At 37.2% G+C, this 144,179-nt stretch overlaps 4 protein-coding genes and 3 long non-coding RNA genes across 9 annotated transcripts; 4 read left to right on the top strand and 3 right to left on the bottom strand.

The window, feature by feature from the left end:
- The first annotated feature begins 20,261 nt into the window (after positions 1-20,261).
- Positions 20,262-21,906, top strand: LOC110945141. The gene is made up of 2 exons (XR_002595056.2): positions 20,262-20,461; positions 21,371-21,906. It is a non-coding gene; the product is annotated as an uncharacterized LOC110945141 (long non-coding RNA).
- A 12,171-nt stretch (positions 21,907-34,077) lies between these two features.
- Positions 34,078-38,628, top strand: LOC110864352. Its single transcript, XM_022113399.2, has 3 exons — positions 34,078-35,818; positions 37,647-37,782; positions 37,880-38,628. Exons 1-3 carry the CDS (start codon positions 35,060-35,062, stop codon positions 38,383-38,385), a joined length of 1,401 nt encoding a protein of 466 aa, XP_021969091.1. The 5' UTR covers positions 34,078-35,059; the 3' UTR covers positions 38,386-38,628.
- Positions 38,629-40,312: 1,684 nt separating this feature from the next.
- On the top strand, positions 40,313-45,072 carry LOC110864351 (UDP-galactose/UDP-glucose transporter 4). The gene is made up of 6 exons (XM_022113398.2): positions 40,313-40,629; positions 41,110-41,340; positions 42,129-42,371; positions 43,767-43,868; positions 43,949-44,056; positions 44,601-45,072. The coding sequence occupies exons 1-6, from the start codon at positions 40,504-40,506 to the stop codon at positions 44,838-44,840; spliced, it is 1,050 nt and encodes a 349-aa protein (XP_021969090.1). The 5' UTR covers positions 40,313-40,503; the 3' UTR covers positions 44,841-45,072.
- A 1,528-nt stretch (positions 45,073-46,600) lies between these two features.
- On the bottom strand, positions 46,601-56,851 carry LOC110866060. The gene is made up of 8 exons (XM_035974719.1): positions 56,615-56,851; positions 52,866-52,895; positions 50,900-52,577; positions 47,913-50,821; positions 47,177-47,450; positions 47,021-47,105; positions 46,814-46,938; positions 46,601-46,737 (listed from the first exon to the last, which is right to left on the bottom strand). The coding sequence occupies exons 1-8, from the start codon at positions 56,849-56,851 to the stop codon at positions 46,601-46,603; spliced, it is 5,475 nt and encodes a 1,824-aa protein (XP_035830612.1).
- Positions 56,852-76,067: 19,216 nt separating this feature from the next.
- Positions 76,068-88,238, top strand: LOC110864350 (DNA-directed RNA polymerase IV subunit 1). 3 transcript variants are annotated; one of them, XM_022113395.2, is made up of 18 exons: positions 76,068-76,298; positions 78,123-78,238; positions 78,319-78,439; positions 78,530-78,651; positions 79,196-79,249; positions 79,340-79,552; positions 79,627-79,764; positions 80,298-82,265; positions 82,759-82,928; positions 83,024-83,090; positions 83,179-83,303; positions 83,393-83,532; positions 84,053-84,312; positions 84,389-84,562; positions 85,253-85,390; positions 85,879-86,141; positions 86,843-86,954; positions 87,732-88,238. In XM_022113395.2, the coding sequence occupies exons 2-18, from the start codon at positions 78,152-78,154 to the stop codon at positions 87,897-87,899; spliced, it is 4,320 nt and encodes a 1,439-aa protein (XP_021969087.1). In that variant the 5' UTR covers positions 76,068-76,298; positions 78,123-78,151; the 3' UTR covers positions 87,900-88,238. The 3 variants fall into 3 exon arrangements, with proteins under 3 accessions (XP_021969087.1, XP_035830203.1, XP_021969088.1); XM_035974310.1 differs by lacking the exon at positions 76,068-76,298 and adding an exon at positions 77,365-77,501; XM_022113396.2 differs by lacking the exons at positions 76,068-76,298; positions 78,123-78,238; positions 78,319-78,439 and having other exon boundaries at positions 78,595-78,656.
- Positions 88,239-107,587: 19,349 nt separating this feature from the next.
- Positions 107,588-109,301, bottom strand: LOC110945140. The gene is made up of 3 exons (XR_002595055.2): positions 109,161-109,301; positions 108,581-108,647; positions 107,588-107,790 (listed from the first exon to the last, which is right to left on the bottom strand). It is a non-coding gene; the product is annotated as an uncharacterized LOC110945140 (long non-coding RNA).
- Positions 109,302-114,406: 5,105 nt separating this feature from the next.
- On the bottom strand, positions 114,407-116,120 carry LOC110945139. Its single transcript, XR_002595054.2, has 3 exons — positions 115,980-116,120; positions 115,400-115,466; positions 114,407-114,609 (listed from the first exon to the last, which is right to left on the bottom strand). It is a non-coding gene; the product is annotated as an uncharacterized LOC110945139 (long non-coding RNA).
- Positions 116,121-144,179: the final 28,059 nt, after the last annotated feature.

The raw sequence follows: 144,179 nt of genomic DNA, 5'->3' as shown, positions 1-144,179 counted from the left end.
ACTTTATCAACCTTTTCTGAAATCACATTCTGAATCGGGAATACAACATCTAAGAATAATTTGTTCGATCCAATCATGGTATAAACCAATCCCTTTGAATCATCATTCAAATTTTTCTCGGATTTTGTGTTTTTCTGATATCCATCATAAAGATTTCCTTCATCTTCATCCTGTGATTCAGACTTACCTTTTATAGACTCATCTTTCAAAACGCTATCAACAACCTTACTTACCACCTCTGAATCATCATCTTGTTTAGATTTAACAATGTTAGGTCAAATACCACAATCACTGGTAACCCGAATGAGTCAATCAGAAGAGTTGTGAATCCGATTCAAAGGCAGAATCAGTGAAACGGACGCTCAAACTAATTATAATGCTTCTTTGATTGATTTAACAACGTTTACAACCTGAAAGCAATTTGGCAGCACTTCGTTACAAGTTCCAGATCCGTTGCCAAATGAATGAAACAGTGCCCTATATATAGTTGGGATAGTTTCGCTTATATGGACAAGTCCATATGAGCGAAACCTGTTACAAGTAGTTTCGCTTTTATGGACATTGTCCATATGAGCGAAACCTCTTGTATAACCACTCATCTTCGACTCTCGAACCTCGTGCACTGATTATTCTAATCTATCTTATTCTATCACATGATGCAAGACGAAGTCAATAGACGTAATGCACTAACAATGTTGTAAACTACCCCTGATTATCACTACACAGTTGTGCCAAAAATAGCGCTGATTATAACCAGATTTTTAGACTGAGTTAGGCAATGTGGTCAAAATGGCAAGAAAATGGAAAAGTCAGGGATCCAGAGGAGAAAAAAACTATTTGGACTAAAATGACAATTTGGACAAAAACTTGAGGACTAAAATGACAATTTACTAAAAAAATAATAATAGAAGGATAAAGGATTTGATATTTCATTGATTGTGGTATATTTACAATGAGATACAATATGGGTATAAATAAGAGTACAAAATATGGAGAGAAAGCTAATATATTTTTGGTGTTGATAACCATAAATAATAATGCATGTTTATAACAAATAACTAATATTTCACTATTGAAATATAAAATTTTCGTTTGACTAAATGATATCACTTTTCGTTTCACTAATATAAATAACTCATATTTAAAATCTCAATCCCCACAAGATTCTGGGTAATAAAGAAGCGCATATACAAAATTAACAGCTTGTTTTAGGGTTTCCGAAACCTATATATAATTACTTTGTCTCCCTGAATGCCCAACTATCCTCTTCTCCTTTCATCTCCCTACCATCTTCTGTTTGTCGATCTCTCAATTCTCCTTCACTCCCCCTACCCTCTTCTACTGTCATTGGATCCCACTAATCCTTGGCACGTATACATGGGTTTGATGGCTGCTGCTACTAGTGCCATTCAAACATGTTATCAAGCTAATGAACCCAATACCCATAACAAGATCTGGTTGGTTCTTGCTTATGTTGTCACGGTGGGTGACCCCTCCGAAAGGCGAGCTAACTGATAAGACTTGGATTGCTTTTGTTTTTTATGTCACCGCGAGCACCCCGTATTATTTGGCGTTTACCATGTTTGTCCCAGGCGGGGCTACGGGTGGATTGGTTTCCCCTTCATATTGGCCATCGCAGTCGGATGGGTGTTTTATCGCGATTCAGTTTTCTCCTGGTGGGAGGTTAAGCTTCTTACAACTTTTGACGACAATATGGGTACCCGGACAAAAAAGAATTGTTGAATGTTGATTGAGAATCAAGAAGAATTGTGTTTACTACTTCTTGTAGTTAAGTTTTAGTTTCATTGTTGATAACATCAGTATATTGATTGATATTTTTGGTTATAAAGGCATCTATATATAATATAAAAATATCTCGATTATAATTGTCCTCTACGTGTTTTTATCTTTTGTCTACTTGGAGCATAAATTACGCAAATATTCAAGAAATCATCACCAATACGATGCCTTGTCTCATCCCTTTGACTTGGATGATAATAAAAAACCCTAGAGGAGAAGAGTGAGTCGCGTTCAAAAACAATTGTTGATGTTGTTCGAAAAGAATTGTAAATTGTTGAATGTTGATCGAGGTTGTTAAGTTCCCGTTCAAAAAAGAATTACCCATCTCAACGATTTCAAATTTTAATGTTAACTGATGGATCGAAGGTATAGAACGAAAACGTGATGTTGGTTCGATTCTCCATCTTTGTGGTTCTGCCTTTCCTTGTTTTCCCAAAAGATATAGATTCATCTATGCGGCTCTGCCTTTCCTTGTTTTCCCAGAGGACACGAATGATTGATCCTTTGCACCTTCACCTTCTTGCACACATAATTGTAGAGCTGCAAATGGCACCCATACAATGAATTCATATCTTTTTTTTTCTCAATCGTGTCATGTTCATAAAGGTTTTTTAGAAGTTTAGATATATGGATCAAAGGGTAAATCTCCAAACCCAAACAACTACGCGCTTGAAGATAATGTATTATTTACTACAGGTTATTCAATTTTATTTCTAACGATCTAATAATATTTAGATGAATAACAAAACTATTTTATTGGTGCGCGCAGTTCATGACAACATCAATAAAAAGTAAAATAGAGTTTACAAAGACACTACCGATGTGAACTGAATATGAGTTATTAGATCTAATGAAAAAGGTGAGGAACATCAATGCTTGGTTATTTCTTTGCCTTTTATTTTAATCAAATAGTGAAGATTAGTGTCATTTACTCCATTTTCTTTTTCTTGTATTTTTAGGGAGGAATATGCATAACATCATATAAAAACGCTCATTGAAAAGTGCTATGCTACCTGGGAGGGGCCCAATTTGAAGCCAACTAAGCGTGTACAATATTCTATTTGTTATCTATCTGTTTTCTTCTATTTTTTTAAAATCTACTTTAACTATAAATTTGAATTTGAGTAAATAGAGTGAGGCATTAATTGTCGGATACAAAGTTATTGGGTAAGACATTTTCTTTTTCTTGTATATCGTTAAGTTGTTTTTATCATTCTCTTGCTTGATGTTTGTGAAATTAAATTAAACTTGTGGTATAATTTCAGTATTGAACCGTGAAAGCCAGATATTCGCATAGAAATTGATGTCGATTTGGCGATGTGAAATCAATTAGTGTAGGCAAGAAGACAAAAAATGAAGCTCTGAAAGAGTGAAAAGAAAATGAAGCAGCACCTCCTAAATGTATGTTGATGCCTTATGAGATATTTATGTTGATTAGAAGAAGCTTCTTAACAGGGTATATTTTAAAGAGTAAATTACAAGTTTTGTCCTTTATGTTTGTCCCAAATTTCAGGCGCTGTCCTTTACCTTTAAAATTGATGAGTTTTGTCCTTTATGTTTCAAAATCTTACACGTTATGTCCTTTAGCCCAAACTCAGTTAAATTTTTTGGTTAAATCTGATCACCCAAGGGCATTTTAGTCGTTTTACCCTATTTATTTAACAGTATTTAAAAAATAAAACAAAATAATTTAAAATATTATTATTATTTTAAGTATATATATAACCTCCATCACCACCACCCTCCACCCTCCACCTCCACCTCCACCTCCACCTCCACCTCCACCTCCACCTCCACTGCTACTTGCATCAAAAATCCCCAAAACTCAAAAACCTAAATACCAAATCTAAAACCCCAAAAAATCTTCAAAACCAAAAATATCAAAAACCCCCAAAAATTAGAAGATCTAACAGATGGTGGTGGTGCTACATTCATCATCAAATCCTCAATCATTCGAAATCAGGTTCACCAACACCCTTCGACAACAACCACATCAAAACCCCCCAAAAAATTAGAAGATCTAACAGGTGGTGGTGGTGCTACATTAACAAACTGAATGCCATAGTATCTTTCAAGAAGAATCCCTGTAACAGAGAGCTGCAGACATAAACAAAAGATGGAAAACATTGATTTGATTAAAAATGAACATTCATAACAGATTAAATCAACCTAAGCACAATTGCATTCCTAGAAATCAAATCTGATGAAACTCAAACATATCAATCAATGAATAGTTAAGATTTGGAGGAGTGCAGAACGGAGATGGTGCCAGACTCGTCGGAGACATTGGAGAATTACGTCCGGTTCCACCCACCACCCAACGCCGCCGCACCTAACCCACCACTACATCCACCTCTTCACCTTCACCCACTACCAGCGCCGTCGAAACCAAACCAACAATTCACCCACCGCCGCCCCTAACCCACCACCACAGCCACCCTTCACTGCCGCTTCAGATTATGTTAGAGAGAGAGAGAAGAGAGAAAGGGGGCTTTCAGTATAAGAGAGAAAGAGAGATGTTATATTTCTTTGATTTTTTAAGTTATTATATATAAACAAGTCCCTAAACATTAGTTTTTTTACACAATAGTCCCTGAAGAGATGAAATGACAACAATGCCCTCATGTGCAAGGCACATGACCAAATTTAACCAAAAAATCTAACTGGGTTTGGCATAAAGGACATAACGTGCTAGATTTTCAAACATAAAGGACAAAACTCATCAATTTTAAAGGTAAAGGACAGCGCCTGAAATTTGGGACAAACATAAAGGACAAAACTTGTAATTTACTCTATTTTAAATAAAATAAAATTTGAACTTTTATTGTTCTACTAAAATGCTTAAAATTTTATGACTTATCATTCATTTTCTTCTTCTACAGATATTATTAGTAAAATAAATCTTTATTTTTTTATTTTTGTACAAAATTACACTGATTTAATTTTCTTAACTTTTAAAGATTTATTTTTCTCAACTTTCTATTAAACTTTTTATATTATTGATTTTCTTGATTTTGCTACGTTTTTTTTATGTTTGTGACAGAATATTCGTAGCTAATTAACAAGCAAACGTGCCCAATATGTGTGTATATATATATGGGTTGGTTAACGTACAATATCACTTAACGTACGATGTGTACGAGATGAAATTACGCATGTTATAAAACTCAAAACCCCTAATCACGCATGTTGAAAACCATAATCATGCATGTTGAACCCATAATCACGCATGAACATGATCACGCATGTACAAAATCAAAAATCACGCATGGGGTAAAAAACCCAATCACGCATGTTATAAAACTAATCACGCATGTTATATTTTCACAGCGTACGCAACATACGTTAAGCAAATTGTACAATACACTTTCACTATATATATATATATATATATATATCAAAGTGTACATATGCTTAATTATGTAGTTACTTTTATGGAATTTTGGTTTTAATATATAAAAAGTAAATAAATCGACAGATACCACTCTATGAAGGGCGGTTTCAAAACTTTACATCTTTACCAGATGTCGCTTTTATCAAGAGTGGGTTACCAGAAGCTGAACAATAGATGAAACTATTAAAAGCGACAACCCCTTTTAGGAAAACACTTACTAAAATACCCCCTTATGAAAAAATAAAGTCTTGAGAATGGCATACCCGTTTGTGAAAAAAAAAATCATATTAACTAGTAAGACAATTAAAGAAATGCCTATCCACACCACTATAATTTCCATATGTATATACACACACAAACATCTCTTGGTTTCAATTTAAGCGTCTATAGTTTATGGTTTCAGCTAACAAGAAAATAAAGCCAACGATTTAATAATAAAGCTATATAACAAAGCATACTTTGATGAAGATGTTGGAATTTGCATATTTGAAACTTGAAAAACATCATATGATTGTTGTCCTTAACGCCTAAATGAAGGAGTAGTATACAAATATAAAAGACCATGGAGCTCAAATGGACTAAGATTAAAATAAAGCAGCTTCGAATATGGGCTTAAACTAAAAAATCTTCTCTTTGGAAAAACACATTTTCAATGTTTTCTTTTATTGTCCTATAAATGATTTGAAAACCAAAATAAAAAGAACCTTATGATTCTTTATCTCCGGTATCTTTTCACCCATAGGAAGAAGCAATCTGGTAGAATAATCATATATATAAAGCATAATGGTTAACTTGTTTGTTATTATAGCAAAAAAGAAACGTATAGGCAGGACCTGATGTCACACCCCGATTTCCACGTGTCTCACCGGTGGGCCCGGTGGGGGATTACCGTGACGATGTTGGCAACAATGTAGTCAAACCACACAATTATATAAATGCACAGCGGAAGCTTAAGATAAATATATAAACTTCAACCTCTGGTTGTAATATCAAATGTATTACAGAAGTTGAATATATCCACAACGGATCAAAAAGTAATAAATATTGTTCATTCAGATGCAGCATCGAGTTTGCGAGACTATGTACGATGCTTAGGACGCCTATACCAGCCCATTTCGTATAGTACCTGCACTTAATCTTTTTGGGGAAAATACGTCAGTTTACACTGGTAAATACATTCAACTGACACATTTGAAAATGTTTATTAAAATTGATTTGAATGCACAAGGCACAAACTCTTTTATAACTTGGGAAAATTATTAAAATCTTGTGAACGTTTTACATGTTCTTTTATGCGTTCAGTAGCCCGGGTCGTGCCGGGTTAAAGATTTATAGACACACCACATTGCGTAAAACCGTAGTATAAAAACCAACGGCTACGTCTTTTAATTTAATGTCGACAATATATACCGGGTGTACGCCTACACCGGGATGTCGATGGTCGTGGCCATTTCGTAAAATGATGCCAAGGATATCCGGGACAACGGTCATTAAACCCCCCAAAGGCTTTTAAGAAACAAAACTGTTTAAATGAGCCGATCATATTATTTAATTAACCACCTAAGCGATGGAAAAATATAATGCTCAATCAAGCGGTATTAACATACCGTAACCCAAGCCCATATAGGGGAAATAAGTTAAAGTATTTACCTTTGCAAGTATATATCCTTAATTCGATTAAATCGCCGATAGCTTTTACCGGGGCTCCTAATCTGGAACGAAGGTTTTAATTAACCTCTTAGAATCCTAACGAGTCTTTATAATGGCCGTAGCCTAGACCGGTTGGTTCCGATATGTGAATACGGTTTAATCGCGTGAAAAGGCGAAAACCGATAATGGAATGTGATTCTGCCCCAAACAAGTTCAGAGACTTGTTTTATATGGGTTCAAGGTTCACACTCTGGATTTTGGGGTTCAAATAATATAATTTGACCCGTATCGGCTAATTTATGAAAACTAGTTTCATAAGCCGAACCGTGCGCGCAAATAGGCGAAACGGTTTACCATGGGAGTCCTACGCTTATTTCCTAAGTCAATATGCCTTAAAGAGGTTGTGGTATCAGTAGGATACCTCCCGTGATGCCCGTAACGAGTTTAAGTTAATATCATGCCCCGTAAGGGCTTTTCGGTCATTCTAAAGACTTTTAAAGAGCTTTTCGAGTTCTACAGGAAATCTGAGGTTCCCGAACAGTTTATAAAGTCTAAAATACTTTATTTATTATTTAAAATCAGTAGCAACTGGAATCGGGTCAAAAGACCTTGTAGAACTCAAGTTTTGGCCGAAAAGGGCATATTCGGTATTTACCGAACCGTAGCCATAACCGCAGGTTATGAGCAAGGTAAAAATTATTAAAAATCTTTAAAATTCCCAAAATATTAATTTATAACAGTGGGTAAAAGTTTTGGTGACGAAATCTTGGTTTAGATGGGCGTTATGCTAATTGCGCCGTTTATTACAAAAGTTTATTTAAATTACGCTAATTAGCATAACTCTCATTCTAGACCTCGGATTGACGTGAAACTTTAAGGACATGCTTATAATTTAATAAGCAAGGTTATGGTCCGTTCACGTGTCCGAAATACTCGTTTTATTTTCAAAATGGCGTTACGGTCAACTTTTAGGCGATTAACGGAAATGCGCAAAAGACTCGGATAACTCATGAACCGATTACAGAGGTTTATACCATCATGTAACCTGGTCCTAAGAGAGTCCTAAGGTATATCTATACCTCACTAAAACGGGTCAGAACTGAAGTCAATGCAAAAGTCAAACTTTTGCGACATTCGGCTCCGAACCGGGTCAATATAGCAAATGGTCGATTCAAACGAGCGCAAACAAGTTTATATACTTAATATCATGTTTTATGAACATCAAAACAGGCTTCATAACGTATACATTACAGATTATGTAGAAAACGGCAAAATAGCTTTCTGTTGACTTTTTAAGTGCGCGTTTGACTCGATATTTGACATAGTTAGAGTGGTGATCAGAGGGAACCCTTTTAGAGGTTTATTACCCACATAAATACCAACTCAAAACCACTTTTGATTCGTCATAAGACTGAACCATTTGCAAGTTATTGTAATGACAACCGTTAGTTACGACGGTTGTGTTTATAAGCTATAACTATGGAAATGCAAGACCAAAATGGTTATGAACGGCTTACAGAAGTGGTATCTTGCTTAGAGAGCAGAAGAGAATGCTAGAGAGCTCTTGGAATGATCAGATGAATGTGTTTTGTGTTGTGTGAATGTTATGCACATAATGTGGCTATTTATAGTGAAATTTGGGCTCTAGGATCATTACAACACATGCTACACTGAGTATGGATGATGGGCAGGTGCCCCTAAGTGATATGGGTCGAGTAGGGGGCGCCCATGCCTCATTGATTGAGGTTTTGATCATTCACAAGCTCAAAAGGCAAGTAGTTACTAACTTTCTGCATCTGGGCGTTTTACGCGGCCCGCATGGGAGTCCCATGTATGTTTAATGCGGGTCGCCTGATATTCAAATATCAGGCGCGTATTTTAGGAGGCTCGCGGCCCGCCTACACTTAGGCTATTACTTAACGCGGGTCGCGAGAGGCTTGGTTTCCAGAAATTTTAAATCTTTTGAAATGATTATCAGAATCTGGTAATTAATAACGAAATCTTTCGTAATGATTTACCTGACCTTTCGGGTTTGAAGGGGTAACTTTGCGGTTTGGCCCTCGGTTAATTACAACTAAGGACCTCGTGTTATTTACCCGCGTTGTTAAGTCCCCGATTAGTTTATTAATTATTCAGAACGCCTTAACTTTCATTATTGACGCTTTTAACCCTTCTCCTACGAATTCGATCATAACTTTCTCGTTTCATAACGAAACTTCGCGAAATTTATATATTATATTTTAGTGAGTGTATAATACCGTTACAAAGCCTTGGGAACGTTAAAGGGTCACTCAGAGGTATAATTAAACATGTTGACACAGTTAACCCCTGTAGCTTGTAATCTCTCACTTTCTTTCGTGTTTCGCTTTCGTACGATCTATGATACATTCGTTTGAAGGTTCAAGCATTTATTTAGGGTTACTATACAGTATATTTACCCTTGTTGACATTTATAACCCTCGAATTTATATACTTTCAAGGTTTGTCAAAATTAATCCTTTATTCAGTATTAATGCCACGTGTAAACAAATGACACGTGTTAACACATTATTGGACGCAAAAATTCGAGGTGTTACATCCTCACCCCCTTAAAATAAATCTCGACCCGAGATTTACTCAAATAAATAGGGGTACTTTTCTTTCATTGTAGCTTCGACTTCCCACGTATATTCAGGACCTCTACGAGCATCCCATTTGACTTTTACAATCGGTACGTGCTTTCTGCGAAGCTTCTTTACCTGTCGATCCTCAATCGACAAAGGTTTTTCTATGAATTTTAAGCTCTAATCTATATGCACATCTGTGTGTGGAATCACCAATGATTCATCGGCGAAGCACTTTTTGAGATTGCAGATGTGGAACACATTGTGAATTCCATTGAGCTCTTCAGGCAAGTTCAACTTATAGGCGACTGACCCGACCCGTTCAATGACCTCAAAAGATCCTATGTATCTCGGACTCAGTTTGCCTTTCTTGCCGAAACGCATCACCCCCTTCCAGGGTGATACCTTAAGCAACACTTTTTCACCTACTTCGAAGTGAAGATCCTTACGTTTTGGATCAGCGTAGCTTTTCTGCCTATCGCGGGCAGCCTTGAGACGTTCCCGGATCTGGACAATCTTGTCCGTTGTCTGGAAAACAATCTCTGGTCCTGATAATTGGACCTCTCCTACTTCCGCCCAACAGACAGGCGATCTACATTTCCTACCGTATAATGCCTCGAAACGCAGTCTTTATGCTGGTGTGGTAGCTATTATTGTAGGAGAATTCGATCAGGGGTAGGTTCTTATCCCAGTTACCACCTAAATCGATCGCACATGCACGAAGCATGTCTTCTAGCGTTTGAATGGTACGCTCACTCTGACCGTCCGTCTGTGGATGGTAAGCCGTACTGAAGTTCAAACGCGTGCCCAAAGATTGCTGGAAACTCTTCCAGAAGTGAGACGTGTACCTGGTATCCCTGTCGGAGATAATAGTCACAGGTATGCCGTGTAAAGCTACAATCTTATCAACATACAGTTGGGCTAACATATCGGAGCTATATGTCTCCTTGATGGGTAGAAAATGAGCTGATTTGGTCAGCCTATCAACTATGACCCATATTGTATCGTTTCCTTTCCTGGTTTTGGGTAACTTGGTTATGAAGTCCATAGTTACGCATTCCCACTTCCACTCGGGAAGTTCAGGCTGTTGTAGCAAGCCAGACGGCTTTTGGTGCTCGGCTTTGACTTGAGCACAAGTCAAGCACTTTGCTACGTGGGCGGCCACAGACTTTTTCAAGCCTATCCACCAATAGTTCGCCTTTAAATCTTGATACATCTTATCAGCACCAGGATGAACTGAGTATTTGGAACTATGGGCTTCCTGGAGGATAACATCTCGTAGTCCTCCATAAATTGGAACCCATATACGTCCGTTCAATCTAAGGATTCCATCCTTGCTAAGAGTCAACTGCTCCTCAGTTACTCCTAACTTTTCATCAGGATAATTAGTTTCCAACACAGCCTCTCGCTGTGCAGCTAAAATCCTTTCAATTAAATTGTTCTTGACTTCAATGCTCTTGGCATTGATTCGAATAGGTTTTACCCTTTCTTTCCTGCTTAAGGCATCAGCAACCACATTCGCTTTGCCGGGATGGTACCTGATCTCGCAATCATAGTCATTCAAGGTTTCCATCCAACGGCGCTGCCTCATGTTCAACTCCTTCTGGTTGAACAGGTGCTGGAGGCTTTTGTGATCAGAATAAATCACAAATTTAATACCGTAAAGGTAATGCCTCCACAATTTCAGTGCAAATACAACGGCACCCAACTCCAAGTCGTGGGTGGTGTAATTCTTTTCGTGCACTTTTAATTGCCTTGAAGCATAGGCAATCACCTTGCCCTTCTGCATAAGCACACATCCCATGCCTGTGTGTGATGCATCGCAGTAAACTACTAATTCATCTGTACCTTCAGGTAGTGTCAACACAGGTGCGTTGCTTAGCTTTTGCTTCAGTATTTCGAAGGACTCTTGCTGCTTTGGGCCCCAAATAAACTTTTCTTTCTTCTTGGTTTGGGAAGTCAAGGGCGCAGCAATCCTTGAAAAATTTTCAATAAACCTCCGGTAGTATCCTGCTAACCCCAGGAAACTACGGATTTCGGTAGGCGTCTTTGGCTCTTGCCAGTTCATGACCGCCTCTACCTTAGCGGGATCTACTTGAATACCACGCTCACTCACAACGTGTCCTAAAAACTGAACCTCTCGTAGCCAGAATTCACATTTCGAGAATTTGGCGTAGAGTTTCTCACGCTGTAGTAATTCGAGAATGCAACGGAGGTGCTTCTCGTGGTCTGCTTGGTTCTTGGAATATATAAGGATATCGTCGATGAAGACTATGACAAATTTGTCCAAATACGGCTTGCAGACGCGATTCATGAGATCCATGAACGCAGCCGGTGCATTTGTGAGCCCAAAAGGCATCACCAGGAACTCGTAATGACCGTAGCGAGTCCTAAATGCTGTTTTATGTACATCTTCATCTCTGACCCTTAGCTGATGATAGCCCGACCTTAAGTCGATCTTTGAGAAGTAGCTCGCTCCTTGCAGCTGATCGAATAGATCATCGATCCTCGGCAAAGGATATCTGTTCTTTATGGTAACTTTATTTAGCTCTCGGTAGTCGATGCACAACCGCATCGATCCGTCCTTCTTCTTTACAAATAGGACTGGTGCTCCCCAGGGAGATGAACTAGGTCTGATAAAACCTTTCGCCAGCAGTTCATCCAACTGGGTCCTCAGTTCTTTCATTTCCGTTGGAGCTAGCCTGTAAGGTGCTCTTGCTATCGGAGCTGCTCCAGGAATGATGTCTATTCTGAACTCCACTTGTCTATCTGGTGGCAAACCAGGTAGTTCTTCAGGAAAAACCTCGGGATATTCAGAAATGACAGGAAGATCCTCGATCTTTGGCTTAGGTTCTTCAATTATCACCTGAGCCATGTAAATTACACAGCCTCTGTTCAAACACCTAGAAGCCTTGAGCATAGATACGTCCTCGGGTAATCCGAACTGTGTGTCTCCTCGAATGGTAAGCGATTCACCACCCGGAGTCTTTAATACTATATGCCTTTTGCCGCAAATGATTTGGGCCTGATTACGGGATAACCAATCCATGCCTAGGACTATGTCGAAACCTGCTAGTTTGAAGGGAAGTAGAGATAGAGGAAAAGAATGGTTCCTAATGGATATTTCACATCCTTCTAGAACAGTTGAGACGGTTTCTATCGTGCCGTCTGCTAACTCTACTTCGTATTTCATATCAAGGGTTTTGATAGGCATATTTAGTAGTTGGCAAAATTTCTGGTCTACAAAGGATTTATCGGCGCCAGAATCGAATAGTACTCTTGCAAATATATTATTTACGAGAAAAGTACCTGTAAGCACGTTGTCGTTCTGGACCGCTTCCTTTGCATCCATGCGAAAAACTCTCGCATTTGACTTCTTTGTTTCTTCCGCCTTCTTGGCATACTTAGGGCAGTTACTCTTGATGTGCCCCTTTTCATTACAACCATAGCAGGTTGCATCCTTGATCTTTTTGCACTCCACAGTCTTATGATCCTTGGACTTGCATAGTCCACAGGAAGGAGTCTTTGATTGCGACTGTGAATTTGATGCAAATCTGCATTTCCCAGAGTGGGGTTTCTTGCAGATTTTGCAGTTGGGCCTTTCACCAGCTTGCCCATCTTTCTTTGTCTCAGCCCCTCTCTTGCCGTCACCGTTTCCACGGTGCTTCTTTCCAGATTTTCGTGAGGTATCATCCTCACGTTTCCTCTTCTCAGCCTCCTTGCTCCTTAGGGTCCTCAGACGAACAGCGTCTAAGGTGAGAGACAAGGAGAGGTCAGTAACTGACCTGAAGGTCGTCGGCCGAGAGGCCTTTACACTCGCCTTTATCGCGGGCTCCAAGCCCCCAATGAAACGGGCAATTCTTCGAGGTTCTGGGGTCACAAGGTATGGGACCAGACGAGACATTGTATTGAAACTCGTCAAATATGCCTGGCAGTCCAGGTTCGTCATCACCAGTGACACAAAGTCAGCCTCGATCTTCTCAACCTCATGCTGAGGGCAGTAGTTTTCCTTAATGAGAGCAATAAATTCCTCCCATGTCATCTTGTACAAAGCAGACTTACCAGATGCCTGCACCAACGCCCTCCACCATGCCAGGGCCTCGCCCTTAAATGACTGGGACACATACTTCACCACATCCCTCTCTGCACACCCGCTGATGTCCACAATAGTGTCCATCTCATCTAGCCAGGTGATACAATCCACAGCACCTTTCTCCCCTGTAAATTCCCGGGGCTTACAAGATACAAAGTATTTGTAAGTGCAACCCTTAGCATTTGATGCATCAGTATATTCTCTATCGCGATGAACGCTGTTCTCAGTGGACGAGTGTTTGTCGTCATCTTTCTTGGGTTGAGAGGGTGGTTTGGAATGTGTCTTTGGTTTAGAGGGTGGTTTTGACACGGTTCTGCCTTGCGACTCAGTATATTGACGATCAAGAGCTGCCTGAACAGCATTGTCAATCAGAGCCTTCAGTTGTGCGCCTGTCAAATGCACTGGCGTATTGTCGTAGTCATCTTCGTTAGTATGGCTATTCTCTCCGTTGGGATCCGCCATTGTAACTTGAATCTGTTACAGAAGATAACAAAATTTTATTCAGGAGATTATCATATGATTGTCTTTTATGACAATTTGTCAACCATGGTACAGAGACCATATTTGGTTAACTTATTACTTCATTACATATTAGGATTTGAATATATCCTATTTCAGCTATATAAATAGTATTGGTGGCATAAAGCCTAATCACGAGGATGTTTTATAATTTTAGCCGAGATTTCAGAGAATCAAAGGCATAGAGGTTTGAACCGTAGTTCTTTTATCTCTTTCTGACAGAGAGTCATAGACTACCACTGCCTTTTGTCTTTATAAGACAATTATTATGGCCCATAGGCACTACATCTCTAATGGATGTTTTAATATGGTTGGCCCGTAGGCACTACATCTCTAATGGATGTTTTAATATGGTTGGCCCGTAGGCACTACATCACTAATGGATGTTTTTAATAATACTGGCCCGTAGGCACTACATCACTAATGGATGTTTTAATAATATTGGCCCGTAGACACTACATCACTAATGGATGTTTTAATAATACTGGCCCGTAGGCACTACATCACTAATGGATGTTTTAATAATACTGGCCCGTAGGCACTACATCACTAATGGATGTTTTAATAATACTGGCCCGTAGGCACTACATCACTAATGGATGTTTTAATAATATTGATCACCTTCATTGGTGATTTAACCCACGATTTATAAATCATTTAGTTGGGTTTTGAAATCCTTAAAGGATTATTGTATAAGAATGACGTGCGTGATTTTTAACGAATCACATCGGCCATGATTGTTAACATGCGTACAGAGGTTAACAGGGAATCAGAATCTTTTCAATTAGGTCGTACCATCTTGATTGGATCTTAAAAGACACCAAGCTAGGTTTCACCTTTTAAGATTCTTTATCTAGGCAGATCAATATAAAAGGAATGGTTTTGATTTATTTTATACATATTAAAACAAAACTCATAACATACATTCCAAAATCTCAAATATTACATATTGCCCTAAACGGGTCTTTCAAATAGTACATACCTCCTTAGAGGTATAAAATAAGTGACAAGTCCACGCAGGGACTAACATAATGGTAAATGTCCACGCAAGGACTTAAAAGATAAGTCCACGTAGGGACTGAAATACGATAAGTGTCCACGCAGGGACTTATTTCAAAGTAGAAATTACATTAGTACAATTATTAAGGGCTAGTGGTCACGTTTCTTCTTTTTGCCCTTTAGTAGGTTCGCCAAGCCCTTGAGAAATCCTCGGTGGCTCTTTTTCTCTTCTTCGAACTCTCTCTCCACACGATCTAGTCGATGGAGTATCTCTTCCTGTTCAGGAGGAGAAAATCGTGGTTGTGGTGCGTGTTGCGGAGCTGGGGGTCTGGGAGGTATTGGATACCCATGAGCTGAGTAGTCCGGTGGTCCCATGTTCCCATGAGCTCCGTCAGGGTAGCGTGCATTATATCTAGCCGACACCACATATGGGTCGCGCTCATAATTGTAGTTGTATTGTGCTTGTGACGGTTCGAACGGGTTGTAAGCCGTTGGACCCGTGTAAGCAGGTATGGGTTGGTCATACCCAAATGGTGGCGAATTTGCTGCAGCTGGTGCGGAGTTCGCCTCCTGTATAGGACTTGTAGGTCCTTCTTCTTGTAGTGGCGGATAGTGGCTACTACTAGAGTGTCGAGGGGTGCTGAAGTGGATACCCCCTCCTCCTCGTGTGGACATACGAGCATTTGTCCTCCTACGCCTTGGCGGATCAGGCATTACTGGTTGCGCCGGTGGCGGAGGTGGTGGCGTAACTGCCTCAAAGCGTGAATCCTCAGAGGGATCCTGTGGATGTCGCGGTTGTTGTGATGTCTGTTGAGGTGGCGAGTAGTACCACTCATGTCGGTCAAACAACGCTTGGAAACTGTCTGGTCCCTGATAGGGTGTGCCATGGAAGGATGACCCATCAGAGACTTCTATCGGATGCGTGGGCGTACCACGAGCAGGTTCTGTTGGATCAGTATCTTCGTCCATATGATCCTCGGAGAAATGATCTTGCGGCCCTAATGGAACAAAGCCTGAAGGTTCCTGTATGTAGTCAGCCGGATTAAACTGACCTATGTAGTATGGAGTAGGGTCGTCGTAATTTCGGTGTGATACCGAACGTTGTAGAGGTATGAAGGAAGGTTGCGGGTTGTTGGGATCATTCTCTGAGTTTGGCCCAAAGGAGTGCCGGTAGGATGGCGTCGAGCTGTGCGAGGTGGAATGCCTCGCGGGTTCGTAAAGATCTCTTCGTCGTTGTGGTTCTTCGCTCCTTGTCATCGAAGGATGTCTTGTACCTGATGGTCCAGCTTCGCTATCGTGATGTGTCACGACATCTCCTCTGCCTCTTCTTCCCCTTCCTCTTCCTCGGAATATAACAGGTGGCATTTTCCTGCTTTATAAAACTTTAAATTCCAGTAATAAAAGAAAAAGACAAAATTGGAATAACAATTCGAATTTGTCCTAAGTTCTTGTCTAGACTCAAGTATGTGCAATTGTGTCATTGAGATTAAACACATTAGGATAGTGTTTAATTCACTCAATGTTGGCTCTGATACCAACCTGTCACACCCCGATTTCCACGTGTCTCACCGGTGGGCCCGGTGGGGGATTACCGTGACGATGTTGGCAACAATATAGTCAAACCACACAATTATATAAATGCACAGCGGAAGCTTAAGATAAATATATAAACTTCAACCTCTGGTTGTAATATCAAATGTATTACAGAAGTTGAATATATCCACAGCGGATCAAAAAGTAATAAATATTGTTCATTCAGATGCAGCATCGAGTTTGCGAGACTATGTACGATGCTTAGGACGCCTATACCAGCCCATTTCGTATAGTACCTGCACTTAATCTTTTTAGGGAAAATACGTCAGTTTACACTGGTAAATACATTCAACTGACACATTTGAAAATGTTTATTAAAATTGATTTGAATGCACAAGGCACAAACTCTTTTATAACTTGGGAAAATTATTAAAATCTTGTGAACGTTTTACATGTTCTTTTATGCGTTCAGTAGCCCGGGTCGTGCCGGGTTAAAGATTTATAGACACACCACATTGCGTAAAACCGTAGTATAAAAACCAACGGCTACGTCTTTTAATTTAATGTCGACAATATATACCGGGTGTACGCCTACACCGGGATGTCGATGGTCGTGCCATTTCGTAAAATGATGCCAAGGATATCCGGGACAACGGTCATTAAACCCCCCAAAGGCTTTTAAGAAACAAAACTGTTTAAATGAGCCGATCATATTATTTAATTAACCACCTAAGCGATGGAAAAATATAATGCTCAATCAAGCGGTATTAACATACCGTAACCCAAGCCCATATAGGGGAAATAAGTTAAAGTATTTACCTTTGCAAGTATATATCCTTAACTCGATTAAATCGCCGATAGCTTTTACCGGGGCTCCTAATCTGGAACGAAGGTTTTAATTAACCTCTTAGAATCCTAACGAGTCTTTATAATGGCCGTAGCCTAGACCGGTTGGTTCCGATATGTGAATACGGTTTAATCGCGTGAAAAGGCGAAAACCGATAATGGAATGTGATTCTGCCCCAAACAAGTTCAGAGACTTGTTTTATATGGGTTCAAGGTTCACACTCTGGATTTTGGGGTTCAAATAATATAATTTGACCCGTATCGGCTAATTTATGAAAACTAGTTTCATAAGCCGAACCGTGCGCGCAAATAGGCGAAACGGTTTACCATGGGAGTCCTACGCTTATTTCCTAAGTCAATATGCCTTAAAGAGGTTGTGGTATCAGTAGGATACCTCCCGTGATGCCCGTAACGAGTTTAAGTTAATATCATGCCCCGTAAGGGCTTTTCGGTCATTCTAAAGACTTTTAAAGAGCTTTTCGAGTTCTACAGGAAATCTGAGGTTCCCGAACAGTTTATAAAGTCTAAAATACTTTATTTATTATTTAAAATCAGTAGCAACTGGAATCGGGTCAAAAGACCTTGTAGAACTCAAGTTTTGGCCGAAAAGGGCATATTCGGTATTTACCGAACCGTAGCCATAACCGCAGGTTATGAGCAAGGTAAAAATTATTAAAAATCTTTAAAATTCCCAAAATATTAATTTATAACAGTGGGTAAAAGTTTTGGTGACGAAATCTTGGTTTAGATGGGCGTTATGCTAATTGCGCCGTTTATTACAAAAGTTTATTTAAATTACGCTAATTAGCATAACTCTCATTCTAGACCTCGGATTGACGTGAAACTTTAAGGACATGCTTATAATTTAATAAGCAAGGTTATGGTCCGTTCACGTGTCCGAAATACTCGTTTTATTTTCAAAATGGCGTTACGGTCAACTTTTAGGCGATTAACGGAAATGCGCAAAAGACTCGGATAACTCATGAACCGATTACAGAGGTTTATACCATCATGTAACCTGGTCCTAAGAGAGTCCTAAGGTATATCTATACCTCACTAAAACGGGTCAGAACTGAAGTCAATGCAAAAGTCAAACTTTTGCGACATTCGGCTCCGAACCGGGTCAATATAGCAAATGGTCGATTCAAACGAGCGCAAACAAGTTTATATACTTAATATCATGTTTTATGAACATCAAAACAGGCTTCATAACGTATACATTACAGATTATGTAGAAAACGGCAAAATAGCTTTCTGTTGACTTTTTAAGTGCGCGTTTGACTCGATATTTGACATAGTTAGAGTGGTGATCAGAGGGAACCCTTTTAGAGGTTTATTACCCACATAAATACCAACTCAAAACCACTTTTGATTCGTCATAAGACTGAACCATTTGCAAGTTATTGTAATGACAACCGTTAGTTACGACGGTTGTGTTTATAAGCTATAACTATGGAAATGCAAGACCAAAATGGTTATGAACGACTTACAGAAGTGGTATCTTGCTTAGAGAGCAGAAGAGAATGCTAGAGAGCTCTTGGAATGATCAGATGAATGTGTTTTGTGTTGTGTGAATGTTATGCACATAATGTGGCTATTTATAGTGAAATTTGGGCTCTAGGATCATTACAACACATGCTACACTGAGTATGGATGATGGGCAGGTGCCCCTAAGTGATATGGGTCGAGTAGGGGGCGCCCATGCCTCATTGATTGAGGTTTTGATCATTCACAAGCTCAAAAGGCAAGTAGTTACTAACTTTCTGCATCTGGGCGTTTTACGTGGCCCGCATGGGAGTCCCATGTATGTTTAATGCGGGTTGCCTGATATTCAAATATCAGGCGCGTATTTTAGGAGGCTCGCGGCCCGCCTACACTTAGGCTATTACTTAACGCGGGTCGCGAGAGGCTTGGTTTCCAGAAATTTTAAATCTTTTGAAATGATTATCAGAATCTGGTAATTAATAACGAAATCTTTCGTAATGATTTACCTGACCTTTCGGGTTTGAAGGGGTAACTTTGCGGTTTGGCCCTTGGTTAATTACAACTAAGGACCTCGTGTTATTTACCCGCGTTGTTAAGTCCCCGATTAGTTTATTAATTATTCAGAAAGCCTTAACTTTCATTATTGACGCTTTTAACCCTTCTCCTACGAATTCGATCGTAACTTTCTCGTTTCATAACGAAACTTCGCGAAATTTATATATTATATTTTAGTGAGTGTATAATACCGTTACAAAGCCTTGGGAACGTTAAAGGGTCACTCAGAGGTATAATTAAACATGTTGACACAGTTAACCCCTGTAGCTTGTAATCTCTCACTTTCTTTCGTGTTTCGCTTTCGTACGATCTATGATACATTCGTTTGAAGGTTCAAGCATTTATTTAGGGTTACTATACAGTATATTTACCCTTGTTGACATTTATAACCCTCGAATTTATATACTTTCAAGGTTTGTCAAAATTAATCCTTTATTCAGTATTAATGCCACGTGTAAACAAATGACACGTGTTAACACATTATTGGACGCAAAAATTCAAGGTGTTACACCTGACTTTATGGGATTCTCCCTGTTTAGTCGTTTTCACTGATCAGACATGCAAAAGTCATGACCGGTGACCTGTATAGGCAGGACCTTGCTTTATGGGATTCTCCCTGTTTAGTCGTTTTCATTGATTAGACATGCAAAAGTCATGACATGTGACCTGTCAACAGTCCTTTCAAATCATAATTTTTATATTTCACTACCTTTTTGTTTTCCTTTTACTTTATTCATCCTTTATATTTAGTATAAAAAATATAAATAATCCATTGATCATTTGTTTACGGCTTGCATCACGGTTGTGCTTCTTTGGCAGTTTGTGAGCGATTGGTGTAAGATCCCCAATATCTACGATGTCAGTTTCAAAGATATATTGGAGGTTTCTAGTGTTAGCGGAATTAAAGATCCATAGTGCTTCAAGGTATCATGGTTATTGGATGTTGGAGTCTTTGGAAGGCGAGGAACAATCTCATCTTCTCCGGTAAGCAAGTTAAAGTTGAAGAGGTTTTTAGTGAAGTCAAGTCTTTAAGCTTTCTCTGGTTTAAGAGTAGGTCGAAGTTTAAGTCGGTAACTTGGAAGGATTGGTGTAAATTTGTAATTATGTAATTGCTCTCTTGTTTTGTTTGTGCGCCCCGGTTTGTGGTTGCCGTTTCTAATGAAGTTTGCTTTTAAAAAAATCTTTTTTTTTATTTATTTGTTCTTTTAAACTTTATTAATATATCATTTTCATACATGTGGATTTTACTTTATTATATTTACTAGCTTACATACCGATTATACGAGTTGAGTATTGAAAAAAAATGTAAATCATGAATGTGTATATAATCTTTATCGGTGAAATGACTTATTACATATAACACGAAACAAAATAAAAGGTTACATTTTTAACTATCCATATATAACTTCTAAGTTTTCATCGTTCTTTTCATTCTCTATAATTCATCTTATTATTTACTCCTACAAAACAATAACGCTGATAAGATTGTAAATATTCTAAAACATAATTGTATATTATAAGGTTGTAGAAAAAAAATCTGTATATTATAAGGTTGTAGCAAATGAATTGTAATTAAATTGGTATTGGATATCCATTATATAATAAATACGTTGATATAAATACTATTTTTTTAAAAATAGTGATAATTATACGAGATACAAATATCATCCTAGAATAGAAAATATTACATATTTAAAAACAATCATACTATAAATAACATATGCGTTTAAAATATAGGATTGAAGTTTTTGAAATTATAACTTTCAGTGTCAAGATAACTTCTTTAATTGGTAGTTGGTATTTAGATATTCAAATTAATATTTTAAAATATTTTAACGTCCTTGTATAACCTTTTTAATGGAGCATTTGTTTGTGTCATGCCAATTTTCTCAGACCATTTGGCAGCTCTTATCACAGTGGTGTCATGTTTCTTCTATTTATGCTTTCCACTTCCATGACTTGTTACAGCTACATCAGAGCTTTAGCAGGTCAAATAAACAACGTAAGGTGTATCAGATAGTCATTTTAACGGTTTTATGGAGCTTATGGAGAACAAGAAATAATGCGGTCTTCAACAACAAACAACCTCATATTGCAGTCGTGATTGAGGAGTCGAATGCGCTTAGTTTCCTTTGGGTTAAGTACCGTTGAAGTCGAGTAATGTGTCTTGGGAGGCATGAAAGAAATTTGATCTTGTTGCTTTGTTTAAGTTTTGCATTGTTGTTTTTTGGTGTATGGTTTGGGTTTTGTTGTGTTGGCCAACCTCTTGCTAGTTGGGGTTTATGATTATAATAAAACGAGGTTTAGTTGGTCGTTCAAAATAGGAAGTTGAGAAAGATTTATTGATATATCTATAATATGTATATATACACACATGCATTTGTAATATCAAAGAAATCTTAATAATAGAAGAAGAGATTCGGTTTTGATGCTAACACGTTTGAAATCGTTTATTAGAATAAAGATATTTGATATTTGTATTTACTTGTTAATCGTTGTCTGAATAACAATAACAATGCATTTACTATTTAAATAGTTTACTTATTAATATTTAATTTAATTTAATTTAATTTAATTAATAATAATAATTAATACCTAGTATACAACATTATATATATATAAAAAGCTTTTGTAAAAGGTTTGTTTAAGAACACGTTAAGACACTATATTATTGGCTTATCGCCTAGCTTAGAATTTATAATCCACATCTTTATGTGTGCCCAACTTCGTATTTGAGAATTATCATATTAAGATAACCATGAAAAAAGAAGAGAGCAAAAGCATTATAGTCTAGTGGTAATAAGGTGCTTTTCTTTAAATCGATGATGGTTATATTTTGAAGGCAGACATTGTGGTAGACTCAGGACTAGAATTAGTGGATGCTTTTGTACATTTTTTAAGAACGGCGAACACTACACCTAATTCTACCCCAATGTCCGCTATAAGACTCGAACCCTCACTGTCATGAAAGAAGACTACTTTGCACACATAATACCACTAGACTATAAGCACTTCAGTGTATGTTCCTCTACTTAAATATCCATATTGTTATTTAGATAGTAATTAGGAAGCGTGCCCCCACGTTACTGTGGAAATTTCGTGTATATGCACAATCAAAACATTGTTTATAGGTTCATTTCATTTTTATACCCATTTCCAACTTAAAAAAAAGAAAAGAATTTGAAGCTTATTTCACCCCTAAAATAAAGAACTTTTAAATACTATATTCATACATACTATATAATGAATAATGGATTTTAGTGTTTTACATACTATATAATGAATAATGGATTTTAAAGTTGTAGGATATCCGTGGTATATATTTTAGTTTTATTTTATGAACCCGGTTCATATCAAATATGTGTTTATTTTGTCATAAGGATTTAGTCAAAACATTTTTGACAAAAGAGTGCATGTAGAAGTAGGTTATTCAAAATAAACTTTAACTAGTTAAAAAAAATGTATACACATTTTTGGCAACGGAAGCGAATGTAACAAAATTAACATAAACACTTTTATACCAATGAATACCCGTAATGGAACAAGGTCACCATCATGCAAACACGAAATAGAACATCAACCATAGGGGGTTTAGATATACCTTCGGTTAGTAAATAACCGGTTGAGACACCGAGGTTCAACGAACGAATGCTAGTTACAAGAACGAAAGATACGCGAATGTGAGCCGGGTCTCGGCGGTGGTGGCCGGCGGTTCAGGCGGCGGCGACCGGCGGAGAGCGGCGGCGGCGAGGTGGACCGGCGAGACGGCGGCGGACTACCGAGGCGGTAGGGACCGGTTGTGGGTGTGTGAGTTGAGAGAGTTTTGCAACCTTGTGTGTTTTTCTTCTCAAAACAAGACCCATATTTATAGGCCATGGACAACTTGTATGCTTGCCAAGTGTAAGACATGCAAAATTGCATGTGTTTTGATTGGCCACAAGTTAGGTGGATGACAAGTGGTGAAAAGATTCCTTGCATGTAATTCCATTGGCTGAAATCTAGGTGCTTGCCAAATGGCGATACAAGAGAATTCTTGTCCCACCCGATTTACGAACCCGTCTCTCAGTTCAATACCCGCGTATCGTTCGTAGTTACCAGTTAAATCAGTTAAGTGGATTTTAGTTCGTTGACCACGGTGTAACTCTTACGGGTCAAGACCCAGTCGGCAGCGTTGACTTATGGAACCGGACATAAATATCCAACAGCTCCCACTTGGACGGTCTCTAATAAGATCTCAACGCAGACAGCCAGCGGTGTTCTAGCTACACATGGCTGCCCCCAACAGGTCATGACACTTTAAAGTCACTAACCAAGGTATCTTCCCTTTAGCAACGGCTTGCTACTTGAAGACAATAGACTTATGGCAATCGTTGTCATATATCCCTTCTGTAAAAGACATCAATTGAACAATGAGACATGGATCAGATTCAATCTCATATGGCGTTCAATCATTATCGTTCTCGTTCAAGAATCAAAGTGGTCCAATCAAACACACAGTAAGTTTGGGTAAGGCCTTACACTTCACCAGTTTGAATCAACGAGGGCGCCCAGATGTCTAACTGTTACATATAATGTAAGAGTACAGAATCCCATCTTGACTACATACAACTCCCACTGAACTTCAGAACCACTCCCAACCAATGCCTTTATGACTGGCAGTTACGCGACAGCGGTTGACACTGATCAAAGAATAGTCTTTAGTAAACGGAAGTTCTAGTATGTATCTCAGGTCAGAGGATACTAAATGAGTATGCCCAAATCAAAACATCTTATGACTAAGATCCATGAAGATGATTTGATGCGAGTTACTCCAGCGTCATTCATAATGAAGCCTGTGAATTTGGAAGTCAATTCCTTGAGTCCAAAATCAGAATAGTCTTAATTCAGAGTCGTTCCCACGAGTCTGATCGACTACGGATAATTTAGAATACAAGATTCACGGATTAAACGTATCAAAATCGAACACAGTTGTAGGATTCAAGAATTGCATTTAACTAGTAAATCAAAATGAATACAGGAATACAACTGTTTGATGTTCGTACATCCAAATACTAAATCAAAACATTTCACTAGCTAATCTAAGCCCAATAGCATCCATATGACGGTCATGTTTCTCTTGAGTCATTGGCTTAGTAAATGGGTCAGCTAAGTTTTGATCTGTGTCAATTTTTCTTATAACGATGTCTCCACGTTCCACAATCTCACGTATGTAGTGAAATTTTCTCAAAATGTGCTTGGCTTTGTGATGTGATCTAGGCTCCTTGGCTTGAGCAATAGCACCTGTGTTATCACAAAATATCTGGATGGGTTTCATGATACTTGGAACCACATCGAGATCGGTTATGAACTTCTTCATCCAAGCAGCTTCCTTTGCGGCATCTGATGCGGCAATGTACTCAGATTCCGTGGTAGAATCAGCTACAACACTCTGCTTGGAGCTTTTCCATGAGACAGCTCCTCCATTGAGAGTGAACACGAAACTCGTTTGTGAGCGAGAGGTATCTCGATCAGTTTGAAAACTAGCATCAGTGTAACATTTTACAGTGAGCTCCTCATTGACTCCTCCAAATATCAAGAACATATCTTTTGTCCTTCTCAAGTACTTAAGGATGTTCTTAACTGCAGTCCAGTGGGCAACCCCAGGGTTCTGCTGGTAACGGCTGGTCATGCTCAAAGCATACGAGACGTCTGGTCGAGTACATACCATAGCATACATGATAGAACCAATCGCTGAAGCATATGGAACTCCTTCCATTTGCTTTATCTCTCGGTCCTCAGAGGGAGCTTGCGATTTGTCCAAGACGGTTCCTTTAGTCATTGGAACACCTCCTTTCTTGGAGTTTTCCATCTTGAAACGTCTCATTACTTGATCTATGTATGTGCTCTGAGTTAGCCCAAGAAGTCGCTTAGATCTATTCCTATAGATCCTGATTCCTAGAATGTAAGCAGCTTCTCCAAGATCCTTCATTGCAAAGCAAGATCCCAACCAATGTTTAATTTCCTTAAGCATGGGGATGTTGTTTCCAATGATCAATATATCATCCACATACAAGATGAGAAATGATATAGCACTCCCACTAGCCTTTCTGTAAACACAAGGTTCATCTTCGTTCTTGACAAAACCAAACTCTTTGACTTTCTGGTCAAAACGAAGATTCCAGCTCCGAGATGCTTGCTTGAGTCCATAAATGGACTTGTTTAGCTTGCATACCCTATTAGGATATTTTGGATCGATAAAACCGTCAGGTTGAACCATATAAACATCTTCGGAAAGGTGTCCATTAAGAAAAGCGGTCTTAACATCCATTTGCCAAATTTTGTAATCATAGTACGCAGCTATGGCAAGTAATATCCTAATCGATTTGATCATAGCAACGGGTGAGAAGGTTTCATCATAGTCAATACCTTGAGTTTGAGTGAAACCTTTCGCTACTAGCCGTGCTTTATAGGTTTGTATATTTCCATGCATGTCAGTTTTTCTCTTGAAAACCCATTTGCTCCCTACTGCCCGAGATTCGGGGGGTAGCTCAACCAAGTCCCAGACTTGATTGTCACGCATGGATTGCATCTCGGCTTTCATGGCCTCTAGCCATTTCGCAGAATCTGGATTAGAAATAGCAGATTTGTAACTAGTAGGCTCGTCATCAGACTCGGCTACTGTCAGGACTTCAGAACCCTCAACATGCCAAAGGTATCTATCGGGTTCTTTACGAGTCCTGATGCTCCTGCGAAGGCTTGTGTTCGGGTCTGATTCGGTATCAACAATTTGTTGTGGTTCAGACGTTCCGACCTCGTCAACGGTTGCATGTAGTCCTTGGACTTCTTCAAGATCTACTAAGTTACTTCCAGTTCCTCGACTAAGAAGTTCATCTTCAAGGAACCTTTTAGCCTTCCTTTTGATGGAAATCGTATTTGCATCAGGATGGTAGAAGTAATAACCGCATTGGTTATAGTATCCGACGAAAACAACCTTTTCGCCTCGAGGGTCGAGCTTGTCATCAGAGTCACTTGTGATGTAAGCATCACACCCCCATACTCTTAGGTAACTCAAATTCGGCTTATGCCCATGCCATATCTCATATGGAGTTTTGTTTACCTTTTTGGTCGGCGCTAGATTTACAAGTCGAGCAGCAGTCATAAGAGCAAAACCCCAAAAGGAGTAAGGTAGATTTGTTCTACACATCATCGATCGAATCATATTTAGTAAGGTTCGATTTCTGCTTTCACACACGCCATTAAGTTGGGGTGTGCCTGGTGGAGTGGGTTGTGAAACTATTCCACGTTCCTTTAGATGATCGAGAAATTCCAAGCTGAGGTATTCACCGCCTCGATCTGAGCGAAGCATTTTAATCTTTCTATTAAGTTGGTTTTCAACTTCGTTTTGAAACTCTTTGAACTTTTCAAAAGTTTCATGCTTATGCTTCATGAGATAGACATAAGCATATCGACTATAGTCATCGATGAACGTAACGAAGTATCTCTCGTGATTCCTAGTCATGGTTCTAAAAGGACCACATACATCTGAGTGTATGAGTCCTAGTAGATCGCTAGCTCGTTCACCAACATGGGTGAAGGGATCCTTGGTGAGTTTGCCAGCTAAGCAAGACTCGCAATCATCAAATGAGTCCGTTCCGGTGGATTCAAGAATCCCCTCAGATTGGAGCCATTTTACGCGTGCCTTGCTTATATGGCCAAGTCTACAATGCCATAGGAATGAATCACTAGTACCATTTTTCTGACATTTAGAAAGGTGATATATGTTACTGCTAGGCTGAACATTAATTTCATAGATACCGTTTCGAGGTTTAGCCTCAAAATAGTAAATACCATTTAGATAAGCAGAAATAGCAATACCATTAAAAACATATCTAAATCCTTGTTCATAAAGCAACGAAACTGAAATGATGTTTCTGGTTAAACCAGGTGCATAAAGACAATTGTTCAAAACAACGATAAGACCAGAAGGACATGTAAGATTAAATGTGCCAGTTGCCAGAACTGGGACTCTTTTCCCATCGCCAACAATGAGCTCCATGTCTCCCGGCTTCAATTTCTTCCACTTCTCAGGCTCCTGCAAGACATTAATGATGTGATAACCACACCCGGTATCAAATACCCATGTGTTGCTTGAAACAGTGAAAAGTTCGATAACATATATTAGAATACCTGAAGAAGTGCCTTCTCCATTAGCCTTCTTCACTTTGAGCTTGGCAAGATACTCGGGGCAGTTACGTTTCCAGTGCCCCATCTTGTTACACTCATAGCATTGCCGCTCTTCTGGAAGAGGGGCTTTCACAGCTTGCTTGCTCTTGTTGGTGGCAGGTTTGGCAGCAACAGGAGCCTTTCCTTTGTTTTTGCTGTTATAACTTTTCTTCTTTGTTTTGGGCTTTTTAAAACCACCAGATCGAACCATTAACACTTGGCTTACTTTGTTGGAAATGTTCATCTCTGCCGTTTTGAGCATCCCGTGTAGCTCTGGCACTGTCTTTACCCAGTCATTCATGTTAAAGTTCATAACAAATTGATCATAGTGACTGGAAAGAGAGTTGAGAATGAAGTCAACAGCCATCTCATCTTGGAGAGGATAACCAAGTTTGTTTAGTTGGTCGATGTAGCCTTTCATCTTGAGGACATGAGCACTAACTGAGGAACCCTCTTGCATTTTACAGCTTATGAGCTGTTTCATGGTGTCATAGCGTTCCTGACGGGCTTGTTTCTGAAACATGCCCTTGAGTTGTTCAATCATGTCGAAGGCATTCATGTCTTCCATATTCTTCTGAAGATCTGGAGACATGGTGGCTTGCATGAGGCAAGCAACTTCCATGGCATCTTCTTTATGTTTGTCGAAAGCCTTCTTCGCAACCACAGTGTTGTTTTCGGGTGCGGTTGGGATCGGGGTTTCCAAAACATAAAGCCTTTTTGCTATCTTGAGAACGATTCTCAAGTTGCGGTGCCACTTAAGAAAATTGGTGTTATTCAGCTTGTCTTTCTCAAGTATGGACTTGAGAGCAAAAGAGGAGTTGTTTTCAGATGACATCTGTTAAGCAAAAATTATTTAATTAGTATTTTCAATGTATTTCCTTATTTAGTGAGGTGAGACGATAAGGAGCGAGAATCCGGTTAGAAGCTCTTTCTAAAGGCAGCTGGGGCATGCAACACTAGCAAGAGGTTCAAGCGGACTGACAACGATTGTCAATTGTGAGAAAAGCACAACTCCCGGGGTTTATGAGGCTGCGAGGACAATCTTTTGTCCTTGCATTGATACGTTTGGCCTCATCTATGCCACTTTAGTTCTCGAGACGGCTGGGGCACGCAACACGAGAAGAAAAGTAATAGTCGTCCTAAAACGGTCACATGTGGAAGGGCCGGATGTGTCGACGGAACCCTTGCACCTTGGAAGGATAAACTAGACACCAAGTGTCGTGCTGTGGCTCCAACACTGATGGTTCGCATTATGCCCCAAGTGTTACTAGTAGTAGGATGTCATAGACTATTGATTTTAATTTTTACCAAATAGGGTCGTTATAGTCGGTTTTAATCTAAATATTATATTTGCGACATAACCAAAAAGACCCTTTCACCTCTCGGGACAATTAGTTTTAGATAACCTATAAAACTAAGTTTGTCGCGACTTGGAATAACCAATTAAAGTTAATAGTGAAAACTATTAAGTTTATGAGTTTTAAAGATGTGAGGAAAAAAAACATGTTATAAAACTCTAGTGGTTATAAAAAAAAATATCCAAGTTGCTAGAAATTGCTTTTTCCGATTTCTTTAAAAAAAAAAAAACTTTTAAGAATACATTTTGGTATTAAGTTGAAGTGTGATAACATTTATCAAAAGGCAACCATAATAGCAAAAATGAATATATAAATCATATGGGCATGATTATGATCTTGCTAGAGCCAAGTAGCAAGATCAAAGGGGTCACGGTCACAAAACACAAAACAACCACAAGGATGGACTTGAGTGCATCTTGTTGTCTTGAGCGACTCCCACTAACTCCAAGACTCCTCTTGGCATTCGGTCTTGCTTCGGGTCTTCGGTTCAACAATATTTAACAAGTAAATATAACAAAGACAAAGAACCTTATCTATTACAACTTTGAACCACAAAGCGGGCCAAAACCATAAACTAATCTATTACAACTTTGAGCCGCAAAACGGGCCAAAACCATGAACAAAACCAAATATAAACACAACCACAAGGTCGGGCCCGATTTACATATTCAACACAACCAAAAGAAAAAAAATTTGGGCAATTTTGGTCAAAAAAAAAAAAAAAAAAACTATCAACTAAAATATGACCAAAAAAATATATATATAGCCCAAAGATAAAAATAAATCAAAAACTTTAGACTTTTAAAGTTTGTGATTTATTATTCCGGTAAAAAAAAACCGGTTTCGATTTGCATGTGGTGAGCATCGGCTCTGATACCACTGTAGGATATCCGTGGTATATATTTTAGTTTTATTTTATAAACCCGGTTCATATCAAATATGTGTTTATTTTGTCACAAGGATTTAGTCAAAACATTTTGACAAAAGAGTGCATGTAGAAGTAGGTTATTCAAAATAAACTTTAACTAGTTAAAAAAAAATGTATACACATTTTTGGCAACGGAAGCGAATGTAACAAAATTAACATAAACACTTTTATACCAAGGAATACCCGTAATGGAACAAGGTCACCATCATGCAAACATGAAATAGAACATCAACCATAGGAGGTTTAGATATACCTTCGGTTAGTAAATAACCGGTTGAGACACCGAGGTTCAACGAACGAATGCTAGTTACAAGAACGAAAGATACGCGAATGTGAGCCGGGTCTCGGCGGTGGTGGCCGGCGGTTCAGGCGGCGGCGACCGGCGGAGAGCGGCGGCGGCGAGGTGGACCGGCGAGACGGCGGTGGACTACCGAGGCGGTAGGGACCGGTTGTGGGTGTGTGAGTTGAGAGAGTTTTGCAACCTTGTGTGTTTTTCTTCTCAAAACAAGACCCATATTTATAGGCCATGGACAACTTGTATGCTTGCCAAGTGTAAGACATGCAAAATTGCATGTGTTTTGATTGGCCACAAGTTAGGTGGATGACAAGTGGTGAAAAGATTCCTTGCATGTAATTCCATTGGCTGAAATCTAGGTGCTTGCCAAATGGCGATACAAGAGAATTCTTGTCCCACCCGATTTACGAACCCGTCTCTCAGTTCAATACCCGCGTATCGTTCGTAGTTACCAGTTAAATCAGTTAAGTGGATTTTAGTTCGTTGACCACGGTGTAACTCTTACGGGTCAAGACCCAGTCGGCAGCGTTGACTTATGGAACCGGACATAAATATCCAACAAAAGTAACTCTTACCCAATATTCATACATACTATATAATGAATAATGGATTTTAGTGTTTTACATATGCCGAGTAGATATGAACCTTCATGGTATAAATGTATAAGCACTCAAGTAACAAAAACGTTTAGGTCTCACTACTTATGGTACCAAAAAAAAACCAACATATTTGTTATAAAACGTTTTAAAATTCCATATATTTACACAATAACAAGTTGCATACAAACTCCATCTACTTCTTTTGAGAAAATTACTAAACAAGATGTTTTTCAACAAACTACATAACTTAGCTACTTAGCATATTGTTTAAAATCATTTCATTTAAACAAAAGTTACTATAAAAATAAAAAAAAGTATTGTTGTAATTAATGTGTAATCATCCCTTATATAAAACTCCATGTATTGAAAGCTCATTAGTAACACTTGAGTGTGTTTTCTAAACATGCTCTTATTAATTTAAACAACAAGTTGTAACCCATTATTTGATGTCTTAAACATCATGAGGTCAAAGTCACATCTTAGGTCATTCATGGCTAATAGCAACCAAAAGGTGTATAAGTTACCAAATTGAACATGTCTAAAAAGTTATAATTCTATCTCTAAGATTTTAGCTACTTTTTTTTTGAACGGCAAATTTGAATCACTGGCGGACCACTGAGTATCATCGTGTCACTAGGGGAACCACCCGATCATATCCATCTCCACTATGTATAATGCCTATACACCAATTCAGGAGGAAACCCAATAAATATGGGAAAACCCCCTTGTCGGAATCGAACCCAGGACCTATTGGTCCCAAAGTCTTATCCCACCCCTAAGATGTCACTAGGCTATAAGGCTATGGACAAGATTTTAGCTATTGATGACCTAAAATGTGATATTGACCAAATGATGTGTTAAAATAACATGATATCTCGTAGAGATCAACCACAAACAACAGAGATACCCAAACCAAGATTGTTAACCCTAATTAAAGTATTCAAAATGTGTTACAATAATGAATCAACCTCACAAAACTCCAACACATATTATCAACATGATAATTTTTACAAAGACAAGATTAGAGGTACAACTAATCTCAGATTCAAGATGAATATGAGATAAAACCCTAATCGCCTGAAAGTTCTAGAGAGAGAAACAACTTATCTGTATGTAGGGTTGTCCAAAAAGCTCGCGGCTTGAAGTTCGCTCGGATTTAGCTCGGAAAAAGCTCGCTTGATATGGCTCGGTTTGAAACTGAGCCGCCTCAGCTCAGTTAGAAAGTGAGCCTAGCTCGACTCGGTTTGGCCCGTTTGCTAACTCGCCTTGGCTTGGCTCGGATTATTTTACTTTTAATATATTTTATTTTTATATACGTTATAACATACCACAAAAAAAACTGATTATTATTTACATGTATTTAGGAGTGTAACTTGATATCTATAGCATATTTGAATGTTGATTATCATGCTAATTAACTTTTATTGTGTTTCGATAAAAAAAATAGAATTTATTTTGTGTTGTTGAACTTGATTTGCGCTTGTAGTTTATTAGGTTGAGCTTATTTTGGATATGTTTTTTTGAACTATTGAAAAATATTTTAAACTACTAAAGTTTGAGAGTTATGTATGTATTAATTTTTCTTTTCAAATTCGAGCCAAACCAAGCCGAGACGAGCTTAGATTTCCAACTCGGTTTCAAATCAGCCAGCTCGGTATATAATTGAGCCGAGCTGGAGCTTGCCCTGGCTCAGCTCAGTTCAGCTCGTGAACAGCCCTATCAGTATGCAAGACAGGTCATCAACTGACCACCTAACACCCTTTTATAATCAGGCCTTCAAGAGAGGCGGCCTTGAGCCAAGCCCACTTCGCAGAAATCAACCTGCCCCAGTTACAATTCAGTCTGATCAGCTTCTGTCCAAGCCCAGCTACTCAGCAACAGCCCAACCTCTTTTATATGATGGCCCAGCAAATGATATTTCCCTCACACAAAAATAAAACATATTTTAAAAATAATAAATAACAAAGTATTGATTAGCTCACGTTTATTTTAACACTAGATTAGTTCCCCGTGTATTACACGGGTTGAACAATTTAAACTGTATAATAACAGGGTCGGCCCAAGCCTCAAAATTGAGGCTTGGGCCTCAGGCCACCAAATGTAAAGGGCCTCAAGATTAAAAAAAATTATATACTATATGGGTATGAGCCTTGTTATTAAAAGGTTGTAGCCGAGTTGGCGCGCATGTCATCTGTGTACCTTAAGGGGGTGGGTTTGAATCTCCTTTAGGCCGATCGACCGTCGTTTATTCTTTTTGGATAAGAAAAAAAATAGGCAAGAAGGGCCCCGATTTTGAAACTTGCTTTAGGCCTCTAAAATGGTTGAGCCGACCCTGTATAATAAATATTTCTTGTAAATGCAAATCAAAGACGGAAACACTTATATATATTTGATAAATAATGAAACTAATAATAATAGTAAAAAAAATCTCATACATGTGTATACTCATTTAAGTAATCGATATACATTTGATGTTATCCTATATTTTTTGTATTCAATTAACGTTTTTCTATTTAGTATTATTTACAATTATTAGAAGATATATATGAAAGAAAAGCGGGAAAACTTAAAAATACGTGTCTTCAATAAATGACACGTGTCACTATATATTGAGTATAGATGTTACTGAATTTTTGAAGAATAATTTTTAAGTTTGACATATATATTCAAGCTTATAAGTATATAACGTAGTCATGAATTTTTAATAAATCCAAAAAAATTATGTGATTAATGGCAAAGTGTGTTTTAGCCAAATCCTAGAATTTAAAACATAAAAGACCAGGTGCAAAAAAAACGTGAAACCCTTTAAAACTTCAATAAAAGGGTTATAGTTATCAGATAAACATTTTTCTATTTAATATATTATTTACAATTATTAAATATTTTTCTATTTAATATTATCTACAAATTAAAAGATAAATTGTTAGAAGATAAATATGAAAGAAAGGCGGGAAAACAAAAAAATAGACGCCTTCAATGAATGACACGTGTCACACATTGGTTTACTTTATTATATGTATATTATTAAAATATTTTTCTATTTAATATTATCTACAAATTAAAAGATAAATTGTTAGAAGATAAATATGAAAGAAAGGCGGGAAAACAAAAAAATAGACGCCTTCAATGAATGACACGTGTCACACATTGGTTTACTTTATTATATGTATAGATTTTACATATGAACATTTTTAACATGATGTTTAAGAATTAAGACATCAGTGGTTAAAACTTATACGAAAACTAAAAAAAATTACAAAATCGGGGTGTCGAAAACGTATATACCTAAAAAAATTCTATACGAAAACTACATACCGGACACTACTGAACTACCATTTGGAATTTCACCCACCAACAAAAGATAACATGTATTTAAGAGGGTTTTGTGAACAATGATGAAAGGTGGTTTAGAGATGAGTTGGGGTTCATGTCGATTTAAGAAAAAGGGCGAGAAAGTTAACTATGAGATGGAGCAGTGAAGATGGAGGTGGATAGAGATGGCGAAGGACAATGGTCGAAAATGTCGATGACGACATTCGATGTTGTTAGTAGTCAAAAAGGACGGAAGTGTTAGTAGTTAGTATGTTAGTATCACCAAGTTAGTATTAAAATCTTCCCTTGCCTTGATTTGAACCCAGGACCTCCAACCTATTAACTCAGATGACCACGTTAGATATATAACTCGGTGTCATGCTACCGAGTTACATATTTATCAGATTTTAAATACATTAAAAATACTTTGAAGTTTATGTAATATAATTAATTAACCTTAAAATATAAACCAATGGATTCATCTTAGTTTAAACTATTATAAAATATTAACCATCCATTAAAATAATAAGCAAACTTAAGATTCAAATAATAAGAAGATGTAACCATTGCCTAAATTGAATTTGAAGAAGCATCATCCAAGCAATCTCTCTGTAATCTCTTCTCTCCAATGCTTCTACTACCCTATTCTTGAGATCTTCAATCAGAAGCTACCTAGATCTCTCTTACAAGCTACATTTCTCAACTAACTCTATATTATCTCACTCACTCTCTTAACCCTCATTCATAACCCAACTTACAATCAAACTCTTCAGTTTCAATCCTATAACCACAACAATGGCGGCAAGAGCTTCGTTTTCTCGTTAAGCCTCATTCATAACCCTAACTTACAATCAAACTCTTCAGTTTCAATCCTAAACAACAACAACAATGGCGGCAAGAGCTTCGTTTTCTCGTGATTCAAGAACAGTTAGCATGCCATTACCTAACTCTATTCTGCTCAAGGATTATTTAGTTGATGATCTGAGCTCTTGCTCCTCTAATGGCTTCCGATCTTATCCACGTCAGCCATGCTGCACTAAGGTTCGGTACCTTATCGAAATTGATCTCAGTATTAAGCTTCCTCCATCGCGAAAGCAGTTTCTGAAAGTCAATTCGAAACCGAAACCGAAGCCAAAACATAATTCAAATCCAGATTGTTCGAAATCGAAAATGAATTTGAGATTTCATAAAGCTTCTAAAGCTGTGGTTAATGTTTTCAAGAAATTTCACTTTTCCGGATCCGGATCCGGATCCGGTAATCGTACAAAACCAAAGCCAAAGCCTAAACATAATTTTCTACACTTCTGGAAGCAAACTCGTTCTATGAATCGTTCCATTGACTCGTTCGAACGGTTGAACTCGTTCAAACGGAACGATAACATAAACACGAACAGCAACAACATCTTCACCACTTTGAACACCACCGCCACTACAGCGGAAATGAAAGCCTCCGGTAGTAACAGTAACAGTAACAGTAACAGCTTCACCTCATCGGATAGCTACTTTACCGCCACTACAAACTCTACTACTACTGGCGGTTGTTCGAACATCATTGTTGCTCAAAACGACGTCGTTAAGAGTGAGCAGTTAGCACCGGAGAAGATGAATACGGAAGCGGTTACGGTGGTAACCGCCAGCAATGCAAAGGTGAGAATTAATTCCATGCTTCGCATCACACAGTAGATTATGGTACACTACAGTAATTATGATAATGTTTTAACCTTGATTATGAATAATGTTTAAACTTTAAACTGAAGATTTGAATTTGAATTATTGTTATTAATATTAATATTAATAATAATAATAATAATAATAATTGAGCATTAAAGTTTCACAGCGAAGAAGGAGGAGGAGACAAAGCTGGGTAGGGAACGCGGTATAGTTTTTTTTTTTTTTTTTTTCTTATTTATGAAGTACACGTGTTGGTATATCTAGTGCACGTGACCTGAAAACTAGTGAGTTCCATGCCGTAGATCTGTTTGTGTGTTATTTTTAACTTAATCTATGCCGTTAAAATGTGAAGGAGCACCTTGATCTCGTGCTCCACGCAGTACAGTATTACGGTATTTATTTGCTTATTTTTTCATACAAAGTATATTTATTGTACATGTTAAATTAACGGACCATAAATGTAGTTAAGACTTTTTAATATTGCTTTTTAGCTACCTATATCCTATTAAAAGTTTACATGATTACCTTTTATTATGTCTTGGTCAATTGGTTGTGTCATTTTGGCTTCACTTGTATTGACAAACTAATTCTTAGTTATGAAACATTGTTTTTCTAGCTACACTTATTTAAATAATTGATATATTTATAAGTCTAAATCATATTTTTGGATGAACTAATATATATATGTCGTAGTTATAACTCAATAATGCTTTTAAAGAACAGTCTGATAATTGAATATGTCAATTTACCGTTCAATCGACTGATTCATAAAGAAAGAAGCAACATTGGTGATTTTCCATCGGTTTTCACTACTTTTGTTTGATTCACTCGTTTGTAACTCTGTATGCTATGTGTTTATATGGGTAAGAATGTGTCTTATTAGAATATAATATATTTTTAGGAAATTAGTTTCTTTGTTTACAACAACAAACTATCACACTCACTCAATTTACTCACAAATTTCACATATCAATATAGACTACGGGACTAGAACCTATACCACTTTGAAGGCAACACATTACTACACCATTTGATATCATTACACTACAAATTCTATGATAAAAAAAATGAATAATTACATGGAAAATATGAATTATCGAAATCCAATGTGTTTATGTTAACGATTAAGATTTGAAGTTTTTTTTTTTGAAAGGTAACTTTTATTAGAAAACAACCGCCGACCCAAGCCGGGCCGACAAAACACAACCACAACAAATTACATATTTACAAAAGAAAGCCACTCTCCCCAACCTATATCTTTGAACCTAGACCGACTCGAGAACCATAAGAAACCCAACGCCTTAACTTCACTAATGATATTTTCTATCTGAAACGACTCGCCCGAGAACTTGGCTTTATTCAATGGAGTATTTTAGGAGCATGGCATGAGTCATTTGTGCGTGTTGTTTTTGTGAAATAGTGAGTTGACTTGATAAGTCAAAATTCTAGTCTTGGGATTTACTTCCTTGGGAATCATCACAATTTGTCTTTTCCTTAATTTCTAAACTTTCTTTGCTATTATGTTGACCTCCTTTGACCATGGATGATGGTAATCATCTTGATTTAAAACAAAGAGATACAAAACATTTCATAATTATGATTAAAACATGTAAAGTTGATTTGTGGTGACCAAAAAAAAATCGTTTGTACTGTTTAAAAGATGTCCTGTGATTAAAACCATAACTCTTTAATAGTTATATCGATTGATTGGTTAACACATATCATGTAAAATAATTTTCTCAATGTATATATGAAATTGTAGAGGTAAATTGAATATTGAATTGGTATATTTGATGATTCGCAGAAAAAGTTGCAAGGTGAGGAAAGAGACATATTTAGTCCCATATCAGTGATAGATTTTCCATATGATCGTGATAACGATGATGAAGAAGATGAGGTCACTTCTCCATACCAACAACAAAGCCCATTCTATGCCAAAGGTTAGACTCTCATACTTTATCGTGTTTTCATAGTTAATGTTTTTGATTAAATTGTGTTATTACATATACATTAACTTTAAGAAATTATGTGTTTCAGGATGCAAACGAAAACTCATGTCCAAACCTCAAAGAACAAAGAGCCTTGTTCGACTAAATCCTGTACGATTAGAGGACAGGATCACACTATCAGAGTCTCAAACACGTGGGTCAATACTTGAATCATCATTAGAAATTCAACGGGAGTTGGCCGCAGAAAAGAATGCAATTGCATTGCTTCAACTATTGAAAGCAACAATGTCTTCTCATGATCTATCAAAATCCCCAATGACGGAGCGTGTCTTATTAGGATTTTTTACAGAGCAGTTTATTCAAGGAAGTGTCTCTAACTACGTAGTATTGCAAGAAGCAAAAGATTGGATCAACGGACAAACAAAAGATATACTTGAATATCAATATAACAAGCTAGCGTATATAAAAGAGATGGAGAAAGAAGTTAAGTGGTTGGAGTACAATGAAGAAGAAACAAGAGAGGTTGTTTCGGAACTAGAGTATCAAGTTTTTACTTCGTTAGTCGAAGAGATGTTCCTTGAATTTTATTTATAGTTTTTTAACATCAAATTAGGATGAGGATAATCTTCTAAAGAATACTTTTATCCTCACTAGCATAGAGATGATTGAAAACAACATCGCGGGTTGTTGTTTTTTTCAACTAATTTTCAAGTAAGGTTAGAAATAGATTAAGAATAAAATGTCCCCTTAGCAAACAGAGATTAAGGACTGTTTACAAAGATTTTAGAATAAAATATTCCATGTAATGATACTTTTACCGGTATTTGTTCTTTATGAAATGAATTGAGATACTGTTTGTTTGTTTGTTTTTTTTTTTTTAGTCTCTTACTTTTGATTTTAGGGAAATTATATTTAAATAACCTCAACGTTCATCAATTGATTAATATCACTCTCAACTTTTGATTTGTACCATTCCATTTCCAACTTTCAATTTATTTTTCTCTGGCACTCCCAAACTAACTGAACTCTAACCTAGTTAGTTGATGTCAGATGTCACGTCATTAGAAAAATGCCATGTCAACTGGCACATCAGTTGCCACATCATCAAAAATGTCACGCCATCTGCCACATCATGCCACATCAGCCACCATGTCATCAAAATTGCCATGTAAGATGTCACGTCGGCAAAAATGTCACGTCACCAAACAAAGTGTCACATTAGCAACAAACTAACTGAGTTTTAGGGTTCAGTTAGTTTGGAGTGCCAGAGAAAAATAAGTTAAAAGTTAGGAGCGTTGTGGTACAAATCGAAAATTGAGGGTGATATCAGCCGATTAGTAAAAGTTGAGGTTATTTATCCAACATCCCTTGATTATATGATGAAAGTGGAATAAAATTAACTTTAAACACCGTAATTGGCCTAATTTAATGTTGTTACGTTATGGGTAACATGAAGGTAAGAAATTCTTTTGAAATGTAATACATTGATTTGAAATGATTTTGACATAAAGCTTATCTAAACCGTACCAAACTGCCTAACTAATTGTTTAGGATATAAGTTACAATCTAATTAATGAGAGTAATGGTTACATGGAATTCTAGTTTTATAAGTATCTTTTAAATGTAGAGTTTTGACATAACTATAATTCTGTGGATAACTTTTTTGTGTAGTTATATTATTGTTTCGTTTATGTATTAAACAAAATATGGACAAAAATGTATGATTTTCTTATTATTTGTAGCATCTACTTCTCAATGAAATATTAGTATTTAATGAACCTTTTGAATAAAATTTTATATCGATAATCCCCCCACTTGTGGCCTAGTGGTAGGAAACTTGGGTTTTCCAATGAATACTCAAGTTCAATTCTCACTTGTGTCATATTAGCGTGGATATTGAGCAATGATGGTTTCGATCCTGAGGCGCACCCCGGTTTTCATCCGACTGTTACTTCAGCGAGGTATCTCGTGTGGAGGCAGTACGGTTTCCGAAAGAATACCATAACCAAGTCTTATGGCTAACGTTTTGATGATGCGGTTGTTGTGGGGCCGTTAACCCCCCCCCCCCCCCCCCCCCAAGCGTGGATGGAGAGTTAAATCGGGAGGGGCATGGTCCGCACCTTGCCGTGATGATGAAGAAGATGGACAAGATTGGTGGGTCCCAAAAGCTATCAACCAATCACATTAACTTTCATTTTCTTATTTCTTAATTTTATTTAATTAAGATATTATATTTTAACGGGTGGTAAAAATCGACGAGAGTTTATGCCTACATGACAGTAACTTTTTAACATAACAATGAAAATCGATTTAACTATAATAGACAGCGTAAAACTGAATTCTAAAAGGATAAAGATAAAAACCTTTTACTATTTTACACGCTTAAATATCATATGAGTGTCGGTTCTTATGAGTGATACCAAATTCTTACCCTCCAAGATTCCTAATTAATCTTAAAAAATTCTATTGAAGGGTGTCTTTCTCATTCATAAAATGTGAAATTCTATCAATATATTGGAAATGTTTTCTACCAATTAAAACACATTTATACCCACAAAGAAACGTCCAAGTTAACATGTTACTAAACCCTTTCTCTCTACCTCTTACCAAAAAACTAATAACACAAAACCTAAGCTTGATAATTGGTTCTCCATTTGTGATCATTCTTTTGCAGTCTAAGTGTTTGATAAATTGCCTCACAGAGTCAAAAAAATGAAGGGAGAAGAACAATCAGTATCTTTGTTTGGAATTTCTCTAACAAATAAACCAAAATGGCAACAATTCTTCATTTGCTCTTCTGGGTTCTTCTTTGGGTACCTTGTTAATGGCATTTGTGAGGTACAATATAAATATTTATTTACATTTATTTTTTTATTTTGCATGAAAATCTTTAACATGATATCTACTAAATAGGCTGCTTTTTTTTGAGTTAAATGTCATTTTAGTCCCTGTGGTTTGAGCCATTTTGCCAGTTTAGTCCAAAGGTTTCATTTTTAACCTGTGGGTCCAAAAAGGTTTCATAGTTGCCATTTTAGTCCACTAGGTTAACTTCATCCATTTTTTCTGTTAACGAGAAGGCCAATTCGGTCATTTTATATGGCTGAATTGCCCTTTTAGTTAACAGAATTACATACAAAATGACCGAATTGACCTTCTCGTTAACAGAAAAAATGGATGAAGTTAACCAAGTGGACTAAAATGGCAACTGTGAAACCTTTTTGGACCCACAGGTTAAAAATGAAACCTTTGGACTAAACTGGCAAAATGGCCCAAACCACAGGGACTAAAATGGCATTTAACTCTTTTTTTTTAATGCAGGAGTATGTGTATAACAGGCTTCAATTCAGCTATGGGTGGTATTTCACATTTGTACAAAGCTTTATCTATTTGTTGCTCATATACATTCAAGGTTTCACACCAAAACAAATGGTGAACCCTTGGAAAGTATATGTTAAACTCTCTGCTGTTCTTATGGGTTCACAAGGGTTGACCAAAGGGTCTTTGGCTTTCCTCAATTATCCTGCACAACTCATGTTTAAATCAACTAAGGTATTTTGTATTATGTAATATGGTATACATAGTTTTTGTTCAAGTTTGAGTTTTGAAATATTTTTTTGAGTTAAATGTCATTCTAGTCCCTGTGGTTTGGGCCATTTTGCCAGCTTAGTCCAAAGGTTTGAAACGTTGCCATTATAGTCCAGACAGTTTGAAACGTTGCCATTTCAGTCCACTGGGTTAACTTCATTTCATTTTTCTGTTAACGAGAAGGGCAACTCGGTCATTTTATATGGCCGAATTGTCCTTCTAGTTAGTAGAATTACATAAAAAATGACTGAATTGCCCTTCTAGTTAACAGAAAAATTGATAAAGTTAACCCTGTGAACTAAAATGGCAATGTTTGAAACTATTTGGACTAAAATGGCAACGTTTCAAACATTTGGACCAAACTAGCAAAATGACCCAAACCACAGGGACTAAAATGGCATTTAACTCTTTTTTTTAAGGGTAAATTGCATTTTATGTCCTTTTAAGTTTCAGAAAAATTTCAAGCGTTGTCTTTTAACTAATGAAACCACACCGGTTTTCCTTTATGTTTTAATTTCTTTACAGCAGATGTCTTTTATGTTTTAATTTCTTTACAATGGATATCCTTTATTTTTGTAACCTTTTTAGGAGAAAGGTTACTGCCTGTAAAGAAATTAGAACATAAAGGATGGATGTCCGTGGTATTTTTTTTAGTTAAAGAACAGCGTCTGGAATTTTGTTGAAACTTAAAGTTCGTAAAATGCAATTTACCCTATCTTTTAACATGTTGATTGTTTTTGTATGGAATTCAGGTGTTACCTGTTATGATAATGGGTGCTTTCATTCCGGGTTTGAAACGAAAGTACCCGCCGCATGAATATCTCTCTGCGGTTCTTCTAGTTATTGGGTTGATTCTCTTCACTTTGGCTGATGCGAATTCTTCGCCAAATTTTAGTGTTATTGGTGTTGTGATGGTTTGCGGGTCTCTGGTTATGGATTCTTTTTTGGGTAATTTGCAAGAAGCGATTTTTACGGTTAACCCGAATACTACACAGGTAATTATTCGGTTTCGCTGTATAGAGTGAATTTCAAGGATTGTCCTTTATCTTTATACCCATTTTCAGGCGCTGTCCTTTATGTTCAAAATTGACGAATTTTGTCCTTTATGTTTTCATATCATACACGTTTTGTCCTTTAGGCCTAACCCAGTTAGTTTTTTCAGTTAAATTTGGCCATATGCTTTGCACATGAGGGCATTTTTGTCAATTCAAAGGTAAGTTCAACAACAGATTTACAGCTCAAAGCTTTTGCAACCTTTGAATTGACAAAAATGCCCTCACGTGCGAAGCACATGACCAAATTTAACTGAAAAAACTAACTGTGTTAGGCCTAAAGGACACAACGTGTATGATATGAAAACATAAAGGACAAAAATCGTCAATTTTGAACATAAAGGACAACGCCTGAAAATGGATATAAAGATAAAGGACAATCCTTGAAATTCACTCCGCTTTATATTATTGTACGAGTTGCCTTATTAACTTCAAAATTCATTAGAGATGTTCTTTTTATTTTAATGAAAACTTTGATAGCTACATCTACCTATAAGAAGAGTTTCAACTAGAATAGAATTGGAGATACATTAAAAAGATCAAATTTGAATTTGGAAAATGGCTAATTGCATAAATAGGTAATGGTTGGTGTGATGTTATATTGACAAACTTATATTAGGCCTGAAAAAACCATAAGATTTTTTTTATAAAAAATGATTTGAGGAAATTAGTAATTTATGATAATAGTTCTTCAGCATGGTCAAAAGTTACCGACATGTAGGGTTGTAAACGAGCCGAGTCAGGTTGGGCTCGGGCTCGGCACGTTTATCTTAATGGGCTGAAATGTTGAGCTTGAGCTCGGCTTGTAAAAAGCTTGAGTCGGTTCATGGCTTGTTGGGCCAACTCGTGTATTTGAAAACATATACAATTTTATATTTTTATGCATATTGAGATATATAAAAACAAAAAATAAGATTTTTAACATACACATAATGCAGCATTTATAAACAAATAAATTTATAAATCTATTTATATAATAAAATTTGTAGTATACTTGTGAGATATAATTTATATTTTTGGGCTTTATTGCTTTAATGTAAACGAGTCAACTAGCCAGCTAAAAGTAGGGATGAGCTCGGTACCGTCCGATACCAAAAGAACCAGTACCGAAAATCCCCAAAAGTGGGTACTGGTACCGGTACTGAATATACCCGGTTTGGTACGGTTCGGTACCGGTACCGGGTCTGATTTGCTCATCCCTAGCTAAAAGAGCCCAACGAGTCAATTAGCATTTTAATTTTTTTGAAACATATCACCTAAATTTCATTCATAATTGTTCTCATGACAGTTAAAGTCTAAAGTATTTTGTTTACGGAATTTAATTATCTAATCACTCAGATGGAAATGTTATTCTGCTCAACGGTAGTCGGGTTGCCTTTTCTAGTTCCGCCAATGGTTTTAACCGGAGAATTGTTCAAAGCATGGCATTCATGCTATGAAGTAAGTAAAAATATCTCAAAAGTATTAGATCATAAACATAAATATAAATATTTTGTGACGTTGCGTTGTTGAACTTGCAGCATCCGTATGTGTATGGAGTCTTAGTGTTTGAAGCTGCAGCCACCTTTGTCGGTCAAGTATCTGTTTTATCACTCGTTGCTCTTTTCGGGGCTGCTACAACTGCTATGGTGATTATACTTTCACTGTTTCACACTCATTGTTATAGATAGAGTGAATTTCAAGAATTGTCCTTTATCTTTATATCCATTTTCAGGCGCTGTCCTTTATGTTCAAAATTGACGAGTTTTGTCCTTTATGTTTCCATATCATACACGTTTTGTCCTTTAGGCCTAACCTAGTTAGTTTTTTCAGTTAAATTTGGTCAAGTGCTTTGCACATGAGGGCATTTTTGTCAATTCAAAGGTTGCAGAAGCTTTGAGCTGTAAATCTGCCGTTGAACTTACCTTTGAATTGACAAAAATGCCCTCATGTGCAAAGCACATGACCAAATTTAACTGAAAAAACTAACTGGGTTAGGCCTAAAGGACAAAACGTGTATGATATGAAAACATAAAGGACAAAACTCGTCAATTTTGAACATAAAGGACAGCGCCTGAAAATAGATATAAAGATAAAGAACAATCCTTGAAATTCACTTTTATAGATATGATAGGATTATATGATTACGATGCGAGTTGGTTTTTTTTTTTTTTTTTTTTTTTTTTTTTGTAGATAACTACTGCAAGAAAGGCGGTAACCTTATTGCTGTCTTACATTTTATTTACGAAACCATTGACCGAACAACACGGGTCAGGGCTAATCCTGATAGCTATGGGCTTGATCTTGAAGATGGTACCTGCTCATAATGCTCCTGGATACGGTCAAAAGTCGGATATGACTCTGAAACAAGTGAAATTGCACCCAAAGGGACAAAAAAGTGTAGATCTTGAAGAAAAGAGGCCTCTGGTGTAAGATGGTCAATGTTTTGACTTTTGATTTCTTGGGCTCGGCCACATTTTGCTCGTTGGTAGAATGTTTGGGTAGCGATATTATGTGAAGATACGATGGCTTAGATTGTATGTCGGATTTCGTTAGATTCATGATGGAAAATCATAGTCAATTTCACAGATAAAATTCTGTATGTATATGTGTATGTGAAGTGAAATGTTAAAAGAAAGTATGTAACTTGTGTTCTTGATAACTTGTGTTGTTTGTCCTGATATACAAAAGACCGTTGTAAAAGGTGGTTAAAGACAAGGGCGGACCTATTAACAAAGAACGGGTTCCCTGGAACTAATTCGGTTTTTAATTTTTAGTGTAAATATATATAACAAACTGAAAAGGAACCCATAAGTAAAATATAAAAGGAACCCATAAACAAAAAGGCCTTGGTTCTCCACTGGTTATGTCCGCGTTATTCTCCCCAAGATACATGGCCCACCAGAGATCACATAAATGTTTATATTAAATACCTTTTACCAAAATGTACCCCATATATACTCGATATACCCATATGTATACGCTCGCTCATATGGCACTTTTATACAAGCGTATAAGTGATTTGAAAAGATGTAATGACTGGTGCAAGGGCGCTCTGTAGATTTCGAATGTAATGTGCGACCAGTAAAAATGAGCCATTAAAATGGAAACTTGTATATATAAACAAAATGATTTTGAATGTAAAGTGCGACTAGTAAAAATGAGCTCTTAAAATAGAAACTTGTATAGATAATCAAAATGCACTGGTGCGACGATAATTGGTTGCTAGACTGATGTGATAAGGCAGAAGAAAACGTATTACGTTTAACACAATCCTTTTATTTATTAGAAAGGCACAATTATATTATACATATATTAAAAACAAAAGCTAATGAATAATAATTTTAAGATTATAATAATATATAGTTTTTTAATACTTTTATTATTTTAATATTATAATAACATTTATTTTCTTTACTTTTTAACTTTAATCATTTTTTTCATATCACGGGTTGGGATAAGTTTGGTGTCAACCGGTATCGAGCCAGTACTGGTATCGAAAATACTGGTACGGTTCTGTTCGGTATCGATACATGAAGGTAAAAACCGACACTAATACAGAAAACACCAAAAGTTTGTGCCGAATTGATATTGGAAATCTTTTGGTTCAGGAAATTCAGTGCTGTATGTTATATGCACTTTACGGAGCATGGTTGTCCTATAATGCTTGTCAGTGCTTCGTCGAAAAGTGTTGCTGTTGTTGAGTCTGTGTGATCGGCAATTGTTGTAGATGCACAGTACCTGCATAATTTATGGTATTATTTTGTTGTTTTTTGGCGAAATGTTTTAGATGTTAATTACATACATAAACTTAGGTTCTGGCAGATTTTCATGTGATCCGCACGACCAGCCTTCATTGGTTTTGTACATTTTCCTTCGGCATTCTGTGCATGTTGTGTAGTACCAAGGCTTGCCCTTTATAAACGATACAATTGATGCCTCACAGGTGAACGTTTTGCCCTGTTTGAAAATAATTATATGAAAATGAATTGTAATTGATAAGCTTTTTAGTTTCATAGTGGGATTGGAATATTGCCTGATTTTGTACATTGTTTTGTTGCAATAGCTCGGTAATGGTTTTCTTGTTTCTTTCGTCTGTTGACATGAGTTCCAATTGTGATGTCTGACCTTCCCCTGCTTGGAGTGTGAGGGGTGGTAGTTCTTTGAACCTGGATACGATTTTATTTTTTTGGTTACACGACAAAAATGTCTACAGTATTTTCATTGCGGTAATAAAAGTTGTAAAACCTGTTTCTGATAGTTGTGGCAGCCTCTATATCAGGGTTGAAGTAGATATGGGTTGGAATTGTTGATGCTAGTTGCACTCGATCTATATTGTATGTGCTAGTAATTAGATAATGAATATATTCTTTTGGCGATACAGGATTTGAGTTTATGTGTGTTACCATTGAACGTGCTTACGCAAACGGATGTCAAGGCAACGATTATTGGTTGCTCTGCAGCCAACATTGCCTGTTTATCAAACTTTGGTAAGACCTCTTCCCATAAAGTAGCGTTTATGTGTTCGCCGCTGTGACATTTGTGTAACCGTTAGTTCGCCTCATGTTAGACTGTGAAAAATATTTACATGAATAGTTATATGTATGGGTAACCTGATATCCGTGAGACGAAGACGTAGATATTCTCTTCCCTTTTTGGTTGTTCCGGGTGTTGTGTACTCTAGCTTTGCCAAGTAGTCTATGATTGGGCAAATGGTTTAGATTTGTTAGTAGATGTTATGGAAGTTTTGAAAATGCGAGTATTGTTACCTGTAAGGAGTTCTTGATCGTCACCAGTACGAAGCGAAAGGTCGCTATAGGGACAAAAGTTGAAATAGTACATTGGAAATGCATCTGGTGTAGGAATTAAGGTTAGTGATGCTTTTGTTCCCATGCGAATGCTTGCGATGTGTGAATTCACTCTTGGTGGTGTTGGCTGGTCATCGCATATGTATTTTTCCAGAAGGTAGCATGAGAAAAGGGTGATTTTCCTTTCGAAAAGTTCTTTGTCTAGCCAGTGCACGCTAGCTTGTATTCCATCACCCTGGATTAACAGAGCGAAAAAGGATCAGTTAGCACAAATTTAGCATCTGTTTGTGCAATAATACATGTGAAGACAATCATAATTGAAGTTCAAAAGTATTTACTGAATTTTTTAATTTGACATATAGCATATGAATTACAAACTTACATGTTTGTCTATGAAAAAGTAGTACATGTCGCTGTTTCGTAGGCGAGGCTGCCACTTTCTTATGACACGAATTTTAATTGGTATTGCAGGTCCTGCTGGGACAATGGATGATATCCTACCCTCTTGCATGTTGTCTTTCCTGTTCAATGGCACACAATTAGCGTATAGTTAAGTATGAGAAGTTTATAATGGCAGATAATATCGTAAAAAATCCTATCATTATTTATTCTATGATCTGAAACAGTAAAGGAATGTATGTATTGTTATTTGTTGTGTGGTGTTGGTTTGTGTTTGCTCATGGATTGTGAGGTTAACCTCATGAGCTTCAATATCTGCTAGTAACTCGGAGTACACGATGTTTTTGGTGTTATCACTTTCAAATTCTTCGTGAGGCGTTATGAGCACTTTTAGGCCGCTTGCTGATGTTGCTCTAGAAAGGGCAACATAAAGCTGCCCATGACTAAAGATAGGTTCAGGCAAGTAAACAGCAATTTTATTTAACGACTGGCCTTGACTTTTGTTAATTGTCATTGCGTAACATGTTTTGATTGGAAATTGACGTCTAGTAAATACAAAAGGTAAGTCATTAGTTTTATGCACAAAGTTTATTCTAGGTATATAAACGCGATGGCCAATAGCTGTGCCAGTTATTATACGTGCTTCAATGATTCTAGGCAGCAATTGTGACACTAATAGCCTAGTACCGTTACACAAACCTGATTTTTGATCAATGTTTCGCATTAAAATTACAGGAGTATTTATTTTAAGCTTTAGACAATGTGAGGGTATGCCTTGGAAGTTCAACAAATTCAGGTATTCAGGTGGGTACATAAGATCGGTATCACCTTGGCTGTGGGAATGAGGCGTTATAGAGTCTACACTCAAGTATGTTGAACATTCGCCAGGGGAAGATGCAAGCACTAACTCATTGATTTCATCAGCGGTTTCATTCTTTGGACATACTATGGCTCTCTCGGAAAGGTTAGAGGCTGTTGGATTGTGGAGGATGTCGTCATCATAAATGAATTTTATCAACTGATGCAAGCCATTTTCCCCTGGTTGTATTAGAAACTGTGTTGGTATGTCAATGATTTTCGTGTCTGGTGATTGTTTGTACGGTACGCCAGTTAGACCATCTCCGATGTCAAGTAACCACTTTGAGAATGCTAGAGCAGCTTCCTTATCAGCAGGTGAGGTCGTTGATCTGGTCACACGCATGTTTTCATATAGCTTAACAATTTTGAAGTCGTTCCATAAGTGTGACCTAGGTAAAGTGGATGCAATGATTTCATTCTTTGAAGCTTTGGGTTTGACCGGCAATGTTTGTCGAAAGTCTCCTCCTAACAGCACAGATTTTCCGCCAAATGGTTTGTCTTTGTTACCAACTATGTCTTTAAGGCTCTTATCCAATGATTCAAAGCATCTTCGATCACTCATTGGTGCCTCATCCCATACAATAAGCGACGTTTCCATTAATAATTGGGAGAGCTGTGTGTTTTTTTTAATGTAGCACAATGAATCATTTGTTAATTCTAACGGGATCTTGAATCGAGAGTGAGCTGTTCTTCCTGAAGGCAAAAGCAAGGCAGCGATCCCTGATGCTGCGACAGCAAGAACTACTTTCCCAACGGACCTGAGTTTGTCTATGATTGCAGTCCATAGGAAAGTTTTTCCTGTTCCTCCATGGCCGTATATAAACAAAAGTATTTGCGTATTTTGCATAACTGAGTTTACAACCATGTTGTATACTGCTAGCTGAACAGAGTTTAAGGCCTCTTCCATAGTTCTACTTTTAGTCACCAAGGCGTCAGTGTCATAGCACTTTTCTTCCAAAAGTAATCTGTTTCTTAGTGCTGACACCATTGAATCAGGAGGCATCGGTAAGCCAAACTTGGCCAATGAGTGTGAACCTTCATTAGAATTCAACAATAATTCCAATTCGAACAATACATGTTGTTGCAGGTTTAAGCCACTAATGTGAGTATTTGACGTACCAGTAACATCATTCAAATTCCTAATAATATCATCACTCATTCGTGGCCAGTATTTCTGCCAAAAACCTAATGGATTAGATAGGTCACAGAATAAAAGCATATGGGCAAACAAAGCCCTTAATTCTGCAGCCGTGGCCCAAGACGATGCCTCTACGAAAGCTGCAACCCATTCTCTATCATCGCCTATCAAACCAAGTTTCTCACATGCAGCTCGGTAGGTAGGGTATACAATGTTGGAAACTGTTCTGATGTCCTCGAAAGAACAACAACCTTTTTGGTGGTTAAGTAGCATTCTTAGGTAGAATGACTCACCACATGCTGGATGTATGTATGCCAACCTTCCAATTGGTGGAGTTCTGGTAGATAATCTTTTAAGCCATGCTTTCTTGGAGGGATCCCATCGGTACCTAGACAGATAGTCCACGTAACATAAATCCCTGTCATTCGGTTGTTGTTCATTGCTTCTTAACCATTCTGTTAATGTTGTTTTCTGAGTTGCTGGGTTACCAAGAATGTCGTGTAGCTGTTGGTTATCTTTAAAGATGATATTTTGCATGTGCTCTAAGTGAACGGCTAATAGCTGAACAGCTGGGTTTCTATGGTGAATTGGAAAATTGAGGATCCTCCAAGCTGCTTCATGTGGACAAACGAATCTACCATCTACAAACTTTGAGATTTCGTCTACACCTTCGTGAGAATTTGATGTTGATTGTGTTGTACAGTCAGGGGTCCTTGTGACAGCGTAACAAATGCGATCTACACCTTTGGATATGTACTTGAACAAATACTTAATGAGCATACTCCAACCGCAATATTCGACATTTATATGTGCCTCGAAATGCAAACAAAGAGTCCGATTATATGGGACTACGTAACCGTTGTCAAGTGGCACACCATTTTTTTCCAATTGAGGACCATTTGGTCGTCTTTTATAGTGAATATACCCTTCTTTGTCAAATCGAGTGACTTGTTCATAGGCCTTTGGAAAGGATTTTGAACATTTCTTATTAACCATGCATGGTGCGTTCATTTTTGGTAAGCCACAGGGACCATGCATCATAGAATCAGTCACTATTCGATATAAAGTCGGATCTGCCCCTGGATCTGGAATTTCAGCAGAAATGAAATTATCCACATGTTGCGCATCTTTTATTCTGCATTCTGGTACAACCCAGAGCAACATATGACAATGTGGAAGGCCTCTTTTCTGAAATTCAATTGTATAAAGATCTGAAAAGCAAAAAAGTGGACATAAGGAAAGGAAATTCCAAAAAAAATATATGTAGATAAATCTTTTTTTTTTCATACCTGCTGCAACACTACCAAAAGTCTTTTGTGTTTTTAAGAACTTTAGTAGTGATTCAACCTTCAGTTGGAAAATTCTTGCAATAATGTCAGGTCTTTCTTGGGCGCCTGTGCAATCAGCGTGATTCAAGTAGCGTCTGATTTCTGGCCACTTAACGTTGCAGGTAAATGTTATGAAGTATTGTGGATTACCGTGGACTCTACAAATAGCGAGCGCATCCTGATAATGCTTGTACATATACCTAGGCCCACCTGTGAATGAGGATGGTAGAATGGTTCTTTTACCAACATCACGACCCTCAGTCTCACCCTTGGAGAAAGCATCATGGATACCGCGAAGAAACTCAGAACGAAAACGATTTTGGTTAGCACGATAGTAGTCAAGCCTACATTGCTCTATGCACACATATGTGTCAACTAAATATTGTTGCAAAAGACGACCAGCTTTCAACAACAAAGTGTATACACCTATGCGATCATGTATCTGATAAGCGTAGAACATGTTCATCGTCAAATTTTGATCCTCTGATAGTGCGCGACCAGATAAACGTAAATCAGGGGACCAACCTTGCTCTGCAAAGGGGAAGAGCAACGGGTACTGAAGCGGCATATACGAAGAATGCAACTTGCTAACGCGTCTTGGATTACCATCTTTGCTATGGATAACGATGTCATAGTCAGTTGCTAACGGATCGTTATCACAGATAATAGCACCAAGAGTTCCAGTAGATGGCATTTCATAGTTTTTTCGGGTATGACTATTGTACAGTTTTATCGCAAAATTTGGGACTTCCTGAAGAGAACATATATCTCTTGCGCTCCTGAAAAGCTTTACATACCCGTTCACATCTGAAAGAACTCGAGCAAGAGTAGAAACAATGTCTGCTGATAAAGGACTCCGAGTGTCACCTTCAAAAAACCGAAGCCTATTCTCGACCTCGTTTTCTGTATCATAAATATACATCTGAAGGAACCGTGGTTTGTTGTCCACGGGAGGACATAAGGACCCCAACCAATGTGATACCTGACCAGCAACCTTAAAAACATAGGGCCCGGGAGTATGATTAATTTCATGATCTACATGTGCACCGAAGGAAGTCATTGAGAACATGGAATTGTAAGCGCGTATATTTTCCATAAAATGCGCCATAGAATACAATTCCTTTATATAGACTGGTGGTTCCCTTGGAAAGTCAATTCGCACAGTGCCTTCTCTACAGCACATATTGTACCTTGGTCTATTTTTTTGAGGTGATGATTTCAGTCTTTCTTCGTGCCAAAAAAGAGCTCCACAATATTCACAAACATTAGTACAATCCCCCAAATCAATATACGCTGGACCAGGCGCAGGCACACTACCTGATGTTGAAGCCGTTTGTCCACTCACCTGAGTATTAGGTTGTGCGGACAATGGACTTTGAAGGACACGCTGGAACGATGAAGCCCTAAGAATTGTAGAGCGCCTTACTGACTGAGCAGCTGTTTGAGAACCGAGGATAAAACCAGAAGACGATGATGACTCCCCGCTTTCACCATCAACTACAGTTGCCTTTCGCTTCCTCTTCCTACTGGTGGATGGAGTTGACATATCTAACAAAGGCACTGGAACGAAAAGTGTAACAAAAACGCCACGCAAACCTAAAACGCTAACCAAACAAAACCTCACACTGTCTAGACTGAGCTACAACATTTAACATCAGGTTATGCAAACTCTACAACTGAAATAAAAGCATCAGGGGCAAAAACAAAACTAAATAAACACACAACCGAACATACAATAATTTGAAGTGAAGGAACATACCTTAGTCAACTATGCGAATGCACATGGAAACGCCAGTGAACCTGAGAAAAAAAACAACTAAAATAAACGCGTCATGGGAAAAAATGAAAGTAAAGAAATACACAACCGAACATACAATATTTTAAATGAAGGACCATACCTTCAACGAATATTTTCTTCAGAACTAACACTTGCTGCTGGTTGCATGTGACTGTCAACCTGCCATACCCAAAGAAAAAATTTACTATATCTTAATAAGTGGCTGAGCTTTTTGGAGGCTGTGTGCACACATAGTTGTATATAAGCCTAAAAATTAAAAAAAAAAGGTGTCATCTATCTATCTAGAAGATGTAGTATCACTCTCGCATTTCATTCACTGATTCAAATTCTTAACCAAACCTTTCTCCATGACATTGTAAAAATATGAGGAACCTACGGTCTACAATCTACAAAAATCCTATAAGCAATAAGCGCGTCTAGTACAACCGATGATCATATATATGATTATTCGCTCCGGAGAAACTAATGATATTCAGTGGGCGTCCATTTGTTTAGCCTAGGGAAAAAAAGTGCCGTTATGCCATGCGGATACTTGTTTGCCGGCACCGTTTCAGTATCCACGATGGACAATTGTCGGCCAAGAATTTACAGTTATATTTTATTTTTATTTTTTTAAATAAAATTAGCATTGAGCCTAATAATTCAAATGTCAAGTGGGATAAATTTTAAAGTGGTATCGTTATTTTAGGGTAAAATCGGTAAATACCGGTACCGGACCGTCATCGAACCGGTAGCGAAAATGTTAAAAGTCGGTACCGAGATAAAACTAAAATATTTCAAGGACATCTAACCACTATCAAAGCTATTATTCATCAAGCTAAACAAAACATGAAACAAATAACTAACCAACTGGTTCTTACTTACATATAAAACCTATTCAGATTCCTAGTTCATCATCTTTTCTACTCAAAGCAACCTCTTCTTTCACACATAAATATGAAAATGCCAAAACACGTATAATAGCATAATAGTAATGACACAATTGAAATCCACAGTTTGTGACTAAATAAAGAACTTGTCAACAAACAAATTTAACATTTTAGTCAACAATCTATACATTTTTTATTTGAAATGCGGGTAGATGGTAGCATGATCCATAGCATAAAACACCAAGTTTCCTACTTAATGAAAACGAAACGTTATTATAGTGCCACGATGGTCGATAAGTTGTATTCTCTTGTTTTGAAGACCATCAAGGGTATATCTGACCCATTAGTGTCTATATGCTTTACACAAACCATTATAACAACATACACATGAATCTAGAGTGCATCTTCCAACTCATAGGTCATAAGCCACATTTCATATAAAGGAAAAATGGTAAAGGATATAAAGCACACATGGAAACTAAGATGAGTAGCATCGCGATAACGATTGGGGTAAAAAATATAAAAAAAATCATTCCTATTCTTGATACTTTAATAGAAACATGTATGCTATAAAAGCGACAATTTTGAAAGCTTACCCTATTTGATTTCAACGTAATATAATCACATAGTAGTGGTCCGTCAGAATGCAACTACTTCATACCAAGTATCGCGGTACAACTATTAAGTATACCAAGTAAAGAAACCATTTATAATGCAATGACTCTATAGGGCATAGCATATTGTGCGTCATCTAATGTGTGTCATGTAAAGTGCGTCATGTAAACGTTTACCACGAACCTGAGTTCGTTGTTATCCTCTTCTTACAAATACTGTGACTTCATTTAATTCTAAAACCTCTTTTATCAAACATCAACAGCAATTTAGAGCAAAATCCATGTTACAGTAACCTTCAATCTCAACATAAACCAAAATTCTTCAAATTCTTGTCAAAATTAATCAAAAAATTACACCTCATCTGGGGATTTTTTTTTGATTAAAAAATACCACTCCTGTAAAAACAATCACTCAAATTTAACATTCTTCTTCCAAATTTTTTTAAAACCCCAAAATTCGCTAATTACTTTTTTTTGGAACGGGTAACTATTTTCCACGTGTAAACCCACCCTTTCGGAGCTATGTCCAAAGGCCGACTACTCGACCACCGCTCGCCCCCGTTGGACTCGAACCCGGGTTGAATCCCGAGCCGAGCCTTCACCCGGATGTCACAACCACTGCGATGCAGATGGAAGGACGCAGTCGCTAATTACTATAACCGCATGTAATTCATAAAAAAAAATCGGATACTACATGCTACTTGATGATTCGTATTGACCAATGGAATAGAAATCAAATAAGAACATCAGAGGTGTAAAATAAGATGCCACTTGCATCTTTGAAAATGAGAAAGAACGAACCCCCAAATATTTTGGGGATAAAATCAAAACCAAAAGCAAATCAATTTGAAACATTTCCTTCAAAATGCCTTTAAACCCATACTTAAAATCCTAAAACTAAAATAAGAAAAACCATATTGGAATTCATAAACTCTCAATTTAAGAACCAGCGTGAACCCTAAAACCAAAAGCATGCCCTAAATAAAACCCAATAAGAAGCAATATTTTTAAAACCACTTGAAATTTTGATGCCCAAAAGTGTTAATAACTGGAAATTAAGCAACCATACCTGTAAGGAAAGAAGCTGTAGAGAGCCAAGTGAAGAAGAAAAGGACTTAAAAGGAAGCCGTAGGGAGCCAAGTGAAGAAGAAAAAGACTTTCAATTGTGTTGTCAAACAAAATACATGCAGTGAAGAATCACATACGCGGACGCGTGTACACTTGCGAACACGTGGCACTACATACCAAGCGAGAGGGGAAAAAAGCAAAAATGGAGGAAAAAGTAAGGTATTAAGAATCGAACCTGTGATGTTTGCTAAACCAACATCCACAATTACCACCACACCAGCATTAAATAAGATGTTTAAGTTGAAATAAAATGCTATTTATAATGAAACTAAAAATGAAAAAAAAAATACTATTCATGAAGCCTCACTAACCATATTTATATAATTGTATGTAATCTTTGAGTAAAACAAATGCGTATTACACATGAAAAAAAAAACCTACAGTAGTAAATATTGTTGACATGAATAGTGCTTCATAAGAAAATTAACTCGTAAAGGATTTATTGATATTAAGATGATTTTTAAGAAAATCAACAATTTTATTATATATAACATTTACAAAACATGCGAATTAGTACAATCTGTGAATGTTTTAAACAACTGTTGTCTCAATGTAATTTCCAATCATGGAAAAAGACAATCATAGTACCCCAAGGTAATAATGTCTTCACTTTACAATATTTCTTAAGTCTGAGAATAAACATCTATTTATTTTTTATATGTATATTTTTTTACTGCAGAATATTTGGGTTGATATATTAGTGTTACGTTTTGTTATGTGTTGTAACATTTTTCTAAATAAGAAACGACTTATATTTATCAAATATAACTCAAATTTACAAGTTTAATCGATAATAAACCATTCATCACAATTACCGGAGTAAATTACACAGATTGTCCTTTAATTACATCCTAAATTGCAGTCTCTGCCCTTTCCCTTTAATTTGTGCATTCCATGTCCTTTAAATAACAAATTTGCACACTCCTTGTCCTTTGCTCCAAACCCCATCCAACAACCCAGTTAAATGCACCCATGTGCCTCTTACATGATGGGTAAAATTGTAATTAACCTTCCACCAACCCTTAAAAACCCCATAGTCTTTTTCCTCCCAGAACACACTCTCCAAACCCTTCACTCCACACGATCAACCCAATACCATAGAAACCTTAATCAAACGATTGTAAACCGAGCCCACTGTAATCGAACTGACCGAAACAAATCAAAAACGGAAACTGATTTTTTGAAACAAAACTGAAATTTAAACAAATAACGCTCGAAATCCTTACCGGAAAGAACCAAACTCGAACTGGGACTACGTTGAACTGACATCACCATAGCTGGCTCGAGTCGGATCGAAATTCTGACCGTTGACCGCCTTGACCGGACCAAACATAACACGAGCCGAAGTAAAACTGAAATCTGACCCGAGGTTTGAACCATACGAGACCCGAAACATCCGAAGCTGAACACAACAATAAACACCACCACTGCCGTCGCGGCTCCGCCGCCGTTGGCGGGTCGTGCCGGAAAACGGCGCCGTCGCGTATGGCGGTGCTGCCGCCATCTCCTTTGCCCGTCTTTCTCTCTCTCCTTATCTCCGTCGCCGCTCCACCACCAGACGGTGGTGGCGGTGGTGCGTTTTGTCGATCGAAAAAAAGGGTTTAGGAGAGGTTGAGGTGTTTTTTTTGGGGGGGGGGGTGTCTCACCGGTTCTTCGGCGGCGGTGAGGAACGTCGAGAGGGTGAGGGAGCAGGTTATGAGCTTGTGTGGGTTTGCAGGTTTTAGATCGAGAGGAGAGAGAGAGCTGCTTGTGTATATCTGTGTGTGTTTGAAGGAGATGAATGTACAGAGGAGTTTGTGTGTGTATTGTTTGTTTATAAGTTGCAGACAACAAAAGTTGGGAGGGAACGAGATGGGAGGAAGAAGACTCTGGGGTTTTTAAGGGTAGGTGGAAGGTTAATTACAATTTTATCCATCATGTGAGAGGCACATGGGTGTATTTAACTGGGTTGTTGGATGGGGTTTGGAGCAAAGGACAAGGAGTGTGCAAATTTGTTATTTAAAGGACATGGAATGCACAAATTAAAGGGAAAGGGCAGAAACTGCAATTTAGGGTGTAATTAAAGGACAATCTGTGTAATTTACTCCAATTACCGAAGAATAAATCATTGGTTTCCAACATCATAAGTCACGGGTAAGTGTTTTTATGTTGTCTTTTTATTTGTTTAATAAAATATGAAAATGATTAAAATATATTTTATTATTATATTATAGAGTTAAAATGTCATTTTAGTTCCTTGGTTTGGGTCATTTTGCCAATTTAGTCCAAAAGTTTTATTTTTCTCCTATGGGTCCAAAAATGTTTCACTGATGTCATTTTAGTCTAATGAGTTAACTTCATCCAGTATTTCAGTTAACGAGAAGGGTGATTCGTTCATTTTATATGGCTTTCTATTAACCATAATCATAATCGTAATTATAACCGCTTGCTTTGGTTATGAGATTTTCTTAACCATAACCAACTTCTAACTTTGGTTACAGTTAATTGGTTATGAAGTCGATTATGGTTCGATTTTGATTAATTTCGCTTATTAACAAAAAACTTCAACTAAAATTAACTTTGGGCTAAACTTCAAAAGTTATAAGTCAATGGGCACCCACTATGTTGGAGTTAGCTTGGGTCTTTTATTATATGATAACAAAGATTACACTTTTTGATTAAACTACCGATATAGGATCACTTTTAATAATAAGATAATTCTCTAATAAAAAATTTATTTAAGCTTTCAATGTAGGACAATGGAATTTTCTAGTTTCCTAACCTTCAATGTATGTTCATATGAAAATGGATTGGACGTGATTCTCATTTGTAGAATTGTGTAAAATCAACAACTTAAATCTATTAACTATGCACTCGTTGTTATACAAAATATTCATACGATCTTAACACCTCAATTCTTCATCAAAATATAGGACAACGACATCAAGATCTTTTTTATTACTAACATACTTTTATCTTCGTAAACAACCTCTACATGGTTACTTAACATTATATAGACTGAACACTACAAGTTCGGTTTGGTTTCGGTTTCAGTTTTATCGGCTAACCAAAGTTTCATAACCATAACCATTGTGTATGTCGGCTATCGGTTAAAATTAACTCGTTTATGTCGGTTATGATTTGGTTAACGGTTGTGACGGTAAATTTGCTCACCCTAACTATTGCAACCAAGTCAAGTATGGGGCTTGGGTATGTTTCATGGGTTGCACAACCCAGTAGCAGGTATGGAGTCGTTGTGTAAGAATATAGGAACAAGGCTAGTCGGTTGAGTTTTAAACAATTCTTTATTAAAAACTTAAAATTACAAATTATTTCTCAATGGGATGCATTATTGCATTGGGATTGTTTTGAGTCTAATTTGGACAATTTAATTAAATTATTATTGTCGAGTCGCTAAGTTTGAGTGTAAATAATGATAAAGCAGAAGTAAGTTTTGTTGTTAAAAAATAATAATGATAACGTAAACCAATCAGGTTATTTGGATTGGTTAGACATATGCCTAAACGTTTTGTCTAACGAATTTGCAAATTAAATAGTATTTTTTTAGTGTCCTAACCTTTTAGTAGAGCATTGAAATGGCAAAGAAAAGAAACGAACGCTAGATCATATCCACAGTGTAGAGAGCTAAAAATAACACTTGGGTTCTCTCAACTTTTAATAAAATATCTACAAACTCTTAAAATACACTCATTATCTCTTTGACTATATAAATATCCTTACAAGTCCTTGCATTTCCACATTATAAAAAAGTATAATTATTAATTGTTATACATATTTTAAAAATCAAATTTATAAGACTAAAAAATTAAACATTCAAAATGTTCATTTCCACATTATAAAAAAGTATAATTATTAATTGTTATATATATTTTAAAAATCAAATTTATAAGACTAAAAAATTAAACATTCAAAATGTTAATATAAGTTATCTTTTATACTAAAAAATATTTATGAAGTTTTTTATAACTTGTAATTACTACGTCGGTAAAATTCATATAAACTAAAGTATTGTATATAACAAATAAAAACGTATAATGTTTTTAAAATTAAAACATTACATGTCTATATTGTTTTACCAAATACCATATTTTAAATGACTTACCATTATATTGTTTTACCAGATTGAGGATCATGTACATTAATTCAGAAGTGTGAGAAGTGTATTATCTATATCTATTCTATATAATAAAAGAAAACTGTTTTGGGACACTTGTCATTCTCTCATTTAATTGATTAAAATTATTAATAATACTAAAAATAATAATATAAATCTAAATTAATACAAATTCTTATTATTAATAATATTTAATCAAATCTAAAATCTAATCTAATACAAATTTTTATTATCAAGAATATTTAATCAAATCTAATAAGAATTCATACGAATTCCAAAGTTGATATTAACTTTCAAATAATAAAAAAAAGTCCGCCTAACATCACAAATGTTTCTGTTAAATTTGATTAATTAATTTGTTCAACAATCACTATCTTTATTATTTAGTACGGTTAACCGATTTATCATAATACAACCTCCCACCTATTCAATCATATGATTTTTCAATCTTATATTAACTAAATAAAAAAAAGATTAATATTCAATCTTATCCTACTCTAAATATAAAAAAATCCGTTAGTTCAGATTAATATTGAATCTTATCCTACTTTAAATATAAAAAAAATTCGTTAGTTTTTTTAAATATATTTTTTTATTATTTGGTATATAAAATCATATTTATTCAACCCATGTAATACACGGGGGTTCTTAAAAATATAACTTTTTTTATTACTTGATAAACAATGTTACATTTATTCAACCCGTGTAATACATATGGTTCTTATAGATATAACTTATTTTATTATTTAATATATAAAATTACATTTTTTCAACCCATGCAATAAAGGAGGCTTTTAAATTTTATTATTTGGTATATAAAATTCATTTATTCAACCCGTGTAATACACGGGATTATAACCTAAAACTATATATAACACTATATAACATCATATAAACACCGTATAACAATATGTAACACCATATAACACTATGTAACACTATATAATACTATATAACAAACATAACACTATAGTTTGTCTAATAGCATGTCTATGATAGATATATAGTGTTATATATTGTTATATAGTGCCATATAGTGTTACATAGTGTTATATTGTGTTATATGGTGTTACATATTGTTATACGGTATTTATATGGTATTATATAATATTATATATAGTGTTATAATACACTTCTCACACTTCTGGATTAATGTACAGAATCCCTGCCCTGTTTTACCAAATACCATATTTTGAATGGTTTACCATTAAAAGTTGTTAGAAAACATGGTGTACATGTCATTAATTAACCTTTGTACACCTAATCAAATCACTACGATAACCTAACACAGTAATAATCTAATAAAATCAAATTAGAACGATAGGGAGGAGAAATTACAAAAATACTTATCATGTGATTTGCATGTGACAAATGATTAACCAGGGTAAAATATTCTATTTTGTGATAATATAGTAAAAGTGATATAACCACAATGACCAAAATCGCAATTTACTCGTGTAAAAATGTTTTAAAAAAATATTTTTAAATCAGATGGACTTTTTAACAATCTGGCCTGTATTTGTTTCATTGGTTGGAAAGCAACCCTTCTTTCTATCCCCTCTTTAAGGACTTTCAACAACTTTTTCAGAAATAATGAGAAAAAGTGTGGCCCATAGCATAGCAGGGAGTAGCTTTATTTACCGAATCATATTATTATATATCGTTCTATTGATTACGTTTACACAAAAATATTGCTAATATCTTAGTTTTTTGTTTGTATTGTATATTTATTTATTATTTCTAATATCTTAGTTTCTTGTTTGTATTGTATATTTATTTATTATGTATGTCTAGTCTTTTGTTTGTATACTTATTTAGTATTAGCACTGAATCACAATAAATAATACAATAATGATCAACAAATTATAAAATTAAATCAAAACAAATAGAAGCTTAACATGACTAAAAAACAGGTATATCACTATAGTTAACATGCATTTTTTCATGTAAATATGTTACAATTTAGGATGTGTTACAAATTAGCTTACAAATGATGATAAAATAGTTTATCATAATAATGTACATATAGAATTGTTTTAATGTTTAATCTAAAGAACAAATATGCAATTAAAATAATTGTTCTACTTTAAAATTCAATAAAGTGTAATTAAATGTATTGACTAGAGAGACTGGTAGGATATTATCTTTCGGCTATTAGCTTCGAAAGTCCGCAACTTTTCTTATTATATCTCTATTCTGTATTCTCTACCCATTATATTTCGCTTTATTTTGAATATATTTATTTATTTATTTTTTTTGAAAAGTATTGAATATATTTAAATAACATGGAATTTAGACATATTTAGAGAAAAATTATGTCAGATTTCTTTACTAATTTCGGATGGCAATATTCACTTGATTTTTAAATCATACCTTTATTTTATTAATAAAATAAACGATTCCTACAATTAAAAATTACCATGAATCAAAATAATTTTGAGATCCGAACTATTAATATTAATATAATTAGTTAAAACAGAAAATAAACGATTCCTACAATTAAAACAGTATCATCAATCAAAATAATTTTGAGATCCGAACTATTTATTAATATAATTAATTAAAAGAGTATCATCAATCAAAATAATTCTAAGATCCGAACTATTTATTAATATAACTACAACATCTATAATGTACAAACCCTCACATACTGTCACATTTTACTGTCACATTTGCGTCACATTAGATTTACAAATTTACCTCAAAACATTCACCTTTCCCACAAACCCCATTAGAAATATCATATATGTGTGTGTGTGTGGGGGGGGGGGGGACACAAGAAGTCCATTGGAGATTCGCATCCACTGACTTGAGACGAGTCGAACTATGCCATAGTATGAATGCTCTTATAAAACATCACATTGTGAGTGCTTTTATTCTCGTCTGCTTGATTATCAACATGATCAGAGGATGGTCGTTAGTATAGTTTGTGTATCTCCAATGTTTTTCTAATAATAAATGCATTTAATTTGAAAAACCTGTGTTAGATTAATTTTCAACCTAAAGTATTTTCATTTATAATCATTTTACTATTTTCCGACTAAAAGAATAATTCAAAGGTGTACATCAAATTGTTACTAGGAGTAGGTGGTATGGTACCAAATTAGGTGTGTATAACCCCCAATGCATATTGTACAAGTAGTGAAGGCACACTCATTTTATAGTGTGTAATCAAATATGGTACAACTATTAACGAATAATGCACACATACTTAAGGGGCACTCATTTTTATTGGCATATGATTAAAGATCAAATATTCCCAAAATCCCATTCCGATAAGAACATAAAAACAAGCATACGTATTATCATAAAGTATGTAAGTAATGTAGCATGATCAAAGGGTAATAATGTAACTATACATCACAAAAAGGTTTATATTTTCCAAAACTTATTTGTTTTCCCGACAAGAATCTATACTATTTTGTCCCCAACCACGACGCCTCTTTGGGGTTTGGTTCGAAAAGAACCGGATGACGGTTTAGGAAAAGCCATGTTACACCTTTATCCCTTCTAGATTATGGAGAGTACAAGTTTGACCCCTAAGCTATTAGGTGTATGTGTGTATATATATAGGGTGGGGTTCTATAATGAACACTAGTGTATTTGCGATTTGAATAAAAAATCATGGCCATTAATTTACACACGTGTATGGCCAGGATTAATTCGCTCAGTTCGCAAATACACCAGTGTTCACTCTTGAACCATACATATATATATATATATATGGGAATGTTCGTTTGAGAAGAAATTTAATTGAAAAAAAAAAAGAACAAAGGGTAATTTTGTAAAACATTAAATAGTTTTTTCACTTATCTCATTTATTATAATTTTTGACTAATTAATTAGTCATAAAGACTAGTATCCTCCACACTAACTTTTATTGCTTACACACATCAAAAGTTATCTTACAACTCCGAGATTCATCCTACACGTTGAAATTTATCCTACACTGCTCGTAATTTATCCTACACAACTCATAATTTATCTTACACTTTAAATTATTTTATTTTATTTTTTCTTTTTTGAAAAAATATATATTTTAAAGATAAGTTACAAAAAAATTAATGTAGTTAGCTATTAAAGAGGAATACTACAATTTAATGACCTATGTAGATTTACCAATGTACCCTTATAGTAACATTAAATACTTATATTAAATGAAATAAAATAAAGCTTTCTTATTGGTTGAAATTTTCTTCTTTTCTCTTCTTACAAAAAATTTATTCTCATTTGAACTCTCCAATATATATATATATATATATATATATATATATATATATATATATATATATATATATATATATATATATATATATATATATACTAGCAGGGTGCCCGCGCGATGCGGCGGGGGTGACACTTTGCATTGCGTTACTCATTTCTGGTAGTTTTTCTTATTCGTGCACTATTTATTATAACATCATTTTGGTGGATATATGACATAGGCGAAATCATTTGTTAGTCCATAATACCCCCTACCCTTAATATCTACACTTAATACCAGATAACCAGTTTCATTATCATCATCAAATAGCTCTCCCAACTCCCAATATCTCTCCCAACTCCCAAGATCATCATCATCATCATCATCTTCAACAGATCATCTTCATCATCTTCATCGATCATCATCATCATCTTCATCGAACATCTTCATCATCGAACAGATCAGGTTCATCTTCATCCTCATATTGATTTTTGGTTTGATTCGATGATTTGAATGTGTTTATATTGTGAAAAAAAAGAGGGTTGATTCTGGGTTTGATTTTGGGTTCCATTCGATGATTTTTGGTTGATTTTGAAAAAACAGAGGGTTGATTTTGGGTTCCATTCGATGATTTTGGGTTTGATTTTGGGTTCCATTCGATGATTTTGGGTTGATTTTGAAAAAATGGAGGGTTGATTTTGGGTTCCATTCGATGATTTTGGGGTTATTTTGAAAAAACAGAGGGTTGATTTTGGGTTTGATGTATCAATAGAGGTTTTGAATGTGGGTTTGAATGTGTTTTGGTTTTGATTCTTGTGGGTTTAGGGTTTAGGGTATCAAAACAGAGGTTTTGAATGTGGGTTTGAATGTGTTTTGGTTTTGATTCTTGTGGGTTTAAGGTTTAGGGTATCAAAACAGAGGGTTTGAATGTGGGTTTGAATGTGTTTTGGTTTTGATTCTTGTGGGTTTGAATGTGGGTTTGATGTGTTTTGGTTTTGATTTTTGGTTTGAATGTGTTAGGGTATCAAAACAGAGGGTTTGAATGTGGGTTTGAATGTGTTTTGGTTTTGATTCTTGTGGGTTTGAATGTGTTTTGGTTTTGATTCTTGTGGGTTTGAATGTGTTTTGGTTTTGATTTTTGGTTTGAATGTGTTAGGGTATCAAAACAGAGGGTTTGAATGTGTTTTGGTTTTGATTCTTGTGTGTTCATCATATTGATTTTTGGTTTGATTCCATGATTTGGGTTCCTCATATTAAGAACTGATCGGATCAGTGGTTTTCAGTGTGTTTTGGTTTTGATTCTTGTGTGTTCATCATATTGATTTTTGGTTTGATTCGATGATTTGGGTTCCTTATATTAAGAACTGATCGGATCAGTTTCGGATTGAATGTGTTCCTCATTTGAATGTGTTTTGTTGTACAGAATGGTTGCGGATGTAAAGATACGCAAAACACCAACTACGAAGGCGAGAACACTTGACAACCTCCTAGAAGATGGTGCGGTGCACATAAGGAAGTGATTGATATGAATGAATATAACCCCAGTGTAGCTCTTCGATCTTCCTTGAAATTCCAGAGCTCGCTAATTACATATCTACCACTTGGGTTATATTCATTCATATGAATGAATATAACCCCAGTGGCAGATATGTAATTACCTATACTGGGGTTGTATTCGTTCATATCTGCTACATTCCGAAGTGCACCCGTCAGTAAAGATCCACAATTGCTTGTGGATCTTTGACGTTTTGTCTCTGTAATGTATGTTACGGTCTTTTGTTATCGAGTCTGTAAGTTCCGTCAAGTCTACGAAGTTGGTATGACGTTTTGCCTCTGTATTATATGTATTAAAAGTTTACATTTAATATACAGTTTAGGCTTTAATAATTTGTTATATACAGTATACATTTAATTATTATATTGCATTTATTAGATTGCATTTATTTAAAAATAAAAGAGAATTTAGGCTTTAATAATTTGTTATATATAGTATACATTTAATTATTATATTGCATTTATTTAAAAAGAGTTAATTTGAATTATTAGATTTCTTAAGAAAAAAGCAAAAAATGAATTTAGGGGCTCAGGTTGATATTTCACTCATACCGTAGAGACGCAAAGTGTTATTAATATATGTTAAAAGACGGTCTTACCCCTGCCTCAAACAGTCAAACTGACGGCAGGGACTCAAAGTGTTATGAATTCATAAGGTCAGGAGCTCAAAAAAACAAAAATTTAATTTAGGGGCTCAGGTTGATGTTTAGGGCATACCACAGGGACGCAAGTTGCATTTTTCTCTATCTATAATTTTGTTAAAACTTAGGGATTTAAGTGTAATAAGTTTAGGGGCTAAAAAATAAATAGTGTTTAAAAGACTAAACTACCCTCATTTTAGGGGTCTTTCTATAAATAAAGGGGTGGAAAAGTTCTTATTTTTTGGGTATCTTAAAATACCCCTTCCTCATGCATTATAATATAGTATAGATGTATATATAAGAGTTATTTTGAGAACGCTAAATATTGAGAGTATCGTGAAATCGAATAAACAAGCAATCAAAATCAAATTAAACCTCAATATATTAAAAATGCATCGTAAAAAAACATTTTTTTAAAAATAATTTATCTTCCCTCTCAAACTCGCTCTTAATAACTTTTTACACATGTGTAAATATAACAAATTTGTACATGTGTAAATGGCAAGTTTACACATGTGTAAGGTTACTTTATTTACGACATGCAAATTTATTTTCTAATATTGTATTCGAATAATAATGATAAGTGTTAAAAAATGAATTTTAATTTTCTTTATCATATTCTCACGAAATATATGCGCTCTCAAGATAACCTTCCCTTATATATATATACACACACACACACACACACACACACACACACACATACATACATACATACATACATACATATAGAGTAGGGATCCTGCGGAAAGTGTGTTTTTCCTAGAAAGTCTAGGAAGCGATCTGGGCCATCCAATGGGTGTGTTTAATGGTTAAAATGAAGTCAATGGCAATCTTGTAATTTTTTACTTTATTTAATTCATTGTTTGAAGCTTCCGCGATTACTTAAATATGTTTAAAACAAAGTCTATGTAGTTAACACTTAAATACTTTATGAAAATTTCCTTTTGTTTGATATGTAAATCAAAGTTTTGGTTTACAAATGTTTAGTTTATGTTAAATTATTATAAAAACGAGTGGAGTGTTACACTTGACTACATGCCTAATTTCCCCGATTAATCCCCAGATGTAACGGGAGATTAATACTGGTTCTGGTGATGCAAGGGTTGGTACTATCTAGCATATTCAAAGAATGTGGTAGTATAACCCTTACTATCTACCCCGGTCATCCTAAGGTTCAGAAACTTATTCGCTATCTGTTCCTTTTCATTGGGAGGGCAGAATTTCCTTTCTAACATATTCTTAAATTCCTTTCATTCCATGTTGTAAACCCTATCACTTCCTCTTGACTGGGGGATAGTGTTCCACCATTCTAAGGCTGAGTTCTTAAACAAATTGGAAGCAAACATTATCTTGTCTTCTTCAGCACATTTGCTTATTTTTAAAATAGCCTCAGTCTTTTCTATCCAGCGTAGAGTTGTAATGGGTCCCTCATTGCCCGAGAATTCTATTGGTTTGCAGGACCGTAATTCTTTATAAGAACAACCATAAGGCATGCTTCTTCTTCTTTTGGGAATGGGCGCTTGAAATACAGGTTCATTGTTCACGCTGTGTTCAGGTTCAGTTGGTCGCTTACTACTATGCTTACTTTTATTATCCGCTTCCTTAACAGTTTGAATAACAAATGGCATTGCATCTATTATTCCTTGTGCCACTATGTGTTGGATGACACTATTATCCACTTGGTTTCCATTGTTATTGTTGTTTGGATTCTCATTAATAGGGTTATTGTCATTCTGTATGTTATCATTCTGGTTTTCCTGATTCACTTCGTTGTCCATCTGACTTTTAAACATTTACCACATATTAATATCACAAATAATATTTAATATAGCCAATCACATGACACACATTTTGGTCAAAAGCGTCGATCATTGCGACTTACTCTATTCTTAAGTAATACGCATCTAGTACAAACCGGTTACTGGAAATTAAAATTACAATACCGACTGAAATTTAAAGTTACACTACTAGTAGTAGGCATCCGTAGTTTTTTTTTCATACACATACACACATATTTTATTATATTATTATTGTTATTATTACTATTATTATCACCATTTCTACCATCACATTCATGGATATGGATTCATCCAAAAATCCATATTGCGCTCGTCGTACTTCCAGACGAGTCGCTCTCCCACCTGTCTCATCCTTTCACTGCTCTCTAAAATTTCCTCACCAAGGGGCTGTTTGGTAGCCTCTTAATGACCATTCAGATGCTACCTCTTAATAGTTTAAAACATCTGAATGAATAAGATGTAACCTCAAGTCTGAATGGTTAAGAGGTAACCTCTGAATGGTAAATCATCACATGTCACATTCTTTTACCTTCTCATTGGTGAAATTATTAATGGTTCCATTAAGAGGTGACCTCTTAATGACCATTCAGAGGCTACCAAACAGCCCCCAAATGTCCTAAGTTCTTGTACATTTTCTGCACTCATTGGGGGTGCATGTTCTAGGACTGGGTTCGGAATCTGGGGTGCGGGTTCCTGGTATGGGGGTGTAGGTGCCTGAAATGGGTAAGGATTCTCTAAAATCTCCCTAATGTATACATCGTTATCGTAATAGGGATCTACAGGATCCAAACTTGGGTAGGCTCCTAGATTTGGCATGGGCAGATCTTCGTATATCGGGTAACGTTGCACATAGTCCCTATTGTCGTCCCACCATGGGTCGTAATTTGGGTCTAAGGGGTTAGGTGTTGGTACCCTAGGTATCTCCTCCGGATTAAAATCATGCATTTCTACTTGATTTTCAGGGTTCTCTATTTCCATTGGTTGGTCAGGAAATGGTGGTTGTGGTTGGGGTGCTATCATTTGCTCCAGGTTAGGGTCAGCTGTAGTGGTTGCTAGGATATGGAAATTAGCTAAACTTCTATTAATCATGTCCTGGGCATGGGCATCGGTTTCTCTTTTGGCTGTGGCTATTGCTCTCTGTTCTTGTAATTTTTTCATACGTTTTCTACGCTCATGTGCTCCCCGACTGAACTATCCTCTCTTTTTCTGAGGGAATGGCTCTTCAGACTGAGCCTTAAATACGAATATTCCTTCTTCAGTATCAGCAGAATACCCTGAGAGGGTAGGCTGTGAAGAGGCACCTTCGCTTCTAGGCGAACCAGACAACTGACGATACGCGTCGGATGGTCCTTGGTCGCTCATACTGTAAACTAACAAATAGTCAAATAACATATAACAATAAAATACAATTATGCACGTATTTCCGTAATTTATTTCCTAACAGTTTAGATAAAATTTGGGTGTCAGCAGAACACTTATGTGGCTGAATCAGTGGCTTAGCTCTGATACCACCTTCTATCGCAACCCCCGTCCTCTAACAACCCGGGAACGGGTGGCCGCGGCCAGTTTCGGTGGTATCTGTTGTTTTATCAATTTTGGCAGTGGAAATTACATCAGGACCATAGTTAGGAAATATTTTATCAGAGTAAAATACCACATTTTATATAAATAAACACATTGGGATAAAACCCAAGTTTTCATTACAAACTGGTTTATAGGGATAAATCCCATTTTATTAAAATAAAACGCCTTCTTTATTTAGGTAACTTTTATAGCCACTTTTCAAAGCCTTCAGTGCTGTCCAACTGGCTTCTAGTTGGCTTTCACATTGTGTTACCTGAAACGCGTTTTAAAAACATTTTGTCAGTGGGAAATACTGGCGAGTGAATCCCAGTTCAATCAAGAAAAGTTTTATTAATTTAAACAGTATTGAGAGCGATTACAATGTTTACATCTACCCAATTACTCATTCAGTACTGTCAATCCTGACTAGTGGGTCATATTACATATTGGCTAACTCTGTGTCTAATGACAACGTGTTCCACATTTTGTATACAAAACCCCAACATACCGGCAGTAATTGTAGAATTACAAAGACTCAATCACTGCTAAATTGCATTGTAAAATATTTAAGGTTTTGTAAAAACAGTTTGTAAAAAGGAGATGACTCACATTGCTGTTTTAGATTTTCTATAAGGATTTCCTAGGAATTATCTATAAATTACACAAATGCACACGTGTTAGTATAATAACCCATTTTAACATTAGTAACACCCTCCCCAAGACGGCATTCCAACGACTACGTCGGGCAGAACCACGACAGCCGTTACGGAACCCTAGATCAATCGGGCAGTGTATCTAATTCGTATCCAGGGGTTATGATACTTACAACGGAGCAGAACTTTGTTATTTGGGGGGGGGGGTATTATACCCGAGATAATGCCTACTATAAGAAATTTATAGGGCTGATCTTTGGGTTCGTCGCGCCCCGCGTAAACTTAGGCCAAGGCCTTCGCGGCCCGCGAGGCTCCCTAGGGTAGGCCCTAGGGTTGCTGAGTCGGAACGTAGACTCCACACGTGACCCGACACGTGGCGGCACCGGGTGTCGCCCTAATCCCATGTTGTCGCGGCCCGCGTATGCAGTAGCCAAAGGCTACGCGCCCCGCGAGGACCCTATTTTTCTTGTTTTTAATTAATTTTTATAATATTAAAGGTATTCGGGCCCTGTTTTGGCGTACGGGGTGTATTTTAGGACATATTGGGGTATTTTAAAATATATTAGGGTGTCAGAAAAATTTCGGGGGGTGTTATATAATGTAACCCTTATAATCTATGAATACAAACTATGTGACCACTTATCCGTACAATCCATGATCTTCAACTAGATCCTCGTCCACTTGTCCCCCATGTTGATAAAGATGATCCAAATAACCTGCGGTCACCATATATAACTAACACATTAGTAAATGGTGACATCATACAACAGTTAATGAATATATAAGCAATTAATAACCACATAGTAATCTATCTATGTATACTACTCCATTATAATGTTCTTCCGAATTCGCTCTTTACACCGGGCCTCCAATCTCTGAGAGCCCAACACTTACATACATACACTTTCATTTCATTCTCATAAGTAACTCAGTTAGTATCCTCGATACTCTATATGTTAACACCATACATGCCTTCGTACGAGTCTTACTCATTCGGAAACATTTGGTTTATTAATACACATACGTCTTATCTAACCCAACTCCTTAAATATAATAATCCTACTTCGTATATGCATACCTCCCTATCCAAACTCTTACATACAACTTACATGCTTACGTATTCATTCTAACAATCTTAACCACAAACATCCATACATATATACAAGTCTCGTCCACACTAATCAACGTACATACTCGTTTCTATTCATGTTTACCCATGGTTTCCATTTACTAACATGCAATTAAAATCCATACATACAAGGCTTACATACTTATTTTATTCCTACACGTACTTGCACACACGCTCCTTTTTACCCGCACCGCATAAACACTCTTTAATGAGTTTGGTATGAATTTCGGAAGCTTTAAAAATGAGTTCTACACTCACTTGTACCTCACAAAACTATTTGGTAAGGTTGGGGTACATTATGGAAGTTTAATGGGGCTTATGAATGGGATGACGGGACCCAAAGTAAAGGAAAACGAAGAAAACAAGGTTACTACGTCGACAGGGCATCGGCAACAACTTAGGGTGTCAGCCAAAATCCCCAGTAGTGTTGGTGACGCTGGTAGGGGCGTCGACGACGCTGCCCTGCAGGTCAGCACTTTGTTTTTGTCGTTTTCGCCTTTTTGATCCCCGTTCACACATCCCGAACGTACCAAAACGTAAAATAACTTTTATCCAAACCCCTAAATCACTCTAACACTTAAACCTAAGTCCCCATAACCCATAACCTATACTTTTATTTAACTTTCTAGATTTGACATGTTTGATTTTACCATGTACTTTCCGAACTAGTTAAGTACTTTTGACCCGCTACACCAAGACTTACCTTAGTACTTCCATTAATTATACCTTCTCACATGATTCCCAACATTCTTTCATACAACAATTCCATTTAAATACTAAGAAGTGAGTCCGGAATTACTTACCTTAAATGCCCATATTCGCATTCGCTTCCTTGTATCCTCTTGACTCGTTAGCCTTCCATGCTTGAGTCCATGTCAATCAGGGTTCCTATCCTTTCAAGCTATTATGTCCATATCATAGTTAGTATGCATGTTCACTCATATCACATTCATTTCCAACTCTTAGCTACATAGACTTTCATTAGTCAAACTTTAACACGCATAAGACATGAGCCGACAACCACATTGTTCAACATTCACGTAATCAAATCTATAATCATACATAACACATAATTGGTCTAACACATATCACATGATTCTTTATAATCTCGCAAACATATATATATTTGTGATATAAGAGTGAGACATGAAATGCATCTTTCATGTTAAGGTACTAAAACAAACTATAAAATTTGAGTTAATCTCGTGTATACAATTTTGGGGTGTTACATTCCTTTGTACATGTATTTGTTTCTTTGTGTAAATATTTGTTCGTTTGTACATGTATTTGTTCCTTCGTGTAAATATTTGTTCCTTTTTACATATATTTGTTCCTTTGCACGTGTATTTATTCCTTAGGACGTGTATTTGTTCCTATATATATATATATATATATATATATTTGTTCTCAAATACATGTTATAGTTATTGGTCACGGTTCATAAGTCTAACCATCTACTCACGTGTTTGTTGACTTTTTATAAAGTCAATGGTCAAGCATACTAATTTCCAGCTTAGAAACTTATGTCCATATTTAAATAGTATACCATACTAGTGACACCATATACATTCCATACTCGTGTTTTTGGACACATATAAACACATGATCAATTAACTACATACATAAGATAATCAATTCAATTCATACTAATGCTCTCATGATACTACAATTGTCGACTACGTTCAAGTCGACAATTTAACATAATCACAACATCATCCTTTACTAGTAAGTCCAAAAGCTATATGTTTAGTGCACAACCATTTCTAAATTACCATTATGAAGCTAGCCCAACATATGGTGTGCACCACACCATTCAAGTATGGAGCACAAACTCCTAAATCATATTTTTTACCAAAATCATTTCATCATACTAATACCCATAAGTATTTCATCCAAAATAAAAATCTCATGTTAACTTATCATTAATTGTTTCATTGTTACATTCTACACATATCCATCCGTCACTTGCACACAGTTTCATCTAAAATTCTCACTTAGGCATTTAATCAAACACTTGGTATACGTACCACAATTAAGGCACAATGTACAAGTATCTCATGCTCATCTCCTACCTATTGCTTCCATTCATCAACAACAACCAAAATCGCACTACTTCTATATCATACACAATCTAACTAACAAGTATCCTTCACACACTACATAATACATCAAAACTGAACAAGGATTTGACATGGGTGATTCACCCATATCTTCATCCGCATTACTACAAGTGGGTTTCACCAAAAAAAACATCAAATGGCATCAAAATATTGTATAATTTATGTTCCATATGGTGATTCTAACACATATTCATGTTCAATTCATACTAATTCGTGACTTCATCATAACCCACTTCATACAAATTTTACCAAATTAAATCATACAATGTACCAAGTGATTGTTAGGGGCTAGATGATGTTATTTCTTCATTCATGCAAGAGGTTGGCTTCCAATTTCATCATCAATTTCTTGTAGTTAGGGTTATTTGAGAGTTCTCTTCCTCTTTCTCATGTATGTCGACACACACACATATATAACAGAACACACACAGTAAACTCCTGCACTTTCTATTTAATTAAAACTTCAACCTAAAACCCTCACATTTAGTCCCTCTTGTTTGTTACTTGGTCACAAATGACACAACTTTCATTCCTTGCTAGTTTTACTAAACATTTAACTAGGTAAATAGCCTAGTTTTTTTTTTATTTCATACTATAAAACATGAACACATACTAGCGAATTTAACAATTTGGGGGCGTTACATTATTTTTATATACTTTTCGATATAAATTTTATGACAAACCAAGTTGTATCCGACATAACATATTATTTTGGATATGAATCCGTTACGATAAAATTTATATAAAAATGTAGACAAACTAAGTCAAGTTCATACCAATGCTAAAAAATCTAAATTAACTATTATTGTGTACTTGACTTTATATAAAATAAATATGTTAGTTAAAAGTTAAAAGGTAAAAGTTTTTTCTTAGTCAAAAAATAGAAAAAATAAAGTACCGCATCAATCATGTAAGTAATGATTACTTGAGTCGTAAATAGATTATGACGTTTTTAGTGCCGGTCTAACATTTTTAAGGATATAAACGAACTACAAAGGCAAGGTCCTAATTTGATTAATGAAATCATCAGCCCTGATTAATCATCAGGGCCGATCCTAGGGTGGGGTGGGTTGGGCGACCGCCCAGAGCCTGGACTCCCCGAGGGCCCATTTTTTCTTACATATTATATATATTAAGTGTGTATATGAATTTCTTTTGTTAATTCCCTGCTTTACCTTTGTGTTTTCCCCTAGTGTATTTTTTTCTTTTATTTTTTTGTTTTTTCTTATTGTTTTGTTTTTGTTTTATGTTGTTGTTTTGTAGTTCTATTTCTATTTCTATTTCAACTTCAAGTTTTTTTTTATAAATCGAAAACTAAATTCTTTTATTATATGTTTTTTTTTGTTTCGTTTATTATTATTATTATTATTTAAACTAAATTTAACTAAACAATTTTTGAAATGGTCTTTTCCTTTTATTATACAAAAAAACTAATAAAGCGGACACGTTTTAGGTATATTGCGACTTTGTTTACTATAGCGAGTGCGTCGAAACGAACAAAGTTTGCATCCGGCGCAACGTGTGGATTTGAACCCACTAGTTTATATATATTTTGTATTTTTTTTATATATTTAAATAAGTTATATTTTAGCGGCCCGTTTTTTATTTATTCTTATGTTTTATGTATATATAAGTTTGTACTAATTCAAATATATTTATCTTTTGTTTTCAAAATTGAGTTATCAACTTTATATTATAGACTGGGTCCCGTTTTTTTTACTCGCCCAGGGTACGAATAGATTCGAAGTTTTTTTTTTTTTTTTTTTGGACGACCCTGTTCATTACCCTAATTTCACCCCTAATCTCATTCACGTCGGTTGTAGTTACCAAGGCCGTGACACACAGGCATGAATGAGGCTTGGGGGCGACAATGTTGAGAGCTTAAGGGCATGGGGGCGGAAGGCAAATTTTTAACCATTAAATCCATAATACCCCACCATATAGAGTCACCTTAACCCACCACCACATTTAACATTTCAACTCTCATCAATATGTTTTTTGGTGTGAAATGTGAAACTCTTCACTGCCAATGTGACACATTTTTCTTTTCACATTCACTACGACACACAATCTAATAGTTATATAGTTTGTTGTAGATTGTTTTTACACCTAAATATCACTTAACCTTGCATTTATGAGGCATTGAACATACACCACTTTTATGGAGGCAAACACTATACTAGTAGACGAACAGACCACTAAATCATAAATGAGTGTCTAAAGATACCCTGTAACTAAACATACCCTTTATGTGAAACTGTGAGAAGGGTAACTATTTTTTAAGGGCGAGCCTCTCCCCCAAATTTATAAGACCATGTCTAGTGGAAGACACAAATAATGCCCCTATCTTTGGGTGTTTTGCGTCATGTGGCAGTTCAATCAGCAATGGAGCATTATGGGACGTTTTTCTAAAATGGATGTAGTAGAGATGTGGGCATTGTGAGGCATATGTTAAAAGAGGTCTAATAGAATAAAATAAAAAAAAAAACCATCAAAAAACTGATATTGGCCAAACAAAAAGAAGAATACCGGTCATTGGGCAAACATTTCGAATAAAGGCGTTAAAAAAGCACGCTCAGGACCATTTTTTTGAAAAAAAAAACCCAGGGGATGGTTTCAAGACGTCGGGGGGCATTTTTCTGAGAAAAAAAAGCTCAAAAACCCCCAACTACAGATGGTCTTAAAGCGAGATACGTTTAACAACACCAATAAACGAAACAAAACTTCAAGGGGATCGTGAATGTGAAAAACAAAAACCAATAAACAACATCCAAACATTAAACAATAGTTGAAGGTGGGATTGTGTGATTCTTGTATTCTAGGAAAAGGGCCAAGGCCCAGGAATCAAGAATATTTGTTTTCACCCCTGATACTTCCACTTATTACCCCCTTGACCCTGATTATATATTATTCTCTCAACACACACACACACACCTCTATATTTAGGGGAATATTGAGGAGGTGATAGGTAAGTAGTATTAACGAGGGAGGTTGCTCCAGTTGGGTGCAATTATAAGCAGCAAGCAACAGCAGCAGCAGCCCCTCCCAATAACAAAACCCCTTAGTCTTCTCGAGAGTACCATTCTTGATATCTTCTAAAAAAACCCACAAAAAAAAAAAAAAAAAAATCACATCTTTATCGTTCAAACCGCTTCAAGATTCGATAAAAAGGTGAGTCTTTTTTAAGTTTGGATTGTGTATCTTGTATCAGGAACAGGATTCCGAACATGGGTTTGTTTCTATTTTTGTTCTTGGTGGTTATGATGATCAATGTTGAGATTCTGCTGTCGTAATCCTAGGTTGTTTTTGGTTTTTCTTTAGATTCTTTATATGGGTTTGTGATCAAGAATCTTGATCATGATTCTTTTTGAGTGTTTTTGCATGATGGTGTCATGTTAAGGGGTTTTGGCAATGTGGGTGGGGTTTTGATAGGGTTTTGTGTCTGTGATTGATGCATGAACATTGGGAATCTTGTTGTTTAGTTCATACTGTTTGTTTAAGTCAATAAAAAGAATTTTGTTGGTTGTGTTAAATTCTTGGTTTTGATTCATAAGATTGAAAGGTGATCTTGTTCTTCTTTGTTTGTTGTTTAGGGTTGGTTCCATGGTTGTAAAAATCCCGATTAGTCTCTGATTAGTCGCTTATTAATCACTAATCGGAGGTTCACCGATTAATGGCCAATTTATCGCTAGGCGGTCAATGGCGGTCCTATTCTGACCAAATTGTGGCCAGATGCCGGCCAAATTTCGACTAAACCTTATAAATTCCTTCCAATTACTTAAAAGAATGGGTCAATGAGGGGTTAAAACATGTCTACTTTAGAAAACTACATGTAAAAATGTGTGTATATATATAACTAATAATTAAATATAAAAATCTTGATCCGATTAATTCCGATTAATCCCTATTAATCCTGATTAATCGCTAGTCGGTACCCCACCGCCCGACTAGCGCCTAGCGATTCTTACAACACTGGTTGGTTCTAGTTTGTTGTTTTGATGATGATGATGATCAATGTTTGGGTTGATTTTGTTTTCGGAAGTTTCGAAATTATGTGTTTCGGGGTTTGATCTTTTGACCGATCGGAATGAGGGCTATCGAATACTTTTTGCAAAGTATTAGAAAGAAATTCATGGTCCACATTACTAGTGATTGATGCAGAGGATATATCCGATAGAAAATATCGAATATTGATTCTGATGTTCATTATTAACCAGGTTAAAATTTAAAAACTATAGCTTGGTTTAAAAAAGCGAGCTTAAAGCGTGAGGCGATGAAGCGCTAGGGTTGTCGCTTTTTTGCTCTGAGGCGACAAATCACGTGAAGCGTTTTGAAGCGCGCTTTAAGCCCGAAGCGACGCTTCATCCCAATCAGGTCAGATTTGGGTTTTTTATTTAGGCCCAATAGTCTCTAATAGGGTTTAACTGAGGCCCGCTACTTCTTTACCCTAAAAAAAGAACGTTAGTAAACATCTTCAGCCGCTCCCTCCCTCTTCTCCATCGATTCTTCATACTTTCTCCAATAATCGACTTTAATTTATGTTTTAACTATGTTTTTTATGTGTTAAAGTACGTTTTTTAATCATGTTTTTGTGTTTATTATTGATTAACAAGTAGAATATGTCATATTGATGTGTACAAATATTTTATTTTATTTTTATTTTGGGCGCTTCGTATACGCGAAGCTTCGCTTAAAGCTTTTGGAACCAAAACGCTTCGGAGCGCCTCACGCTTTTTTAAACCAAGAACTATACACTTCTAATCAATAAATTCAATCGTTTATTGAATTAGCGCCGTGACAAACTCAAGGAATGGATAATTCCATATGATAAAAAAAATAATGTTTTCTTGATCATAGAGTTAAGCACGATAAGTTGATAACCGTGTTACGGAAAGTATTTTACTTATTAATTTTGACCTTTTTAAGTTTTTATTATGTGCCTTTGTCATATGTCTATTTTGAATCATGAAATTTAAACTCAAGTTATTTTAATAGGGAGGTCAATAAACGGCAAAATAAGCTTGATGGAAAATGAAGTGTTTGTAGAACAACAAGTACCATCCGGCGTTCTTAAAAGCATACGCTTCAAAGTTCTATCCGAGGAAGATGCAGTAAGCCTATTACTACCGTGTTTCTTAATTTCGTCAACGCTTTTCGCCCCAAGATTAATAATTTTATAATTATGCATCAGGAAAAAGCATCGGTGAAGGAAGTCACCGTAGCGAATGAAGTAACCGACCCTGCGTTTGGATTCCCGAATCCCGCATCACAATGCCATACATGTGGTGCCAAGGATTACCGAACTTGCGAAGGTACAAATCGAAGAGTGATCGTGTTTTTTATTTCCGTTCTTGTGTGTGTTTACAATGATTTAATTTTATGTATAACCGTCCGTCTTGCAGGTCACATAGGTTTAATAAAATTTCCGTTCACAATACTTCATCCTTACTATTTACCGGAAGTCGCACAAATTCTGAATAAAATCTGTCCCGGATGTAAAAACGTTAGAAAAGATAAGGCCAAGGTCAGGTATTAATATTATGTTGCATATACATGTTGTCATGTGGAGGTCAAATACTCAAATATAAAAGGGAAAAATTACAAGTTTTGTCCTTTATCTTTATACCACTTTTCAGGTGGTGTCCTTTTTAACGAATGTTGACAGGCGGTGTCCTTTACTAGGTATTTTGTTGCAAGTTTAGTCCTTTACACCCAACCCAGTTAAAAAACCCTGTTAATTGTTGACAGACGGTGTCCTTTACTAGGTATTTTGTTGCAAGTTTAGTCCTTTACCTAGGTATTTTGTTGCAAGTTTAGTCCTTTACACCCAACAATTAACAGGGTTTTTAACTGGGTTAGGTGTAAAGGACTAAACTTGCAACAAAATACCTAGTAAAGGACTAAACTTGCAACAAAATACCTAGTAAAGGACACCGCCTGTCAACATTCGTTAAAAAGGACACTGCCTGAAAAGTGGTATAAAGATAAAGGACAAAACTTGTAATTTTTCCAATTTAAAAGTGATATCAATTTATTAATTTTTTTTCTATGTTTTGTTGATTTTGTAGAATAATGTCACGGCATCCCCCGTACAAACCCCTAAAGTTTGCAAATATTGCGATGTAAGTAATCTTAAACGTTGTTTTTTAACTTTTAAGTTGATATTTTTTTTAAAAATATTTTAAAGTTATAATTTTCTTCTCGTTTAACAGAAAACCTTTAAAGATATATATCCACCTATGAAATTCAAAGTTTCGACAAAAGACGTATTCGGAAAGACTGCAATCATTGTGGAAATAAAAGGTGTAAAGAAGCTTGTTTCGGATAAAAGTTTACCTCATGATTATTGGAACTTTGTTCCTAACGATCCTCAACAAGACGCAACGTTTTCAGCATTTGATCGGAAAGTTCTTACACACGTGCAGGTTACATTTGTTTATAAAGAACAATGTTTTATTATTCCGTTTAAGTATTACTAATGATTCCTAATGATTATTAGGTTTATCAAATATTGAAAGACGTTGATCCAACTTTTCTTAAAGGATCGCTTGGAAAAAAGAACAAGATTTTTCTCCAAAGTTTCCCTTTAACTCCCAACTGTCACCGTGTAGCAGAGTTTGGTCAAAATTTGACTTTTGTAAGCTTCTTCTTATAATCGTATCATAGTACCACCTAGGGGTGCAAATGAGCCAAGCTACTCGCGAGCTACTCGAGCTCGGCTCGAAAAAAAGCTCGAACGAGCCGAGCTTAAACGAGCTCGAGCGAGCCGAGCTTAAACGAGCTCGAGCTCGAGCCCGAGCCTAAAAAACAAGCTCGTTTAGTAAACGAGCCCGACCCTGAGCTTCGCTTATCGAGCTCGAGCCGGCTCGCGAGCCTAAACGAGCTTTCTGTTTATATATTTTTTTATTAATATATTAAACATATATTTATATAATAATAATTACCATTTATATAAATATAAAAAATAACTTAATTATTTGTATAATAATAATAATTATAATTAATAAATACTAAACGAGTCGAGCTCGAGCTTGAAAAATTACCTTCGAGCCGAGCTCGAGCTTTCATATGTTAAACGAGCTCGAGTTCGAGCCTGGTCGAGCTCGGGCTCGGCTCGGCTCGTTTGCACCCCTTAAGATTGTAATTTAAATTATCATCGTTTTATTTCAGGATGAACGCACAAGGGCATACAGAAAAATGGTAGGCTTTCGTGGTACTGCAAACGAGCTGAGTGCATGTGTACTTGAGTGCATAAAACTTTCAAAGATACGAGCAGAGAAACCTACGCTTCGTGATCCCGATGCCGACGATAATCCGGCTAAGATGCATGGATTAAAATACATGAAAGAAGTTAGTCTAGGGAAGCGAACCGATTTTTGTTTCCGAATGGTGTGTGTCGGTGACCCGTACATAAAGCTAGACGAAATCGGCGTACCCCATGAAATAGCCGAAACGATGCTAGTTTCCGAGCAACTTAATTCATTCAACTGGGAAAAAATAAACGCATCTTGTGGCTTACGAATCCTTCAACGCGGAGAAATTTTCGTTAGGCGAAGAGGTCGTTTAGTTCCCGTCAGATATGGTGATCAATTGCGAATTGGGGATACCGTTTACCGTCCTCTTGCTGACGGAGACGTTGTTTTGATAAATAGACCACCGTCTATTCATTCGCACTCACTCATTGCTCTTCGTGTCAAAGTTCTCCCGGTCAACTGTGTTCTTTCGGTCAACCCTTTGATATGTTCTCCGTTACGGGGCGATTTTGATGGTGATAGTCTTCACGGGTACATTCCTCAATCGTTGGAAAGTAGAGTCGAGCTTCGGGAGCTCGTTACGTTGGAAAACCAGTTGGTCGATAAACAAAGTGGCAAGAGTTTATTGTCGTTGAGTCATGATAGTTTGACCGCTGCTCATCTGATGCTCGAAGACGGTGTTTTTTTCAACCGATCCCAATTGCAACAGTTACAAATGTTTTGTCCACGTCAGCAGTTGCAACTGCCAGCTGTCATGAAAAAGTTTAAACATTTATGGACCGGGAGGCAGTTGTTTAGTCTTGTTTTGGATAACGAATTCGATCTCGATGTGGGCGGGACCCAAATCAAAAACGGAGAATTTGTAAGCTCGTTAAATCCGTCTTCTTGCTTACAAGAAGGTGACGAGAATATATACGGTTATCTGATCAAAAACTTTAGCGGCGATAAGGTTCTCGAATTCCTTCACTCGGCACAAGAGTTGCTTATCGAATGGGTGTCAATGAGGGGATTTAGTGTCTCGTTATTGGATCTTTACTTGTCGTCTGATTCAAAACGTAATATGAATGACGAAGTTGTTTACGGGTTGCGTGAAGCCGAGCGGCAGGCTCACGGGCAGCTGTTAATGGTGGACGGGCATCAAGATTTTCTTACCGGAAACCTGACCGGAAACGAGGGTTACAGTGAACTGCAGTCGGATAAAATGTGTCATGATCAACAAACGTTGGCTGCGTTAAGTCGAGCATCGGCTGCTGCTTTTAAAGAAGTGTTTCGTGATCTTCAATCTCTCATTTACAGTTACGTCTCTAAAGAAAACTCGTTTGTTTCGATGTTGAAAGCCGGGAGTAAAGGAAACATGCTAAAGTTTGTGCAGCATAGCATGTGTGTCGGTTATCAACACTCGTTAGTCCCGCTTTCATTTCACTTCCCTCGCGAGTTTTCGTGTGTTTCGTGGAACAACCATAAAAGGGCAGATTTGTCTTTTCCTTCGGGTGTGGATAGATACGTTCCTTACGGAGTCATAAAGAGCTCGTTCTTGTCGGGCCTTAACCCCTTCGAGTTTTTAGTCCATTCCGTGACTAATCGAGACGCTTCGTTTGGCGGGCATGCGGATATCTCCGGAACTTTGTTTAGAAAACTCATGTTTTTTATGCGGGACTTGTACATCGGGTATGACGGGACCGTGAGAAACTGTTACGGGAATCAGCTCGTTCAGTTTACGTATAATTCCGAAAACGCCCCTGGTGAAAGCAAATCACTTTTGGCTAAAGAAGAGTGCGGGGCCGCTGTCGGTTCCTTGGCTGCGTGCGCCATATCCGAAGCGGCTTACGGTGCGTTGGATCAGCCAGTCAGCGCACTCGAGAACTCACCTTTGCTAAACTTGAAGGTAACATTTGTCAAATTTCTAAAATACCCTTCAAGAATGGATCTTGTAGAGTGAGGTCAATGGGCATATATATTATTGAGTTAAATGCCATTTTAGTCCCTGTGGTTTGGGCCATTTTGCCAGATTAGTCCAAAGGTTTCATTTTTAACCTGTGGGTCCAAAAAGGTTTCACAGTTGCCATTTTAGTCCACTGGGTTAACTTCATCCATTTTTTCTGTTAACGAGAAGGCCAATTTGGTCATTTTGTATGTAATTCTGTTAACTAAAAGGGCAATTCAGCCATATAAAATGACCGAATTGGCCTTCTCATTAACAGAAAAAATGGATAAAGTTAACCCAGTGGACTAAAATGGCAACTGTGAAACCTTTTTGGACCCACAGGTTAAAAATGAAACCTTTGGACTAAACTGGCAAAATGGCCCAAACCACAGGGACTAAAATGGCATTTAACTCTATATTATTTTACTAACGGAATTGTGGTTTAATTGTGCAGAAAGTGCTTGAATGTGGCGTTAGAAAACTCTCCGGTAACAAAACCGCATCGCTTTTCTTGTCGCAAAAGCTTAAAAGATGGCATAACGGATTCGAATACGGAGCGTTAGATGTCAAGAATCATTTGGAGAAGCTATTGTTTCAAGACGTTGTTTCACTCGTCACCATTTTGTAAGTTTCTTTACTTTGACTTGTTAAAATTCCTTTTCTTTTGTAGAAAAAAAACGTTGACTATTTTCTATACGTACGTCTTTTACGTTCACCAGCTATTCCCAACAAACCGGCAAACGATCTCGTAATAGCCCTTGGATTTGCTATTTTCGTATAAGCAAGGTAATATAACTATATAAGAAATGTTACGTTTTAGTCCCTCTTATCACCGACAATAGTCTTTGAGGGTATTTTTGTCATTTTCGTGCAGGAAGCTGCTGATAGGAAGCAACTAAAAGTGCAGTCGATTATCAATGCTCTGAGGTCAAAGTGTGCTGACTCATCAAATTTCAAGAAATTAAAATTAAGTCTACCGAAATTACAGATATCATCCAAGTATGAGTTTTTGTGTTCTTGATTACTCGCGATTTGTTCTTGCTTTCTTTATTAGAAAAAAAAAATGAACTTTTGTGATTAATTTTCAGAGATTATCCGGAAGATGATCCAATGAATGAGAACGACGAGAATATATTTATCACTGCTCAAATAATGGACATCTCAAGCAACTCACTAAATGTACTCCAAGACGTTGTGGTGCCGTTCCTTCTAGAAACCGTTATAAAAGGTTATTATAAATATACTGTATATAGGGGATGGTTCAAATGAAAACCACTTTTATCGCAAAAACTCGAAAACTAACTAAAAAAGGCTAAAAAACACACAATTTTTTTTTTCATTTTTTTTATTAAAATCGCTAGTTTTTTTATATAAAAAAAACTTTTTTTTTTTTCAAAAAAAAAAAAATTGTAGTGCACATGTGTAATAATTCACATGTGTAGTACACATACACATGTGTACTATTACACATGTGCACTACAAATTTTTTTTTTTGAAAAAAAGTTTTAGGCTTTTTTAGTTAGTTTAAATAGCGAAAATTGGTATGCAAAAAAAAATTGTATGTTTTTAGGCTTTTTTAGTTAGTTTTCGAGTTTTCGCGATAACTAGTGGTTTTCATTTGAACCTTCCCCTTCTGTATATATATATATATATATATATATATATATATATATATATATATATATATATATGCTTTTATGTTAGAAAGTTGATCATTTTATATTATTTTTTTTCTTGTTGTTGTATAGGATCTCCGAATGTGAAGAAAGTGGAGATTGTGTGGCAAGACGGTCCGAAAACATCAAAAAATTTTAAAGAATCTTCGGGTGAACTTTACTTGCGAGTTTTCATGTCGGAAAACTGCGATAGAAAGAACTTTTGGAGGTCTATTATAGGCGATTGTATTCAAATAATGGATATGATCGATTGGGAACGAAGCCATTCAGATGATATTCAAGATGTTATTTTGGCACAAGGAATCGATGCTGCAAGAAACCACTTTCTTTGTGTACGTTATACGATATTCTTTCTTTTAATTTTTATAAGAAAGTTTGCGTTTTTCGTTAACTGTTTGGTTAATGCAGACACTGAAATCAGCGATAGAAGATACCGGTAAAAGCATACTTCCCCAACATTTGGCCCTTGCTGCTGACTGTTTATCGGTGGCTGGAGAATTCGCTCCGATAAATGCGAAAGGGCTTTCCCTACTGAGAAAACAAGCATCGGTTTCCGCACCATTTACTCAAGCGTGTTTTGCTGTAAGTATATATTAGCGTAACGATAGGTTTTTACTTAGGGGTGCTAAACGGGTCGTGCTCGCGGGTTGACGGGCGACTCGAACCATGAAAATTCTAGACGAACCCGATCACGACCCGAACTCGAAAGTTTAGACGAACCCGAACACGACCTGAGCCCGAAAGTCATGTCATACATATGAACCCGTACACGATCCGTTCAACCCGGATTATTTTTTTTTTCAGAAACTAATATATTAAAATTAAAATTTTACTACAAAAAACACAAATGTATATAATACAATTACATTTTAAATATAAAATCTTATGTCAATTTTTCTTTTTAAGTTATAATTATGGCATATAACACACCCAATTTAATTTATGACATAAAACATATTGTAAAAAATAAAATATAATATAATTGGGTTAAACGGGTTAACCCACCAACCCCGACCACTTTAGCTGAACGTGTTCGCGGGTTCAACCTGAAACTGACCCAAACCCGTTTAGACTAAACCTAAACCTACGAATTTCGTGTGTTAGGTTAGGGTCGTGTTTTCAGGTCGTGTCAGAATTTACACCCCTAGTTTTACTCAGAAAATACACTTTGGGTGTTCTGTTTAAGCCGCTACCCAATGGACCCCCCCCTGAGATAAAACGTAACCCAAATCGACGTGTTCGTTAGTAATGTGGAGTATGATCTTGTTGCAGAATCCGTCGGATTGCTTTGTGAAGGCTGCAAAGAGTGAGGCTTCTGATAAACTCGAGGGGACTATTGATGCACTCTCATGGGGAAAAGTACCGGCTCTCGGGACTGGTGGAAGATTCGACATTTTATTTTCCGGGAAGGTAGACATTATTTTATGCAAAACTAGATGCATACATGTATTATCTTTGTACCCTTAGAACATTTATTTTGTTAAGAGTTAAATGCGATTTTAGTCCCTGTGGTTTGGGCCATTTTGCCAGTTTAGTCCAAAGGTTTCATTTTTCGCCTGTGGGTCCAAAAAGGTTTCACCGTTGCCATTTTAGTCCACTGGGTTAACTTCATCCATTTTTTCTGTTAACGAGAAGAGCAATTCCGTCATTTTATATGACCGAATTGCCCTTCTAGTTAACAGAATTACATATAAAATGACCGAATTGCCCTTCTCGTTAACAGAAAAATGGATGAAGTCAACCTAGTGGACTAAAATGGCAACGGTGAAACCTTTTTGGACCCACAGGCGAAAAATGAAACCTTTGGACTAAACTGGCAAAATGGCCCAAACCACAGGGACTAAAATGGCATTTAACTCTTTTGTTAATTATATATTTTGTCTCTGATACTGTCACAGGAGCATCAAATTGATAAACCCGTAGATGTGTACGGTTTCTTAAGCAAGAGTATTGATTCTCATGAAGAGAAGACGGAGGTGGTTGTTGAGTGTAATAAGGATAATAATAAGCTCGTGAGCAACAAAAGTCCCGCCCTGTTGTTTCCGTATCCGGATATTAATATAAACGCGACTACAGATGCTATGAAAATGGTGTTGAAAAAGCATATATCGGCTGAAGATATTAAAAGATTATCTAAAGATCTGAAGCATATACTTTACAAGTAAGTTCTCGATTTTGAGGCATGTTATATATACATTTATAACCGAAGGTCGGTATTCACGGTAACCTTTCCTTTAAATTTTCAGTTTCACCCATTATACTATATATATATATATATATATATATATATATATAGAGAGAGAGAGAGAGAGAGAGAGTATATCGTACATTACGGCTTAACGTACTTCACGTACAACAACGTGCGTGATTTTAAAATGAACGTGCGTAATTACCTGTCGTACGTGATGTACGTTAAGCCGTAATGTACGCTAACCTTCATATATATATATATATATATATATATATATATACATACATATATATATATATATTATAGTATTATACGCCTTTAACCCAATTTGGTGAACTTTTATTAAAAGAACCGTGTTCAATTTAATTTCTTGATATTCCGGCATAAATTTTGTTGAAAACTAACATCGGAAGCGGTAACGGTTTTTATTTTAATGGTTTTCGATCCATGTAAAATATGTAAAGATATTCTTTTGGGCCTATTACGACTTTGTTTTTTGGGGTTTTCTCTTCCGGTTGCTATACCGAGTGCCAGTACTATACGTATCATAATGAACCGAACCGATACCGACTGAATTCCTGCCACATCACGCCGAGGAAACCCACTAGTTCGTTTGGATAGTCCATGTTACAACTGTTATATCAAATTGTTTTATGTTTGTTTTGATATAGGTACGATGTTAATCACCAGTTAAGCAAAGATGACAAACTCGTTGCATGGAAAGCTTTGTTTTTTCACCCTCGAAGGGACGAGAAGATTGGGATCGGACTTTTTGAAATAAAGGTAACGAAAAGTAGGGGTGAGCAAGAAAACCGAAATAACCGAACCGTAACCGAATAACCGAAATAACCGAATCGAAACAAAAACCGACGGTTCGGTTTTCGGATTTTTAATAACCGAAAATTTCGGTTCGGTTTTCGGATAAACTTTTTCAATAACCGGAAAAAACTGAACCGAACCGATAAGTTACAATCCATATATTTATATGTTTAAGTTTAAATTGTTTAAGTGTTTAACCCAATGCTAGTAGAAAATGTTAATTTATTCTTGGATGTTAAGTGTTTATAATTAAAACATTATAACTGAAATGATTTATTATTACCTATAAGATATAACAAAATTTAATATAAAAATTAAATTTAATAAAAACTTTGAAGAAACATAAAAATAGATTAGAAGGTAAGGTGTATTTAAACAACATTAACTAAAGAGGTTAACTATAATAACTTAAATGTAAACATATAAAAAGATTGTTATAATATAAATTATACTTTTTATTTTTTGAATCTTACATAATTTTGTTCCAAAAACCGAGATAACCGAAAAACCGAACCGAACCGACGTAAAAACCGAAAAACCGAAACCGAAAAAAACCGAAACCGAACGGTTTTTAAAACCCGAAAACCGACATTTCGGTTTCGGTTTTGATTTTATCAAAAAACCGAACCGAACCGAACCGTGCACACCCCTAACGAAAAGAACGAAAAATATAAAAATTTTCTTCTCTTTTATATTTTTCGCGTTTCGAAGTTTTTATACTTTCATATCTTTTATTTATAGGTCGGGCACAACATAAATCATGGAAATACACGTTGCTTTGTTGTGGAGCGAGTCGACGGAACAACAGAAGATTTCTCGTATCACAAATGCATACATCACGCGTTGAAACTGATTGCACCGTTTGAAGCAACCGTATACGAGTCAAGGTGGTTGAATGGAAAAGAGTAGTAACGCTTTGTGTGGTCCGTTTAGTCGATGTATTTTATTATTTGTGTTGTTTTATTGATGAATGTGTGGGCAGATGGTGTTCTTCAGCTTCTTTTTGCTGCTTCCACTGAAATTTGTTTGCCGCGATGAACCGAGCGAGGAAGTCTTAGTGGAAGTAGCAACGAGAAGCTTGGAACAATCAATAATCCTGTTTTTTTTTCTATTTCTACTACATGTGTTGTATTTCCGGTTTAGTTGTTTTTATGTTTGAACATGAACGGTAGTTATTGTCGTATCTTTCCGTTGCAACCGTCACTCAAGTTCTTACCCGGCGGGTACAAAACCGGGTATTGTGATTAACCAGTTAGGGTATGGAATCTGGTTTTGAATAGAAGGTGATCGTTTTTTTTTTTTTTTTTTTTTTTTTTTTTTTTTTTTTTTGGTTTCGGCTTTTTTTTCGGTTTGAGACGGTATGCCCAGGTTGGAACCGGATTCAAATCATAGTCTTAATAGAAGTTTTCTTTGCTGTTTCACTTTTTTTTTTTGAATAAAAATTGTTTTGTTAAACAAACACTTTTTCGGGAATTATGAAAATTAATGACAAAAATAACAAGGAGTCCACTAACCAATTATGAGACGTTTTGAAAAAAAAAAATCAACAAGAATTTTCCAAGATGTATTTTTTTTAATGCAAAGGATTTTTTTTTAAATGTATTTGGCGTTGCAAAAAACCTTTTCATGGTGATTATATATATTTGTTGAAATGTTGGGGGGAAGGATGATGCCACTTGAATTTGTGTAGATATATTTTCTAATATATAAGATGTTTGTAGGGCATGTCTTTCTCTTTCTAACCTTGCTTGTAATAAGGCTGGCGGGTGTGGTTTCGTGCCTCCTTTCAACTCATCAATTTTAGCGCCTCAGGGCGTACCTACACCATTCCGCTTACGCTAATGGGGGCGCTATTCTTGGCCTCCGCTAAAGGAATAGTGGGTGTGAGAAAAAATTCAATGGGGTCCACCTTCATCAACCAATCAGATTTCTTTATAGAATATTGGATTTTAATAATCTCAACTATTCGACTCGTATCCTTCATCTGATCAAAAACCCTAAAATGTCAGCTTGTAATTCAGTAAAAAAACTTAATGGAAACTTAATTCCGTTAAGTTTTTTTAACTGAGGACCGGTGGAGGAAAAATAAGTGAAAGGTGGGATTGGCATGGGGAATATTCAAATGTGGGACTGGCAATCGCCAATGACGTCTAGTTGGAATTATTACAGACCAATTCTCCTTTTAATATTGTTACTTTCTATAAAATATCAGTTAAATGCCCAGATAGTCCCTGTTGTTTGTCTTTTTTTCATCTTTAGTCCCTAACTTTCTAAAATTACAGCTAAAATTAGCTTGAAATTGTGCTCCAAACGATGAAAACAGTGTTTCAATTCAGGTGTTTAAACTTCAAATTAACTAAAATCAACTCGTTTGGAGCACCGTTTCAGTTTTACATCAATAGACTCGTATACGTCAGTTTGTAATTAACTAAAATCAAGTCGTTCTGACCAGAAACCATCAGTTTGTAATTTGGGAAAAAAACTTAACTCGGTTAAGTTTTTTTAACTGAGGATCGGCAGAGGAAAAGTAGGTGAAATGTGAGACTAATACGAGGAATATTCAAAGATGGGACTGACAATGACCAATGACGTCTAGTTAGGATTATTAGACGCCGATTCCCCGTATTAAAACTTTACTGTGAAATGCTGTATATTTGAAAGTGTCTTGAAGTTATCTTCACTCCATCTTCGCTTCCGTAAATTAACAGCTTTATCTTTACTATGTATTGAAGTTATCCAATGACATGTCTTGTCACTCTATCTTTACTTCCGTAAATTAACAGCTTTATCTTTACTATAATAAATAATAATAATAATAAAATATTAAACTTTTTAGAATGGATGGTTCGATTATTATATATTTTATCAACTCTTCATCTCCTTCGTTTTACAAGAACAGAGCACCGGTGTTGTTGCAGCAGATCCCAACATTGTCTATTTGTCTTCCTAGTTGGGTATTGTTCCGAACACTCTTCTTATCTTTAGTTCTTTTTGTCAAAGTGCAAAACTTTCATACGAGAGAATTTATCTTTGTAGTTACATAACAGGGTGTTGATATTAATCTATTTATATAGTTAGTTTTATAACACAAACTCTGTAGGTACATCAAAAAAGGTGTTTTGTTGTTGGTAACAATTTGCATAAAAATAGTAAAAGTTAACTTAATTTACCTAAAGTGACACTATTTGAACCACGTGTGGAAATTGTTTTGTTACCAAGAAAAAAAAATACCCTTAGTTTCTAATGAAATTCACATTGTTGTGTGTTGGTAAATTACCTACATAAGAAGATGTATAGTTACGCGGCCTTGATCTCAAACAACTTCCAAACATAAAACAAGCATGAATGGTGAAAACCTTGTTTAGCTCTTTCTCTTTGACCCAGAAGAAGTTTTTCGAAACAATGCCAGAGAGCCTCTTGACATGATGTGTCCGTGGTTGGTGATAATGCTTTCGAGTTCTCTTTTGGGTTTTCACAGGTTTTGAAGCCAGGAGAAAACATGATGATACGTGCTCGTCCAGTGAAAATTGGTACATTTAAAGCTTTCATATATTACATATCTTGATCTTTTTAATAAGCTTTTATATAGCTTTTGCTAAATTGGTACATTTAACATAAGATATATAAAAAGGGTAAGGATAGTGTAAAAAGGTCCTAAAGTGTGAGAAGTGTATTATAACACTATATATAATACTATATAACACCCTATAAACACCGTATAACAATATGTAACACCATATACATCTATCATAGGCATGCTATCAGACAACTTATAGTGTTATATTTGTTATATAATGATATATAGTGTTACAAAGTGTTATATGGTATTATATGGTGTTACATATTGTTATACTGTGTTTATAGGGTGTTATATAGTATTATATATAGTGTTATAATACACTTCTCACACTTTGAGCACTTTTTACAGGATCCTCTACCTATATAAAAACTTATAATAAAGATCAAGATTTGTAATAAATGAAGCTGTAAATGCACCAATTGTCACTGGTCTGGTGCATATCATCATGCTTTCTTCCGACTTCAAAACTTGTGCAAGCCATGTAGAGAACTCGAAAGTGTCCTCACCATCCACCGACACCCCATGTGAAGAGGCGTATGCCTTCTCTGGCATTGTTCGGAAAAACTTCTTCTAGGTCAAAGACAAAGAGCTAAACAAGGTTTTCATCATTCATGTTTGTTTCATGTTTGGAAACTGTTTGAGATCAAGGTTCAACTATACATCTTATGTACGCAATTCACCAACTTACAACAATATGAATTTCATCATAATTTAAGGGTGTTTTCTTCTTTGGTAACAATTTGCAGATGTTGTTCAAACAATGTCATTTTAGGCAAACTTAGTCAATTTTTACTATTGTTACCAAGAAAAAAACACTTTTTTTATGATAGTAACAAAGCTGCTTGTTGTAAAATTGACTCTATAAACAGATGAACATCAAAACCCTAATCTGTAACTTCAATGATGAAATTATCAAATATGAAAATTGTGTTTTCCACTTTGACAAAAAGAAGTGTGTTTGGAACAATACCCAACTTTAAGGAAGTGTTTCGTGATCTTCAATCTCTCATTTTTGATCAACCTGCTCTTCCTCTACAGGTTTGTTAACATTGTTAATGGTTTAAATACAATTAGTTTTTTTTTTGTTAGAACAATAATGGCGCGTTACCTTTTTGGATTGAAGTGGGCACGTTTTAAAAATGTTGAGAACGGAACTGGCGCAATTTTTTTTTTTTTTTTTTTTTTAATGAAGTGACATTTTCCACCAAGCCATAGGGACGAAAATGACAGTTAACTCTATTTTTTCCCTTGATTATAACATGCGACAAAGTCATTACAATGAATGCTATTTACTTTGGTTGATATCATCAAAGTCTCACCGATCGAGCAATTCAACGCCTTCAATGAAGCGGAGCGTGAAAATAAATACCGAGAGAATAAGATTCGACTCATCGAAGCCGATTTACAAACATGAAGAGATTTGATGAAAGAACAACAAGTGACGCATTAAATAAAGCAACAATAAGAAGACTTTGTGTTTACACCACTCGATGTTGGTGTGGGTTGGTTAACCGAACAATAACCATAACCAAACTGAACCCGTGTTGATATTGGATTGGGTATTGAAGAAAATAGTGTGTTTTTTCGCTTCCGGTTCTGGATTTTTTTGGGTATGGAGGAACCGGGTTTTCTTTTCAATATGTTGTTTTGGCCTTCGGGTCGGGTTTAATACCCGGTCTTTATGTGCACCTCTGGCTCTACTTGTGTGGACAGTTGTGACTTGTGGTTGATGTTTGTTCTGGGCTTTTGGTGTCTTTAAATCGATCTTAATGGGCTTATAGCCCAAGTGATAGTAAACAAATGATCTTTTAATAAAAACTTACGTGAGGTAATTTGTTTTATTTTAATGGGCTTATAGCATCCGTTATTAACACACCATTGTATTGTAGCCTTGTAGGCATTGTTATTAAGGCTTTATTTTTTATATTAAAAAGAGGAACTACAAATGTAGAAAATTTTGATTTTATATTATTGTTTTTCTTACCCTTTCCACACATAATTAACTTTCATTAAATTACAAAATCACCAACTCATATTGTCACACCCCCAAAATCCACCTGCGGAGTATCACCGCTTGGGAGCGTGACTGACCAGGATCAAGCCACCAATCATATCGAACATGTAATTAATACCAAATGTAATAAATGTAAACCAGTCATTCAATATGATAGGTGTTCAAACATAGTCATAGTTTTAAAGTATAGCGGAAGCATAAGTACAAAAACCCAAATGTGTAATCATAAGTTCAATAAGTTTCAAAACATAATCCATGCTCCACAACGACCTGCTCCTCCCTGTGCAAGCTCCATGTATCTAACGACCTGCAAGGCATGTATCAGAGGATCAACAACTAGTTGAGCGAGTTCACAGTTAACAGTTCAGTAATAGTTTAGAGTGAGTAGAAGTATGTTCGTTCGTTTTGTCATGTATCGTATCAGTTTCCATCGCGGCCTCCCAGGCAGGTATGCGAAGATATTAGGGGGATGTTCATCCCGTGTATTCTAGACTAGGTTTATCTGTATCGCGGCCTACCAGGCAGGTGTGCGAAGATTAGTAAATTACAGTTCGCGGCCTTCCAAAGGCAGGTGTGCGAAGTCAGTCATAATATCGCGGCCAACCCTTGGCAGGTGTGCGAAGATCAGTTCAATAAGTTTTACTAGTCTAGTAGTAGTTCTAACAGTGGGGTATGTACCATAGTTCATCAAATCACATCGCTACGTTCCAGTATAGATAAGTACCAGTAAATAATCAAATCCCATTCCCACCCTGGGAACCCCATGCCTTGGCTGTGTGAACTCACCTTGGTTTGCTCGGTATGCTAAAGGATACCCACGCTCACAGTTAATCAATCACGACCTATCGTACGCACGTATGTAAAATCAGTTAATACTCGCAAAGATTCACATGCCATTTACGTCACGAAGTGTGTCTAAGTAATTATCATGTATCACATAAGCAATTAATCAAGGCCATGCAAATCCATGCATCACACAAGAGCTGTCTCAGTTTATTCGAACGATATTAACCATTAGCAATGTCTAACGGCGCTTAACAGGTTTAACGAGGTTCCACACTTGACAAGATATACACACTTAGCATAGAGAACACACGCAACAGAATCTCTCAGAGTTAATCAGAGTTATCATACATACATAACATACTTACATGTTTAGTAGTGTTAGCAACTTAACATATTTGTCATGTTAACAGAGTTTATAAGCTTTTCACAAAACTACTGGCCATGATACACAGCCATAATCCACATGTTAATAATATTCAGACATTAAGTCACATGTAAATGGTCATCAAGCCCAAAGCTCCGACTAGGGCTTCACGGCCCAATACTCGAACAACCTTAGTCTTACAAAACAAACTCGGACCTATCCAAAGGCAATTAAACTCGGACCACTAAGCTTCACATGGTCGGACCCTTGTAACATAAATCAAAGTCGGACCATAGGGGTGGTGTCATGAAGCTCGGACAGTGAGTAGGGGGTTCAAAACTCGGACCTCATGTGCTAATGACTAAACTCGGACATCTACCATTCAAGAAACTCGGACATGGGGGAGGGGGTTAAAACTCGGACCCCTCACCCATCCATTAAACTCGGACACATGCTAATGCTAAACCTCGGACCATATGTTGTCCATTATACTCGGACCATATGTTGTTCCTTATACTCGGACCATATGTTGTTCATTAAACTCGGATCCTTATGCATCTTAAGAAACTCGGATACACATTCAAGTAATTAAAATCGGACCAATGACCATCATATAAACTCAGGCATTACATTAAACTCAGGCAACATAATAACATAAACTCAGAACAATAATCACTAACAAATTCGGGTAACATTTCATGGATTAAACTCAGACAATTACATTCGTTCACAAACCTCAGACAACCAATTTAAACATACGAGTGTTTCTGTTCCATGAGATTGTATCAGTTACGTTTTTGTTCTCCTACGATCGTGAAACCCTAAATACATACTTTGCATTGTACTGATCAACAACAACAATCAATATTCTCATATATCCTGTATCTACATCATCAGTCAATCGATTCAACACTGCGCAATAACATCATCACATTAATCAGAATCAAATCCATAATCACAGTGTGCATCATATGAAGAATTAGGGTTTCACCAAGAACACAAAACCAAGAATCAAGAACAACAACAATTCAAATAATCAATAAACTATTAGCATCAACGATGATTAAACCATTACCTTGATTCGATTCTAGTTGGATTAGCAATCAAACTTGATGTGAAAGACTTGTGAATCCAAGAATGATAAGAAGGTGGTTGTAGAGAGGATTAGGGAATGTGGGTACGTGTTTTGATTCTTAGAGAGTGATTAGTGAATGATTAGGGAGGGGATTAGGGTTATGAGTTGTTAAAGTTTCACTATCAACCCTACACACCTTTAAGTATTATTTATTACAGTTTCAACACCACATTCCATTATTTGACAAATCTTTCACAAGCAACACATAACCATGCACAATCACACAAAACAATTCATTGTATCAAAACGTATCTCGTTCCATAGCAAATAATTGTGAAATCAATCGACTAAATAATACAAGAACGTGCAATAAATGCGAAATAGAAATCTTGGAAATTCGAGTTGTCACATTATCCCCAACTTAAAAGAAATTTCGTCCCGAAATTTGGTACGCACTCACTGAGGAAGCTAGGTAAGTTATATCGTTCACTGGTTTTCCTGGGGTGTCACATCATCCCCCCGTTGATTTGGAATTTCGTCCCGAAATTCAGTAGTAGTAGCTTCAGCCTCAGTAGTGGTTGCATTGGTTTCGAATAACTGGGGTACTTTTCTGTCATCTGGTCTTTGCGTTCCCAGGTGTACTCTGGGCCACGTCGGGAGTTCCAACGAACTCGAACAAGAGGGATTCTCTTGTGTTTGAGGACCTTACATCCCGGTCCGTGATTTCAACTGGCTCCTCGACGAACTGCAACCGCTCGTCGATAGTGAGTTCCTTAAAAGGAACTGTGAGGGTCTCATCTGACAGGCACTTCTTCAGATTCGACACGTGAAATACATTGTGAACTGCCCCGAGTTCAGCTGGTAGGTTCAATCGGTAGGCTACTGGGCCTATTCTTTCTATAATCTCGAATGGTCCGACATATCGCGGATTAAGTTTGCCTCGTTCGCCAAAACGAACCACACCCTTCCAGGGTGAGACTTTAAGTATTACCCGGTCCCCGACCTGAAATTCCAGTGGCTTCTTACGCTTATCCGCGTAGGCTTTCTGACGGTCGCGTGCTGCCGCCATGCGTTGTCGTATCTGTGCAATTCGTTCAGTAGCGTCAACTACCATTTCTGGGCCTGTAATCTAACTATCCCCCACCTCTGCCCAACCGAGAGGTGACCGGCATTTACGTCCGTGCAATGCCTCGAATGGAGCGGCTTGAATGCTGGTGTGGTAGCTGTTATTGTATGAAAACTCCACTAAAGGGAGATGCTTTTCCCAGCCGTTGCCGAAATCGATAACACACGCTCGAAGCATGTCTTCTAGAGTTTGAATCGTTCGCTCAGACTGTCCATCCGTCTGAGGATGATATGCTGTGCTCATGTCTAATCGTGAGTCGGAAGATTTGTGCATCGCCTGCCATAGCTCTGACGGGAATCGTGCATTTCGATCCGAAATAATGGAGGTGGGCACCCCGTGCCTCGAAACAACTTCTTTAAGATAAATGTCTGCAAGAGTGGAGAACTTATCCGTTTCCTTTATCGCTAGGAGGTGTGCAGACTTGGTGAGTCGATCCACGATCACCCATATAGTATCTTTCCCACGCTGGGATCTGGGTAGGCCTGTAACGAAATCCATGGAAATTTCTTCCCATTTCCATTGCGGTATCCTGGGTTGCAGAAGTAAGTCTGAGGGTTTCTGGTACTCTGTCTTGACTCTCGCTCAAGTCAAACATTTGTAATGTGGGCCTTCATGCTAGACCACCAATATGTAGTTCTAATATCGGGGTACATTTTATCCGACCCTGGATGTACCGAGTAGCGAGACTTGTGTGCTTCGCTCATAACAAGCTCTCGTAAACCGCCATAAAGTGGGACCCAAATACGCCCCGTTACATAGTATGCGCCGTCTTCCTGTTGTTCCATTCGTTGCCTTGAGCCGCGTAAAGCTTCAGCTTTGACGTTTTCGGGCTTTAATGCTTCCATCTGAGCAGTTCGTATCTGTGCAGGAAGACTGGACTGGATAGTGAGCTGCAAGGCTTGTACGCGTCTAGGTAGATTGTCTTTCCGGCTGAGGGCGTCAGCCACAACATTGGCCTTGCCTGGATGGTACTTGATGGTGCATTCGTAATCATTAAGTACCTCGACCCATCGTCGTGACGCATGTTCAATTCCTTTTGCTTAAGAATATGCTCGAGACTCCTGTGATCGGTGTAAATTGTGCACTTGGTACCGTACAGGTAGTGTCGCCATATCTTGAGCGCAAAAACAACAGCTCCCAGCTCTAAATCGTGCGTCGTGTAGTTCCGTTCATGAACCTTGAGTTGCCGCGAAGCGTAGGCGATAACTTTATCCTGTTGCATCAATACACACCCGAGACCCAACGGTAGGTGACACCATTTCTGTGTCAGCATAGTAAGCGGTTGCGCGATCTTCGAAAAGTCTTTTAATGAATCGTCTGAAATACCCCGCCAAGCCCAAGAATTGGTGTATTACCGTCGGTGTACGCGGTGCAGGCCAGTTCCTGATCGAATCTATCTTGGATGGATCGCATCCCTGTTCACCACATGGCCTAAAAAGTGGACTTCACGTAGCCAGAAGTCGCATTTAGAATACTTTGCGTACAATTGCTCCTTTCGAAGGAGTTCCAAGATAAGACGTAAGTGCTGCTCGTGCTCCTCCTGACTCTTGGAGTAGATCAGAATGTCGTCGATGAAGACAATGACGAATTTGTCCAGGTAGGGTTTGCACACCCTGTTCGTAAGGTCCATAAATACGGCAGGTGCGTTCAATAATATCAAACCATCCATCATATCAAACATAAAGTATAGTAGTCAAAATAATTCATAAAACCCAATACAATTGATGTTCAAACCAAACTTTGTTTGAGTAGCTGAAACATAATAATGAAAACCGAAAATAAATAGAAGTTCAGATATCGTTCATTGCGTCTCCTCGTCCTAACATGAAAACTCGACCTCTCGCCTCGTTGCCATTGTTGTTGTTGTTTCCCCCGTTGTTGTTGTTGTTCCCGTTGCCCTGATTGTTGTTGTGGTTCTGATTCTGGTTCAACTGAGGACAATCGCGTTTGTAATGACCTTCTGCCCCACACTGGAAACATCCCCGGTTTCCACGCTGTGGTTGCTGCTGCTGGTTCTGTGGAGCTGGTGGTGGGAGTTGCTGGTTCTGATTTGCTGGTCGAGAGCTTCTACAATCCTTAGCCTCATGACCCATCTTGAGGCATCTTTGACATTGTTCCCTGCGACATATTCCACTGTGGTGTCGGTTGCACTTATTACACAGTGGGTGAATTCCCCGATATCCACCCTGCCCCTGACTGCCAGATGATTGCTGACTCGAGTTCTGATAGTCATTTGTCTTGCGCTGCTGAGACTGAACAGAAACCGATCCCTTGCTGGAATCCCCCTCCCATTTCCTCTTGTTGTCACTGGGAGTAGCAGAAGTGGTGACAGCAGTAGTAGTAGCCTTGACACGCTTTGGCAGTCTGTTCTGATCCACTGCCTGATCTGTAATACGGTGAGCGAGGCGCTGAATGGCCTGAATGTTGTCAAGATTGGCCGATGTCACATGGCTCTGGATCTCTGGCGCCAATCCCTTGAGATACATCTCAATGCGCTTGTACGGAGGGTCTACCATAGTTGGACACAGCACGGCCAGCTCGTTCGACCGTTTAGTATACGCTTCAATCTCTGATCCAACCATTTTCAAATTATACAGCTCGTCTTCCAACTTGTGAATATCTTCACGAGTGCAGTACTCCCTTTTGATAAGTTCCTTAAAGTCATTCTAGGGTGTGGCGTTAGCAGCTGCCAACCCTAAGATCTGGACTTGGGCATTCCACCAAGTCAACGCGATTCCTTCCAAAGTGCCAGTGGCGTACTTGACCTTGCGAGCCTCAGGGCACTCGCACATTTCGAATACTGACTCTAGCTTCTCAAACCAATGGAGGAGTCCCACTGCCCCCTCGGTGCCACTGAATGAGCTTGGACGACAGTCCATGAAGTTCTTGAAAGTGCAGACAGGCTGCTGCGCGTGTTGACCTGCTTGAGCAGCTGCAAGTGCCGCAACAACTTGAGCTTGAACGAGAGCCTCTAGCTGGGCTTGTGTCATGTTGATACGTCCGGCCATTGATCTTCACATCAAAGGCAACATAGATGAGAAAGGTTCGCGAATAGTGCGATGACAAAAGAGTGTAAGCACATAGGTGTTCTCAAGCAATAACAAGTAGTGAGCAAAGTAATGTAAGCATACTACGAGCAAAGTTCTATGCAGTTCTAGCAAGCAGGTAATAAACATAAACCTTATTACCTAGTATGTCGAGTCTTGCACGTGGAGCGAAGCGTCGTTGTGGATCGCTTGAGAGCACTGTTCTGGTTATAGTCTGGTTTTAATGAAAACGTTTTCCCATATTAAAACCAAGTTCTCTATAACCAATGGCTCTGATACCAATCTGTCACACCCCCAAAATCCACCTGCGGAGTATCACCGCTTGGGAGCGTGACTGACCAGGATCAAGCCACCAATCATATCGAACATGTAATTAATACCAAATGTAATAAATGTAAACCAGTCATTCAATATGATAGGTGTTCAAACATAGTCATAGTTTTAAAGTATAGCGGAAGCATAAGTACAAAAACCCAAATGTGTAATCATAAGTTCAATAAGTTTCAAAACATAATCCATGCTCCACAACGACCTGCTCCTCCCTGTGCAAGCTCCATGTATCTAACGACCTGCAAGGCATGTATCAGAGGATTAACAACTAGTTGAGCGAGTTCACAGTTAACAGTTCAGTAATAGTTTAGAGTGAGTAGAAGTATGTTCGTTCGTTTTGTCATGTATCGTATCAGTTTCCATCGCGGCCTCCCAGGCAGGTATGCGAAGATATTAGGGGGATGTTCATCCCGTGTATTCTAGACTAGGTTTATCTGTATCGCGGCCTACCAGGCAGGTGTGCGAAGATTAGTAAATTACAGTTCGCGGCCTTCCAAAGGCAGGTGTGCGAAGTCAGTCATAATATCGCGGCCAACCCTTGGCAGGTGTGCGAAGATCAGTTCAATAAGTTTTACTAGTCTAGTAGTAGTTCTAACAGTGGGGTATGTACCATAGTTCATCAAATCACATCGCTACGTTCCAGTATAGATAAGTACCAGTAAATAATCAAATCCCATTCCCACCCTGGGAACCCCATGCCTTGGCTGTGTGAACTCACCTTGGTTTGCTCGGTATGCTAAAGGATACCCACGCTCACAGTTAATCAATCACGACCTATCGTACGCACGTATGTAAAATCAGTTAATACTCGCAAAGATTCACATGCCATTTACGTCACGAAGTGTGTCTAAGTAATTATCATGTATCACATAAGCAATTAATCAAGGCCATGCAAATCCATGCATCACACAAGAGCTGTCTCAGTTTATTCGAACGATATTAACCATTAGCAATGTCTAACGGCGCTTAACAGGTTTAACGAGGTTCCACACTTGACAAGATATACACACTTAGCATAGAGAACACACGCAACAGAATCTCTCAGAGTTAATCAGAGTTATCATACATACATAACATACTTACATGTTTAGTAGTGTTAGCAACTTAACATATTTGTCATGTTAACAGAGTTTATAAGCTTTTCACAAAACTACTGGCCATGATACACAGCCATAATCCACATGTTAATAATATTCAGACATTAAGTCACATGTAAATGGTCATCAAGCCCAAAGCTCCGACTAGGGCTTCACGGCCCAATACTCGAACAACCTTAGTCTTACAAAACAAACTCGGACCTATCCAAAGGCAATTAAACTCGGACCACTAAGCTTCACATGGTCGGACCCTTGTAACATAAATCAAAGTCGGACCATAGGGGTGGTGTCATGAAGCTCGGACAGTGAGTAGGGGGTTCAAAACTCGGACCTCATGTGCTAATGACTAAACTCGGACATCTACCATTCAAGAAACTCGGACATGGGGGAGGGGGTTAAAACTCGGACCCCTCACCCATCCATTAAACTCGGACACATGCTAATGCTAAACCTCGGACCATATGTTGTCCATTATACTCGGACCATATGTTGTTCCTTATACTCGGACCATATGTTGTTCATTAAACTCGGATCCTTATGCATCTTAAGAAACTCGGATACACATTCAAGTAATTAAAATCGGACCAATGACCATCATATAAACTCAGGCATTACATTAAACTCAGGCAACATAATAACATAAACTCAGAACAATAATCACTAACAAATTCGGGTAACATTTCATGGATTAAACTCAGACAATTACATTCGTTCACAAACCTCAGACAACCAATTTAAACATACGAGTGTTTCTGTTCCATGAGATTGTATCAGTTACGTTTTTGTTCTCCTACGATCGTGAAACCCTAAATACATACTTTGCATTGTACTGATCAACAACAACAATCAATATTCTCATATATCCTGTATCTACATCATCAGTCAATCGATTCAACACTGCGCAATAACATCATCACATTAATCAGAATCAAATCCATAATCACAGTGTGCATCATATGAAGAATTAGGGTTTCACCAAGAACACAAAACCAAGAATCAAGAACAACAACAATTCAAATAATCAATAAACTATTAGCATCAACGATGATTAAACCATTACCTTGATTCGATTCTAGTTGGATTAGCAATCAAACTTGATGTGAAAGACTTGTGAATCCAAGAATGATAAGAAGGTGGTTGTAGAGAGGATTAGGGAATGTGGGTACGTGTTTTGATTCTTAGAGAGTGATTAGTGAATGATTAGGGAGGGGATTAGGGTTATGAGTTGTTAAAGTTTCACTATCAACCCTACACACCTTTAAGTATTATTTATTACAGTTTCAACACCACATTCCATTATTTGACAAATCTTTCACAAGCAACACATAACCATGCACAATCACACAAAACAATTCATTGTATCAAAACGTATCTCGTTCCATAGCAAATAATTGTGAAATCAATCGACTAAATAATACAAGAACGTGCAATAAATGCGAAATAGAAATCTTGGAAATTCGAGTTGTCACACATATATTCTAAACCCAATTCAAGAGGAAACCAATCGTTTGAAGACGTTAGTGACCCGACCCGCAAACGGCACCATTCTAGAGGAATCTCATCAGCCGTAGGGCCTACTGTGGTAAAACCTCTGTCTCAACCCAGAGCAATTTTGCTCTAGACGAGACTCGAACACATGACCTCTACTTGAAAGGCCATTGACCAACCAAAATGTCAGAAACACGGATCAAATGAACCAACAGCAAGAATAACACAATCAAATATATCAAAGAGATGAACCAGTCATCACAGTTTTACAAGAATCAAAAGATCTCCAGTAGGATGATCAATACAAACAATCCTAACACTCACGAATGTAACGTGTGAATGACAGGGAACCAAAGACAAGTAGCAAGAAGAAGTGCACGAGACAAATGAAGAGATCGAGTGCACTGATCTCTAGAACCAGCACCCCTTTATAAGGGGTAAACCCTAAAACGCAGCAGGCCACACAAACGGCTATAAGCCCAATCCGAGAAGCCCAGCAGGTCCAGCAAGAGATAGGCCGAGACAAGGAAGGGGAGCCCATAAAACCACCAAACCTCAAAAGGAAACAAACACAAAAGGATATTAGAAATAAAGAGAAAAAAATAAAGAAATAAAAGAGCATTTAAACTGTATTTTAACACCCCCCCCTCAGGTTAAATGTGTAAAGAGATTTGTAACCCCCAATGACTTACACATTTCGGAATGGTCTTTTGGCAGCAAGCCTTTAGTGAACATGTCGGCCAACTGATGTTCGGATTTGACCCCTACTGTTTTGATCAAACCTGAAGCTATTTTTTCTCTTAAGAAAAATAGGTCAACTTCAAAGTGTTTCGTCCTATCGTAAAAAACTGGGTTGGCAGCAATAGATAAGGCTGCCGTATTGTCACATTTCAGCACAACAGGAATGTTAACATCAACTTTCAACTCCCTTAAGATATTTATTAACCATAGCACTTCACATGTAGCACTGCACATGGAACGGTACTCAGCTTCGGCTGATGATCTTGAAACAACACTTTGTTTCTTACTTTTCCAAGAAACCAAGTTGTTGCCAAGAAATATGCAAAAGCCTGTGACAGATCTGCGGGTTTCAATACATTTAGCCCAGTCTGAATCTGCAAAGGCAGTTAGATGAAAAGTGCTTCCTTTTTTAAACAAAATACCAGTGCCAGGAGCACCCTTTAAGTATCTCAAAACTTTGAAAGCAATCTGTGTATGTGCCTCAGTCGGTTTATGCATGAACTGAGACAAATAATGAACAGAATAAGCAATGTCTGGTCTAGTGTGGGATAAGTAAATGAGTTTACCTATCAGTTTTTGGTATTGAGTAACATCGACGGTTTTAGACTCTTGCATAGTTAATTTAGTCAAGACATGGTTTTGTTCTATGGGACAGCTGGTGGGCTTGCTGCCACTCATCCCATATTCATTCAACAGGTCCATACAATATTTCCTTTGGGAGAGGCAAACACTATCAGTGACTTTAATTACTTCGATTCCAAGAAAATACTTTAGCAAGCCAAGATCTTTGATTAAGAACTCAGTTTTTAGGAGGTTCTTAATCCTATTTATCTCATGTTCACAATTACCAGTTAGCACAATATCATCCACATAAACCAAAAGGGCAATAAAAACAGATTTTCCAGACTTAATAAACAAGGAATGATCACATTTTGATTGAACAAAATCAAGTTTAGTCAAGACTTGAACAAGTCTTTCGTTCCACATACGTGGAGCTTGTTTTAAGCCATATAGAGACTTGTTCAATTTACAGACTTTATTCTGTTTTTCCACATTTAGCCCTTCGGGAAGGGACATATAAACTTCTTCCCTGAGGTTTCCATAAAGGAAAGCATTATTTACGTCAAGCTGGTATAGAGGCCAAGTGTTTTGAACAGATAGACTAATGACACACCTTACGGTTACCATTTTAACAACAGAAGAGAAAGTCTCCTCAAAATCAATACCCTCGCGTTGATTAAATCCCTTGGCGACAAGTCTAGCTTTGAACCTATCAATTTCACCCGTAGATTTGTATTTTACTTTAAAAACCCATTTACATCCAATAGGTTTTTTTCCACTCGGAAGATCAACAATATCCCAAGTGTTGTTTTTATATAAAGCAGACAATTCATCGTTCATAGCATCAATCCACCTTTTATCTTTAAGAGCATCCTTATAGTTGCAGGGTTCAGAAATTTTATTATTATTAGCAGCAAAGCAAACATTTTCACAAGGCAAGTTAGAGTATTTAACGACCTTATCATAGCTATATCTAGCATTGCCAACAACATAATCATCAAATCTTTTAGGAATAGAAGTAGATCTCGAGGATCTTCTAGTAGTTTGAGTACCCTCAGGAAGGTTTGACCCATCATTAACACTACTTGACTCAGCCCTCACAGGACCAGTTTCAACACTCATAGACTCACTACTCTCAGGCAAGTCATTCATTCCTGATGACTGCTGAGCATTGCTATCAATGGTAGATTCAACTTCATCACTGTGTTGCTGAGTCACAGTAGTTGAATCAATAGAACCCTTCTCTTCATCATCGGGATTTAAATCACTTGAAATGTCAAAGTTATCAAAAAAGTTTAATAGATTTAAGTTGTTTGGAATGTGTAGATCATGACAGGAGTCATTTTTAAAGGGGAATACAGTTTCATGAAAACTGACGTCCCTTGAAAAGATGAACTTCTTTTGATCTAGACTCCACACTTTATATCCCTTTTTAAAATTTGAGTATCCCATAAAAACGCATTTCTCAGCTTTTTCTTCAAATTTATCAGAATTATCTAAAACAGTAAAAAAACATAGACAGCCAAAGACTTTCAAGTGATCAAGAGAAGGTTTAAAGCCAAATAGCATTTCATAAGGAGAACAACCACGAAGCACAGAAGTAGGAAGCCTGTTAATCAGGTAAGAGGCAGTCAGCACACATTCAGACCAATACCTAAGAGGGACTTTAGACTGAAACAATAAAGCTCTTGCAATATTTAACAGGTGTCTATGTTTCCTCTCCACAACACCATTCTGTTGTGGAGTATATGTGCACGAGGTTTGATAAATAATTCCTTTTTGTTTGACAAAAGTACTCATTTGAGAGTTAATAAATTCTGACCCATTATCACTCCTAAAGACCTTGATGTTGACCTCAAATTGAGTTTTAACGAGATTATAAAAACTTTGTATGTTTTCGAAAACCTCAGATTTTGATTTCATTAGGTAAACCCAGACAGATCGGGTGAAGTCATCAACTATGGTGAGGAAATACTTGTACCCTTCTATGCTGGTGACTTTGTATGGCCCCCATACATCAAGGTGAACAAGGTCCCCCACTTTAGTTGATTTGTGATCACTAAGAGGAAAAGGAACCCTATGTTGTTTAGCTTTGTGACATATGTCACACGGTTTAATCTCATTAGACTCAGACTTGATTTGTAAAACATTCAACACCTGTTCAGCAGGATGACCTAGTCTGGAATGCCAGAGCTTTATATTTTCGGTCTTACTTAAACAAGAAAAACCAGAACTGATAGAGTTACCACTAAAATATAGACCCTCAGTCTGTTTACCAGTCACCAGGGTTTTCTTTGAGCATAAATTCTGAATATAGCAAGCATTTTCATCAAATATAACTCTAAGCTTATTGTCCTTAGCTAATTTATACACAGAGATGAGATTCACACAATATTCAGGAACAACAAAGACATCTTTTAGAATCACAGAATCTGACAATTTAAAACAGCCAATTTGTGTTACTTTGGCATCCGTTCCATTCGGGTGTTTAACAATAATATTATATTCAGACACATCAACAAGATTAAACATGTTGTTGCTGGTTATAACCATGTGTTGGTTTGCACCAGAGTCTATTATCCAGTTCAGATTCTGTGTTGAGGAATTTTTTGAATTAAAACAGAACGTGTTTTTGAAGCTAACAGAAGAAAAGGAGTTAAAACATTTACCTCCTATGTTGGATTTACTTGAGTCCTCAGTTTTGTTTTCATTCAGCATCCCTAACAACTTAGAAAACTGATCAGCAGTTAAGGAGTTCAAGGAACTAGCATTTTTATCATTCACAGAATCATTTATGGATGAACTAGGACCACTACTTGTAGAGTTGTTGGATTTAGTCCACTGATGATTATTTGGTTTTTGCCTATAATTTGGGGGATACCCATGTAGTTCAAAGCATTTATCAACCGTGTGACCAATCTTGTTGCAATGGGAGCACTTAAGATTTTGATTAGGTCCTTTGTTAAACTTTTTCTTATTATCATTGTAGTTATTTGATCTAGCAACAAACCCAACATTTGGAATTTTTGAAACATTATTTGATCCCCTATGGGATTCTTCTCTAGAGATAATAGAGAAGGCAGTTTTGATAGTGGGTAATGGGTCCCTTGTCAACAGATTGGTTTTAACAGGTTGATAAATGTCATCCAATCCCATTAAAAACTGCATAAGTTTTATTAATTGATTGAATTCATTAAACTTAGTAGAGGAATTGCAGGTGCAAGCAGGTAATTGAAGCATGGCATCAAATTGTTTCCACATTGTGTTTATCTTATGATAGTACTCAGAGACACTAGCACCATTTTGACTCACAGAGTTGATTTTTTGAAACAGACTAAACACAACAGAACCATCAACTTTGTCATAAGTGTCTTTTAAATCATCCCAAACTTCAGAGGCAAGTCTGGAGTAAACTTGCCCAACATACAGTTCTTCAGAAACAGAGTTCAAAATCCATGTTAACACAATAGAATTGCATCTGTCCCATTGACTAGCTAGAACATCATCTGTTTTAGATTTAACACAGGTACCATCAATAAAACCTAACTTGTTCTTAGCCATTAGTGCAAGTTTCATAGCATTTGACCATACCACGTAGTTTTCAGTTCCTTTCAATTTTATATTCACAACAGTAAGTCCACTAGAATCACTGGCATGGAGGTACAAGGGGTCACTGCATCAAGCTTACTAACCAAAGTGACAGATGACTCAGACTTATCACCCATCTAAGCAGATAAAATCCAGGCAGTAACACAATAGGCAAACAGAAGCAGGCAGCACAATAAGCAAACAAAAGCAGGCAGCACAATAAGCAAACAGAAGCAGGCAACACAATAAGCAAAAAATAGTCAGTAGATAAGAGCAGACACAGTCAGCAATATGCAATAAGAGGACCGGCGAAGCCTGGACAAAGGTCCGATCAGAGGTTCGTCACTCAAGGTGCCTCCGCAGACGTAATCCGGGGAGCCACGACACGACTGACCAACTAAATGCAACAGAGTGTACCCTCTCTGTGTCCCAATATCAATCCGGTCTTGCCTAAAACCCGGTATCAAGATGCCTAGACACGAGCAGTAAAAGAATGATGCAAAAAGAAAAAAGAAGAGTTGGAACGAACTCACAGCGGGTGCAATAACCTCCGGTGAATCAGGCTTGTAACCTTCACTTAGGGTTACAAGCTTCTGATCAGAAGACAAGAATAAGCACAGGATCTGTTGGTTTGCCCTAAAGAGGGACAAACGAGAGCCTTCTCCGAGAGTAACACAAAAAACCCCAAAAAACTAGGGTTTCAACCTTCAAGACAGATCCGTCTCCAGGAAGCAAAATGTAAGACCCAGCTTATAAAACCAGATTTATATACATAAAAACCTTGCATTTAATGTCAAAATATTGACTTAACAAAAACTTTCATCATTTTAATCCAAACTAGACACCACAAACATGTACAATTCTTACAAAATCATAACCAAGACATTAACTACAATAGTTTACATGGTTTTTAGAACAAAAGATTATATGCGGAAGCGTTTGCTAGAGTGTTCGGTTCGAATTGTCATGCTTGATCTTCATCCTTCACTTGGGTACCTGAAAGCTAATGTGTTTAACAAGCATTAGAGTTATTAACTATGATAGAACACGTAATTGGATTAGATTCGAAAACTTATTCAAAACAAGAAATAAATTTTCTTCAACAAGGCTCCACCGTAATTTACGGTATCACCGTAAATTACGGTGGCTTCTGAACGTTTGGGGGTCTACCGTAACTCAGTAGGTATCCACCGTAACAGAGTTGCAGGTCACCGTAAATTACGGTACCACCGTAATTTACGGTAGACTCTGCACATGACTCCTTTGTTTAAAATGCAGGATTTTTGCTGGTTCATTATGTGACGAAACAGCATACTTTCGCATAAATTGTTAAATGGCTGGTCTAGTTCTTCATATTTGTATTTCGGTTATCACATTGCTCATTTATAACTTAATTGGGCATGTAACGGAAATTAACAATCACGCTAAATTACAAGATTTCTAATAGATCTTTTGTACGATGATCATGCATTCAAACCAAAACGTAGCGTCTAAAATAAGAACAAGGTTTATAAGTTTGTCTTATGGTATTCGCTACACGGCCTACACCTCATGTATTATTTGCACATTATAATAAAGTCATGCTTCATGTTTACTCTCAAAACTTGTTTGACCCGTTTAGGTGCATGGTGTAAGCACCTTACGGACACTAGACATCATGTTTATAACATGTTTAGGGCAATAGCCAATTTCATGACATAATGGTAATTCTCGGTCATCATGCTTTTATTCCTCTTTAACCAACTCATAAAGCTATCGATATGTATAATGTAATGAAACGATAAATTTCATACCTTTAAAGCGCGCCTTTTCCCCGTGAATTCTCTCCGGCTTGTCCGCTTGATGATCCGGACTCTTTGCCTAATAAATTCAGTTTTTAACTTGTTTAGAATTTTTTTCACGACCATAATCACATCATTTATAAGACATGGTCAAATTCTGCGTTTTCATCAAATTTAGCATAAAAACCCTCACTTAGGCATTTCAACAAACACCTAACGGGTCAGATTTTCCTACCATCATTTCCAAGTTCATGACTTGCAATTAAACCTCAAATTTCATTTTAATTAGTAAACCTTGCACACATCTTAGCATCAATTTCACAGGAATTTCTTCCTATAATGAAGTTTATACTAGAATTATCATTCTAATCCTAGTGTTCATCATCATCTTATAAAACCCATAACCTAGCTTCCATGGATTCATGAAATTTCCTGAATTTGGGCATAAATTCACATGTAGCTGTCTAGGTTTTACTCCTAGACACTATATCATCATTAATCTAACTAATTTACTATCATGCATCAACAAATTTCAAATTTGCTTAGATCCATGAGAATTCCAAGTAGTGAATTCTCACAAAATTTTACATACCTCTTAATCCTCTTGCGATGAGGAACACAATTCTAAGCTTGGATTTCGTTTTGGTTATGATTTGAGCCTCCAATTGCAAGAAATTGTGACTTTAGGGTTTTGGAACAATGGGGGTCGCCCCTTGCCTTGCTTCTGTCGACCAGACACACTAATTTGGTGTGTTTGGTTTAATTTTGTTACAATTAACAATTAACTTTTGATTCTTGGCAAGATTAGTCCCTTAACTACCATTTCTTTTTTTTTTAAATACTAGAGTTTTAACTAAGTGTAAGTTATTTTCAAGACTTGTAAACTTTAACTAGGTTAAAGTTTCTACATGTTTATTTCTTGTTTATGAAATCCTTATATTCTTATATAAAGATTTATATTTTCGGGGTGTTACAAGTCCACCCCCCTTAAAAAGGGTTTCGTCCCCGAAACCGAATTACGTACCAAATAATGTCGGGTGTAGACGTCGTATTTCCTCTTCGGATTCCCATGTAGTGTCTGACCCTTTTCTGTGCTCCCACTTGACCTTGACTTGGGTTATCACTTTGTTCCTCAAACTTTTCTCCTTACGATCTAAAATCGCAATTGGTTTTACTGCATAGTTGAGGCTGTTATCCACTTCGATATCGTCGTAGTGGATATGAGCAGTTTCGTCGGCCAAACATTTTCGAAGATGTGTTACGTGGAATGTGCTATGAATTCCACTCAACTCTTCGGGTAATTCAAGTCGATAAGCTACCTTACCAACCCGTTCAATGATTCTAAATGGCCCAATGAATCTCGGGCTTAACTTTCCCCTTTTTCTGAATCTAATAATACCCTTCCATGGGGAAACCTTTAGCATGACCATATCGCCAACCTGAAACTCGATTGGCCTATTTCTTTTGTCTGCGTATGCCTTTTGTCGGTCTTGAGCCGCTTTCAAATGTGTCCGAACTATATCAATTTTCGGATTTGTAGCTCGGATTATATCAGTTGGTGCTAGCCCTCGCGGGCCCACCTCTCCCCAACATACCGGAGTCCGACACTTTCTGCCATATAATAGCTCATACGGGGCCATTTTAATGCTCGCGTGATAGCTATTGTTATATGCGAATTCGACCAAGGGTAAATGGACATCCCAACTACCCCCAAAGTCAATAATGCAAGCCCGTAGCATATCACCCAATGTTTGTATTGTTCTTTCGCTCTGCCCATCCGTTTGTGGATGATAAGCAGTGCTAAGGAACAATTTAGTTCCCATCTGTTCTTGGAATTCACGCCAGAATTTCGAGGTAAACCGAGTATCTCTGTCTGATACAATGGATATCGGTACCCCATGCCTTGCTATGATTTCATTGGTGTATACCTCCGACATTTTCTCAGATGTATAAGTTTCACGAATCGGAATAAAGTGGGCGCTTTTAGTTAACCTATCCACGACCACCCAAATAGCATCAAAACCACGACTTGTTTTAGGTAGTTTAGTCAATAGGTCCATCGTGATTTGCTCCCATTTCCAAACCGGAATTTCTAACGGTTGGAGTTTACCATACGGCTTTTGGTGTTCCGCCTTGACTTGTAGGCATGTCAAGCATTTTTCCACGTATTTCACAGTGTCTCGCTTCATTCCGGGCCACCAATAGTTTTGCTTCAAGTCATGATACATTTTGGTCGCCCCCGGGTGAATGGAATAACGGGATTTATGAGCTTCATCAAGTAGAAGCTTCTTAACACCACATGTGTTAGGAACCCAGATTCTATTAAAACGAGTTCTTAGGCCGTGACTGCCCACTTCAAGGTCTTTAACTTGACCAATAATTCTTTCCTTTTTCCAGTTTTCCGCCTTTACAGCTTCATCTTGTGCTTCTCGAATTCGTTCTAGTAAACTTGAAGTCACAACCAGTTGCATTGATCGTACCCGTATCGGGGCATAATCTGTTTTGCGACTCAGCGCATCGGCAACTACATTGGCCTTACCGGGGTGGTAATGTATTTCGCAATCAAAGTCCTTGACGGTTTCTAACCACCGCCTTTGCCGCATGTTTAATTCCTTCTGGTCGAAGAAATATTTCAAGCTTTTATGGTCGGTAAAGATTGTAAACTTTACTCCGTACAAGTAATGTCTCCATATCTTTAAGGCAAACACCACCGCTGCCAATTCTAAGTCGTGAACCGGATATTTATTTTCATGAATCTTCAATTGCCTCGAGGCGTAGGCGATGACCTTGCCTCGTTGCATTAACACGCATCCGAGCCCCAATTGAGAAGCGTCCGAGTAAACCACCATGTCTTCAGTCCCTTCCGGTAAGGTCAGTACCGGAGCGTGGGTCAACTTTTCCTTGAGCGTTTGGAAAGCTTCCTCTTGCTTAATGCCCCACACGAACTTTTCCTCCTTACGAGTTAATTTGGTCAAGGGTAAGGCAATTTTGGAGAAATCCTGTATGAATCTCCGATAATATCCCGCAAGCCCTAAAAAGCTTCGGATTTCCGAGGGATTTCTTGGAGGGTTCCATTTCGTCACAGCTTCTATCTTTGACGGATCTACTAGTACTCCATCAGCACTAATAAGATGCCCAAGAAACTGTACTTCCCGTAACCAGAAAGCACACTTCGTGAATTTTGCATATAGCTTCTCTCGTCTAAGTGTGTCTAATATTTCCCGCAAATGACACACGTGCTCGGCTTCACTCTTTGAATATACCAGAATGTCGTCGATAAATACAATTACCGACTTATCTAGCATGGGTTTGCAAACCCGGTTCATGAGGTCCATGAAAGCCGCGGGCGCATTGGTCAATCCGAAAGGCATTACAAGGAATTCATAATGCCCGTACCTCGTACGGAAAGCCGTTTTGGGTACGTCCTCCTCCTTGACTTTCAATTGGTGATAACCGGATCGGAGATCAATTTTGGAAAACCAACTTGCTCCTTGCAGTTGGTCGAATAAATCGTCAATTCTTGGAAGTGGGTATCGATTCTTCACCGTGAGTTTGTTTAACTCCCGGTAATCGATACACATGCGCATACTGCCATCTTTCTTTTTCACGAATAAGACTGGTGCGCCCCACGGAGACACACTCGGTCGGATAAATCCCTTGTCAAGAAATTCCTGAATTTGAGACATCAATTCTTGTAACTCCGACGGTGCAAGTCGGTATGGCGCCTTGGCCACGGGTTTCGCGCCCGGAATCAACTCGATTCCGAACTCTACCTCCCGTTCTGGCGGTATCCCCGGTAGTTCTTCCGGAAACACGTCTTCATAATCTCGCACGACTGGTACATCCCCAATTTTGAGGAGTTCCTTTTCCGTTTCGCTCGCATATACCATAAAGGCCTTAGCATCCATGTTTCATGAGTTTGCGAGCTTCTAGCATTGTGCATATCACCGGGTTACCTCCCTTTTCTCCATATATCGTAACTTGCTTTCCGCTAGGAGACGTTAGTTTTATTTCTTTTCGGAAACAAACCACTTTTGCGTGGTAACGGGATAGCCAATCCATTCCCACTACCACTTGGAATTCTCCCATCGACATCGGGATCAAGTCTATTGCATATTCCTCGTCATCAATATTCATCGTGCAGTTTTCACATACATCACAGACAATAAAGCTTTTATTATTACCTATCTCTACCTCTAAAGGCATAGGTAATTTTGTTAGAACAAATGAAGGGTGTCGAATAAACCCATATGAAACAAAGGATTTATTCGCACCAGTATCAAATAACACACGTGCGGGAATTGAATTTATAGTGAATATACCTGAGACCATGTCAGGTTCGACCTTTGCTTCAGCAGCGGTCAATTGAAAGGATCTTGCTTTGGCTTTTGCGGCTTCACCTTTTGATTCTTGCCCTTCTTTCTTTCCCGCCAATTCTGGGCACTCCGATCTTTTATGACCCGTTCGGTAACAGTTGTAACAAACGGTCACTTTTTCCGGGCATGATATAGCCATATGTCCCGTTTTTCGACATATAGGACATGGCTTATCCTTGAAGCGACATTCACTTTTATGATTCTTGCCGCAGATTTTGCAACTTGGTGTGCCGCTCTTTGCGTCTGATTTCTTTGTCGTTTCATTCGTCCTTGCTTTCTTGGTAGGGCTTGGATTTATATCCTGTGCCCTTCGTTCACCCCGCTCTATACTCTTTTTCAACTCAATCTCCCTTTCCCGAGCAGCATTGACAATCTCGGTAAGGGTCTCATACTTTGAAGGGGTTATGAACTCCCTATATTCTGCGCTCAGCATGTTATGGTAGTAATAGACTTTTTATTCTTCGTTCGTGATCAGATCGTCACAGAACTTCATTTTGTCCATAAACACCCCCGTGATCTTGTCTATGGATTCACCCTTGTGTCTGAGTTGCATGAACTCTTCCTTGATCTTGTTTATAACCGCTTTGGGGCTATGGTGTTTAATAAACGGCGTCTTAAACTCCTCCCACGTCATGGCCTTAGCCGCTTCGTTTCCAATCTCTTTCTTCTTATTATCCCACCAATCCTTCGCTTGACCTCTTAACTGACCCGTACCATAAGCTACGTAGTCATTTTCATCACAATGTGTTCTCTCGAACACTCCCTCGATATCGCCTATCCATCGCTGACACACGATTGGATCAACTTCCCCATTATATATAGGCGGTTTACAAGCTATGAATTCCTTGTATGAACAAGGTTTTCGTTCCCCGGATTTTTCCTTTGCTAGATTTGAATTATCTTCTAGCTTCTTGATTCTCTCTTCTACCACTGATAAAACCGTATTTTGGATTTTATCAATGAAGTTCGACAAGCTGTTTTCGATCGCCTTTCCAACTTCTTCGGCAATCACTATTCTCATCTGTTCGGTGACTCTTGGCACCGCATCACCGTCACCTCCGCTTGCCATCTTTGATACTGAAATGTTTACATATATTGTTAAACATTTCATTTGTAATACATGTTTTACTTGTTTTGATTTGATCAAGTTCGCAACTTGACTCAATCATTCTTGTTTCATGCTTTTCTCGTGTTTGAGTGTGCTTACACACTCTTGATTCTATTATTCTTGTTTCATGCTTTTCTTGTGTTTGAGTGTGTTTACACACTCTTTTCCATGTATATTCGTTCGTGAATTATTTCTATACTTCTAAATTTTACTTAAGCAATAACTCTTACCGGATGTTGATCAAGCTTGAACCGAACACTTATTGGCAACCTTAAGCTCTGATTACCAACTTGTAAGACCCAGCTTATAAAACCAGATTTATATACATAAAAACCTTGCATTTAATGTCAAAATATTGACTTAACAAAAACTTTCATCATTTTAATCCAAACTAGACACCACAAACATGTACAATTCTTACAAAATCATAACCAAGACATTAACTACAATAGTTTACATGGTTTTTAGAACAAAAGATTATATGCGGAAGCGTTTGCTAGAGTGTTCGGTTCGAATTGTCATGCTTGATCTTCATCCTTCACTTGGGTACCTGAAAGCTAATGTGTTTAACAAGCATTAGAGTTATTAACTATGATAGAACACGTAATTGGATTAGATTCGAAAACTTATTCAAAACAAGAAATAAATTTTCTTCAACAAGGCTCCACCGTAATTTACGGTATCACCGTAAATTACGGTGGCTTCTGAACGTTTGGGGGTCTACCGTAACTCAGTAGGTATCCACCGTAACAGAGTTGCAGGTCACCGTAAATTACGGTACCACCGTAATTTACGGTAGACTCTGCACATGACTCCTTTGTTTAAAATGCAGGATTTTTGCTGGTTCATTATGTGACGAAACAGCATACTTTCGCATAAATTGTTAAATGGCTGGTCTAGTTCTTCATATCTGTATTTCGGTTATCACATTGCTCATTTATAACTTAATTGGGCATGTAACGGAAATTAACAATCACGCTAAATTACAAGATTTCTAATAGATCTTTTGTACGATGATCATGCATTCAAACCAAAACGTAGCGTCTAAAATAAGAACAAGGTTTATAAGTTTGTCTTATGGTATTCGCTACACGGCCTACACCTCATGTATTATTTGCACATTATAATAAAGTCATGCTTCATGTTTACTCTCAAAACTTGTTTGACCCGTTTAGGTGCATGGTGTAAGCACCTTACGGACACTAGACATCATGTTTATAACATGTTTAGGGCAATAGCCAATTTCATGACATAATGGTAATTCTCGGTCATCATGCTTTTATTCCTCTTTAACCAACTCATAAAGCTATCGATATGTATAATGTAATGAAACGATAAATTTCATACCTTTAAAGCGCGCCTTTTCCCCGTGAATTCTCTCCGGCTTGTCCGCTTGATGATCCGGACTCTTTGCCTAATAAATTCAGTTTTTAACTTGTTTAGAATTTTTTTCACGACCATAATCACATCATTTATAAGACATGGTCAAATTCTGCGTTTTCATCAAATTTAGCATAAAAACCCTCACTTAGGCATTTCAACAAACACCTAACGGGTCAGATTTTCCTACCATCATTTCCAAGTTCATGACTTGCAATTAAACCTCAAATTTCATTTTAATTAGTAAACCTTGCACACATCTTAGCATCAATTTCACAGGAATTTCTTCCTATAATGAAGTTTATACTAGAATTATCATTCTAATCCTAGTGTTCATCATCATCTTATAAAACCCATAACCTAGCTTCCATGGATTCATGAAATTTCCTGAATTTGGGCATAAATTCACATGTAGTTGTCTAGGTTTTACTCCTAGACACTATATCATCATTAATCTAACTAATTTACTATCATGCATCAACAAATTTCAAATTTGCTTAGATCCATGAGAATTCCAAGTAGTGAATTCTCACAAAATTTTACATACCTCTTAATCCTCTTGCGATGAGGAACACAATTCTAAGCTTGGATTTCGTTTTGGTTATGATTTGAGCCTCCAATTGCAAGAAATTGTGACTTTAGGGTTTTGGAACAATGGGGGTCGCCCCTTGCCTTGCTTCTGTCGACCAGACACACTAATTTGGTGTGTTTGGTTTAATTTTGTTACAATTAACAATTAACTTTTGATTCTTGGCAAGATTAGTCCCTTAACTACCATTTCTTTTTTTTTTTTTTTAAATACTAGAGTTTTAACTAAGTGTAAGTTATTTTCAAGACTTGTAAACTTTAACTAGGTTAAAGTTTCTACATGTTTATTTCTTGTTTATGAAATCCTTATATTCTTATATAAAGATTTATATTTTCGGGGTGTTACACAAAAAAGCTTCGGAAACAGACAAAACCCCAAACCCTAGAAATTAGGGTTCAACTTTCACGAACAGCGGCAAGACCGGAAATAGAGCAGCGGAAGAGCACCAGAGCACCGTCTTAACCTCGGGGCTCTGATACCATGTCAGAAACACGGATCAAATGAACCAACAGCAAGAATAACACAATCAAATATATCAAAGAGATGAACCAGTCATCACAGTTTTATAAGAATCAAAAGATCTCCAGTAGGATGATCAATACAAACAATCCTAACACTCACGAATGTAACGTGTGAATGACAGGGAACCAAAGACAAGTAGCAAGAAGAAGTGCACGAGACAAATGAAGAGATCGAGTGCACTGATATCTAGAACCAGCACCCCTTTATAAGGGGCAAACCCTAAAACGCAGCAGGCCACACAAACGGCTATAAGCCCAATCCGAGAAGCCCAGCAGGTCCAGCAAGAGATAGGCCGAGACAAGGAATGGGAGGCCATAAAACCACCAAACCTCAAAAGGAAACAAACACAAAAGGATATTAGAAATAAAGAGAAAAAAATAAAGAAATAAAAGAGCATTTAAACTGTATTTTAACACAATATACCAAAAAGTCATGAGTTGCTTGGTTTGGAAGTCTTCTCAACATTCATCAGTTTCATTAAAAAGTCATTAATCCAATATATTAATAAACATTTACAAGTCACATGGATCTTAGATCTTGTAGGTGTATGATTAAGACTACTCAACTGGGAAACTAGAGCAATGCATTCATTACTTTACCAAAGAGGAAACAACCACAACTCACTATTTATTAATTCACTATATTATATTATGGTATTATATTATACTGTGATGATTATACTTGGCATCTTAATATTGAGTGGATCTCACTCACTCAACTGGGAAACTAGAGCAATGCATTATTTTAACTTGACTCGTATCCGACATGTAACCTGACTCGTTTGTCTTCACACCACTAGTGTTTGGCGTCGGGGTTTCACAAACTTTTTAAGCTCACTTTGATTTATCCACACATATTGAGTCTTGAGAGAAAGCAATACTCAAAACATAATTTATGTTTGACATTTCCGGTCTAATAATAGATATTTATCGAGTATGACCCATAATGTTTCTCGACCAGTGATTTTCAAACTAGACGCCTTCTCATCCGTTTTGAAAATATTGGTCATACGTTCTTTTATTTTGGTCGTTGAGTCCTTTTATACCATCCACTATGATTTGTGGACATATCATGTTGCTAGTATTGGTTACATATCATTTTTTTAAAGTGATGCTCCCCTCCTAATTTTTACATTTTCATGCCTACGTTCTAACTCCATACTTAAGCGTATTTGGATTGAAGTAATTCCTGAATGTGTGATCCTTGGGAAGCGTCCAATAAGGTCAAAATCAAATAAAAATAAAGTCGACCTCCATCATGTATAGGTAATTTATATTCATGCATAAAATTTACGCAAGCGCGCATCGATACATGACATACATCATACACGATGCATGTGTCATACAAATATTGATTCGCATCCGACTTTGAGTCCCTATCAACGTTCTTCTATGATATATATGGTATGTTCAAGCGCTCGACCCGAAAAAAAAAAACTGCCACAATTTAACCAAGAGGATCAGTGCTTGTGAATTTATGATTAATTAAGTGGATGCTCTTTAACATGATAAGGGGGTTACAAAAATAATTTAGGTGGCCATGATGTGTTAAGGGTGGAGGGTATCATTCAATCACTTTAGGGTGTTTGAGTTACCGGGTAGCCAATAATATTATGTCATGTCAAGTCTCTATTCCACTCTCCATTTTGCACTCAAGCGCTGACAGTGATTCAAACACCTAGAGAGTGGTAAAAAATTTAAAAAAAAATTATGATTGGTTGAAAGGGTTAGGACCCACCATTAAACCTCCTCTCTCTTCATTCTCTCCTCTTCCCGCATCGCTGACTATACACTGAAAACCCAACTCCCCGATAACCGAAAAGAGGGCGGCGCCAATTCACCGCTTGGTGAAACAAACTCCCCGAGGGAGTCACCGATATCGTACCTACCCCCTAAGAAGGTTTTGTGTGGCCCTCTTTGCATTTAAAACGTTTACACTAAATTATTAGTAATGCTGAAAGTTTTGTCACTGAATATTCTTTCACACTACTGATCAACCATCCTTTTCAAAATTATGTCATATGTGCACACTATGTGTAATTGTGTCAACATTCATGTTCCTTAAAAAGAGTAGGACAAATTGATTGTCCAGTTACATTACTTATTATGTAGGAACAAATAATTTTATCAAATAGTTACATTAACCTTGTAATTATCAGTAATTTATATATTTTAATTTATTTGAAGTAAAATTTAAAAAGTTTAAATGCATACAGTTTTAACCAAATTTTTCGTTTCATCTATAAAAATAAACCAATTTTACTTAGCACAACTGAATATAAAAGTTAGTGATCTTATTTGTAAATGTATATAAAAAAACAAAATTGACACTCAACATTGAACTTATTTTTTTTGTTAAAAAAAAGTTCATATTCAACTGTAGTTTTTATTGATATATATATATATATATATATATATATAGGGGATGGTTCAAATGAAAACCACTTTTATTGTGAAAACTCGAAAACTAACTAAAAAAAGCCTAAAAAACACACAAAATTTTTTTTTTCAATTTTTTTTATAAAAATCGCTAGTTTTTATATATAAAAAAAACTTTTTTTTCAAAAAAAAAAAATTGTGTAGTGCACATGTGTAATAATACACATGTGTAGTACACATACATATGTGCAGTATTACACATGTGCACTACACAAATTTTTTTTTTTTTTTTTGAAATTTTTTTTATATTAAAAAACCTGCGAAATTTTGATTGCAAAAAAAAAAAAATTAAAAAAAAAATTTGTATGTTTTTTTGGCTTTTTTTAATTAGTTTTCGAGTTTTCACAATAAATAGTGGTTTTCATTTGAACCTTCCCCTATATATATATATATATATATATATATATATATATATATATATATATATATATATTTTGTGTATTTAACAGTTATACGAATGAATATAGTTAATATGTGATAATATACAAAGTAAGAGATCCATATTAAAAAAAGAGTAAAATGAAAGTTGCAAAAATTTCATATTAATAAATGACTTATCTCAAATCAAAATTTGATGTAAGGACCAAATAAATTCTTATGCTTTAGTTTTTGTATCATATTTGATTTTCTTCGTGGGTAAATTCAACTCTTAAAATGATAAAATCATTGCATGTGCAAGTTTATTAGTTGTAAAAAAAATGTGCTCAAAAATTAAAATGCTAAAATTGGTGAAGTTATAATATGTTTACCTAAAATCAATGTTTTAAATACCAGTATGAACTGGCCGGTTATACTGGTTAAATCGAATATCGGATACGAGTCCGGTACGATAAAGGCCGGTAAAACCTAAATACGGTATGTCTTATGTACCGGCGGTAAATCCGATTCTACCGGTTCAAGCCATTGAACCGGTTTACATTATCTTAAGATTTGATTTCTTAATTTTAATAAAATACAATATTGAGGTAATATTGATCTTTCATATTTCCGCTAATTAACCTAGGACCTTCTATTCCAATATTTTGTTGTTGTTGAAATTGTTACTCACATCATACAATGTAATATTGTTTTTAACTAATAAAAATATTCTTAAAATGCTTAATAGTTTACAATAAAAATAGTTGTTTTTAGATAAAACTATGATCAGTTACATAAATCTTAGTTGAGATTGGATTGTTTTTTTAGATGAATTTGTATTTTATGGAATTTATAGGGTTAATAGTAACCCAGTTCAACCGCCCGATACAACCCGGTTCAACCGGTTAAACCATTTTAAAGCACAACCCGGTATGACTTAAAAACCAGTTTTTAAGACATTGCCTAAGATATTCTGATCACCCTTTATGTAGCACCTGATGTTTATATAAAATGAATTGGTCATCATTTGCTTTTTTAATCGGCTCGGTTTGATATCAGAAAGCAAACTGAATCGAATCGCATTTTTTGTATTAGTAGATGTATATGTGTCCGTTAATCATTTGGAGTTCTTGTAATGACACGCTTTTTGGCAGTAAGGATCGGTAAAAAGGAAGCATTTTTAATTCTATAATTATGTTTCTTTTTCTTTTTTGAGTTAATTACTGTTTTCGTCCCTGTGGTTTGTCAAAAATTACTATTTCAGTCCATTAGTTTAAAAATTGTGATTTCAGTCCCTGTGGTTTCACTTTCGTAACCATTTCAGTCCCTGTGTTTTCACTTTCGTAACCATTTCAATCCATTTATTCTGTAAGTACAGGGACTGAAATGGTTACGAGATGGACTGAAATTGTTACTAAAGTTAAACCACAGGGACTAAAATTGCAATTTTTAAACTATTGGACTGAAATAGTGATTTTTGATAAACCACAGGGACGAAAACAGTAATTAACTCTTCTTTTTTTTTTTTATTGTGCATAGAAATAGGAAAATAAACATTACTTAGAGGGGTTGGATACAAAATCCGCTCCTCTTTGTGTAATTCGTTTTGGTTCTGTGCTTGGTTTTAGCTAGCCGTTTTATATATTAGCCCGGTTATTAAAAAAATATACGTGTTTTAAAACATACCTTTTTGGACGCGCCATTATAGGCGTACATGTAATTCACACATTACCTGGATAACTTAGACGCGCCGTTGTAATGATATGTGCACCATTATAGACATACCGTTTGAAGTATTTTACACACGATTGCCGACACACCGTTTTGTGGTACAATGCATAAGTATTTTATAAAAAAAATGATTTTGAATATGGAAATACTATATTATTCAAATTAAAAAAAACATAATTCTTGATTTTATGATTTATTTTTCAAATAATAATTATATTACAACTAACTTGAGTTTAAAAAAACTTAGTAAGTAAAAAAGAAAGTCAACACTTTTACGATTGATTCATTTTGTGCACTATCCTCATTTTTTAACTTCCTATCATTTGGAAGTTTGGTCGTTGAGCCTTTCTATACCATCCGATTTTCTAAGCATATCATGTTACTACCTTTTTACTAACGTCCAACATAAGAATCGTCGGGTACTCCGTACGCGACACCCATTGGCCGAAAGGTAGCCCGCGGCAGCCCAACCTGCACACACGGAGCCCCTAGCCTACCATGCCACCAGTTCCGGGGAAAACCCGACCCTGCACCCGCCCGAGGGCACGACAATACAGAGCCGGTAAAACCCGGGTGGATCAGGAATTGAAACTCGAGACCATTCGACCAGGAGTCTTTCCCTTATTTCCATAACCACTGAGCTATAAGCCCAGGGTTATATCATGTTACTACTATTGGTTAAATATTACATCCTTTTTAGATCAATTTCTTAATTTCTTAAGTTTTACGCTATACGTAGTAAAAGTGATGCTCCCCTCCAATTTTTTTACATTTTCATGCCTATGTTCTAACTCGATTTAATTGTGAAATAAAATATTTTGAGTATGATCATGATAGCTAATTCAACAATATATCGGTCAAAACACATGATTCACACACTTAACATTTTTATAAATGATTCACACACTTAATATTTTTATAAATGATTCACACACTTAGTATTCTCTCCTTCTAAATACTTTATTGAAGCTATTTGTATTTCACGTAGTTATTCAAAAACCCACCCTATTATTGTCAATTTTGCATATTTGGGTGCAGTTGCGGAGCTACAGAGGATCAACGTCACTCGACACCAATCCATGTCACGTGTTATATAAAATGTGTAACAGAAAATTATCCAACGACATCGATGTGTAAGACCCTAACTCGTAATTGACAAAAAGTCGCAGCGGAAGTTTAAGCCATAAAATTTCTTTCATTATAAATACCTTAACTTATTTAAAATTTAACTTTAACATAACTCCTTCACATAGATCCATCAATCGACTTATTTATTAAGTAAAAACATAGCTTATGTTTACTACATTATATACATCAACGTTCCCGTACAATCTCACTAGTGACTCGGTCCTTGATCTCTATCCCTTGAAGATCCTTCGTATCTCGTACTACCTGGGCTCACCACATAAAATTCATAAACATCAGTACGCATCATAAACATGTAAAATTCATTCACGTTTATTTTTCGTTCCGTTAACTCTTTACATTCCGGCTTTCCATCTGATCATACGACCCGCGGTGAGACTTCTTTGCTATTCCTGCGTTACACTTCATTCACCATGGCACGCCATTAGTAACATGACCATTCAAACATGTTACAGCCATATATATAAGCATATATACAAGATCCTTTCTTTCATGCACAACAAATCCTACTTCATGGATAAGTACCTACACACGTATGTTCATACACATTTCATACCTACATACATACATGCATACATACTTACTTACATACATACATACAGGCTTTATTCCTTTGTGTACATTCAATCCCATTTAATACATATATACATACTTTCATATATGTATAGTCATACATCTATTTACATACACCCGAAAACATACATGCAAACATAAACATATCTACACGTACATGCTTACATACTTACATATAGTTATATAATGCATATAACGTATTTAGATAGCCTTCACACAAGTTTAGAGTTGAAGAATGCGAAAAATATGAAAGAACCAGCAATTGGCGCAAGAAGAAACCAATCTGGCGCAACCTTGTGCCAGTTCTGGCGCAATACAGAAGACATCAGTCAGGGGCGCAACCTTGTGCCAGGGGGGCGCAACCTTGCGCCTGGTTCAGACCTGCAACTTTCAGCATGACGAATTTTTACAGTTTTGGTCATAACTTTCTCATTTCTTGTCCGTTTTACCCGATTCTTTTTCCTACGTGATCGTAATTTAATCCTCTATCATATGGACTTGAAATCCCACATTCGGTTTAAGGAGATTCTTAACTTACGCGCTTTCGGCTTAATAATCATTTTCAAATTATTCGACCCGTTTATGTTTTCATCAAACCACTCATTTGTTTTAACCCAAAACATACATGAACATTATAACCATAATACTTTTATTTTATCCAGAGTTTCGTACTTGGGGTTTACGCACCCGATACCCGGTATTCATTAAACTCATTCATTCCATTTAAATCTACGAATCAAACTTTGTTACTAAAACCTCAACTTGCGCAAATGTAAATCTATTAAACCAAACTCACATCTGAGTCTTTTGACTATTAAACCACGTCTCCGATTCCCGGATTGCGTACTTATGTGCAATTCTACTCATTAACCGGTTATACTACCGTAGCCATTTCTTATACAACATTTCGATATAATCATAAGACCTCATTTTGACCCGTTTGGTCTACTTAGAAAAATTCACCGATTTCATTCAACTAAATCCATATTTGACGTTATACATCATGTTTAATTAATTAAAACGCTACATTACTTGAACAAACTAAGAAGTGATTACGGAATCACTTACCTTGTGCGTCCGAGTCCATGCTTAGCTTCCGTGTTTACCTTGACCCGTTGTCCTTCCATGCTTGTGTCCATGATGACATACCTCCTATTCGTACATGTCATCATATTCATATCATTATTAGCACTCATACACTTATTCAATTGTGTCCTAAAGCTCATTTACGGCATTTATACATAGTTGACTTCCAAAAGTCAACTATCCTAATTACATTCAAATCAAGAACATGACTCCGTTTTAATATGGTAGGCCATAATATAAACATCATTTACATTCCACACTCATATTGTATGACATGTAAACCTACAAGATCATCCGATTATATACACGTGCACATTCCATTCCGTTCATACTAGCACCTATATGTCTTCATTACCAATAACAATCATCATTCCAAATTTTACTCCTTTTTCTAGGATTTGCATATACCTCACATCCACCATCATAAGTCATCATTAAGACAAAGCAAACAATCCATATTGTGTGCATCACACCCTCAAATCATATGTTACAAACTACTAATGCAAAATTCCACTAAAACACTATTTCAACAAGGTTACTCATATGGGTTCAATTAATCACACTTCCATCACGCATCTTTATTGACAACTTTTACCATTAACACATTTTATACCCATTTACCAAGTTCTTGCACACACATTTTATCTTCTAACTTCACTTAGGCATTTCATCATACACTTGGTGTGCATAACATTTTCTACGCTCATAGTACAAGTAGTTTAAGCATGTTTCTCCCAAAATTCATCTCATGAACCATTTTATTTGAACAAGGTCACATTGTCATCAAAATTACATTATGTTTACTATCAAAACTTACCACATAACATCTTGTGCAACAACATAATCATAATATCAATAATTGCATGTTCATCATAATCATTCTTTGTAACACCTCGAATTTTTGTGTCCAACGATGTGTTAACACGTGTCATTTGTTTACACGTGGCATCTAAAATAAATAAAGGACTAATTTTGACAAACCTTGAAAGTATATAAATTCGAGGGTTATAAATGTCAACAAGGGTGAATATACTGTATAGTATCCCTAAATAATGCTTAAACCTTCAAACGAATAAATTATAGATCGTACAAAACTAAAACGCGGGAGAAAGTGAGAGATTACAAACTACAGGGGTTAACTGTGTCAACATGTTTAATAATACCTCCGAGTGACCCTTTAACGTTCCAAAGACTTTGTAACGGTGTTATACCCTCACTAAAATAATATATATAAATTTCGCGAAGTTTCGATATGAAACGAGAAAGTTACGATCAAATTCGTGGAAGAAGGGTTAAAAGCGTAAACAGTGAAAGTTAAGGCTTTCCAATATAATTAATAAATAACCGGGGACTTAATAATGCGGGTAATTAACCCGAGGCCCCTATCGGTAAATAACCGAGGGCCAAACCGCAAAGTTACCCCTTCAAAACCGAAAGGTCAGGCGAATCATTACGAAAGATTTCGTTATTAATGGCCCGATTCTGATAATCATGACAAAAGATTTAAAAATCCTGAAATATTAACCTTAGGCGACCCGCGTGAAGTTTCAACATAAGTTGAGGCGGGCCGCGAGCCTCCCTTATAACTCGCCTGATTTCTTAACTTTAGGCGACCCGCGTTAAAAAGCATGGGATCTCCCATGCGGGCCGCGTAAAGTGCCCAGATGCAGAAAAATGGTAACTACTTGGCTTTTGGCACCTTTGAACGATCATGCACATTATTATGGGGCATGGGCACCCTATGCTCGACCCATAACACTTAGGGGACACCTACCATCACCCCTGGTCTGATTGGAAGAGTTGTAATGATCATGGTTGCTTAGCATTTGCTATAAATAGCACTCTTGTGCTCATAACAATTCACACACTCAAACAACTTCCATCTGATCATTCTAAGTGCTCCCAAGTGTTCTTCTCTGCTCCATATTCAAGTCTTAACTTCTGTAAGTTGCCTTGATCATTCATACTTCAGTTTATGCTTAGTATTTAGCTAAAAACCAAACCGTCGTAAGTACGGTTTGACTTTAAAATAACTCAGTGATGGTTCAGTCTTATGACGAACCAAAAGTAGTTTTGAGTTGGTATTTATGTGGGTATTAAACCTCTAAAATGGTTCCCCCTGATCACCACTCTAACTATGTCAATTATCGAGTCAAACGTGCGGATAAAAAGTCAACAGAAAGCTATTTTAGCGATTTAAGCATAATCTGTAATATATATGTTATGGAACCTGTTTTGACAATCATAAAACATGATAATAAGTATATAAACATGTTTGCGCTCGTTTGAATCGATCATTTACTATATAGAACCGGTTCGGAGCCGAAAGTCGCAAAAGTTTGACTTTTGCTTTGACTTCAGTTCTGACCCGTTTTAGTGAGGTATAAATATACCTTAGGACTCTCTTAGGACCAGGTCACATGTTGGTATACGCCTCTGTGGTCGGTTCATGAGTTATCCGAGTCTTTAGCACATTTCCGTCATTCGCCTAAAAGATTGACCGTAACGGCCTTTTAAAATTAAAACGAGTATTTCGGACACGTGAACGGACCAAAACCTTGCTTATTAAATTATAAGCATGTCCTTAAAGTTTCACGTCAATCCGAGGTCTAGAATGAGAGTTATGCTAAAAGGCGCACTTTTAAGAAAGTTTTGTAATTAACGGCGCAATTAGCATAACGCCCATCTAACCCAAGTTTTCGGCACCAAAACTTTTACCCACTGTGGTAAAATAATATTTTGAGAATTTTAAAGATTTTTAATAATTTTTACCTTGCTCATAACCTGCGGTTATGGCTACGGTTCGGTAAATACCGAATATGCCCTTTTTGGCCAAAACGGGAGTTCTACAAGGTCTTTTGACCCGATTCCAGTTGCCACTGATTTTAAATAATAAATAAAGTATTTTAAACTTTATAAACTGTTCGGGAAACTCAGATTTCCTGTAGAACTCGAAAATCCCTTTTAAAGTCTTTAAAATGACCGAAAAGCCCCTACGGGGCATAATATAAACTTCAACTCATTACGGGCATTACGGAAGGTATCCTACTGATACCAAAATACCTTTAAGGCATATTGACTTAGGAAATAAGCGTACGACTCTTATGGTTAACCGTTTCGCCTATTTGCGCACACGGTACGGCTCATGGAACTAGTTTTCGTGCAATAGCCGATATGGGTCAAATTATATTATTTGAACCCCAAAATCCAGAGTATGAACTATAAACCCATATAAAACAAGTCTCTGAACTTGTTGGGTCCAAATCATACTCCATTCTCGGTTTTCGCCCTTCCGTGCGAATTAACCATATCTATATATCGGAATCAACCGGTTTAAGCTACGGCTATTACAAGGACCGTTAGGATTCTAAGAGGTTAATTAAAACCTTCGTTCCAGATTAGGAGCCCCAGTAAAAGCTATCGGTGACTTGATCTAATTTAAGGATTAATACTTGCAAAGGTAAATACTTTTGACTTATTTCCCCTATATAGGGCTTGGGTTACGGTATATTAATACCGCTTGATTGAGCATTATATTCGTCCATCGCTTAGGTGGATAACTAAATAATATGATCGGCTCATTTAAACAGTTTTGTTGCTTATAAGCCTTTGGGGGGTTTAATGACCGTTGTCCCGGATATCCTCGGCATCATTTTACGAAATGGCCACGACCATCGACATCCCGGTGTAGGCGTACACCCGGTATAAAGTGTCGACATTAAAACTAAAAGACGTAGCCGTTGGTTTTTATACTACGGTTTTACGCAAACGTGGTGTGTCTATAAATCTTTAACCCGGCACGACCCGGGCTACTGAACGCATAAAAGAACATGTAAAACGTTCACAAGATCATTATGAATTTTCCCAAGTTATAAAAGAGTTTGTGCCTTGTGCATTCAAATCAATTTTAATAAACATTTTCAAATGTGTCAGTTGAATGTATTTACCAGTGTAAACTGACGTATTTTCCCCAAAAAGATTAAGTGCAGGTACCTAAACGTAATTGGCTGGTATTAGCTCCCTAGCGTCGGGATAAGCCTCGCAAGCTTGATTGCAGTATCTAATGGAACAATACTTTATCTTTATTTTCGATCCACTGTGGATATTCAACTCTGTAATACATTGATATTATGATCAGAGGTTGAAATTTATATATTTATCTTATGCTTCCGCTGTGCATTATATAATTGTGTGGTTTGACTATATTGTTGCCAACATCGTCACGGTAATCCCCCACCGGGCCCACCGGTGAGACACGTGGAAATAGGGGTGTGACAGGTTGGTATCAGAGCCAACATTGAGTGAATTAGACACTATCCTAATGTGTTTAATCTCAATGACACAATTGCACATACTTGAGTCTAGACAAGAACTTAGGACAAATTCGGATTAATACTCCTTTTTGTCTTTATTTTCGATTTGATTTTTAATAAGTTTTGGAGCAGGAAAATGCCACCTGTTATATTCCGAGGAAGAGGAAGAGGACGAAGAGGCCGAGGAGAAATCGTGACACATCACGATCAAGAAGCTGGACCATCTGGTACAAGACATCCTTCGATGACAAGGAGCGAAGAGCCACAACGACGAAGAGATCTTTACGAACCAGCGAGGCATTCCACATCGCACAGCTCGACGCCATCCTACCGGCACTCCTTTGGACCAGATTCAGAAAATAATCCCAACAACCCACAGCCTTCCTTCATACCTCTACAACGTTCGGTTTCGCACCGAAATTACGACGACCCTAGTCCATACTACGTAGCTCAGTTTAATCCGGCTGACTACATACAGGAACCTTCAGGTTTTGTTCCACTAGGGCCACAAGACCATTTTTCTGAAGATCCCATGGAGGAAGATGAGGATCCAACTGAACCAGCTCGTGGTACGCCCACGCATCCGATAGAAGTATCGGATGGATCTTCATATCATGGTCCACAGTATCAAGGCCCAGACAGCTTTATGGCCTTGTTTGACCGACATGAGTGGTACAACACACCATCTCATCAGACACAACAACCGAGACATCCACAGGATCCATCTGAGGATTCACGCTTTGAGGCAGTTACGCCACCACCTCCGCCACCGGCACAGCCAGTTATACCTGATCCGCCGAGGCGTAGGAGGACCAATGCTCGTATGTCTACACGAGGAGGAGGGGGTAACCACTTCAGCACTCCTCGACATTCTAGTAGTAGCCACTATCCGCCGCTACATGAAGAAGGACCTTCAAGTCCTATACAAGAAGCGAACTCCGCACCTACTGCACGAAATTCGCCACCATTTGGGTATGACCAACCCATACCAGCTTACACAGGTCCAACGGCTTACAACCCGTTTGAACCATCACAACCACAATACAACTACGGCTATGAGCACGACCCATATGTGGTGTCGGCTAGATATAATGCGCGCTACCCCGACGGAGCACATGGAAACATGGGACCACCGGATTACTCAGCTCATGGGTATCCAATACCTCCCAGACCTCCAGTTCCGCATCAAGCGCCACAACCACGATTCTCTCCTCCTGAGCAGGAAGAAATACTCCATCGACTAGACCGTGTGGAGAGAGAGTTCGAGGAAGAAAAGAAAAGCCATCGAGGATTTCTCAAGGGCTTGGCGAACCTACTAAAGGGCAAAAAGAAGAAACGTGACCACTAGCCCTTAATAGTAGTACTACTGTAATTTCTACTTTAAAATAAGTCCCTGCGTGGACAACTTATCGTATTTCAGTCCCTGCGCGGACTTACCTTTAGTCCTTGCATGGACTCCTATCTTGTACTAGTCCCTGCGTGGACTTGTCACCTATTTTAAACCTCTCTGGAGGTATGTATTATTTGAAAGACCCGTTTAGGGCAATATGTAATTGTATTTGAAATTTCGGAATGTATGTTATGAGTTTTGTTTTAATATATATAAAAATAAATCAAAACCATTTCCTTTTATATTGATCTGCCTAATAAAGAATCTTAAAGGGGTGAAACCTAGCTTGGGGTCTTTTAAGATCAGTCAAGATGGTACGACCTAGCTGAAAAGATTCTGATTCCCTGTTAACCTCTGTACGCATGTTAACATTCATGGCAGATGTGATTCGTTATAATCACGCACGTCATTCTTATACAATAATCCTTTGAGGATTTCAAAACCCAACTAAATGATATATAGATCGTGGGTTAAATCACCAATGAAGGTGATCAGTACTATAAAGACATCCATTTAGTGATGCAATGCCTACGGGCCAGTACTATAAAGACATCCATTTAGTGATGCAATGCCTACGGGCCAGTACTATAAAGACATCCATTTAGCGATGCAATGCCTACGGGCCAATATTATAAAGACATCCATTTAGTGATGAAATGCCTACGGGCCAGTATTACAAAGACATCCATTAGTGATGCAGTGCCTACGGGTCAAAATTATTAAGACATCCATTAGTGATGTAGTGCCTACGGGCCAATATTATCAAAACATCCATTAGTGATGTAGTGCCTACGGGCCAACCATATTAAGACACCCATTAGAGGTGTAGTGCCTATGGGCCATAATAATTGTCTTATAAAGACAAAAGGCAGTAGTAGTCTATGACTCTCTGCCAGAAAGAGATAAAAGAACCACGGTTCAAATCTCTATGCCTCTGATTCTATGAAATCTCGGCTAATATTATAAAACATCATCATGATTAGGCTTTATGCCGCCAATACTATTTATATAGTTGAAATAGGAGATATTCAGATCCTAATATATAATGAAATAATAAGTTAACCAGATATGGTCTCTGTACCCTGGTTGACAAATTGTCATAAAAGACAATTTTATAATAATCTCCTAAATTAAAATTTTGTTATCTTCTGTAACAGATTCAAGTTACAAATGGCGGATCCCGATGGAGAGAACAGCCACACAAACGAAGATGACTATGACAATGCGTCGGTACATTTGACAGGCGCACAGCTAAAGGCTCTGATCAACAATGCTGTCCAGGCAGCGATTGATCGTCAAAATACTGAGTCTCAAGGCAGATCTGTGTCAAAGCCACTCTCTAAACCAAAGACACACTCCAAACCACCCTCTGAACCCAAGAAAGATGACGACAAGCATTCGTCTACTGAGCACAGCGTTCACCGCGATAGAGAATATACTGATGCGTCCAGTGCTAAGGGTTGCACCTACAAATACTTTGTATCATGCAAGCCCCGTGAATTTACAGGGGAGAAGGGTGCGGTTGACTGTATAACCTGGCTGGACGAGATGGACACGATTGTGGACATCAGCGGGTGCGCTGAGAGGGACGTGGTTAAGTTTGTGTCCCAGTCATTCAAGGGCGAGGCCCTGGCGTGGTGGAGAGCTCTGGTGCAGGCTTCAGGTAAGTCTGCCTTGTACAAGATGTCATGGGGGGAGTTTATTACCCTCATAAAAGAGAACTACTGCCCTCAGCACGAGGTTGAGAAGATTAAGGCTGATTTTGTCTCACTAGTGATGACAAACCTAGATTGTCAAGCTTATCTGACAAGCTTTAACACTATGTCACGCCTGGTGCCATATCTTGTGACACCAGAGTCAAGAAGGATTGCCCGATTCATTGGGGGTTTAGAGCCGGCGATCAAGGCCAGCGTAAAGGCTTCTAGGCCAACGACCTTCAGGTCAGTTACTGACCTCTCCTTGTCTCTTACACTTGACGCTGTCCGTCTGAGGGCACAAAGGAGCAAGGAGGCTGAAAAGCGAAAGCGTGAGGATGATACCTCACGAAAGTCCGGTAAAAAGCACCGTGGAAGCGGTGAGGGCAAAAGAGGGTCGGAGGCAAAGAAGGAGGGGCAATCTGATGGAAGACCTTACTGCAAAGTCTGCAAGAAACCACACTCCGGAAAGTGTAGGTTTGCGTCGGGTTCGCAGTCGCAACAAAAGACTCCATCCTGTGGACTATGCAAGTCCAAGGATCATAAGACGGTGGAGTGTAAAAAGATAAAAGACGCAACCTGCTTTAATTGCAATGAAAAGGGGCACATAAAGAGTAATTGCCCGAAGTATGCCAAGAAGGCGGAAGAAACGAAGAAATCAAACGCGAGAATATTTCGCTTGGATGCAAAGGAAGCGGTCAAGGACGACACTGTGCTTACAGGTACTTTTCTCGTAAATAATATATTTGCAAGAGTACTGTTCGATTCTGGCGCTGACAAGTCCTTTGTAGACCAGAAATTTTGCCAACTACTAAATATGCCAATCAAAACCCTTGACGTGAAATACGAAGTAGAATTAGCAGACGGCACGATAGAAACCGTCTCTACCGTTCTAGAAGGATGTGAAATATCCATTAGGAACCATTCTTTTCCTTTATCTCTACTTCCTTTCAAACTTGCGGGTTTTGATATCGTGCTAGGCATGGACTGGTTATCCCGTAATCAGGCCCAAATCATTTGCGGCAAGAGGCAAATAGTTTTAAAAACCCTGAGTGGTGAATCTCTTACCATTCGAGGGGATACGCACTACGGATTGCCCGAAGACGTATCTATGCTGAAAGCTTCAAGGTGTTTGAACAGAGGCTGTGTAATCTACATGGCTCAGGTGATAATTGAAGAACCAAAGCCGAAGATCGAGGATCTTCCAGTCATTTCTGAATACCCCGAGGTTTTTCCTGAAGAACTACCTGGTTTGCCACCAGATAGACAAGTGGAGTTCAGAATTGACATCATTCCTGGAGCAGCTCCGATAGCAAGAGCACCTTACAGATTAGCTCCGACGGAAATGAAAGAACTGAGGACCCAGTTGGATGAACTGCTGGCGAAAGGTTTTATCAGACCTAGTTCATCTCCCTGGGGAGCTCCTGTCCTATTTGTAAAGAAGAAGGACGGATCGATGCGGTTGTGCATCGACTATCGAGAACTGAATAAAGTTACCATAAAGAATAGATATCCTTTACCAAGGATCGATGATCTATTCGATCAGCTGCAAGGAGCAAGCTACTTCTCCAAAATCGACTTAAGGTCGGGCTATCATCAACTAAGGGTCAGAGATGAAGATGTACACAAGACTGCATTTAGGACTCGCTATGGTCATTACGAGTTCCTAGTGATGCCTTTTGGGCTCACAAATGCACCGGCTGCGTTCATGGATCTCATGAATCGCGTTTGCAAGCCGTATCTAGATAAATTCGTCATAGTCTTCATCGACGATATCCTTATCTATTCCAAGAACCAAGCTGACCACGAGAAGCACCTCCGTTGCATTCTCGAATTACTACAACGTGAGAAACTCTACGCCAAATTCTCGAAATGCGAATTCTGGCTAAGAGAGGTTCAGTTCTTAGGACACGTTGTGAGTGAGCGTGGTATCCAAGTGGATCCCGCTAAGGTAGAGGCAGTTATGAACTGGCAAGAGCCAAAGACACCTACCGAAATTCGTAGCTTCCTGGGTTTAGCAGGATACTACCGAAGATTCATTGAAAATTTTTCAAGGATTGCTGCGCCCTTGACTTCCTTGACCAAGAAGAAAGAAAAGTACATTTGGGGCCCGAAGCAGCAAGAGTCCTTTGAAATACTGAAGCAGAAGCTAAGCAACGCACCTGTGTTGACATTACCGGAAGGTACAGATGAATTCGTAGTTTACTGCGATGCATCACATACAGGCATGGGGTGTGTGCTTATGCAGAAGGGCAAGGTGATTGCCTATGCTTCAAGGCAATTAAAGGTGCATGAAAAGAATTACACCACCCATGATTTGGAGTTGGGTGCCGTTGTATTTGCACTGAAGTTGTGGAGGCATTACCTTTATGGTATTAAATTTGTGATTTATTCTGATCACAAAAGCCTCCAGCACCTGTTCAACCAGAAGGAGTTGAACATGAGACAACGCCGTTGGATGGAAACCCTGAATGATTATGACTGCGAAATCAGGTACCATCCCGGCAAGGCGAATGTAGTCGCCGATGCATTGAGCAGGAAAGAAAGGGTAAAACCCATTCGAATCAATGCCAAGAGCATTGAAGTTAAAAATAATTTGATTGAAAGGATTTTGGCTGCACAGCGAGAGGCTGTGTTGGAAGCTAATTATCCTAATGAAAAGCTGGGGGTAACTGCGGAGCAGTTGACTCTTAGCAAGGATGGAATTCTTAGGCTGAATGGACGTATATGGGTTCCGATTCATGGGGGACTACGAGATGTTGTTCTCCAGGAAGCCCATAGTTCCAAATACTCAGTCCATCCGGGTGCAGATAAGATGTACCAAGACTTAAAGGCAAATTATTGGTGGATAGGCTTGAAAAAGTCTGTGGCCGCCCATGTAGCAAAGTGCTTGACTTGTGCTCAAGTCAAAGCCGAGCACCAAAAGCCGTCTGGCTTGCTACAACAGCCTGAACTTCCCGAGTGGAAGTGGGAATGCGTAACTATGGACTTCATAACCAAGTTACCCAAGACCAGGAAAGGAAATGATACAATATGGGTCATAGTGGATAGGCTGACTAAATCAGCTCATTTTCTACCCATAAAGGAGACGTATAGCTCCGATATGTTAGCCCAACTTTATGTTGATAAGATTGTAGCCTTACACGGCATACCTGTGTCTATTATCTTCGACAGGGATACTAGATACACATCTCACTTCTGGAAGAGTTTCCAGCAATCTTTGGGCACGCGTTTGAACTTTAGTACGGCTTACCATCCACAGACGGACGGTCAAAGTGAGCGTACTATCCAAACGCTAGAAGACATGCTTCGTGCATGTGCGATCGATCTAGGTGGTAACTGGGATAAGAACCTACCCCTGATCGAATTCTCCTACAATAATAGCTACCACACCAGCATAAAGGCTGCGCCTTTTGAGGCATTATATGGTAGGAAATGTAGATCGCCTGTTTGTTGGGCGGAAGTAGGAGAGGTCCAATTATCGGGACCAGAGATTGTTTTCCAGACAACGGACAAGATTGTCCAGATACGGGAACGTCTCAAGGCTGCCCGCGATAGGCAGAAGAGCTACGCTGATCCAAAGCGTAAGGATTTTCACTTCGAAGTGGGTGAAAAGGTATTACTTAAGGTATCGCCCTGGAAGGGGGTGATGCGTTTCGGCAAGAAGGGCAAGCTGAGTCCGAGATACATAGGGCCTTTTGAGGTCATTGAACGAGTCGGATCAGTTGCCTATAAACTGAACTTGCCTGAAGAGCTCAATGGAATTCACAATGTGTTCCACATCTGCAATCTCAAAAAGTGCTTCGCCGACGAATCGTTGGTGATTCCACACACAGATGTGCATATAGATGAGAGCTTAAAGTTTATAGAAAAACCTTTGTCGATTGAAGATCGACAGGTAAAGAAGCTTCGCAGAAAGCACGTACCAATTGTAAAAGTCAAATGGGATGCTCGTAGAGGTCCTGAATATACGTGGGAAGTCGAAGCTACAATGAAAGAAAAATACCCCTATTTATTTGAGTAAATCTCGGGTCGAGATTTATTTTAAGGGGGTGAGGATGTAACACCTCGAATTTTTGTGTCCAACGATGTGTTAACACGTGTCATTTGTTTACACGTGGCATCTAAAATAAATAAAGGACTAATTTTGACAAACCTTGAAAGTATATAAATTCGAGGGTTATAAATGTCAACAAGGGTGAATATACTGTATAGTATCCCTAAATAATGCTTAAACCTTCAAACGAATAAATTATAGATCGTACAAAACTAAAACGCGGGAGAAAGTGAGAGATTACAAACTACAGGGGTTAACTGTGTCAACATGTTTAATAATACCTCTGAGTGACCCTTTAACGTTCCAAAGACTTTGTAACGGTGTTATACCCTCACTAAAATAATATATATAAATTTCGCGAAGTTTCGATATGAAACGAGAAAGTTACGATCAAATTCGTGGAAGAAGGGTTAAAAGCGTAAACAGTGAAAGTTAAGGCTTTCCAATATAATTAATAAATAACCGGGGACTTAATAATGCGGGTAATTAACCCGAGGCCCCTATCGGTAAATAACCGAGGGCCAAACCGCAAAGTTACCCCTTCAAAACCGAAAGGTCAGGCGAATCATTACGAAAGATTTCGTTATTAATGGCCCGATTCTGATAATCATGACAAAAGATTTAAAAATCCTGAAATATTAACCTTAGGCGACCCGCGTGAAGTTTCAACATAAGTTGAGGCGGGCCGCGAGCCTCCCTTATAACTCGCCTGATTTCTTAACTTTAGGCGACCCGCGTTAAAAAGCATGGGATCTCCCATGCGGGCCGCGTAAAGTGCCCAGATGCAGAAAAATGGTAACTACTTGGCTTTTGGCACCTTTGAACGATCATGCACATTATTATGGGGCATGGGCACCCTATGCTCGACCCATAACACTTAGGGGACACCTACCATCACCCCTGGTCTGATTGGAAGAGTTGTAATGATCATGGTTGCTTAGCATTTGCTATAAATAGCACTCTTGTGCTCATAACAATTCACACACTCAAACAACTTCCATCTGATCATTCTAAGTGCTCCCAAGTGTTCTTCTCTGCTCCATATTCAAGTCTTAACTTCTGTAAGTTGCCTTGATCATTCATACTTCAGTTTATGCTTAGTATTTAGCTAAAAACCAAACCGTCGTAAGTACGGTTTGACTTTAAAATAACTCAGTGATGGTTCAGTCTTATGACGAACCAAAAGTAGTTTTGAGTTGGTATTTATGTGGGTATTAAACCTCTAAAATGGTTCCCCCTGATCACCACTCTAACTATGTCAATTATCGAGTCAAACGTGCGGATAAAAAGTCAACAGAAAGCTATTTTAGCGATTTAAGCATAATCTGTAATATATATGTTATGGAACCTGTTTTGACAATCATAAAACATGATAATAAGTATATAAACATGTTTGCGCTCGTTTGAATCGATCATTTACTATATAGAACCGGTTCGGAGCCGAAAGTCGCAAAAGTTTGACTTTTGCTTTGACTTCAGTTCTGACCCGTTTTAGTGAGGTATAAATATACCTTAGGACTCTCTTAGGACCAGGTCACATGTTGGTATACGCCTCTGTGGTCGGTTCATGAGTTATCCGAGTCTTTAGCACATTTCCGTCATTCGCCTAAAAGATTGACCGTAACGGCCTTTTAAAATTAAAACGAGTATTTCGGACACGTGAACGGACCAAAACCTTGCTTATTAAATTATAAGCATGTCCTTAAAGTTTCACGTCAATCCGAGGTCTAGAATGAGAGTTATGCTAAAAGGCGCACTTTTAAGAAAGTTTTGTAATTAACGGCGCAATTAGCATAACGCCCATCTAACCCAAGTTTTCGGCACCAAAACTTTTACCCACTGTGGTAAAATAATATTTTGAGAATTTTAAAGATTTTTAATAATTTTTACCTTGCTCATAACCTGCGGTTATGGCTACGGTTCGGTAAATACCGAATATGCCCTTTTTGGCCAAAACGGGAGTTCTACAAGGTCTTTTGACCCGATTCCAGTTGCCACTGATTTTAAATAATAAATAAAGTATTTTAAACTTTATAAACTGTTCGGGAAACTCAGATTTCCTGTAGAACTCGAAAATCCCTTTTAAAGTCTTTAAAATGACCGAAAAGCCCCTACGGGGCATAATATAAACTTCAACTCATTACGGGCATTACGGAAGGTATCCTACTGATACCAAAATACCTTTAAGGCATATTGACTTAGGAAATAAGCGTACGACTCTTATGGTTAACCGTTTCGCCTATTTGCGCACACGGTACGGCTCATGGAACTAGTTTTCGTGCAATAGCCGATATGGGTCAAATTATATTATTTGAACCCCAAAATCCAGAGTATGAACTATAAACCCATATAAAACAAGTCTCTGAACTTGTTGGGTCCAAATCATACTCCATTCTCGGTTTTCGCCCTTCCGTGCGAATTAACCATATCTATATATCGGAATCAACCGGTTTAAGCTACGGCTAATACAAGGACCGTTAGGATTCTAAGAGGTTAATTAAAACCTTCGTTCCAGATTAGGAGCCCCAGTAAAAGCTATCGGTGACTTGATCTAATTTAAGGATTAATACTTGCAAAGGTAAATACTTTTGACTTATTTCCCCTATATAGGGCTTGGGTTACGGTATATTAATACCGCTTGATTGAGCATTATATTCGTCCATCGCTTAGGTGGATAACTAAATAATATGATCGGCTCATTTAAACAGTTTTGTTGCTTATAAGCCTTTGGGGGGTTTAATGACCGTTGTCCCGGATATCCTCGGCATCATTTTACGAAATGGCCACGACCATCGACATCCCGGTGTAGGCGTACACCCGGTATAAAGTGTCGACATTAAAACTAAAAGACGTAGCCGTTGGTTTTTATACTACGGTTTTACGCAAACGTGGTGTGTCTATAAATCTTTAACCCGGCACGACCCGGGCTACTGAACGCATAAAAGAACATGTAAAACGTTCACAAGATCATTATGAATTTTCCCAAGTTATAAAAGAGTTTGTGCCTTGTGCATTCAAATCAATTTTAATAAACATTTTCAAATGTGTCAGTTGAATGTATTTACCAGTGTAAACTGACGTATTTTCCCCAAAAAGATTAAGTGCAGGTACCTAAACGTAATTGGCTGGTATTAGCTCCCTAGCGTCGGGATAAGCCTCGCAAGCTTGATTGCAGTATCTAATGGAACAATACTTTATCTTTATTTTCGATCCACTGTGGATATTCAACTCTGTAATACATTGATATTATGATCAGAGGTTGAAATTTATATATTTATCTTATGCTTCCGCTGTGCATTATATAATTGTGTGGTTTGACTATATTGTTGCCAACATCGTCACGGTAATCCCCCACCGGGCCCACCGGTGAGACACGTGGAAATAGGGGTGTGACATTCTTGTACTCCTACACATGGGTTTCATTCTGAATCATCAAATGACATCTAAAACTCACATAATTCGTGTTCCATATAGTGATCCTAACATATTCTCATGCTTAATTTCACATAATTTCACGGATTGATCATAACCCACTTCACATAAGATCACCAAACCATAAATTTCAACTTACCTTATGTTCAATATGCTTAGATTAGAGATTTCTTGGACTCATGCATCCGATTCTTGCTTGATAACACCCTCAATTGAAGTGATTTTATGAGCTAGGTTAAAGGAGAAGGGTTTCTCCTTCCCTGCCCTTCTTGCGTCGCACGTCCACACCCAGAATCACTGGGTTTTCATTTTGATGTTAATATTTATCACCACTTACACATTTAGCCCTTAAGGTTACCTTGTTGTCATGTTTGCACACATTTTTCATTCTTTATAAACTTACATCATAATTATTGAACTTCACAATTTAAATTAGATTCTTTAACATCAATTAATCTATTATAAATTTTGGGGTGTTACACTTTTACTTAAAAGTTAGCATTACATTTAACTAGGTTAAGTTTCCCTAGTTACCCAAAATCATGTCATACTATTTAAGCACATGCCCATAGTCAAATTAGGGATTTTGGGGCGTTACAAGTCTACCCCCCTTAAAAGAGGTTTCGTCCTCGAAACCTTGTTCATTTTCATTTAAATTAATTTTCTTTTTCTTTCTCCTCATTAACTAGATCACGAGCCCGTCTCAGTGACGACCTTCTAACTTCAAGAACTCGATCTGGAGTTCTGATTAGTATCGTATTCCCTTTAAAGTGCTAGTTCCTAGCACACATCATCACTAGTTGTTCATTCATCGACTTCATTCGAAATGTATAGTATCGTTCGTACAGGCCTAAGTTTACGGCTTCTTCCTATCTTTCTAGTTAAACATAATGCATTCGTATTCTTACTTATTTAACATAATTAGGTTCGTTTCATTCTATTCATATATTATATATATATAATATTTCATTTTGTTCACCGTGAACAAACCTTAACATTCCAATACTAACATTCCTTCTAATTACTTCCATACCCATATGAGAGGTCAACATACTATCATACTCCATCTATGAGCATTGGCTGACTTGTTAGTCATTACAACATGACTACTTGACACGAGGATTAAACATCATCCTACGTTTGTTGTTGTCACATGATGCTAAGTACATTCTTAGGTTATTTTCTAAACTAGGTCATTCACATCACCTCGTGTTGTCCATCTGTTTGTTTACACATTACTTTCTATACGCACATATATGCGTTATTGAACGACATTAAGTCTGAACTAAAACTTCATTCCTTTGTTGGCCTCTACAAGCCAAATCTTTCATACCATTTCATACTCGTGTCACCACCAGTTCGCATAGAAATATTGTTCAATATGTAACTTTCTATTTAACATCCACAAGTTAAACCATTTACTAACCTCGCTAATTTGGCACAAACCAACGTGTAACAACCCGAGTTGACTTGCTCCTTCATGAATCCATAACTTAATAGGGTTGATCTTGTCCATCGGGTATCATAAGCTTTCATTCATAAGCATTCTTTCACCGTCCTAGGTAGATTTATCGCATCATGATTCCTGCCAATCTCATTATAAAATTAGGGGTTTACACATTCCATTCGATTTCATTCAGACATGATGTTTATCACATCGCCTCATTTATATATTAATACTTTCTCAATTCCTTCGTAAGACATTAGTGTGTTAGACCTATTCATAACGGGTCAATACATGGCCATTTCTTAATATATCATTCTTATTATTTGACACGTTCTTGACGGGTAAATACATAACCATTATTTCGTAATTCTATAACCCATTTGGTGTACTACTCTACACATTTCCTTTCTTCTCTAGCACTCCCACGGTTTGAAATTAAATTATTTCTCAGCTTCTGCAGTTTGACTTTTCAAGGTCAAACTGCCACTTATCTCTTATTATATACATATATATACATGCGTACCGGAGTACATGTTTGTACCCCTTTTCAATTCAGACATGCTTGCGATCTCATCGCTTCACTGTTTCAGTGTTTTCTTGCAAACACTTGCCCTTCCCGTTTTAAAACTTAGTCATAATACTTATTTCGCTTATATACTTTCATTTCTTTTTACGCATTCGATTACCCAATTAAATGGGTAATGGCATATACTCTCATAATGAGATTCAAGCATACCACTTACGACCCGGTCACATCGGGTTAATTGCTTTCAACATAAATCTTTCGTTCTATCCGTATAACGGATTGAACTTCATACATTCGTTATTGCATTCACGGCCACCCGTTCTAAACGGATGGTACCTTATCCTTACTCGACTTGTTCAACTTGAACCGGTCGACTTGCATAGCTTATCATAGCATTCGCTATCATAACCAAATCCGCAAGGGATTTGCATCATTCGTATCTTTCATTCCTTGAATCCGTCTCGCGGATTCAAGCATTGCATTCGCATATTTCATTCCTTGATTCGTACTCGCTTGGTTCGTACTCGCTTACAAATTCAAACCTTTCATTCTTATCAATCATTCTCACTTATTTGATTCGTACCTATTTGCAAACTCAAACTTTTCACTCTAACATTCATTCATATCTTGTTGATCCGTACTTTCTTACAGATTCAACATTCTTCATTCTTATCATTCATACTTTTCATTCTTACATAATACTCTCGATTTCCTGAGAGTCTCACTACCCATTTCACCCGCACGCCCACCTGTTACCCAATTCTAACGGACATACCTGCGATAATTACCATGGTCTCACGAACGTCATATGTTTCTTGCGTACTGGCCAGGTGCGCAATTCACATACTAGTTCGTGCCTTCATGAAATCATCGCCTTATGTCCGAAGTAGTGGGTCCCAGTTCGTGCAACATTTTTTTTTAAATCTTACCAAGACAATATCGTTGTCTTCCGTTTAATACTTACCCTCCCAAGGAGTTTTCTTCCTCTTTATTTTAACACCAGTACCCATACATATTAATATTGTGTACCTGGAGTCCATCTGTCTATTTGCATCCTTGCGTGCCTTAGCATCCATCTTAGATTGCATTCACAAATCATCCTCTTCAAACTTTTAAGCTTACCTTGCACATACAAAACCGTTAGTTTCCTCATATAAATGCATACATACACGCTTTCATTCCATTTCTACCTTTAGATCTTGATCGAGTCATGGATTGTACGGGTTCCTTATCACAAGAGCACACAGGTTTGAGTTCAAGCATTTCTCTTCTCGTGCTTGATTCACTCAAACCAGGGCTCTGATACCAACTTGTAAGACCCTAACTCGTAATTGACAAAAAGTCGCAGCGGAAGTTTAAGCCATAAAATTTCTTTCATTATAAATACCTTAACTTATTTAAAATTTAACTTTAACATAACTCATTCACATAGATCCATCAATCGACTTATTTATTAAGTAAAAACATAGCTTATGTTTACTACATTATATACATCAACGTTCCCGTACAATCTCACTAGTGACTCGGTCCTTGATCTCTATCCCTTGAAGATCCTTCGTATCTCGTACTACCTGCGCTCACCACATAAAATTCATAAACATCAGTACGCATCATAAACATGTAAAATTCATTCACGTTTATTTTTCGTTCCGTTAACTCTTTACATTCCGGCTTTCCATCTGATCATACGACCCGCGGTGAGACTTCTTTGCTATTCCTGCGTTACACTTCATTCACCATGGCACGCCATTAGTAACATGACCATTCAAACATGTTACAGCCATATATATAAGCATATATACAAGATCCTTTCTTTCATGCACAACAAATCCTACTTCATGGATAAGTACCTACACACGTATGTTCATACACATTTCATACCTACATACATACATGCATACATACTTACTTACATACATACATACAGGCTTTATTCCTTTGTGTACATTCAATCCCATTTAATACATATATACATACTTTCATATATGTATAGTCATACATCTATTTACATACACCCGAAAACATACATGCAAACATAAACATATCTACACGTACATGCTTACATACTTACATATAGTTATATAATGCATATAACGTATTTAGATAGCCTTCACACAAGTTTAGAGTTGAAGAATGCGAAAAATATGAAAGAACCAGCAATTGGCGCAAGAAGAAACCAATCTGGCGCAACCTTGTGCCAGTTCTGGCGCAATACAGAAGACATCAGTCAGGGGCGCAACCTTGTGCCAGGGGGGCGCAACCTTGCGCCTGGTTCAGACCTGCAACTTTCAGCATGACGAATTTTTACAGTTTTGGTCATAACTTTCTCATTTCTTGTCCGTTTTACCCGATTCTTTTTCCTACGTGATCGTAATTTAATCCTCTATCATATGGACTTGAAATCCCACATTCGGTTTAAGGAGATTCTTAACTTACGCGCTTTCGGCTTAATAATCATTTTCAAATTATTCGACCCGTTTATGTTTTCATCAAACCACTCATTTGTTTTAACCCAAAACATACATGAACATTATAACCATAATACTTTTATTTTATCCAGAGTTTCGTACTTGGGGTTTACGCACCCGATACCCGGTATTCATTAAACTCATTCATTCCATTTAAATCTACGAATCAAACTTTGTTACTAAAACCTCAACTTGCGCAAATGTAAATCTATTAAACCAAACTCACATCTGAGTCTTTTGACTATTAAACCACGTCTCCGATTCCCGGATTGCGTACTTATGTGCAATTCTACTCATTAACCGGTTATACTACCGTAGCCATTTCTTATACAACATTTCGATATAATCATAAGACCTCATTTTGACCCGTTTGGTCTACTTAGAAAAATTCACCGATTTCATTCAACTAAATCCATATTTGACGTTATACATCATGTTTAATTAATTAAAACGCTACATTACTTGAACAAACTAAGAAGTGATTACGGAATCACTTACCTTGTGCGTCCGAGTCCATGCTTAGCTTCCGTGTTTACCTTGACCCGTTGTCCTTCCATGCTTGTGTCCATGATGACATACCTCCTATTCGTACATGTCATCATATTCATATCATTATTAGCACTCATACACTTATTCAATTGTGTCCTAAAGCTCATTTACGGCATTTATACATAGTTGACTTCCAAAAGTCAACTATCCTAATTACATTCAAATCAAGAACATGACTCCGTTTTAATATGGTAGGCCATAATATAAACATCATTTACATTCCACACTCATATTGTATGACATGTAAACCTACAAGATCATCCGATTATATACACGTGCACATTCCATTCCGTTCATACTAGCACCTATATGTCTTCATTACCAATAACAATCATCATTCCAAATTTTACTCCTTTTTCTAGGATTTGCATATACCTCACATCCACCATCATAAGTCATCATTAAGACAAAGCAAACAATCCATATTGT

The sequence above is a fragment of the Helianthus annuus genome, chromosome 6 (genome assembly GCF_002127325.2).
Source record: "Helianthus annuus cultivar XRQ/B chromosome 6, HanXRQr2.0-SUNRISE, whole genome shotgun sequence".
In the NCBI taxonomy this organism is placed as follows: domain Eukaryota; kingdom Viridiplantae; phylum Streptophyta; class Magnoliopsida; order Asterales; family Asteraceae; genus Helianthus; species Helianthus annuus.
The sequence above is the reverse complement of the archived record's forward strand: the minus strand, read 5'-3'. Positions and strand labels throughout refer to the sequence as shown.

Bases quoted from the DNA above. Each gene is read 5' to 3' on its own strand.
- LOC110864352 (XM_022113399.2), top strand. From the start codon at position 35,060: ATGGCGGCAAGAGCTTCGTTTTCTCGTGATTCAAGAACAGTTAGCATG. The intron at 35,819-37,646 runs GTGAGAATTAAT...GATGATTCGCAG, and splicing joins TAACCGCCAGCAATGCAAAG to AAAAAGTTGCAAGGTGAGGA. The intron at 37,783-37,879 runs GTTAGACTCTCA...TATGTGTTTCAG, and splicing joins AAGCCCATTCTATGCCAAAG to GATGCAAACGAAAACTCATG.
- LOC110864350 (XM_022113395.2), top strand. From the start codon at position 78,152: ATGGAAAATGAAGTGTTTGTAGAACAACAAGTACCATCCGGCGTTCTT. The intron at 79,250-79,339 runs GTAAGTAATCTT...CTCGTTTAACAG, and splicing joins AAGTTTGCAAATATTGCGAT to AAAACCTTTAAAGATATATA. The intron at 85,391-85,878 runs GTAGACATTATT...ATACTGTCACAG, and splicing joins ACATTTTATTTTCCGGGAAG to GAGCATCAAATTGATAAACC.
- LOC110864351 (XM_022113398.2), top strand. From the start codon at position 40,504: ATGAAGGGAGAAGAACAATCAGTATCTTTGTTTGGAATTTCTCTAACA. The intron at 40,630-41,109 runs GTACAATATAAA...TTTTTAATGCAG, and splicing joins TTGTTAATGGCATTTGTGAG to GAGTATGTGTATAACAGGCT. The intron at 42,372-43,766 runs GTAATTATTCGG...CTAATCACTCAG, and splicing joins TTAACCCGAATACTACACAG to ATGGAAATGTTATTCTGCTC.
- LOC110866060 (XM_035974719.1), bottom strand. From the start codon at position 56,851: ATGGCGGCAGCACCGCCATACGCGACGGCGCCGTTTTCCGGCACGACC. The intron at 47,106-47,176 runs GTAACAATACTC...GCCCAATCATAG, and splicing joins CGATCAAGAACTCCTTACAG to ACTACTTGGCAAAGCTAGAG. The intron at 46,738-46,813 runs GTAACACACATA...CATACAATATAG, and splicing joins TTGCGTAAGCACGTTCAATG to ATCGAGTGCAACTAGCATCA.